This window comes from Microtus oregoni, unplaced genomic scaffold, assembly GCF_018167655.1.
Source record: "Microtus oregoni isolate MIOR12 unplaced genomic scaffold, Mior012 000026F_ref0000081, whole genome shotgun sequence".
In the NCBI taxonomy this organism is placed as follows: Eukaryota; Metazoa; Chordata; class Mammalia; order Rodentia; family Cricetidae; genus Microtus; species Microtus oregoni.
The window spans coordinates 13,328,034-13,472,212 of NW_024543085.1; the positions used below are offsets into that span (position 1 = coordinate 13,328,034).

Here is a 144,179-nt window from a genome sequence, read left to right on the forward strand (position 1 = left end):
CATCTCAGCGAGATCCATAAGTTCCCCCAGAGCTCTCCTTGTTACTTAGCCTCTCTAGGTATGTAGATTGAAGCATGTCCTTGAACTCACTCTGTAGACCAGTCTGGCCTTGAACTCAAAACCCAGAGACTACCTGTCTCTGCCTCTGCCTCTGGCTCCTGAGTGCTGGGATTAAAGGTATGTGCCAACACCACCCACAGAATCTCATTTCTTAAAGTTGTAGTAAATGATAAAATTAGATGATCCCATTATCTACCGGTTGTACAAATAACAGCAGATTGATGGTAATGCTATCAGCAACATGAATACTAAGAGCTCTGTTATGATTCTATATACTATATCCCCACTTGCTGTGTAGGCCATCTATATTGTCAGGTCAAGGGGTTAGTGTACTCTTTTCTTCTTGTCAGTCTTGGAAGTCGGTGTTTTTTGTTTCTCTCTTTATGTCAGCATCTCCTGAAGAACTTGGCTGTTAGGAGCTCATTCTGTACAGGCTCCTAAGAAATGCTTGTAAAAATTTTCCTAAGTTCTTGGATGACAGTAAACATTTCTATTTCTTTCTCTGTCTTGACCGGTGTGTGTGTGTGTGTGTGTGTGTGTGTGTGTGTGTGTGTGTGGTGTGTGTGTGTGTGTGTGTGTGTGTGTGTAGAAGTTTATAGAATTGATCTCCTTTTACCTGTATCTGAGTTCCAGGGACTGAACTCAGATCACCAGGCTTATGAGGCACAAACCTCTACCTCTGAGTCACCACCCAGATCTGTGTCCTTTATGCTCGAAAGTTCATAACCATGCTGAGTTCACAGTATCTTGCTTGAATATCGTATTATTTTCCTCTGGTCTTGGAGCTTGCTGTAGAATAGACTGATGATAGTTTCCATTCTCCTATAAATCAAATGCCTTTTTTCATTCAAATAATTTATTTTCACCACTGTTCAAAGATACATCTGTCTTGGATGTTTCTTTGTGGTGGTTTTTCTGAGTTGATATTTTTGGTTATTTATTATACTAGTTCCATCTAGCTTTAAATCTTTTTATTATTATCATTTGGTAAAGTTTTCTTGATTTATGTTTTGGGTATTTCTCCTTTTGGTACAACTTCCTTCTCTGGGGATTCTGATCATTTCCAACACTTTCCTTTCTGCCTCATTGCCTTGTGTCAGGATCTGCTATTTTAATTATAATACTCTAGCCTCATAAAAACTTATTTTTATATACTTCTTTGGCCTGGGCTTGATAGTACAGGCCTGTAACTCCAGTAATTCCAGCCTCTTGGGAGGCAGAAACAGGAGAAGAGCAAATTCAAGGTTCTTCTGGGCTACAGAGTAAGTTGGAGGCCACCCTGGGCAAGATCCTGTCTCCGAATAATAGAAAAAGGACTGAGATATGGCTTGGTGGTTCAGCACTCACCTCACATTGAGTACTCTGAGTTTAGCCTATTTTCCACAGCTCTTAGATACATGATGTTTTTATTCTTGTAAACTTCTCACAGTATACTCCACTTACATAGTATTATTTACCATTAGGTTTGTCCTGAGGTCTATTACTTTATGCTGTACCAGGCTTTTTCTTTTGGGGTCATCACCCAGCTCCCAAATCAAGACACGGAGACTTCTTATTTATTATGAATGCTAGGCCTTATCTTAGACTTGTTTTTTTTTTCTAGTTCTTATAACTTAATTGTTGGAAGTAACCTATTGGGGTGACTTCTACCTAAATCCTAGCTGTGGGGGGTTCGTACATTCTAGGGTAGGAGCATGAGGTTTATAAAAAATGTTAAGTAGGAAGAACAGAGATAAGAAAGAGACATAGAGACACAGGCTAGTAGTAGGAGGGTAACTCAGTGAATACTGAGTGCTGAGTTCACCCACAGTTATATTTCATACACTTTTTATACCCCAATACAAAAGTGGAAAAGAAGGCAAAAGACAGCCTTGACATAATACAAAGGACAACCAGAACAGTTACTTGCTCCAGTACTTGAGACTTGAAGCCATTATTTCCTGAGCAAAGCATTAGACGTTGGGCAGTGAATACACCCTACACCTAGTATCCAGCAGGCAGTTACTCCCTAAGTCAAACCTATTTCAAAGGAAGACCCAAAAGTATGCTTGAATTCTTTGACCTGTGGTCTGGGTGGAGCAGATCTACCTCTACGCGGGCCACCTTAAGGTCCCAAAACACCAAGCAGCCACACCCTAGGTCAGGGTGTGTAGTCACGGCTGTCAACAGCTTTGGAAGAGCAAACTAAGCTCCAACTCCAGTCTGACCTTCAGATAATGTAGAAGAGGCTCACATTTTTGCGTCTCCACACTTAATCTGACCTATTTCTCTTTATCTACATTTTGCCTCAGAGCTTTTTAACCTTCTTTCCTTCTGTGTATCTTACTTCCACTGCTTCTCCGCGGCTGGCAGGAAGCTGACTGGCTTCTGGCCCCAGGCATGCCCCTTTCTTTCTCCCTCCTTCTCTCCTCCTCTTGAGCCTAGATTTCTTCTACTACTTATTCTCTCTTACCTTCAACCCAAACTATTCCCCTCCTGTCTGGGTATTGACTGTTCAGGTCTTTATTTGAACAATCAGGTGCCTTAGGCAAGCAAGGTGAAACAAATGCACACATCTTTACATAATTAAACAAATTCAGCCTAAACAAATGTAACACATCTTTACATCGCTAACAAAGTCAGAAGTAACAAATGTAACACACCTTTACTCAGTTAAAGTAATATTCCACAGCATAAACAAATGTAACACATCTTTGCCTATTTAAAATAATATTCTACCACATTATGCCTAAGATTTTACAATTATAATTCATATAATCCTTTACATATATCAAGGTTTTCATTTCTTTAATCTTGTTTACAATAATAGGTCACTGGCCGGGAAGATAGCTCATCAGGAAAAGACACTTACGGCCAATCCCCAAGACCAAAGTTCTGTCTCAGGCACTCTGAGATGGAAGGAGATCACTGACTCCAGCAGGTTGTCCTATGACCCTCATTCTTATGCTGTGCACTCATGCCCACTCCAGCCCCACAAGCTAAATGAATCAGTCACTGTAAAAGCTGTTTTAAATTCAAATAACAGCTCATTGTTTTGCTGTGCCCTTATCATCTGTAGGAATATTTTCCTGATCTATTTTTTCTTATGATGAACTTAATGCATTTTGCCTTCAGAATTTACTGCAGCTCATTTTCATGCATTACTCATTTTTTTTGTTTGCTTGCAGTAAGGCAAGGTCTAGAAAACTTTTGTGGACTTCACAGAGCCCAGTCTTTGTTTCTATGAAGTGTTGAGAAATACAGTGGTGTTTGGGGGATTTCCTCTCCTCACTGAGCACATGAAGTATGGCTAGGATTATGAAGAGGGTAAAATGTAAATTTATAAACACTCTAAATGTTTTAATATAGATTAAAGATTACACTGCTACTGCCTTGTCTTCTCCAAATGCTTTAGATCATACATTATTGAGATAATGTTTTTCTTTTCATTAAGGAATATATGATATACTTCATGGAATATGCTTTGAAAGGAAGAAAGAAAGACAATTGACTCACCAACCAAAGAGAAATCACTACTGACATTTTATATTCTCTTTTCTGTGCATGGTATTTTTTCATGGTTGTGGGAACAATTTCATGTTCCTTTGGTCCTATGATGTAACTGTTACCCAAACCCCTGAGTACCATAGTTTCATAGCTGGGCTAAATCTACTGCGTGCTTCAACCATTACTCACTAGTCAATCGCCAGTGTTGGGCAGTTTCAAAAGCATTCCATGTGGTGGTTGGTTCTGAGATATAGGGTGCCTATTTTCTATTGAGGTATGTCTCCTATGGGACAGCCTGCAATGCTATCCAAGCTGCTAATGAGTCTTAACAGCCATACCAGGCTCACAGGAGCATTCTTGTGACAAGTGTCAAGCAATGATTAAATTCTCTGTGGAGGCTTACAGAGTCCATGGTAACAACTGAGGAGAAAGATGTAGTCATCATTATCTTGAAATCTCACCTCATTTAATTCAGACAACTTTCCAAGAATTCCTTTTGGCATTTATGGTGTGTTTAATATGTATATTATTATACATACACGTGGGTGGGGTGCAGTAGCTGTGAGCAGGTATTGGAACCAACTTGGGTCCTCTGAAGAGCAGGAAGTTGTCTGAATCACTCACAGTTCCATCTCTCCAGCCCCATATGCAAACACATGTAGGCCTGTGTTCACATCATCTGTATCTTTAGCCCGACCCCTTTCTGTTAGTTACTAGACCCAAATTCCACCGGCCTTGCAAATTTGGTACATGTGAAACGGAACTCATTGCCTCTCTGTTACTTGCAATCAAAAAGTGTTTAATTACAACAGAAGCTCTAGCTAAACAAAATTCAATCATGAGACAGTGGTAGGGGGTATTCTGCCATTAGTAGAGGAACTATTGGCTTTTCATAGCCTCTAGGAAAGGAAAAGTCAATTTTTTTAAACTGTCTGATCCCGGGTAAGTCTACTACATGCCAGGGCCCCAACCCCAAATCTAACTGGCAAACACAAACATCTCAGTTGAGATGGAGAAGGCTGAGCCAGTGGTAGTGGGAGAGGAGTTGGGGAAGAGTGTTGGGATAGTCTTTCTGTACACTGTGTGCAGACATGTCTCTGTTTTACCTCACCTTTCTAAGGTATCTTCTGATTGGTTTAATAAAGAGCTGAATGATCATAGGTTGGAGAGGATAGCCGGAACTTCTGTGTGCAGAGATAGGACTTTGGAAAAGAATCTGAGGTGGGAGATTAGCCAGCTGAACAGAGCAACTTGGATGTATGGTACTGCAGAGAGGTAACAAGCCATGATTAATACAAACAAGATTAATATAAACGAGTTAATTTAAGTATTAAGAGCCAGTTGGGAACAAGCCTAAGCTAAGGCCAAGCTTCCATAATTAAAAAAAAAAAAAGCCAGGGGTCTAAAGAAAGACCATATATAGAAAAAGGCATGAGTATGTTCACAATACATTATATGAAAGTCTCGAAGAACTAATAAAAACATTCTTAGAATACACTAATCTTCAGCCAAGGAATACGCCTCTGGGATGCTTTGGCAAACACCCATACCATCCTCTCCCCTGACCTTGGTTCTGTTCCGTCAACCAGCACAGTTTTGTTACTCCTACAAGTCTCCTCTCTGTCTGTAAAACACATTGCTAATCTGTACACAATTTAAGGACAAAGGAAACATTTTAGGCATGCGTAAATTGCTCAGTGAAACCCTCCCATAACAGCACAAAGGTTACAAGAATGGTTCATCCACTTCCCTCATCCGAGATTGTAATGAGATAACCCACTAAATTTAAGTGGAAAAATACTACATTTAGATTACATGAAGAACTTTTTAGTGTGTGTGTGTGTGTGTGTGTGTGTGTGTGTGTGTGTAAAATCTAGACTATTTGCTTATTTTTCTAAGGATAGACTTTCAAATCCCAGTATACTCACTTCTCTATTTGATTGATTTCTTTTCTGCCTGAGAAGGTCATGGGTTTGGCTGATTTTCCATGGGTTCGGTAGTAGAGCCAAGTCAAACATTAACCACAGTACTTCAGTAGGCACAAAGGGAACTACAATTGAATAATCCCTGCCCCACAATTCACCACACACTCCTCAAAAATTATCAGCGAGTTTTGTGAAGTGCACTTCACACTTGACCCTTATTATTCACATTATTAGCTAACCCTCCCTGAATTGCCTTTCTTGCTTGTATAGATTTTTGACTCCTTCATTTTCTGGGCACTCTTTGCCTAGCTTTTCATCTCCTTTCTGTGCTGGTCCTGTCCAGTCTAGCTTATTAATTGTCTTCCATAGCTTCTACTTTACTCTTCCCCCAAGCTGTTGTTGTCTCCATAACTTTTAATTAACCCAGGTAGGATGCTAGCTTACCTATGTCACTATTCAAGCAGAGCCTTTAACCCTAAACTATATTTTGATGCTTGACTTCAACATCCCAATTTCCATACCTTTACGAGTCCATTGCTGCAGTGACAAACACACAGGTACATAAAACCCTTCCCTGTCTTATGTATTCTTCTCTTCCCCTTCGATCTTCTGCAAAGATGATCATGCTAGGAAATCCTGTCTGTGCTCTACCACCACCTGTATCCAATCATCAAACATGCCAGTTCTAGCTCCTTGGCATCTCTGCTGTTTTAATGCTTAAAGAACTGATTGCAGACTTCAGTTCAACTCTAACATTGATCTACCTCATTTTATTTTCTATAAATTATGTACTAATGATTTGCAAGAATCCAGAGTTGGCATGATGGTGAATCCAGTTAGAAACCATTGAATCCCAACACCATCTTTGCTAATGCTACTCACACCACGTGATACTGCGAGGGCTTGCAAGGGAGAGGGGAAAGACAAAATTTTATGGTTAAAGAAAAAAACCAAAACAACTAACACCTCCACATTATTTTTCTTGGTGTCATCTTTGCTATTTCACATAAAAAGGGCCCCCAGTTTATGCCACAGCATTTGCTTAATGCCTTATTCTAAGGTGATTTACTGGACATCTTCTATCAGTTAGTCTTTCTGGGAAAGCAAACACTGTCATTGGTAAACCTGTCAGAGTGTATCAACACTTAAAGGGGCAGACTCTGCAGGCCCACATCTGCCCCATTGCTTGGGTAAATGACTTAGAATGCTTTACTTCAGTTGAATAAAAAGGAAAAAAAAAACGATCACAATTTGTTTGGTCATTTCATTAATCAGATATGAAAAACATTCTTCTGATAACTCAGGGCTCTGCTAAGCACTGTTAACAAGTTATCAAATAAAAGTGTAGAAAGTGTTAGTTAAAGTGAATTTTGAAGTGGTCTGGTTGCCAAGTTTCCAGAGGTAAAATGAAATGACACCAGGGTTCAAGTACGTGCATTGTATGGAGATTTTATATTTAATATAATGAATGTATATTTACAGAGACACATACACATGCATAATGTAGATGCCAGATTCGGGCACTATCTGACACCTAGCCATTAACACTTTCTGAGTAGGAACTGAAGAAAACCGCTCGGGGCTGGAGAGATGGTTCAGGTATTAAGGGCTCCTGCTGCTTTTGCAGAGGACCTGATTCCAGATCCCAGAGCCCAATTCAGGAGGCTCCCAGCTGCTGGTAACTCCAACCGCATAACATCCCAGCCATCCTTCTGGACTCTACGTGAGCCTGTGCGCACAACTGCACGTGCTCACTCATAGACACGTAATAAAAGAATTAAAGAAAACGTTGATTAGACTAAATTAAAATGCTTCTTTCCCTCAGGTCCACATCCCGGAGAAGTTACTGTGGCTCAAGCCGGAGCTCTGTCGCCAAACATGCCAAGACATTTGACACGTCTTTGGGGCCTTCGGTTCCCAGCAAAATGTGTGAAGTGAATTAATCCCTACACCCCACTCCAGTCTCTCCAAGGTGAGGGTCTTCATTGCAATTGCTCTTGAATGAGGGTATGAAACCGATTGGCTTCCGGTGGTCCAGGCTTCTGTGAGACTGGCGTTTGAAACCGGACTACTGGAGAAGCAGAGGCAGCCTCGCCTTATTACACTTAGTAGACACAAAAGACAAGCTTCTGTTTCCCAAACAAATATACCACTCACTTCTGCAGAAGTTTGTGTGAGCCTCACTTGCTCACAATGTAGCAATCTTCATTGGCATGTAGGGTGTCAGGGAGGATCCTTCGGCAGTGTTCGGGACTCCGGAGAAAAACATTTGAGAAAGGGACATCTCCACAATTCAGCAGTGAAATCAAGGCTTGACTAGCAGGCTCCTGGTATGTCCTGGTATGCCAAAGGAGCTCCGTGGCTCCTCTTTGCCCTAAACATCAACCAAGAAGTTGGTATTGGGGGAATGACTCCTCTTGGCCTGAATCAAAAGTCCCGGCGACATACAAGTACAATCCACCGAAATAGAAAGGTCTGAGCCTGGTCTTCAGCTGGACGCAAGCCTGCTACCCTGTCCGGTCTCTAGGCTTTGGGGAAACTGAGTCCCCCCTCACACCGGGCAACTCCGCAGGGCCCCGCCCCCTCGCTGCCCCGCCTCTCACCTTGCTCCGGCCGCTAAGGTGCGTGCGGCGCGCGCTGATTGGCGGCTTCCTGGCGCTGCCCCGCTGCCATTGGCTGCCAGGGCCTCTTTGTTCCAGGTCCCAGCCGCAGCCGAATCGGGCTGCGGAAGTTCGAGGGCGCGGTGTGTGTGTGGCTGCGGCGTCGGGACGCCCGAGTCTCCGCAGCGGAGATCGCGGACGCTGGACCGAGCCCCTCCGTCGCCCAGCATGGACCTTGAAACCAAAATGAAGAAGGTGAGTGGCGCGGGTGGTGGGCGAGGTCGCCTCACCTGAGCGCGGGCGCTGCCCCGTGTTCCCGGTCCAGATCCCGGTAGGTGCGGGGAGAGGACCACCCCGCCGACCCCGGACCTTTGAGAGACTGTCGCCTTGGGGCGGGACCCTGCCGCCCGTCGTCAACCGCGCCTGAAACTTTCCGGAAAACCTTTCAGCCACGCCTTCCCCAGAGCCCAGGGTGAGGTCTGGGCGACGGTGACTGACACTGCTTCCTGTCTGTCTTAGGGAAGCTGCGCTCTGGAGAGCCGGTGTGGTTCCATGGTGTGGCTTTGACAGCCCCGACCTCCTCCCTGCAGCCTGGCTGCCCCAGGCTCTCTAAAGTGTCTGCTGACGAGTGACACTTCCTTCACACCCGCGCCTGCTGATAACTTGTGAAGTGATGATGACTTTGGGGGAAGTGTGTGTGTGTGTGTGTGTGTGTGTGTGTGTGTTTCACTGATGGCCTGAATGCCAAAAGACTGTCTCCTTCTTGAGAAAAACGTTCTCAAAAATGTTTGGCCGCCGGCTGCAGACAGCGGTTGTTGCAGGTGCTGGGGAACACCCTCATGACTGTTCCTGGTGTCCAGGCTAATAGTGCTACCTGAGGAGCTCCGAGATTATGGGGAATCTCTCAGGTCGCCTGGGATAAAGCGGTGGGGATCAGACTATGACTCAAAAGAACACTGACGTCACATTCTATTGTAACATTCGACCTTAAAGGTCTTGTTCCTAAGAATTGCGCCTGTTTACTTTGAAGTAAATTTAAGCTAGTGATCTTTTGTCAAATAGGGAAGGAAGTTGTGAAGAGTGAAAAGAAAAGTTGAGAAAACTTTCTTCTCTTGCTGCCTTACAGTTGCCGGTTCGTCTTCTAAAAGGGAATTTCTATTTTGTACCCATTTAAAAATTGGACTGTTAAAATTTATGCAAATATAAAGTATGAGGGTAGGAAGCAGTGGGCAAATAGATATTTGAACCTAGAAAACAGTTCCCTGGTCCTGTCTGATTAAAATCAGCACTCAGAAGGGAAGTCCAGAACAGGAAACATAAAATACACACTTGTCTCTTCCTGTTTGCTATATATTCTCTTAACTTGTTTTCTGGTTACCCATGCTTCCCTCTTAGAAAACATTTGATGGGCTGTGTAGTCTCCTGTTATGAATACTAAACTCACTGAGTTTCAATGCAAGAACTACTTCAGGCATGTATCTCAAATGGGGTGGGGGGGGGTATTTTTGCTTAGAAATACTGATTTGAAAGCTATTCTGTAAAAATGTGAATTCCTTGAAGGTAGGGAGGGATGAATAGGCAAATCAGAGGATAATGACTCTGTTGTGTGTAATACTGCCCTGGTACTTTTTGTCAAACCCCCACAGGATATAAAATACCAGAAAGGAACTCCAATGTGGATTCTGAACTCTGGCGATAGTGTCCGTGTGTCTCATAAATGGCCATCGCTGGAGCACAAGGTTGATAATGAGGGACTGGCTGGACACGTGGAGACAAAGACCAGTAGGGAATGAGCTTCCGCTCATCTTTGCTGTGAACCAAAAGATTATTTTTTAAAAGTATTCTATTTTTTTTAAAAAAAGGCTATCTTTGAGACAATAATTCTTAGAGGAAAAGTCCAAAACTAAGAATTATTTCTACTTGCAATGGGTTAAAAAATGTGCATATCTCAAAGCATTTTCCTGCAGTCTGGGTTATAATAAATATTCTTTTGAAATACGGCGTAGCTATCTCCCTCCATTCACCCTTTACTTTAAAAGGATATCTTTTCAACCAAGTGCCTTAGCTGTCTCCATAGGCTTACTCATTCCCATCCCACCTGAAGAACAAAAATTTCACAAGTTTAAAGAAAATGAAATAACATCAGTAAATCCCATTTTATGAAGCTCTTGCTCCCAGTGATGCTCAGAGGGTCCTCTCTCAGTGATGACTAAGACACCCAAAAAGTGTTCCATTTGACTGCCAACCACGTCCCTGATCTACCTTCCTAAGCTATTTTTTAATGGATTGGATAAAAAAGTTCCCCAATGCAAAACCCTTTGAAGATTCCTGGAGTCAATTTTACCCTTTAAGCCGTAATCTCAAGAGAAACACATTTAAGAATTGTTTTATTTAGAAGTTGCTTTCAAACACACTTAACAGAAAGAAAGATTACAAGACTTCTCCCCTCCCTGTCAGATCTTCTTAGGTTGCACAAGAAAAGCCATAATTTGGATGTACTTTCCAAACAAAGGCAGTTTGGAAATGGAAATACAGAGGCATTTAAATGAAAGTCAACTTGACTTGTAGTTTAAGAAGTGTGGTATTTTTCCCTTTCAAGGCCCCTGCATTTCATTGTTGACTCCAGAAGGAATTTTCCCCAGGCAGATGGAAAATGCTATTTATTCCCATTAGCATCTCCTGTAAAAAGAAATAAAGAGGGCAGTCTTTACCTTTCAGTGACCAAGGTGGTTGACTCTATTGTAAGAGTTTGGTTGATAAAAGGAGAGATTTCTCCATATACTCGCCCTTGGGTTGATTAACAATTGCACACCACTATCTTGGGCCCTCTGGGTTTCGTGATTGCTGTTTTGCTATATTTTGTTTTGTTTAAGGCGAGTGTGCTGTTGCTAGGATGTGGAAGCTGGTTTGTCAACACAGACTTTTGGTTTAACAATATTTTAGATGAGAATTTGACTTTTATGTTTACGCCCTGTCCTCTGAAACACTCAGCTGGACCCTGTCCCTGCCTCTTGCATCCTTTTTTCTGTGTGTAAGTAAAACTCTGTGTCTGATTGCAAAAATAAACAATGGCTCTGAGAGGTAGAAACAGCCTTATTCTCATGTTCAATCGTGGCCCGTCACCAGCTGTTTTCCCTTGGTGCCACTTTGTCCAGGAAAGTCAACTTTTATTCTTAAAAAGATACTCACCAAGGCCAGCTGGCCTGGGTCTGGAAAAGCCTGGGATAAAACCGGACTCTCTGAACATAGCGGACAATGAGGACTACTGAGATCTCAAGAACAATGGCAATGGGTTTCTGATCCTACTGCACGCACTGGCTTTGTGGGAGCCTAGGCAGTTTGGATGCTCACCTTACTAGACCTGAATGGAGGTGGGTGGTCCTTGGACTTCCCACAGGTCAGGGAACCATGATTGCTTTTTGGGCTGGGGGGGGACTTAATTGGGGGAGGGGGAGGGAAATGGGAGGCGGTGGCGGGGAAGAGACAGAAATCTTTAATAAATAAATAAATAAATAAATAAAGGTACCAAAGAGAAAGACTCCAGGGACTGCCAGTATACTGCCTAGAATTACTGCCGGGCTTTGATTTTACTGTATTTTGTAAACCTCATTTTTAAAATCTATCTTAACACCTTACATGCTTTTCTTGAAATTCTTTGTTTCGTTAACTTTACTTTTAAAAAAAATGAGATGCATCTTATATACGGAAGGCCACTAATAACAGCAACAAAAGTCCCTCCCTGCACTCAGGTTTGTTTAAAAAGCTTTAATTATTATCCAGAAGTGGATAGTAAGTCCAAGTGACTGGAGCTGGAAAAGATTCAGAACCACAGAGATTATTGTATTGGAAATGAGAATGAGCCTTTCCTCATAGGTAGCCCCTTATTTGAGTGAATGGGAGGTGGTGGCGGGGAGGAGGCAGAAATCTTTAATAAATAAATAAATTTTTTAAAAAAAAGGGAAAAAAAAGAAAAGAAAAAAGCAAGTATATTGGAATCTTTTGTCTCTCAAATCTAGTTAGCTTCTCTGCATGAATCCTTTCTTGGAATGGAAAAAATGTTGACAAAAAACTTATAACTCTCACCAGAAAGAAAGGAAGGGAGGAAGAAGGGGAGAGAGAGAGAGAGAGAGAGAGAGAGAGAGACAATATAGCTTATTCTGGAGCTATATTGAGTGACCATAGCCCAGGAATACAGATTTAAGTTACTGTATATTCCATGTTCCAATGTGGAAACACTTTCATGATATTTTATAACTTTACAGTATGGAGACAGTCATAAATCAAGGCAAGTTTAAAATATGCCAGAGATGCAGTCATATCAAGATGAGGGAGGTTTTCTTTAGGCCAAAGATGACATCATATTGGGAGGTTTCTGTAGGCTGGAGGAGATTCAGGATACCGTCTGATGACCTGACATTGAGCGGTTTCTGTAGACCCGAGATTGTAAGATGCTGTCTGATGGCATGCTTAGCTTTTTGAGTAGGTAGAAGCTAGTCGTCTGCTAAGTTAACAGATTCCAAAAAGATTTCTGTCGATTAGATGTTAGTTCAGATTCAGATGGGCTGGGAATGGCCGTTCCAGAGGACTAGAACTAGCCCACGATAGGGCAAGGATTCAGGCCTTTAGGTTGGGGTAGGGGACTTCAACGTTCGTATCTTTCCATAGTGTGGAATTCTAATCAGCCCATCACATTCTGCAGACACAGCTTCTTTCCAGGAGTTTTTGTTCATAGAGCTGGAAACACATTTTCCTCAAATGCCGTCCACACGAATTGGAGTAAAGGGAGATTGTCTTTAAAGGTAGACGCTCTGACTCAGAAACCACAGAAGAAAGTCAAGTGCCCCTAGCTAAGCTTTTGTTTCTCTTTCTGTTGCTATGGTAAAATGCTGCCACAAAAATAATATAGCAGAAAGGGTTTATTCTGGCTCATAGGTCAAGAGTTCAGTGCATCATGGTGGGGAGTCAAGGTGTTCGGAGCATGATGGAGTTGGTCAGAGCAAATCCACTGTCAGGAAACAGCCATGAATACACTTTGCTCCTCAGCTCTTCTTTTCCATTTATACATCTAGATACAAGCATAGGGAAATGATTACCTACTGGAGTACTAAGATGTCCATCTCCCAAGGGAGGCAGAGGCAGGAAGATTTCTGTGAGTTTGAGGCCAGTCTGGTCTACAGAGCCAGGAGAGCAAGGGCTACACAGAGAAACCCTGTGTCGTGGGAAGAAAACCAAAAATAAAAAAGGCAAGGGAAAAAAATTATGTTTGAAGAAGTGATTTCTATACAAATAAAATGACCAGCTATCCTACTGGTTTTCAGGGTGTGGGCTTAAGTCAGTGTTTGATGTACACCCATTAGTGTTAGCTGACAGATAAAAGTCTACAAAATGTAAAAGGCTTATGAAAAGGAATTTCTGGGAGAGTTTTACAGGCAAAGAAACTCGAATAGCATTTTTCATCATTTTTTTTAGAATTCTTCCAACTTTTCAGTTTGTATTGGGAGCTGGAAGTCATGCTCCTTTGTCCCTCTTCACTGAGATCCTGAGCAGTAGGTGGCCTGTGTTGGGCTCTCAGCTTTGGGAAGTCAGACATAGCATCGGGAGCTACAGGGATCCTGGTGAGCGCTGGAAGGTCTCTACCTTGTGAACTTCACATGTGGTAGAAATCTCCACACTCTGTGGGTAGGAAATGTATTTTGCAATGGCAGACGCTCCACGTTTCACAGGCGCAGTCATAGAAGGCCAGCCAGAACAAATGAAAATATCAGGGCGCTCCTTATGCTGAGGAAGTTATTAATTTCCCTTCTGCTTACAAAAAACTCTAGTTTAAACAGGCAGTGAGAAACACCAAAATGGAGAGCTGTCTCTTGAACTTGCTAGGGAAATATTGAGAATGGAATTAATATTAGGGGCCAGCACTGTGTGGAAAAGCGTTCTAAGTAGGGCTTTCTTAGTGCTACACCTTATGTTTGTTCTCTGAGAATTCAAAGAGCACTTGACTGCCTGATAATTTGAATACAAGTTCTTTGTACAAACCGAACCACACAGTGTACTTAGAAATTAGGAAAGGTCAGTAATGCCCAGGTTTGTCTATGTCTGGAGAGAGCACCGGTGTACCCAGACTTTCTCCTGTTTCTTTATCAGCATCTTTTCCAATCACACTAGGCTATAGAAGGTCTACTATTTTTTTGTTATGGTGACCACCTTGGATTTCAATTTTCATGTGTAAGAAAGCTCAGTTGTTGACAGAGATTATTTCTAAGGGTCTAAATCCCTGGATATGAAAAGTTATGTTAACAGTCTACCGAGTTCCATGCCGCTTTAAAAACCACGCAGGCCACAAATGTGCCTGTGAACACATACGCACATGTACCCAGTGTAACTGTTTCGTACGTCTGTGGCTTCCAAAGGAAGCTCTTCCACGGGGCAGATGAGCTCACGTAAGAAGTGTTACGTTCCTTAGTGTATGGAGAAACCAAGGCAATGAAAAGGGAAGGACTACTTGGTGCCTTTAACCATCATGTCCCTCAAACAAGACTTGTCTCTTAAAAGCCGTCTTTAAAAATGGTATCTAGGGCCGGTGCAGGATGTTTATTGTATAGCAATAAACAGAAAAGACATAGGTTTACGCTCATATAAAGAGTGATAGAGCAAAAACAAATAAAGACAAGCAAATGACCGATTGCAGCCTCCGGAGGAGCCTATACAGGTTAGCACACTGGATTTCTAACATGGGGAAGTTCGGGGTGAGTCTTAGCGATCACTAATCTTTCAAACTTTGAAATTCTTATTTCCTTTATCTTAATGGCCACTGAGGAAGAAAACGGTAAAGCGATTTTATGTATTGCAATGTAGATCAACTGTAACACAATAGGACAATCTAATTGTATCCTTGCACCTCTCCGGTAACCACATTTGCTCTTCTTGATTACAAATGCCCTGCGGGAGTCAGCCTTGGGTTCCAGTTTGCTGTGCTCAGAAAGTTTGGTTTTGGTTTAGCATATACTGCCATTTTTTTCTTTTAAGACAGGGTTTCTTTCTGTAACCCTGGCTGTCCTGGAACTCACACTGTAGACCAGGCTGGCCTCAAACTCAGAGATTCCCCCCCCCCCCACTGTGTGCTGGGACTAAAGATGTATACCTCCGCTGCTCAGCGGTATTGTGATTTCGTAAAAGTCTCTTCATTAGGTCATTAATGTTCAGAGCATATAGGAATCTCATTTTTATAAGATGGTGAAATGTTCAGAAAAGTTATATGGGTTGTGATTAAGGAACCCTCAAAAAAAAAACCCCACAGAAACGGAGAAATAAATAAGACCAATGTAGGGATAAGAACACGCCTTAGGGGGCGTGTTCGCCTCGGGCTAATGTCTGCCTATAAATTTGGCGAGCAAGCTCCGAGCGCTTGCTTCTGCTTTCCTGGTCTCCGCGGGAACGGTGGTTCTGTAAGTCTATTTCTACATTAAAGCTATATATATATATATATATATTTACACTCTGTCTGCATTCGTTTACGCCGTTACATTTTGGCGCCCAACGTGGGGCTATTTTGCCCCCGACTCAAGCGGGTAGCCCGCTAGCTAACACAGCACCCTCCCCGGTGCTGTTTTTCAGTTCGTGACTCCGGCCCCAGTGCCGAGTCCGAGACACACTCGGCGACACAGGCCCATTCTGCCTGCCTTGGCTAAGTTTTGCAGCGGAACCCCACTGCCTGAATTAGCAGAAGCTCAAGTACTTGCGGTTTTGCAACAAAAGCTGCCACAGTGTCAGATTTGGTCTGTTACAAAGTGACTTGGCCGGTTGTGGTGGCGCACGCCGGTAGGATTTGCTGAAGGAGGCAGAGGCAGGAGGATCACAAGTTTGAGGCCAGCCAGGCAGTGGTAGAGCACGCCTTTAATCCCAGCACTTGGGAAGCAGAGGCAGGCAGATCTCTGTGAGTTTGAGGCCTGCCAGGCCTTGGTAGTGCACGCCTTCAATCCCAGCACTTGGGAGGCAGAGACAGGCGGATCTCTGTGAGTTCAAGGCCAGCCTGGTCTACAAGAGCTAGTTCTAGGACAGGCTCCAAAAACACAGAGACCACCACTGTCAGGAACCGATCTTTGCAGGTAAAAAAAAATTTTCTTTTATAAATAAAATGTCTGAACACATTACTGTTCAAGAATTTAATGATTTTTTTAATTGTACCATGTGGGAGATTTTACAAGAGGTGTCTATCACCCCACATATATGGATCCTTCTGGGAGTCGTAGTTTTCATTGGCACCAAATGGTTTGATAATAGAAATATGATAAAGTCTTTACGAGACGAATCCAGGATTCTTAAGGTAGAGATTGAACGCTTAAAAACAATTGAGAATGACAACAATCTTCTCAAGAATCAGTTTGAAGTTCTCCAGGCTGATAACAATCTTATCAAGAATCAGTTTGAAGTTCTCCAGGCTGATAACAATCTTCTCAAGAATCAGGTTGAAGTTCTTCAGGCTGATGTTAAGGAGAAATTCATTAGTATGGAAGAGGGAACAGCTGATCTGGACCATAAGATTCAGTCCCTTTCTGTTGGAAAGGAAACATTAACTGAGAGAATCAAAACTGCTGAATGTGACAATCGGATTTTGTCTAAAGCTTATGACAGATTGACGGAAAGATTGTCAATACAAGAAGGCACGGTTTATGCCATAAAAATTATGTCCAAAGATGAGATGTTATCTCTAACGGACAAACTTCATACATTAGAATCCTCAATGAAGGCTTTGGAACATAATTCTGGACAGGAGTTTCAGACATTGCAGAAGGCAATGGTGAACAGAATTGAAAAGATTGAGGAATTTCTAAATTCTGATGAAGAAGAGCAAAGGGTAGAAAGGCAAATTTTAACTACATCTGTGGGTAAGTCTCTCCGGGACAATTTCCACAAAGCTCTACCTACAGCTCTACCTGCCTTTCCAGTAATAACAACAGAGAAGGTGATTGGTTCCAAAAACCCTAGGGTCATCAAGGAGGATACATGGGAGCCTGTGCGTATGAATGATCTCAAGGAAATAAAACAGGCTGTCATGACTTTTGGGATGCAAGCCTCTTTTGTTAAAGAGATGCTAAGATCTTGGGCCACGACAAGCAGAGCAACCCCCTCAGACTGGCTCCAGCTGAGCTCTGCGGTACTCGAGAGTGGACCGCAATTGAAATGGAAATGCTTATTCAGGCAAGAGGCTAGACTCTTAGAACAGCAGGAAAAAGCGAAGGGAATTGACATTTCCCTAGATCAAATTCTAGGTGAAGGGCTCTTTTCTGATCCTCAGGAACAAGCTAATTTGGATGAAAACACACTCTCCATGTGTACTACAGCAGCCTTAAGGGCTTGGGACAGGGTACAAGACCCAGGACAGAGAATGGAATCATTTGTCAGAGTTAAACAGGGTCAGAGAGAACCCTTTAGTGACTTTTTACAAAGATTAACTAAGGCTGTACAAATAGGAATATCTGACCCAGAAGCAAGACGTATAATGATTGAGTCTTTGGCTTATGAAAATGCAAATGTGGAATGCAAAAGGATTTTGGGTCCTTTAAAGCTCAGATCAGCACCGTTGGAAGAATGGGTCTTGCATACACTCAATGTTGATACATTTGATTATGGCACTGAAGCATGGGTAGAAGAAGCAATTTCCAATGGTAAAAGGAGACACCAGAATACCAAATGTTTTAATTGTGGAAAAATGGGTCATATTAAAAGGAATTGTAAACAACGGATTTTCAGAAATAATAATAATAATAATGCATCTTTCAGAAATAATAATAATAATGCATCTTCTAGAAATAACAGAAATAGGAGGACTCAGCCTTCAGGTTTATGTAGAAGATGTGGAAAGGGCAGACATTGGACGAATGAATGCAGGTCTACAAGAGATAGACAAGGCAACCTGATACAGCCGGGAAACGTGAGAGGGGGGGCCTCACAGGCCCCCATGGCAAACATGGTTCAGTCATATCCAGTTTCTGCAGAGAACGTGCCTCATCAGGACAATTAGGAAGCCCCATGCCTACTGTTACAAGTAATAATGATCAGAAAGATAAGTTACGTGTGTTTTGGCAAACTTCTATAAATGATCAAAGACCTAAACTGAGAGTGTGTGTAAATGGCATTTTTATTACTGGCCTGCTGGACACAGGTGCTGATGTAAGTATCATTACCCCAGAATCTTGGCATCCGTATTGGCCTCTTCAGAATGTAAATGTTCAGCTCTTGGGAATTGGAACCCTATCTCGAGTAAGGCAGAGCACGAGATGGGTTGAATGTATAGGGCCAGAGGGACAAATAGGAAAATTAAAGCCATATGTAGCCAATATTGCAATGAATTTATGGGGTCGTGACCTATTACAACAATGGAATACTGAAATTAACATTCCTGCTAAATCTAGAGCCTATATTTCTGAGAATAATATTAAAAGATATTACAAACTGAGAAAACCGGCCATTCGGGCTGTAAAAGAACAAGCAATTGATGTCCCTTCAGAGATACCAACAGCCTTGCCTCTAAAATGGTTGACTGAGAAACCAATATGGACAAAGCAATGGCCTTTAGCTGAGGAAAAGTTACAGGCTTTAGAACAGCTGGTACAAGAACAATTAGATGCTGGACATATAGAAGAATCTACCAGCCCTTGGAATTCTCCTGTATTTGTGGTTAAGAAAAAATCAGGTAAATGGAGAATGGTGACAGATCTCAGGGCCATCAACAAGGTTATTCAACCTATGGGCCCTCTGCAATCTGGAATTCCTTTGCCCTCTTTATTACCAAAAGGATGGCCTCTCATAGTTATTGATTTAAAGGATTGTTTTTTCACTATACCTTTGCAAAAAGAAGATAGAGAAAAATTTGCCTTCACAGTGCCTAGTTATAACAATTCTCAACCTTCGAGGAGGTACCACTGGACCGTTCTCCCCCAGGGTATGTTAAATAGCCCCTCCCTGTGCCAATATTTTGTGAACCAACCATTGCAAATAATACGCAAGAAATTTCCCAAATCTATAGTATACCATTACATGGACGACATCTTGTTATCCGATTCAAACATGGATACCTTGAACAGACTGTTTGAAGAAATAAAGATACTTTTACCTAAATGGGGATTGCAAATAGCTCCTGAAAAGATTCAGAAGGGAGACTCTGTTAATTATTTAGGTTATAAAATAGGTTTGCAAAAAATTAAGACACAAAAAGCACAAATTAGGAGAGATCGCCTACGGACTCTTAATGACTTTCAAAGACTGTTAGGAGACATTTCCAGTCTACGACCAGCTATTGGAATAACACCTGATCTAATAATTCATTTGAACAAAACCTTGGATGGTGATAAGGATTTAAACAGTCCCAGAGAATTAACAGCTGAAGCAGAAAAGGAACTGACAATGATTGAGGAAAAATTACAACAGGCACATGTGGACAGGGTGAATCCAGAGCTCGATTGTATTCTCGTCATACTACCATCAAAAATTTCTCCTACAGGAATTTTAATGCAGAGAGATGATATTATTTTGGAATGGATCTTTTTACCACATAAACCAAGTAAGAAACTGAAAACTTATGTGGAAAAAGTCTCTGAGTTAATTATAAAAGGCAAGCTGAGACTTCGTCAACTAGCAGGCATAGACCCAGCAGAAATTATAGTGCCTTTCACTGCTGATGAACTAAAGAAATTATGGGAAGATAATGAACCATGGCAAAGAGCTTGTGCTAATTTTTTGGGAGACATTAATAACAACTATCCAAAAAGCAAGCGGCTTAACTTCATAAAGAGAACCTCTTGGATTCTTCCTCGAATCGTCCGTGATGCTCCAATAACTGGAGCCCGTACATTCTATACTGATGCCAATAAATCAGGGAAGGCAGGTTACAAATCAGAAGACTTGGATAAGGTGGAACAAAGTCCGTATAATTCTGTCCAGAAGGCGGAATTATATGCCATTCTTATGGTGCTAAGGGATTTTAAAGAACCTATTAATATAGTTACAGATTCACAATACGCAGAAAGAGTTATTTTACATATTGAAACTGCTGAATTTATACCTGATGATACTGAACTAACCTCATTGTTCCTCCAGGTTCAAGATTTGATCAGGAACAGGCTTTGCCCTATGTACATAACACACATCCGTTCCCATACGGGTCTGCCAGGTCCTCTAGCACAAGGTAATGCAGAAATTGATCAATTATTGATTGGTAGTGTGCTACAAGCCTCTGAATTTCATAAAAAACATCATGTTAATAGCAAAGGTTTGAAGAAAGAGTTTTCAATTACATGGCAACAAGCTAAGGAGATTGTAAAGAAATGCCCTACTTGCTCTTTCTATAACCAAACGCCACTGCCTGCAGGGGCTAATCCAAAGGGCACCCAAAGGAATGAAATCTGGCAGATGGATGTGTTCCACTTTGCAGAATTTGGCAAATTAAAATATGTACACCACACCATAGACACGTATTCAGGTTTTCAATGGGCTACTGCCCTGAGCTCAGAAAAGGCTGATTCAGTAATCACACATTTATTGGAAGTTATGGCCATCATGGGTATACCTGCGCAAATAAAGACAGATAATGGTCCAGCATATGTATCTAAGAAAATGAAATGCTTTTTTGAATATTATAATATAAAACACATTACAGGTATACCAAATAATCCTACAGGTCAGGCAGTTATAGAAAGATCAAATCGTACTATAAAGGATATGCTGAATAAACAGAAAGGGACCGAAAATACCCCCAGAAATAGATTACATAATGCTTTATTAACCTTGAATTTTCTTAACGCTAATGAGAAAGGAACGACAGCAGCAGAAAGACATTGGATAATGGAAAAGTCTGCTGAACTAAATCAACCGATTTATTTCAAAGATGTGCTGACCTCTCAGTGGAAGCCAGGAGATGTGCTACGTTGGGGAAGGGGTTTTGCTCTTGTTTCCACAGGAGAAGAAAAATTGTGGATACCATCAAAATTAATAAAGTTTCGATTTGAAGAGGAGAAACCTCTTGGAAAGGAGAAATGACAACTCATCCACAACGATGATATTCATACAGGTGGTAAGAAAAACATATAAAATGGGGGCAGGGTTCTGTTCTTATCTCCACAGGGAAACACTCATCTTTGAGAAATTCAAGGAACCCTGGTTGTTTGGATACTGACAGATGGAAAAATACCTGCCCAATAGGAAATATCAAGACAACTGAATGGGTTGTGTAAGTAATATTAAACCATATTTCTAAATTTATAAAGCTGGTTTTGAAGTTGGACTCTGGCTCAGTCCCTCTCCAATTCCAAGCCTGTTGGTAAGAGAAAAACCCAGAGTTTCTGGAATTTCTGTCTCATGTCAAGAGCCATGATATGGGACAGAAAGAAATATGAGTTTAGAAAACATCTTTGCATTTCTTCATATCTATCATACTTTTCATTGAATATATCTATCATGTCTTTCATTGAATATATATATATATATATATATATATATATATGTCTATATGATTAATGTTTAAGTTTTTTATAATGAACAATGAGTTTTTCCTGAAGTGACATTTGAAGTTTCCAGGAAGAAGATGGGGCCCCATAACAACAACTCCACCTGGTTGATATGACGTCATGATACTGATAGCGCTACTACAAGACCTGCTTTTGATACCAGCTGCACAAGACAGTTCCAACTTGGTTAGCTGAAATGGTGCACATCTTATACAACATTTTGGCCAGACCTGCACGAAAATACTCAGAGACTATTTGCAATTTTAAAAGACATTATCTTGAAATTTAACCATCATTTTACTTTCACAGGATCCCCCAGAAAGAACGTCGCCCCTATGACAGCAGGAAGTAATTCTAGAGAACGACGTCCCCTCTCCCAGTAAAGTTTGCCCTTGGGTTTAGGGACATCATTTAGGGGTTGATTATAATTAGTATATGATTGAGGGTTGGGAGAGGAATTTTATAAGCTCAAGGATCATTTTGAAAAAAAAAAAAAAAGAGGGAATGATGGGATAATAGATTTATAATTGTGAGTTACTGCTTTTAGACAAATATATTGGTATCAATTCTTGTATAATGAAACAAAGTTAAATTATATGGACTATTGTACGCATGCATGTTTCTACCTCTGTTTAAAACATTTTTATGTATTGACATATATTGTATTGATATATATATTGTATATATTTACCATATTGCAGTGTACATTTCTACCTCTGATTAAGATACTTATATAATATTTGTGTATTGATATATATTTACCTACTGCAATGTATATTTGTACATTGTTTATATTTGGAGGTCATTGTCCTCATTTGTTTCACAGTCGTTTATTGTCTTAGTCTTTAAGTTAGATAGATATTGAGAATTATATAGACTAATTGTCATCTAAGTTTGTCATTTATAATTAGACTAATCAGGTTCTTTAGATATATAGAGATTATACTCAGTATAGATAGATAATCTTCAACCTCTTCAAAGAGCTGTAGAATATGGCCTTTAATCTAACTCAGAGTTTCGTGATAGTGAGACACAATTGCTCCTGGCAACACCGCTCTATTCCCGAGAGAATGTTGAGCACCAAAAACACTCCACCTGGAGCCTTTCTATTTTGGCAGAACTGGCCTTTGGGCAAAGAAATGCCCATACCTCAACCACTGACACAGATACAGAGCGTGCATCAATGGATAAAACAGGACTGTCATATCCTGCCAAGACAGGGTAAGATAGTTTTGAAAAGTTCCTTGCCTTTAATAATGGTATGTCAGTTATGTTAGGCCTTAGCCAAAATTGGTTGACTCAACGTTGCAAACGAGACTTTGGGTGATTGCCCAGGTAGTCAGTTGTCTCTGTCAATTGTTGCACATTTTGGATATATCTCGTTTGTTGAGTAGTGTTTATTCCCTTCTCAGATCTTTGACTGAGTTGAAGATTATATAATTGTAGTTACTCTTTACATTATTTGGATTCCTTGAGATAGAATGTTTAGCAAAGCTTTTGTTCTCAATATTGTTTGTTATATTTATTATTTGTTGTTATTGTATGTAGTTGTATTTGGTTTAGTTCTGTCTTATTTAGACAAAAAGGGGAGATGTAGGGATAAGAACACGCCTTAGGGGGCGTGTTCGCCTCGGGCTAATGTCTGCCTATAAATTTGGCGAGCAAGCTCCGAGCGCTTGCTTCTGCTTTCCTGGTCTCCGCGGGAACGGTGGTTCTGTAAGTCTATTTCTACATTAAAGCTATATATATATATATATATATTTACACTCTGTCTGCATTCGTTTACGCCGTTACAGACCAATCAAATTCAAAATAGGTTGCAAAAGAGCATTTGCAAGATTTTAAAGAAAAACAGTATCATGGGTCTTGGAATAAATCTGCACTCAAGCCCAGTATTAGAAGTTGAAACATTTTTTCAACTACCCAACGCCAGCCTTCAGCTCTCCTATAGAACAGTTCCAGTCTGATCTGGTTTTTATTTTCCGAGTTTCACGTCCACCTACCTTCCTGTTTCAGTAATTGCCTAGAGAGATAAAAAGGTGTTTGTGATCACAATGTCCTAGCTCTCCCTGCTTTCCCTTGGTCCCCACAGTAAAAGGGCTGGTTTCCCAACTACAATTTCTCTCATCTTCCCCAGTCTGCTGAGAATGGGGTTTGGCCAAGTTTGGCCAAGGCTTAAGGGTGGAGCGCGTTTGGCCTGAAGCCAGCCGGCTGGGCCCGCAGAGATCTGTCTGCTCAGTGACTTAAGGCTACTACTGTAGGCATACTTTGTCACTGAAGCACTGACTCAAACCGGGAGAGTCTGAGCTTGTGTTTATCATAGTAACACTCTGACTACCCTAAACAAAACTATGAAAAGGAGTGTCAGGGAGTTTCTTGCGAAGCTTCTTATCTGAACAGTGGCCAGTGGAGCAGAGAACACTGGGCTGGGATGCTCTAAGCCGCAGCCACAAGAACTTCTTGCTGTGAATGATGCGAAAGTGATATTATGTTTCATTGCAATAAGGTCACGCAGATGTTAAGGTAGACTTTTGGTTTTATATGGACACATCTTCATGACAGCCAGATAGGATGAGTCACAACGGTAGAATGTCTGGTTTTGTCTTTTATGAGGCTCTGACCTGCAATAAAAGTAGCCAGGACTACACAAAAAGTTATGCTTTGTATACATTTAAGATGGTAGACTCTAAACGGGATTCCTGCCCATGTCTCTTCAACTTAAGTAGTTTAGAACACCAGGGTGCCAGCACTAGTAAGAAAAACAGGGGACCTGGAATGAGAGGGAGGCAAGAGAAACGTAAATTTGCCGCCGTGCTGGCTAGGCTGGAATGAATGTAATAATATTGTTTCTTTCTCCTGGTAAGGAGCAACGTGGAAAATTTATCACGGGATAATTATCTAAAAAGAGTGAAAATGAGTTACCCAAATAAAAACACTGAGTTGTTTTTGTTGTTGTTGGTGGTGGTGGTGATGGTGGTGGTGATTTTTTTTTCTTTTTTTTTTTTTAATTGTCAAAGGCTTACTGGCTTCTGTTGCTCACACTCACTTCTTTCTATGTCTCGGACTGCCCTGGTGAGTCATGGTTTGCCAACGGCCACATTTTTGAAGAACACAGCAATACTAGGAATGCAAACCACCATTGTTGAGTCCCTGGGCAAAAGTAATTAATTCCCTTTAATTGGGTAGCCTGGGAGTACTCCATTGAGGAAGCAATTCCTAGACAATAAAGAGCATTTCATTAGGCAAAGAAGGCGGTTCACAGGCCGACCAGGCAGCAGGAAGCAAAGGTACTGGCTAGTGGAATGTCTGCAGGTGCTTCCTCGGCGTTCTCACTGCTCACAGCTGCTCTTTGACCCTTCTAACCTAAGCCAAGGGCTTGGAAGCTCCAGCAGTTTGCATTTTTCCCAAGGTCCAGTTTGAATTGAAATGTGGAGCCAAGCTGCTGAAGCAGCCTAGCTCACTGCTCTGGATCTCTGCCCCTTTGCTCTAACTTTGATTCGAATTTGATAAGCGGATTCAATCTGCCTGCAAATGGAGGGCATTCCATGTTGTGAGCTCGTTGGTGTTGGCCGGACTCGGCTTACAGCTGGGGGTTGCCATCACCCCACACCCATGCTTTTGTCTTCGTAAAACCTCCTATAAACTAAGGGTTTATTTGTTCTGCAAAGATAAATAGGCAAAGTAAGACCCAGAGTCTGCAGCTGTGGCCCTGGGTTCTTAGGATCCTCAACCTTACTCTGTAGTGTGAGCGCTCTGCCAGGGGTCCAGCAATGACAGTGAGCAGCTAGGCAGGGCCTCACCGCTCCTTGGCAGCCAAGGGCTTTCTGGAACTCTGTCAGGGGTCCAGCAGTGACAATGAGGAGCTACTCGGGGGGCCTCATTGCTCCACAGCAGCCAAGGGCTTTCTGGAACTCTCCGGGTGGCCAGGACCTGACACTCTTCAAGAGCTTTGCCTCTTTACAACCCCCACTCCACAGCCACGGCTCTCTGTGGCTCTTCTTACTTCTCCACTTGTCTACCATTCTTGAGCTGCTCTCAGATTGTTGCTGGGAACACCTGGGTCCGGAAGCTTGTTGAGTCGTCAGTGTAGTTCATTCTACCTGTAGCAAAGACTACAACTGGCTGCCAAACCCTCTTCATGTGGCCTTATTGGAGTCGGGCCTATAGCATCAGTGGGAAATGTCCAAGGGTTCTCCTGGACTGCTCTGGACTGCTGCCAGGGATGGAAGAGCAGCGAGCAAACCCTGCACGGACACTTTCGTGGATGGGCTAGGTTCTCCTCCCAGTCACAGTGGGAACTTAAGGGACATACTGCAGGGTTCTTAGCAGGGTCACCTGAAGCTTAAATGACATAATCAGTCTCATGAAGCGAAGATGCAGTTGGAGAGGTAGCCATGGCAACTGCAGTGCTCCATGTGTGTGGATCAACATGTGTGTTTGTGTTGATAGGTTCCATTTCTCTGTTATCAGTTCAGTCTTTGCGAGAAGCTATGAGGGTGTGTGTTTGCATATGTGTCTAGTTTTTAAGAGACAGGGTCTCACTGTAGCCCCAGCTAGCCCAAACTAACCTTGAACTTCGGGGGGATCCACCTACTTTAGCCTTCCCAGTTCTAGGATTACAGATATGAACCACTATGCTTAATTTTATTTTATTTTTCTAGATAGAGTCTTATGTAGGCCAAGATGACCTTGAACTTTCTATGTTACCAATGATGACCTTGTGGTCACTTCCTTATTGTCTCAGAACGGACTGGTGAGTCATGGTTTGCCAACTGCTGCATGTTGGCGAGCATTGTGGTAATACGAATGTCAACAACTTTCTACTTTCTATGTACGAAGAGTCACGGATGTCCTCCTCCGTGTCATGCCTAGCTTTTAAAACAGCCTCACCTGTCATGACAGGAGTTCAAGGAACTTCTGTTGCATCTGAATGGGAGTTGAATAACTCCCGTGTCCCCTGAATGTGGTGGGGCTGAAGCTGTGGCTGCCCTGCTCCTGTGGATCTCCTGGAGCATCGGCAAGCGCAACCACAATCCAGGAGGCTCTGGAACAATGGAAAGCACAGCCACAGCTCTGTAGTCGGCCATCACCTCTGTTCCCCCCACTTGATTGCTCACTCCCTTCTCTACCCAGCACCACTGAGGTTAGAGGTATGGAAAGTACCTGACAGCTGTCAGTCAAGTGGCCATCAAACAATGGAACTGCCCAACAGGCTTACTCATGATGAGGAAGAACATGAGATCTTAAAGAAAATTTATCATTTTCAGTGACTTTTATCGAACAATCCTTAACTTCCGACTAAATATCCTTAAAGAAGGTGGTGACCTTCTGATCTGTCTCACTTAAGTCATGAAGCAGTTGAAGGAAAGGGTTGGAACAGTAGAGGGCAGGTAGTCTTTGGACCTTCTAAAAGCCTGTGAAAGAAAACTAAGATCTTTTTAGTGTGACTTACTTGATTTTCAGCGGGCCTGTTTTTAATCTGGCCACTTTCCTGCTAGCTTTAAGACACAGATCTCTCCAAATTCCTCTCAAGTGGGTTGTGTTCCTTGCACGTTGCTTGAGGAAATGTAGAACTTATTTCTGTGGAAGATGCCAAATTGCCTGAGGTTTTTAAGAGAGGTTACAAAGTCTGACCTTTTAAACACTATAAAAATTCCAAAATATGCTACAGAAATGTTCACGCTATGGTGTGAGTGTTAGAATTTGTCAGTGCTAATTGGATGCAAAGAGAAAAGACCCACTGTAAGGGGAGGGACGGGAAGTGAGACATATTTACCCCAACCCCACATTCTTCAAGACACCACAGACAAAGCCTTATACCTTATGTTGACCAGATGAATTCAATCAGAGGATACTGACCACTTCCAGACTCTTCTCTGTAACATGGGAGTTTAAAGGAAGCCCTGCAGAGCTTGATGTTCCCACTTGTATGTTTGAATCCCAGATTTGATACCTGCCTCTTAATCTGGACTGGGTCTTCTTCTTCTTCTTCTTCTTCTTCTTCTTCTTCTTCTTCTTCTTCTTCTTCTTCTTCTTCCTCTTCTTCTTCTTCTTCTTCTTCTTCCCCCTCCTCCTCCTCCTTCTCTTCTTCTTCCTCTTCTCCCTCCTCCTCCTCCTTTTTCTTCCCCTCCTCCTCCTTTTCCTCCTCCTCCTCTTCCTCCTCTTCCTCCTTCTTCCCCTCCTTCTTCTGTTTTGATTGCCCTGTGAATTGCTAATATTGCTCAATAATGTTTTAAATTTTCTGATAAGGATGCTTAGCACTGATAAGTAAAGGTCTGGAGAGCCAGGATTGTATCATGTTTGTAGTGTACCCCTGAGTCTCTTCTTGGTGTTAATTCTCTCTCTATACACAGCTGGCCAAGTTACTTAACCCTCTAAACCTTACCCTACCCTTGTCCTCAACTGTCTACGTTACTGCGAGTGCCAGCTAAGTGATACTAACATTTAAAGCACTATGTCTGGAGACTACATATAGAAAACAAATATATCATCACCATCGTCAATAGTTCCAATATAGAGAGGGAAGAAAAGCATACAGAGATCATCATGTCATTTAATAAACACCTGATAGAATCATCAAGAATTTTGTGATGACATACTGTCAGTAAATTTTTGCAAGTTGGTGCTTTCCTGACCACAAAGAAAGATTTCATTAAAGCTTGGTAACCTGGGGTATGTTCTATCGCTGGATTTAATTGCCTTCCTCTTCATAGCTGTGTTAAATTCTCGTAATGAACCACTGATTGCACACTTTCAAGTGTCGAGATAGCGAACTGCATGTCTTTTAAATCAGAATCTTCAATTTCTTCGGTTACTTGCAAGAATTCCATAGGTCTTTGCTGCTCCTCCCATAAGATTGCAATCTGCCCATCCCGCCCTTCAGTCTGTGCTGTGATGGGACTTACTTGGCCCAGTAGGGTGTATTGGGTGTGCTAGTGTCAGTTCCAGGCTTAGCCTTTAAGAAATGTTGCTTGTTGCTCCCTGCTGCCTTAGAGCCCTATCTGGGAAGTGCCAAAAACACTAAGGAATTGCTCAGCATCCTTAGCCATCAAGGAAATACAAATCAAAATGACCCTGAGATACCATCTGATACCTGTCAGAATGGCTAAGATCAAAAAACCAATGATAGCTTATGCTGGAGAGGATATGGAGTAACGGGAACATTCCTCTATTGCTGACGGAAATGCAAACTTGTACAACCACTTTGAAAATCAGCATGGCAGTTTCTCAGAAAATCGGAAATCAGTCTACCTCAAAACCCAGCAATACCACTCTTGGGCATATAGCCAAAGGGTGCACACGCACACCATGAGGACATTTGCTCAACTCTTTTTCCTCTCCCGTTAGGGAGAAACTCAGAACTTGGCTCCTCCACCCCACTGAGCATGCCTGTACTTCCCTTGTTCCTGCATACACTCGGAAGAGATAGGCAGGGAACAGGGGCCAGTAAGTCATTTGACTGTGTGGTCACCTTCCCCTGTTCCTACTAACGTGTTACAGTGGAGTACTCCTGAAGCAGTTACGCTACAGACCTCACACATGTCATGAATGGAGGCACTATTCAAATTCTGGGGTGCACTGTCTTCATAAAGCTTCTTAGTATACTTCTGTCTGAGTGGTCCCTCTTTGGAGCCATCTGTGGAGGTAGTGACCGACACAAGACCAGGTTAGGAACGTTTGCTGCAATCCACCTTCTTCTGAGGAACTCCCACAGATGCAGGTTCTGAAAGTCCCTTTTATAGCTAATAAAGAGAAGGTTTTCAGGACATGTTTCTTAAGCACTTCCCACGGCAGAGTCCTTCAGTGGAACCAATCTTAATTAAGAAGTGATTTCAGCAACAATGATAGTGCTATTAACTGTGGCATCTTTACAGCTTGCATTGGGTTTTCGCAAAGTAACAGATTCGGGGGAGGCCTTTTCCTAGCGAAGCTTATGCAAGAGGACATCTATTAAAGGTCATAACAAATATAATTTAAAAGTATTCACTGAAAGTGTTTCTAAGGAACCTGCTTAAACTTAGGAGATATATGACATTTTTTCTATTAATTGTTCACCCAAAATATATGAAACCTAAATTACGTTGTCCCTAATACTATTCTGTGGTCAAATTGGCCTTTGAATGCTCACTTAACACTATATATAAGGATGATTGGCCATAAGTGCTCCCTAATTTTAGTCATGTGGTAATATTCTCAGACAAAGGCCCTGTTTCTTTCTCTTTTTTTTTTTTTCAGGTGGATCTCTGTAAGAGATCTTATACAGACCCTTACATAAAACCTTTTCTACTTTTTCTTTGTGTTCTTAAAAGAAAACCCTCATGTGTTAGAGAATTGTGGAGATTTTCTCATAAATATATCACTGTAATTTCCTACTAATTAATCCTGGTATTGTATATAGTATTTTATAAGCATTTATACCTGCGTATATATATGTATGGTTGTATATGCTTGCATATGTTTGAGAAGGAGGATGGGGTTTGGAGGATTTAAAAGAAAGTTATCCTTTGTCCCGACTTTGGGGAGATTTTCCTGGTCTCGACAGAGTGAACAACCAACATATAGAGAAGGAAATTATTTGTAAGGAGGAAGCAAAATTCTGTTTTAATGTGGCCATTTGACTAAAGAGCTGAAGCAAGGTGCCAGTAATCACTGCCTGTACCCGTATTCATAGTGTGCCTCCTTCATCACAAGTCACTTTGTCATTGAAAATATGGGCATCTATAGTACCTGACGTGCTCTCTAAGCCTGTTAGAGGGGTCCCACGAGTTGTTGATTCATGGGAGACGGAACTATGCCTGGCAGCAGGAGCACCCAGTAAGTATGGGCTGTTGCTGTGACTGTCCTAATCCCTCCCAGAGACATTCTTGTAAAAATGGTGGGAATTGGTTGGGGTAAGACACTGATGTTTTTCTCTAGGCTTTAGCAGCTCCACTGATATTTAATTATCGTCTGCGGCAGGAGGGGACATGGAAGAAATGAGGCAGGGTGGGTTTGAAAGTGACTCCTCTGACACTGGAGAAAAGAGGAATTCATTATACATTAAAAGTAGCTGGTAAGAGGAGCATTGTGTGGTGAGTTAATTTTTGAAGCAGCTGGATGACGTACAGGAGGAGGGCTCCGTCAGAGTGTGGCACTACAGGGCCATGCCGAGAGCTTGATCATGGATACTGGCTACGGATGAGAGAGCAACCTGGGGTATTCAGGCCTTGGCCCACAGTAAGTGTACCTGAAATGGATTGAGAAGACTTTGCGCTCTCAGTGAGGTGGTGAGGCAACTGCTCACAACCCTTGCTTTAGTATTTCTCTCATATATTTTGAAATGGGTGAAAATAGGAAGTTTTGATCTTCTAAATTAAAAAAAAAAAGGCAAACCTAAAGGTTTTACTATGGATAATTTATCTGTTTTCTTACCTTTGGAAGATGTATATGTATCATGGTGGAGATTGGGAACAATCCCGGCAGTTTGAGACCTTGCGTCAGAGAAGAGTCAAGACTTACTGATTGAAAGTGGAGGTGGAGCTTCACAGAAACTACTCTGTTTCTATGAGAAGCATTGCTTAGAAATGCCATTCATTTGTCCGTGACTATAATATAAATACGTACACACACATAGATGTGTGTCTTTGTGTACACTTGCATGTATGTGTGTCTGTGTTTCCTATATGTGAGTAAACAATGCACACACGAAGAGAACATAGACTATGGGCATTTCATATCCCATATCATTTTCCTCAGGAAGCCTCATTCCAAGCTGATTAAACAATCTTAGGAACACTTGCTCCACAGGGAAAGTTGGTTATAAGGCAGCGCAGCTCATATGACCTCACCCTGAACACTGTATAATATCTTCCAGATCCGAATTGTCTTCTCCAAATCAACCCAGACCATGTTTGAAAGACCAGATGTTTCAGACCCTTCTTCTTCCCCACCCCCTTCCTCTTTCAAGTGTCTGACATGCGATCCCTCTGCTCTGGATCAAGAGGGTCACTTGAAATGTTGCCAACATATCTGGTTTCTTGACATTGTGATTATGGAGAAATTGATGCCATTTCCATTTCTAACTCTAAGATAAACAGAGGGAAGCAGGGGCTTGGAGACTCAGGTCATGGAAATGTAAGCTGCGTTTCTGGAGCCTACAGTTATAGCTACTTACCTGTGGCTAGTATTTCGGGATAGCTGTCACAGAGTGACTGTTGTTCTCTTAGAGGACCTTGATGGAATTCTCAAAGCCCAGCTATGATTTCTCCGAATATAGTCAATCCAGAGGACCTGTTTGCTTGGGCAATGAAAAAGAAAAATTAATCTGTCATATCCTTCTATTGACAATGGCCAGAATGTGTTGCTAAAATTATATGAAGTAAACAGCTTCGGAACTTGTGTGCTTATGAGAACCATGTGTTCTTAGGCACCAGTTGTTGGTTCTGCAGGGAATTCTGTCACACAGAGCTGGTGAAATGGCCATGCACAACAGAACCCAAAGTGCCACTCACAACTGGGGTTGCTTGTGTCCTACAGATACTTTGTAGACTGAGGTCCAAATGATTGTGGCTTGTATGAGCTGATAATACACTGCCTTTCTCAAATGATCATTTTATGTTTAGCAATTTAGCTTTGATAGGTTGACAAGTGGCTAACAATAGATAAAGTTACCCAACATGCTGATTTACAACCCTAATTTTAATATTTTTTTTAAAAAAGGGGTGGAGTCAGTCTGATTCAATCCTTTCCTTATCTAGACAAAACCAAGAGGAGAAAAATGATTTTAAAAAATCTTTAAATGTGGCTGGTGACACAGTGGAACGAAATCACACTTTCTTTGACTCTTCTTGGATGATCTTTTTCTTCACAGTTTTCTGTTCATTCCCTCACATTTATACAATACAATTACATCATTTTCTTATTAACTGGTGAAGCTAACTCCTATATCACTATTACATGTAATCACACAAATCGTAGTGTTCATATGAGTCGAAGGATCTCGTTTTCATTGTCTTAAGTGGCCAGTTTGCCTTAGCTGAGAAGGAGCTAACTCCTAGGCCTCACCACTTCACTCTTCCATTCCATCCTACACAGACCTGCATCCTGAGTATCCTTAGATAACACAGTCACATAGACTGCATTCTGAGTACCATTAGATAACACAGTCACACAGACCTGCATCCTGAGTACCATTAGATAACACATTCACACAGACTGCATCCTGAGTATCCTTAGATAACACAGTCACACAGACTGCATCCTGAGTACCATTAGATAACACAGTCACACAGACTGCATCCTGAGTATCCTTAGATAACACATTCACACAGACTGCATCCTGAGTATCCTTAGATAACACAGTCACACAGACTGCATCCTGAGTACCATTAGATAACACATTCACACAGACTGCATCCTGAGTATCCTTAGATAACACATTCACACAGACTGCATCCTGAGTATCCTTAGATAACACAGTCACACAGACCTGCATCCTGAGTATCCTTAGATAACACAATCACACAGACCTGCATCCTGAGTACCATTAGATAACACATTCACACAGACTGCATCCTGAGTATCCTTAGATAACACAGTCACACAGACTGCATCCTGAGTATCCTTAGATAACACAGTCACACAGACTGCATCCTGAGTATCCTTAGATAACACAGTCACACAGACTGCATCCTGAGTACCATTAGATAACACATTCACACAGACTGCATCCTGAGTATCCTTAGATAACACAGTCACACAGACTGCATCCTGAGTACCATTAGATAACACATTCACACAGACTGCATCCTGAGTACCATTAGATAACACAGTCACACAGACTGCATCCTGAGTACCATTAGATAACACATTCATACAGACTGCATCCTGAGTATCCTTAGATAACACAGTCACACAGACTGCATCCTGAGTACCATTAGATAACACATTCACACAGACTGCATCCTGAGTATCCTTAGATAACACAGTCACACAGACTGCATCCTGAGTATCCTTAGATAACACATTCATACAGACTGCATTCTGAGTATCCTTAGATAACACAGTCACACAGACTGCATCCTGAGTACCATTAGATAACACATTCATACAGACTGCATCCTGAGTATCCTTAGATAACACAGTCACACAGACTGCATCCTGAGTACCATTAGATAACACATTCACACAGACCTGCATCCTGAGTACCATTAGATAACACAGTCACATACAGACTGCATCCTGAGTATCCTTAGATAACACATTTGTTAAAATTTCTCCCCAGCAGTTCTCAAGAACGGAGAGCCGGACAGAAACTAGCCTGTAGGACTTAGGTGTCTAAAAATAACGATCATCTTTTCTGTGAAAAGCAGGACTCTGCCCAGTTCGACTGGTCTTTGCTGGGGACAAAGAGCAGGGAAGAAGTGTGGTGAGAATTCTGGGTCTTATATTTCAGGGAATCCCGACCATGAAGTAAAGGAGAGAGAGAAATTGATGGGGATTTAGAAAACAAATAGGGATCTTGAACTGAAATTCAAAGGAACTGGGAAGCCCAGGTCTTCTGACAGTGTACATTAAAAGATGGGAGTGGACCTTAAAGAAGTCAGGGGTGGGTGGGTGGGTGTTTCTCTACAAAGTAGGATTAGTATGGTTTCCATCATCTAGGTTAGGCTCGACTGACAGATTGACAAATGCCGCAGTTAGGAGCAGATCAGAAGAAATTCATCGCACACTGGTAGAGCTACCGACAACATTGTTGTATTGGGTTGTAGAACGGCATTACACATTACAACTCAGTCTGGCAGTGGGTACAGCTACTGAACATGGAATGAGAGTGGAGATCACTAATGTCTATTCTTAGAGTGCTATTGCACTGGCTTGTCACAACTGAGGTTGGAGAAGAGAGCTGGAGTAGAGAAATTCTTCCCCTATGATGTAAGATAGAGATCTTCAGGTGGGTGTCAGTGAGCTTTAAGTTCTGTAACCCAGCTTGTGAAAATGTAAAATAACTTCTGTCATAGGCAATAAAAGTTCATGGCCAGCTCAAAATTCAGTCTTGTGACTTTAGTTGATAGCAGTGGTTCTGAAAACTAGGTGTCTTTATTTATTTATTTTCGAGACAGGGTTTCTCTGTATCTTTGGTGCCTGTTCTGGAACTAGCTCTTATAGACCAGGCTGGCCTCGAACTCACAGAGATCCGCCTGCCTCTGCCTCCCGAGGTGTCTTTATTTTTGTTTTGTTTTTAATTAGGACTTCTTCCCTTGGGTCACAGAAGGACATGGTATATACTGGTGTGATCGCTCGCCACCCTTAGTTACTTAATTCCTCTGTCAGGGACACTTTTGTTGCCTTCACTCAGTCTTGGAACCCAGAAAAGATGGAAGTATGTGTGTTTGGAATCTCTGTCTAATTCAGTTCCATCCATCAACATCATGTGAGCATGTATCTTAGTGTTCTTACGAGTTCAAGGATCTCCTATTTAGCATGTCATTTAGACAACCATATTGTTGAGAGTTCATGGATAAAGCTTCCCTTTCATAGCCAGATGTTACTATCCAGCTGCAAGTATCTGGTCCTCTGGCTCATACAGTGTCTCACCACACCCTCGATGTTCCCTGAGCCATATTGTAGATGTGTCATACCCCAAAGTCAGTTGTTCCATAATACTTTCCATCTAGTACAAAAACACACTTCTCTGATGAGGACTGAGAGATACCCTTTCCTTTGGGTACAAGGTTATGTATGCATTTAGACTACAGTTCAGTATTATACCGCTTTAGGAAAGTGGCTATAGTCTACTCTTCTCTAGCTGTTGATACTTGTTTGGTTCAAGTCCAAGTAGACAGCTGCTCCTCACCCATATAAAAGTACCACAATTGTGCCATAGCAGCTGGCTCACCAGGCTGGTCATTGTCAAATCTAGATTTACAGTTGGCCAAGCCTGTTGACTGTTTTTCTGCCTTGGCAGCCTTCATAACCTCTCTGGGTAGGTACTATGAGAGGTAGTCCTCAGGGTGGAGGTGTCCAGGTAAGTTCCGGAATGTGCTGACCTTTTGATCCTGAGCAAATTCTGAAAACTTCTTGGGTTTCAGTGAAATCATCTTTAAAGAACAGAGAACGAGCTGGGCAGTGGTGGTGGCGCACACCTTTCATGCCAGTGCTCGGAGGCAGAGGCAGGTGGATCTCTGTGAGTTTGAGGCCAACCTGGTCTACAGAGTGAGTTCCAGGACCTCCAGGGCTACACAAAGAAACCCTCTCTTATAACACACACACACACACACACACACACACACACACCACAAAAAAAAAAAAGAAAGAGAGAGAGAGAGAGAACAGTGTGATAGTGCTGCCTGCTTCGTGAGTGTTTTGTGCGGTTTTGTAAGATTTTAATTCAATAGTAAGAAATAAAGAATACTGCTTCAGGGATTCAATAAATATTTTTAGTTGCTTTGATTGTATTTTCATGATATAAAATAATATTTTAATTGTAATTCCTAAACTCTTTCGCATATTTATTCGCTTTCCAGTCTCTGCCCTTTGAACTCTGCCGGTGTTTGAGGTATTCTGGGCACACAATGGGCAAAACGTAAATTCATGAGTTTTGTGCCTTTCAGTGTTTGTAGTCTCTAGCAAGTTGTATTCGCTTCTTCTCCTTTCCTGACAAAAGCAATGAGAGCATAAAGTATACTGTGCACAGGCTTGCAGGCTCCATTTACATACTTGATGCCTTTGTTGGCTGAACAATGTGAAACCCATAAAAGATTTGTTTGAGAGTTACATCAACAAGAGTGTTAAGTGGAATTAAAAAGTGTGGTTTATTGAATTTTTAAAATTTTTTCAAATTCATAATAATAGCTTCCCCCTTTTTCCCCCCCTTAACAGATGGGCTTAGGTCATGAGCAAGGATTTGGAGCCCCCTGTCTGAAATGCAAAGAGAACTGTGAAGGGTTTGAACTGCACTTCTGGAGGTGAGTTCTTGAAACCTACCGTAGTATCATCAGCGTTTTCTCCTGTCGGGCAGTACCCCTTGGACAGCGTGTGTGCACTGTTACAAACTCTTGACAAGCTGCTTAGTTGCGGGGCTTCTGTTTTCTAAAAAGTTAGTAAAAGTGAGACTGTTCTACGTTCATGTCATGAAGTACAACAGAGTGGGTTGGGCGATAACGATCATAGGAAGAGTTGCTTGATTTCTTCCTCCCCACCATCTCCATGGAATATGCCCTTTCTGAGTGGCAGAGGAGTTTGTGGTAATCCCTCTGAGGACTGCTAATTAACTTGGTACTAATAGTCAACTCTGCATGGCTCAGCCTGCCTCTGCAGGCCGATCAGTGTGCATCAGTTGTGGGCTCATATTCTCGTTGTCAGGAAGTAACACTTAAGTTTGTTCTGAAAACCTTCTCTCGGGTCAATTTGTTACTGAGAATCTTTCAGGAACTTGAGCCTTTTAAAAGAAGTTGCCAATTTTTGAGTGATGCTCATGTACCCAAAGGACAGAAGTACAGGATCAAAACTGATACTTTGAATAGATCTTATTTGTAGCCTGTAAATCTAAAAATGGAAGCATGCTCTTTCAAAGAATATCAGAGTTCTTCCACATGCCTGCTGGAAGTTAGAGGCAGCATAATATTATCAAGAAAAATATAAATCAGTTATCGGTAGATAATGGTTGCCCTGAGGCAATGTTTTCTTTTGAAATTCTGAGAATTTTCTTCATCTATTCTTCCATTGAAGGGCATCTAGGTTGTTTCCAGGTTCTGGCTATTACAAACAATGCTGCTATGAACATAGTAGAGCATATGCTTTTGTTGTATGATAGGGCCTCTCTTGGGTATATTCCCAAGAGTGATATTGCTGGGTCCAGGGGTAGGTTGATCCCGAATTTCCTGAGAAACAGCCACACTGTTTTCCAAAGTTTGGGAATGCACAAGTTTGCATTCCCCCAGCAATGGATGAGTGTACCCCTTTCTCCACAACCTCTCCAGCAAAGGCTATCATTGGTGTTTTTGATTTTAGCCATTCTGACAGGTGTAAGATGGTATCTTAAAGTTGTCTTGATTTGCATTTCCCTGATCGCTAAGGAAGTTGAGCATGACCTTAAGTGTCTTTTGGCCATTTGAACTTCTTCTGTGGAGAATTCTCTGTTCAGCTCAGTGCCGCATTTTATAATTGGGTTGATTAGCCATTTACGATCTAGTTTCTTGAGTTCTTCATATATTTTGGAGATCAAACCTTTGTCAGTTGCTGGGTTGGTGAAGATCTTCTCCCAGTCAGTGGGTTGCCTTTGTGTCTTAGTGACAGTGTCCTTTGCTTTACAGAAGCTTCTCAGTCTCAGGAGGTCCCATTTGTTCAATGAGGCCCTTAATGTCTGTGCTGCTGGGGTTATATGTAGGAAGTGGTCTCCTGTGCCCATGTGTTGTAGAGTACTTCCCACTTTCTCTTCTATCAAGTTCAGTGTGTTCGGACTGATATTGAGGTCTTTAATCCATTTGGACTTGAGTTTTGTGCATGGTGATAGATATGGATCTATTTTCATTCTTCTACAGGTTGACATCCAGTTTTGCCAGCACAATTTGTTGAAGATGCTCTCTTTTTTCCATTGTATACTTTTAGCTCCTTAATCAAAAATCAGGTGTTCATAGGTTTGTGGGTTAATGTCAGGGTCTTCTATTCGATTCCATTGGTCGACTTCTCTGTTTTTATGCCAATATCAAGCTGTTTTCAATACTGTAGCTCTGTAATAGAGTTTGAAGTCAGGGATGGTAATGCCTCCAGACGATCCTTTATTGTATAAGATTGTTTTGGCTATCCTGGGTTTTTTGTTTTTCCATATAAAGTTGATTATTGTCTTCTCCAGATCTGTGAAGAATTTTGATGGGATTATGATGGGGATTGCATTGAATCTATAGATTGCTTTTGGTAGAATTGCCATTTTTACTATGTTGATCCTTCCAATCCAAGAGCAAGGGAGATCCTTCCATTTTCTGGTGTCCTCTTCAATTTCTTTCTTCAAAGACTTAAAGATCTTTCACTTCCTTGGTCAGAGTTACCCCAAGATATGAAGAAAGTATGGAATATGTACATATTAGAGTACTACTCAGCAGTAAAAAACAAGGACTTTGTGAATTTTGCATGCAAATGAATGGAAATAGAAAACACTATCCTGAGTGAGGTAAGCCAGACCCAAAAAGAGGAACATGGGATGTACTCACTCATATTTGGTTTCTAGCCATAAACAAAGGACATTGAGCCTATAATTAGTGATCCTAGAGAAGCTAAATAAGGAGAACCCAAAGAAAAACATATAGGCATCATCCTGAATATTAACCTTCATCAGGCGATGAAAGGAGACAGAGACAGAGTCCCACATTGGAGCACCAGACTGAAATCTCAAGGTCCAAATCAGGAGCAGAAGGAGAGAGAGCATGAGCAGGGAACTCAGGACCGCGAGGGGTGCACCCACACACTGAGACGATGGGGATGTTCTATGGGGAACTCACCAAGGCCAACTGGCCCGGGTCTGAAAAAGCATCGGATAAAACCGGACTTGCTGAACATAGCAGACAATGAGGACTACTGAGAACTCAAGAACAATGGCAGGCCAGGCGGTGGTGGCGCACGCCTTTAATCCCAGCACTCGGGAGGCAGAGGCAGGTGGATCTCTGTGAGTTTGAGACCAGCCTGGTCTACAAGAGCTAGTTCCAGGACAGGCTCCAAAACCACAGAGAAACCCTGTCTCGAAAAACCAAAAAAAAAAAAAAAAAAAAAAAAGAACAATGGCAATTGGTTTTTGATCCTACTGCACGTACTGGCTTTGTGGGAGCCTAGGCAGTTTGGATGCTCACCTTACTAGACCTGGTTGGAGGTGGGTGGTCCTTGGACTTCCCACAGGGCAGGGAACCCTGATTGCTCTTTGGGCTGATGAGGGAGGGGGACTTGATTGGGGGAGGGTTAGGGAAATGGGAGGCGGTGGCGGGGAAGAGACAGAAATCTTTAATAAATAAATAAATTTAAAAAAAAAGAAAAAGAAATTCTGAGGATTGCACCCAGAGCCTCTTGTACGCAAGGCAAACATTCCCCCACTGAACTGTAGGCCCAGACCATGTTGAACTGACAACTTAATGACTACCTCCATGCCTCGGGTTACCATGCAACACTAGAATAAAAGGTCTCAACATCCATTATGGCTGTATACAGCGTAAGCGGGAGAGGGACATAATAAAATCTGGCATATTTGTCTCCTTTAAAAGCTTGCATATTTAATAAGCTCTAGGAAATAGACAAAAATGTCTGAAAAAGCAATGGCAAGAGAAACTTGACCATTTCCAGAAGTAATGCTTCTGTTCTTTATTTTTGTTGTTTATTTTCAAAGAACTTACTTAGAATTTTCCATTGGGTTTGTAAATTCCAGTCTTAACATAGCTCTCATGTCTGTAGAGACGTACAAAGATAGTATCATTGAACAGAAAATAGTTTCTCAGGATTAGAGGTTATCTCCTCGTACTACTGAAAAGTCAGAAGCACACGTGCTCAGATCTCATCATGAAAGACTCGTGTGTTCTAGCCACACACTTCTTCCCATTTCTGTCGGTGACTAATTGCTCTGTTATACGGTTTGGGGAAGAACAGCAGATGTTTGTTTGTTTTATTCTTTCTGTTTATTGAACCCATGAGTGAGGAACCCGAAGATATCTGGATGGGTGACCATTTTACTTTACTGTCGGCACCACTTTCCTTTGTGACTACTGTTGATTTGCGGAGGGACACATCGCCCCCTGCTGGACACCGTGTTTTCAAGCTTAAAATAATCTTGTCAGCTCTGCCGTTGTGTGGACTGCTCGTGAGATTTGTAAAGCTCCTTCCTAAGAGAGAGTTCCTCCTCTGTAAACCAGACTAGTTCAGAGTAACTTCTTTGTCTGGGTAATTTCTATCCTGCAGGTCGCTATCGTCTGATATTTTCAAATTCTTCAAACATTGGCCAGGCAAGAGCAGACCTTCATGGCATGAAAATCAATTCTTTACCTTTATTACACAGCCCGCTTTGATAAACTGGCCAGAGACTTAGAGTCCAAGCGTCATAAATATTAGAGGTTGGCCTGCAACCCAGCTGGTGCCTGTATGGTCTACCAGATGATATTTCTTAGTAATGCTGTCATTCTCCTGGCAGGGGTCCAGACACATTTCTGTGGTATGATTTCTAATCGGTCCCCAGCTTCCATAACTGGATGACCAGAGGCAGATGCCGTTGACCTATACTAGTTTTCAGTATTTTTAAAATGTATTTTAAAGTACTTATTTATTTATTTATTTATTTAATGTATATGGGTATTTTGCCTGCATGTGTGTCTCTGTCCACCACATGTGTGGCTAATGCCCTCAAAAGCAAAAAGAGGGTATATGATCCTCACAGAAACTGGGGTTGCAGACAATTGTTAGCATCCATGTGGATGCTGGGAACTGATCCTATGCTCTCTGGAAGAACAGCAACTGCTCTTAACCCCTGAGCCATCTCTCTAGCTCCTGTTTGGTACAGTCGTAGTGAAATAGTCCAGACCAGGGGTCCTAAGTGCAAACCAAGATGCTGTCTGCGAACCAGAGGCACGGGGTCTGCAGCCACTGAACCACCTTCATCGTTACTGTCAGGCCTGACATTTAGGATTCAGGTCTGTACCTCTTTCCTAATGCAGCCTCCTCGTAGCCACAGAATGGGATGCTGACAATGGTTTGGTAGTATTGCTGTGGACGTCTTCGTTGTTTAAGAATCCTCTGTGCCCACGGACCTATCCATTTCATCACCTTCTTTGGCCTTTGTTGGCAGACTTCAGCGTCTGGCCCCTACTTGTTTATCCAGTCATCCTCCTTCTTCTGAGCACCATGTACTCCCACCTACTTATTCCATGTTATTTCCCCAAGTTCCATGAATTTCTTTCCACATATGTCCATGCTTAGGGAGATACTACCTCCCAGCACTAGAAACAGAAATTCTTAGATTGTGCACTACTGTTGCCCACTGTATTATTTAGCTCCAGCTGCTATAACAAAACAGCACATATCTGGTGGATTAAGTACAAATGTATTTCTCCAGCCATTGCGAAAGCTGGAAAGTCTGTCAAAAGTCTGCTTTCTAGGTTGTAGGCAGTCACTTTCTCACTATGCATTCTCATGGCATTCACACGTACATGGGACATAGTCGTCCATGTGTTATGTATGCCCTCCAGTCCTATCCAACTAGGACCCTTTCTGTATGACCTCATTGATCCCCTTCCCCCTCCGGAAGCTTTAACTTTAACCAGGCTTCTGTTAGGCGGTGGGAATACAGCATATGGACTGGAGGGGGGCGAAGTGATCTGTGGCCCTCCCTCCTGTGTTTCCACACATTCCCAAGTTAGAGATCATTTCTTCTGAATACTGAGGTGTATTCAGGCTTCACTCATAAGCCCCTGGCTAGTGCCTTGCGTTGTTTCATCGCGGAGGACAGGGGAGCCCCCACTTATATGATCAGCCTCTTGGAACAACATAGAGTGCCGCAGGTGATGCTTGGATCTGAAAGGTGAATGGAAGTTGGGAATGAGTCACAAAAGTTATAGCAAACTAAAAGGAAATATTTGTACTTATAGAGGTTTGTCAAGCTTTATTTAAATAGCAAAACTTCAAAAATGTTATGACTTGTTTGTGCCAATGAGTTTATATATATATATAATTTATGAACCCTTTCTGTATGCCACAAATGTGGTGGTTTTCTTTTCTGAGTAACTGATTACCACAAATTGAGTATGCAAAAACACCACCTATGAGTTAACTGAGCCTCGGTTCTTATACTTACAGGGAGAAGGGACAGCATAGCTATTCTGTTTCTTGGCATCTCAGAAGGCCACTATCAAAGTCTTGGTGTGTTTTGTTTCGTTTGTATCTAATTACTCAGGCCTGCTGTTTATAGAATTTGATTTTTGCTGTTGTTGGACAACTGAGGTCCCTATTTCCTCATTACCTTTCAGATGAGGTTGCTGTCACCTGTAGAAGCCACACACATATCTTGACGTATAGTCCTTTCCATTTCCAGTCAGCAATGCTTAGGATCTTTCTGTGTCTCCCGTCTCTCTGATTCTGTTTCCGTTCCTTTTGAAGGGCTTGAGTGATCAGGGGTGAAATCTTAGGGTGGCCTTAGTCTGCCTATCACAGCATTTTATGCCCCTGATTCTTCCTAACACCCATTAGGAGGAAGCATACTTAGGAAAGTAAACAAATACCTTACCAATGCCATGGCTTACGGAGGCAGAGCTGAACTTGACCCCAAAGCTTGGCAAAGTCCTCCCCAGGCCACGTTCACCCTCACAACCAGGCAACTTTGTGCTTCATCAGGCCGTCTGCTCTGCAGTGTGGTTTTGGTGGCACAGACATCATTGCGATCAATGACATCCTTTATCTGAGAGCTCTTCTCTTCTTCATCCTTTATCTGAAAGCTCTTCCCTCCTTTAATGTGCTAGAGAGTCCAAGACTAGAGGAAAACTCAAGACTAAGAAAGTTGCTCTCAATCCAACATGAATTATTCATGGGACACACTTTCAGCAAAATGCAGATATAAGTATTTATGAAATGCCTGGCACAATTCCAAGATTTTAAATCATTTATAGCCAATTTTTTTCATATTGAATATATAGTAAGATCTTTACAACCATAATCACTCACGCATCATATAAGCAATTGAATTATACTTTTGCCTTACCTATGTTAAAACAGCCGCATTTTACAAAAGGTGAAATTCCTTCATCGTCGTGTACATGCTGTAGAATTTCTGATTGATTTAAAGCTGGTAGAAAGCTGAAGATTCCCTACCATAAATGGAGTAACCATTGTGTTGGATTCTGTAACAGAGGCCTACACTCATGCCCATACATGTATATCCCTGTTCCAAAAGGGCAGCTTCTAGCCTTTTAAATTACGGTTTGTAGTGGTGGCATAGCCTTGTCTTATATCACCAGGACAGCTGGCAGTGCGCCAGAGCTCTCCAGGTTCCACCGCTGGCAGTGGAAAAATAATCATTTTTATGAATCACAGTACAAAAGTCATTTCTGCATCGGGAGGGCGAATTGAAGTTTTTGACTGCTTTCAGCTTGAAACCGTAAATTTCTGTGTTTTTCTTTGTGAAGGCTTTAGAAATTCCATTCTCTCTTGGATTTAAGTAAAGAACTCTCAAGTTATTTCATAAAAATATCAAATCTGGAGTTTGGGTTTGTTCTATATAGCAGTCTGTCTCTCTCTCTCTCTCTCTCTCTCTCTCTCTCTCTCTGTCTCTCTCCCTCCCTCTCCGGTCCCCCCCCCCATGTGTGTGTGTGTGTGTTAGGTGCTAATTAAAAAAAAAAACCTTCTACTTTTCTTTTTTTTTTTTAAGTAAACGAAGATTTTAACCAGCTTAATTCTGAATCCCACCAGCTATTTCCCCGTGCATCAGACTCTGTAGGCTAGCCTCTGAGAATTGTTAGGAAATGATTGAAGAATAATTGTTAACTAGTCCAACAGAGATCTCCGCATTGCTCCTGGCACCTGCCCGTGTTCTAGGGTGGCTTGCTGCTGTGGTGGCCTGTCCCTGGTTCTTCCCTATAGGCATGGAGCTGCAGTTGGAAGAGCTGGAAGTGTACGCTCCCTCCAGCTCTGCAGTGATGCGGTCCAGCAGAGAAGGTGTTCAATTGGCCTTTTCTGAGTCATGTCTTGCCAAGTGTTCATCCCCAGATGGTCCCCATGGCAGTGGGAATGCGGAAGAGCTAAACAACGGTCCCAGTTTAAAACTCTTCATTATTCCGTACCAGGTTTTCTCTACTTAGAAAACTGAGGATAACACAACACGTTCGTATTTCTCTTCTTCTTCACCATGGCTGTTGGCGTGTTGCTTAGCCTGCTAGGATTTGCTTGGCAAAGGTATAGTGGGTAGGTAAAGGGTTGGAAGGAAAAAGCTGCTTCATTAAAACAATGAATCCTCCAAAGGATGACCAAGCACACATGCTAAAACTGCTATAGAGGCGGGTCTTGTTTCATTGGTTACTTCGAACTTCCACAGTAAATGGGCCTGTACCCACTGTTTGCCAAAACTAGAACTTCCACAGTAAATGGACCTGTACCCACTGTTTGCCAAAACTCATATTTACAAACCAGCAAGTTTCATTTCCCTTATTGTGTCCTTTGTGGTCATTAAAAACAAACTTTTTGTTTTATAGTACACATATTTACCGGTGCAAACTTAGGTCACCAAATCCAAAGTCTGAGTCGCCTTATATGCCTGCTCCGAGAAGCAGTCACTTTGCTGATTGCTAGGCTGCACCTGATAGGCCCTGGCTTGTAACGATCTGTTTACCAGTCTTGAGAACTAAATTCCTCCTCTGCCTCATTCCCTCTCCAGAAGGTGTAGCTGTAATCTTGATCTAAGCACCATGCGATAGTTTTGTAGATCATTCCCTTGGATAACAGCAGGCGAGTGAAGAACACACCGTAGATGGGTGATAAGATCCACTCCACTAGATGGGGGTATGAGATAACCAGAGGGAAGAAGGGATCTTTTATAGCTATAATAAAATACACTAATTCTCCACATATATTTTTTACCAAATAAAGTTTCCTGACCAAGATGTGTACAAGAAAAGTGATGTGCCTGCTCACTCCCATAACTGCCCCCCGCTTTGTCTCTCGCCTCTCCCTCTCCTCTCCCTGTCTCCTTTCTCTCTTGTTTCTTCTCTCCACAGCATGCCTAGTGTTTCCAGTTCATGTACTAAAAAGAATTTTAAGAACACGGGAGGCACAAAAACATTTAATTATATAAGAATGTGTTATTTGGCAAAGACATCCATTTATCTCTTAGCGCTTCGTTTTTCCTGGTTCTGGCATAAAATTTCAACTCTAAATCTGAAATCCAGTTAGAATCTTCTTCATGCTAATGCTTTACACCTTTATGTGGCCAGTCAGAGCATCAGGGTACAACTCCAGAATTCATTTTTCCTTTCTTCCTTCCTTCCTTCCTTCCTTTTTTCCTTCCTTCCTTCCTTCCTTCCTTCCTTCCTTCCTACCTTCCTGATGAATCTGATTACTTGTGTTTCATTAATTTTCTTCTCTGTGCTCCGAATAATAAATACCTACAGGAAAATATGAATAGAATTGTAGATAGTACGGTTAGTTTCTAGCTTCAAATCTTAAAATTAATATACTAACTACAAATGTGTGCTCAGTATTTGGTGGACTGGGATTGGGTATTTGTGTTTTTCCTCCTGATTTTTATTTCTTTGGACAGTCATGCTATGAGTTATTAAGAAAACAGAAACAGCAGAAAGACATTGTTAAGAGAATGGAACCAGCTGTGGTTCACATCCCTACAGCACACTCCCCATCCCAGCTCACCACCTCCCTCTCATAAACATCAGATCGGGGAGGGAAGGGGTCAGCGTCGGCTCCAGTCTTCTGTTGAGAGACAAAGACCAATGGCGCTCAAGAGAGATGTCGGGAGCGTCCAGGAGTCACCTTCACATGATTAGTCCCCCTGTCATTCTTGTCTTTATCCCTCATGGTTTAGAGTTAGTTGACCTTTTCCCACACTTTCCTGGGTGGAATTCTTCACCCTGTAGTCATCCTTTCTTCCTCTCTGGTATGAGCGGCTAAGCTCTAAAGTTTTGCTAGCGATCTGTGTGATTTGGCACATGGTTAACAGTATCTAATGCTAACTTGCATCTGTGTTGGCCTGCTGAGTAATCTAAGGTTGCAGAATGCTTCTTGAAATGATCAATTTCATTGCCCCATATTTCCATCCAAGCTTAAAACTTTAATACCACAGAGCCCCCCTATCTCTTTACCTCCTCTGTCACCTTTCCCAGTTTGGTCCTTGCCAGACACCCTCTGCTCCTCAGCCTTTCCCAACATGCTTCCCCCAGGAGGAGAAGGTGGTTGACACAGTTTTCACATTGCTCTCCGAATCTCAAGATTTGAGGGCGTTTTGTTTCACCAGAAGGTTAACACTATATTTTTGTTTATTGTAGTCTACTTAATATCATTATCCCATATCACAGGCAATCCAAATCCTACAGTAGTTTAGCCTAGAAGATATTCAACCTTTCATCTTTTCCCACTCCTTACCTCAAATCTATTTTTCTTTTGTATTTAATCTTGATGAATCCAACATTCATTTTACCATCTTTTTCATTACCAAAATCTGTTTGTTTGGGTTTTTTTGAGAGAATATCACTAAGTCCAAATCAATGACAGGGTTTAGTTATATTTGCTTGTAAGAAGATCTGAAATCTCTTCTTTTTGATCCCACTCTCTAATGCCCTATTGAGAGCTGTAGTATATCTTACCCATGGCACAGCACAGACCACCAAACATATGAGTTACATTAAAAGTAGCTACGGTGGTGCTGTATTAAGAACCACACCACTGCTAACTCAACGCACAATTAACACATAGCCTTCAAGTATGTTTTATTCCAGTCTCTGCATGGTAGGTTGTGTGGTGTTTGAAATTGTAGGTCTGTTCATGTTACTACATCTCTGTGATTCAATAACTCGCAAATGCTATTACAATGAAGGTCAAACTCTGCACAATGCTCCTGCAAGTGTCTCGTGCCTGTCTCCATCTCCAGCCTCATCTGTTCTCACTCATTCACTGCTAGCCTTATCTGGTATGGGACCCATGTGAATATCCCTTTCCTCCTTTAGGGCCACTACAAATACTCCTCTTTCTATTCCTGTGTTGGGAGCCTTTTCTTGTCCTTTCCCCATCCGCAGATACACACTTGCACACCCCCATACTTATGGTTTATGAAACTTTCATCTCGAAACTTAAATGCCAGTTTCTTTTCGAACCCTTTCCTTACCAGGTTGAAGTAAAAATTCTACAGTCAAGGGAGTCTGTTTTTCCACTGCTAACACAGATGCAATTAAAATATGTCTGTGTGTGTCTGTGTAATCATCTCACCAGGAAGTAGATTTTAGATGATCAAGCCAGGCAGTTGTGGTGCATGCCCTTAATCCCAGCCCTGGGGAAGCAGAGGCTGGTGAATCTCTGTGAGTTCAAGGCCAGCTTGGTCTACAGAGTGAGTTCCAGCACAGTCAGGGTTGTTACACAGAGAAACCCTGTCTTGAAAAACTAAACAACTACAACCAAGGTTAAATCTGTGGTTTTCATTGGGTCCTGGTGATGGAGGAAGGTCATTGGCTAATATAAGAATAGTTAGTTATAATTATAGTTTTCCTTAGTTATGATAAAGATTATTATAACTTTTACTTGATAACTGTTTTGTTATATCTAATTTTGCTATGTTAAAGTTAAAGCCTTTTTTTTTTTGTTTAAACCGAAAAAGGGGAAATGATGGAGGAAGGTTATTGGCTAATAAAGGAACTGCCCTGGCCCATTTTATTGGTTAGAGGATAGGTGGGAGGAGTAAACAGAACAGAACGCTGGGAGGAAGAGGAAGTGAGCTCAGAGACTCCACAGTTCTCTCGGGAGCAGACGCCTCAGAGAGAGACGCCATGCCCCGCTCCCGGGATGAAGCTCCGACCCAGGATGGACTAGGCTAGAATCTCCCCGGTAAGCGCACCTTGGGGTGCCATACACAGATGATTAGAAATGGGTTAAATTAATATGTGAGAATTAGCCTAGAAGAGAATGGGCCAAGCAGTGATTAAAAGAATACAGTGTCTGTGTAATTATTTTGGGGCATAAGCTAGCCGAGCAGGCGGCCAGGGTGCTGGGAACACAGCCCCGCTGCCCTTACTACTACATCCTGGTCTCAAGCATGCTGCTTGACTCATGGACACACATGTCGGTTGCATGAGTGAATGTCTGATGCTAGAGAGATAGGTGGAGCATGGTTTTGTTCTTAAACTGCAACGAACATCATGAGTCCAGAGGATCATTGATTCATTTGTCTTATTTTGGAGTCATAGTGTCAATAGGTAGCCTTGGCTGGCCAGAACCTAATACCAGGCCATTTTTCTCTTATAAATAATAAAATACATGACAGCTGGTAGATAAGTATTTGAAAAAATGAGAGATGAAAGGAAGGAATAGGGAAAGAAAATATGAAAATGGAAAGGAAAGGGAGAGGAATTGAGAGGAAAGGAAATTGAGATAGGCTATAAACCTAAATGTAGGATCTTGGTCTTTTACGGGGGAAATAATAAATCTTTTACTTAACTTAAAAAAAAAAAACTTGGGAAAAGACATGGAATAATAACAGGTAATAAATAGAATGTGAGATCTCCCTCCCCACCCTTTCTCTCTCTCTCTCTCTCTCTCTCTCTCTCTCTCTCTCTCTCTCTCTCTCTCTCAGACACACACACACTTTATCTTTATCTGTATTTATTTTATGCTGAATTTACTCCCATGCCATAAGTTTTTGTTTCTTCTGTTTCTTCTGAGATATCTTTTTCTTCTGTGCACCCTCCCCTTCTGACTTTGGAACAGTTAGTTCCTTTTCAGGGAGGGTCATCTGGATGAGGCAGGGGAAGCTCTTGTTAGTCTGGCCATGAGCTCTGTAAATCTCATTCCAGTGGATGTGTTCAATGACTAGAGACCCTACCTCTCAGCTCTTCGGTTTGGCATCACTCTTTACATTTTGAAGCATGTGCAGCAAATTTTCTTTCTTCGCCACCGACCCTGTGTCCAGCCCCACTGTTTGGTTTGGGTGCACCTACAGACTCCAACACATAGGTCAGGAGGGCACCTTCCGGATACTTGGCGGCTTTTCAGATATGCATACCCTTGATGGCCTGGGCAGTCTCGTGGGAGTTCTTAAAATGAACCCAAAGATTCAAACCTCTTGATTTGCACAATTTTGTCCAGTAGTGAACCATCTTCCCAGGTCACCTCAGGCTGCTTATAGGAAGAAGGAGATGTGGCATCTCTTGCTGTGATAGTTTGGGCAGCTCTATGTGTTTATTTATTTTGGTTAGAGGGTAAGGTGTGAGGAACAAGGTCATCCTCAGACCGGCCTTCTCAAATATGCACTTTTTAGTTATAACCTGGCTTGTCGAAGTCTAATAAAGCAAGGATGTGTTTTCATGTGTCTTTCTTAAGTTATGAATATTCATCCCTCCCCATGCAAGAAAGTATTTTCTTGTTTATATTATTATATATAATACCTTCTAAAGTATTTTATGAGCCATGAAGGACTGCACGTATGTAGCTGTCACCAATTAGGTGTAGTTGGTTATTTTCTGCTTTCCCCCAAATTATAGAAAAATATGCCGTAACTGCAAATGCGGACAAGAAGAACATGATGTCCTCCTGAGCACCGAGGAGGATCGGAAAGTGGGGAAACTCTTTGAAGACACCAAGTACACCACCTTGATTGCCAAGCTGAAATCAGATGGAATTCCCATGTATAAACGCAATGTTATGATATTGACCAATCCGGTTGCTGCCAAGAAGAATGTCTCCATCAACACTGTTACCTATGAGTGGGCTCCCCCGGTCCAGAACCAGGCACTGGTAAGTACTGGGGGAAGGAGGATGAGGGAGGAGACTTTTGTTGTTCTTGCTGTTGTTGCTAGACTTAGGAACTAGAAAGTACTTAGTACCCTAGTACTTCCTTCTGTAATAGAGTCAACCGCTACACATCTGTTTACCTGGAGTTCCTATTATAGAGACCTTAGGTTCCGATTACTACATTTTAAAATATGAGTCTAGATAACTCATAGACTTTTTGAATGTCTAATTTACCTGATTTTAAAGGAATCTTTCTAACAATTTTAGTAATTATATGAAAATCAGATTAAAATAATTGAGAGGTTTTTTTTATCAATCTGCCCGATTTTCTGGTATACTCACAAAACTTTTCCCAAGATGAGGAGGAATAAATAATAGCACTTCTGACTTTATTTAGAACTGAAGAAAAATGCTCCAACATTATATTTCTTTTACTATAAAAGGCAAAAAAATGTGATTTTGCATCAAGCTTCTTCCATTATTATGACAAGTGGATGAAGCATTGCAAGGTCAGTAGGTCACCATTACAGTAAATCTCGCAGTGACGTTTGTATGTGCAGAAAGAGCCACTGATCCACGCGCACTCAGTGATCTACCCAAAATCTTCTCATAGCCACGCATCTGTAGATTCAGCGCAGCTAAACAGTTGCGATGCAAATGTTCTGAAAACTGGATGGAGGGGGCTGATTTCATGGAGAAAAATGTGTTTCTATGTTCACAGAAACCTGCTTTTTATGTTTTACTGTCTCTAGTTGTTTATAGCGAAGGATGAACTGCCCTTCCTGAGTAAACTTGTTTCTGGTGTGTTATGAAAGATTGACTAACCCCATTTAACACCCACCTCCCTGCACTCCAGGCCAGGCAGTACATGCAGATGCTGCCCAAAGAGAAGCAGCCGGTGGCAGGCTCGGAGGGGGCACAGTACCGGAAGAAGCAGCTGGCAAAGCAGCTCCCTGCCCATGACCAGGACCCATCTAAGTGCCATGAGCTGTCACCCAAGGAAGTGAAGGAGATGGAGCAGTTTGTGAAGAAGTACAAGAGCGAGGCTCTGGGGGTGGGTGACGTGAAGCTCCCCTCTGAGATGAACGCCCAGGGTGACAAGCTGCACAGTCCTGCTGGGGATAGAAACACTCCAGCCGCCGTGCTGCCCAAGGACAAGTCTGCCGAGCCCAAGAAGACCCAGTATGTGAGTAGCCGGACTGTTGCCTTCCGTTCATAGATGCTTCCTTTCTTAGAACACTTTTTTTCTAAAAGGAATGAACAAGGGAAAGAAAACAGGTCAGAGTTCAGTTTGGACTGAGCTGGGAGAGTTATGTTTGGGAGGTCTGTCTGAAGCTACATTTTCTGATTATTTTAAAGAATAATCTTGAGTTTATGTGGTCACCGTAGTTGGCTTTACCTTGGCCTCTTACTTGAATATAATAAACCAACCTAGCATCTGTTTCTTTCAAAAAAAATTGAATGTTTTATTTATTTATTATTTTTGTGTGTATGGGTGATTTTTGCCTGGCTGTATATCTGTGTACTTTATATCCACAATGCCCATGGACGAGAAGAGGTTTTGGATGCCCAGCGACTGGAGATATAGACAGTAGTGAGTTACCATGTGGGTGCTGGGAATTGAACCCACGTTCTCTGGAAGAGCAGCCTGGTGCCCGTTGTTGTTGTTGTTGTTGTTTTGAGACAAGGTTTCACTGTATAGCTCTGGCTGTCCTGGAACTAACTCTTGTATTCCAAGCTGGCTTCCAACTCATAGAGATCCGCCTGCCTCTGCCTCCCTAGTGCAGGATTAAAGGCGTGCGCCACCACTGCCCAGTTCAGCTGGTGCTCTTAACTGCTGAGACATCTCTCTAGCCCAACATTTTCTTCTGAACATAATCTTTATGTTAACTAGTTATCTTTTATATATCAAATGTTTCTGTAGTTTATTACATTGGCTAGCATTGGCTAATATCATCAGTGTAACACTGAGTGGTGATGCCATTAATTACTATCAGCTTCCTTAACGGACTTCAGCAAAGAATACACTGGGTCTCTGTATCTAACATATATGCAGATCATAGTAATACATGCAGATCATAGTAAGGGAGCGCCTGTCAATTCCTGCTGAACTTTTTATTAACACCCGTATTAATGAAACGTTTGTTCCTTTCTCAAGTTTGAGTCAACTTGTGCTTTGACAATTTCACACATGTATATAATATATCCTGATTGTCCCATCCCTCTCTTATCTTCCTCTCACACCCATTAAGCCCCCATGTCCCTTTCTCACACTCGTTCCGTTCTTTATGATCTACTGAGCTTCACCAAGACCCTGTGGCCCTGGGGTTGGAACTCTGCTTTGGAGCCTAGTGGGTACCCAGATGAAGACAATGGCTGCCCATAACCCAGTAACCCATAGTTCAGCAAGGAAGTCATGCCGCCTGTGAGGCCCTCCCTAATGCATGATTGACTGTTGACTGGCCCAGTCTTGTGCAGGCCCAGTGCAGACAGCCTCCACCGCTATGTGATCCTAACTGTATTGGAAAAGTGCAGAAGACATTTCACAGCTCTCGCTTTCCTGTTTTCTAGTTTTCAGACTCTTCCTGCCCTTTTCCCCTAGAGGCTCCCTGAGTGCTCTAAATGTTCTCTTTGGAGCTGAGCACTCGCCATCACCTAGCCTCAGCTACCTGAGCCGTCTGAATCTTCATTCGTTATGACTAAGGCCAAGGGGAGCCTTTGTTTATGAGCATAAACAGGAACATGTAGAAGGCAGTGTCTGGCTGGATCAATGCCGCTGGACAACTGTAGTGAGCTCCTGCCTAGCACCACCTCAGCCATGGGTTCTGGCTGGGTTTATAGTAACAAGTATGAATTCCCTCTTATGGAACAGGCCTCAAATTCAATCACAGAGTTTATCTTTAGACAGAAATAAGAATGAATTATGCTTAGGTTAATCTAGTTTTGCTTGTAAGACCATACCTAAGATTCAGACTTGATGTATGCAGCTGTATTGGCAAGTGTTTTAAAGTCTCTTCCAGAGAGTTTTTTTTTTTTCTTTTTTTGTAACGACTTGAACGTGAAGGAGAATCACGATGCAGATAAACAAAGCATCAGGCCTGAACTGTAATGTATTTCTCATAGATGCAGTTAGCAATCAGTTAATACCGTTTAATCTTCAAAAAGTTTTCTATCAGCTTTAGATAATAGTTTTTGAGGGAACTGATAAAATTGAGGTGAAATTATTTTCCCCGAGTGACTTCCACGCAAGAAACAGCGCCGTGTTTTACACAGGGTGAAAGAAGCGGTTGGGTTAGGAAGAAGCTGAGCAATTCCATTTCATGGGCGTATTCACTCTGTCTTGTCACGTCTTTAGAAATAGCCTCTCATTCTACAAGAGCTAGTTCCAGGACAGGCTCCAAAACCACAGGGAAACCCTGTCTCGAAAAACCAAAAAAAAAAAAAAAGCAAAAAAAAAAAAAAACAAAAAAAAAGAAATAGCCTCTCATTATTATTATTATTATTATTATTATTATTACAAATTTTCACCTCTTCCCCGCCTCCCATTTCCCTCTCCCTCCCCTCATTCCCCCTCCCCCTCCCTCTCCAGTCCAAAGAGTAGTCAGGGTTCCCTGTCCTGTGGGAAGTCCAAGGTCCTCCCCTCTCCAAGAAATGGCCTCTCTTGAAGCCGTTGCCCTGAAGCAGGGTCTGGGACACCGGTGCTCTGATGATTCTTGTTCGGGTTCTCTCCTCCAGTCATGTTACTGCTGCAAACAGACCATGAAGGAAGGAGACCCAGCCATCTACGCGGAAAGGGCCGGCTATGATAAACTCTGGCACCCGGCCTGTTTCATCTGCAGCACCTGCGGCGAACTCCTAGTCGACATGATTTACTTCTGGAAGAATGGGAAGCTATACTGTGGCCGCCATTACTGTGACAGCGAGAAGCCCCGCTGTGCTGGCTGTGATGAGGTGTGTTCTCTAGGGCCACCCGCTTGCAGCCTCTGGCTCCCTCAGCCAGCAGCCAACAGGCTTTCAGCAAGCACTAATCATGCAGGAAAACTTGGTTACTTTCCACTCTGCGTGTCCCGAGTAAACTAACCAAAGACTATCGGAAACCAATTGATTTTAATAATAAATTCAGACGTAAATGTTACCATTTTCAAATATCGAACCCCAAGAAGGCATCTGCTCTTGTTGATATAACTGCCTGTCTAGAGAACCCGGGTTTGTCACTGTGGTCTACAGAAGGAGATGACTAATGGGTTGTACTTTTCTCCTCTGGCCAGTTGATATTCAGCAATGAATATACCCAAGCGGAAAATCAGAACTGGCACCTGAAGCACTTCTGCTGCTTTGACTGTGACAACATCCTGGCGGGAGAGATATACGTGATGGTCAACGACAAGCCTGTGTGCAAGCCCTGCTACGTGAAGAACCATGCCGTGGTAAGCGACGCGGGGACACACTGGCCCCAGCCAGTCTGCTGACTTCAGTGTCCGCCTCTCTTCTGATCTCCTGAAAATGGGAAGCCAAGAGCCAACCTTATATAAAGAAAGCTTGTGGTTCCTTCATGGGCTGTTTAAAACCAGGCAGTTCAGAAGCTGCAAATGCAATGACAGCCGGGACCTCAAGGTGGCTCATTCTACCTGTGTGTTTGCCATGTAGATTATATATGGTTCTTGCTGATAAATTCCTAACCAAAAAGTAAATTTTTACGATGAATGGATTTATTCTTACTATAGATCAGATTCTATTTAAAATGGTTTCTGGAGACTTTAGAGTGGGCGCAGCAGTTTTGAGAGCTTGTTGTTCTTCCAGAGGACCCAAGTTCAATTCTAAGCACCCACACGGCTGCTCAAAATCATTCGAACCTCCAGTCCGAGGGTTTCTGATGTCCTCTTCAGGCACTAGGCTCATACATGATGCACAGACGAATACTGCAGGCAAAGCACTCATGCACATAAAATACTAAAATGAATACACTGAAAAAAATTAAAATAGTTTCTGTATATATTACTAACTTACCCATTAGGACCTTGTTTTACTCCCTGGAAATGACGCAGTGACTGTTTTTTAAACCCTCGTGGAACTGATGTAGTACAACAAAAACTGACCTTTCTATTTAGATTTATTGTGTGGACCATTCAGGTGCTTAATGTGCAAGTGTGTATTTTTTTATTGCATCCATTGTGTTCCCAAGAGCTGCTGCTGCATGCTGGCCAAGAGATGGTAGTGCAGATACAGGGCGAAAAGATGACCATATATAGTCTGGCTCATAAACCAGGAATATCAGAACGATAGGCACCTACCTTTTTTTTTTTTTAAGTTTAGTTTAAGGTCTCTCTAAGCTATTACATAGGGGAAACTCCTGGGAAAGGAAAATATGTACCCCTATGTAGTTCTAAACGTACGATGCTTTGACAAAAAGGCAAATTTTGATGTCCGCCATCTTCAGTCTTGACTCATTACCTCATGTGTTTTCTATCCACTTTATAAAAGAATGTCTAATCATTTAATTTTATAATACTCCATTGTTTCTTTTAGAAAAGTTGCTTTTTCGGTAAAGCGAACCATTGGCTTTGCCTAATATTAAAACAAGACATCTTTATCCCACCTGAAGGGGAAAGATGTTTGTGTATGCAGCGTGCTACCTGATGTAAATCTTTGGAGATCATTGGCCTCACAGGGTTAATTTGAAAAATATTTTAATATTATTTTAAAGGTGACAGAGAAAACAGTTATTTTTTACACCTGAAGAAATATCCTCAGTCTAAGCAGGATTTCTGAGATAAACATTAACTGGGAGGAGATGTGACATGGCCAGATACCTAGTTTGGTTTGTCTCCATGTGCTCCGGGATCTCATGGCCACCCAGGATTCACATCTGGGAGGCTCACGGGGTCCACCTGTGAGAGAGCCATTTACAACGAATAGAATTAGCTACCTTGCTTGGCGGTGGTGGCACACGCCTTCAATCGCAGCACTGAGGCAGAGGCAGGAGGATCTCTGTGAGTTCAAGGCCAGCCTGGTCTACAAGAGCTAGTTCCAGGACAGGCTCCAAAGCTATAGAGAAACCCTGTCTTGAAAAACAAAAAAAGAATTAGCTACCTCACATCTCGTGTTCAAATAAAAGAAGCAAGAAGCAAGAAGGATGGGAGGAAACAGCTCTCTGAGCTGCGTGAGGTTTATGAACACAGGACGTGTCCTGCCAGGCCCATTGTGGTAAAGGATACTGTTCCCTTGAAGGCCCTGATTGCACAGGTGGCTTTGAGATTCTTGAATAAGTTTTCTGCAATAATATAGAATATCGTTTTCTCTTTTCATAGGTATGTGCAGTTCCGAAGAATATTATGCTGTGTGTGTATGTATGAGTGTGTCTGCATCCTTTGTGTATTTGAGTATAACACACAGGGCACTGAAGGGCGGCCTGGGGCTATAGTTTAGTTGGCGCATTGTGTGCAAAGCCCTGGCTTTGATCCCCAGCACTGCAGACATAAATCAGGCATGATGGCGCCCAACCATTATCTCAGCACTTGGGAGGCAGAGGGAGAAGTGTGGAGAATTTGGGCCCAGCCTGAGACCTTGTCCATGGAACACAAACTGAGTGGTACAGGGGATGGAAGTATTAAAGTCCATGGCCTAGATGACAGATAAATTATGACGAAATGGAAACTAATTAATCGGAGCTATATTTATGGTGTGAACTCATTATTCTCAAGTACTCTCAGTATTTTTAATTGAATCCTTAATTAATTTGAAAATGACTTTAATTTCCTACTCTCTAGAGATTAGTGGTATTAATAATCACATGTGAGAGGCATGACATGTCCGTGTCATAGGTATGATGTTACCACTTCAAAGCTTTAATGAACTGGAACCAAATGCAGTGCTCCTGGGTTGACTGCAGTAACATCCTATTTGTAACACCATAGGGGCAGCTTAGGAGCGGCTTCCACCTGTTTGCCTTTACCTGCTATTTCTCACCTTGCTCAGCATATACAGATCCCTGCTGGCTTCAGTGATTCCCAAAGATGCTGCTATCACTTGCCTATTTTTCATTCCTTTTCAAACTTACCATCTGAAGACTCGGGTTCCATTTGCCCTTGGGCGCCAGTGTGGCTGACATGGACATGGTTGGTCTCTAACCGTCTTCTGCTGACTTTATCCCCACACAGGTGTGTCAGGGCTGCCACAACGCCATCGACCCGGAAGTGCAGAGAGTGACCTACAATAGCTTCAGCTGGCATGCGTCTACAGAGTGCTTCCTCTGCTCCTGCTGCAGCAAGTGTCTTATTGGGCAGAAGTTCATGCCTGTAGAAGGGATGGTTTTCTGCTCCGTGGAGTGCAAGAAGCTGATGTCCTAGGAGGAGAACACCGAGCGGTGTTGGGCCATAGCTATTTACAATGGCCTGCATTTCATGATACAAGGCAATTGGAAAAACTAATAAAAAGAAAAAAAACTATATAGCAAACGAGAAGATTTTGTCCAGTATATTTTTTAACCTTAGGAATTTTGTCTGTCTTAATTTTAAATTACTGCTTTAAGCATGTGATTTAAAAAAAAATATAGAGAGAACAATGAAGAAGTGTCGCTTTTATTTCCACACATGAAATCTTTGAGTTGGAAACTTGAATTTAATTGATCTTTATAATGGCGTACCCTTAGTGCCAAATAATATATATCACTTAAAAGCTAGTGTCCTGGGAGAGATGAACATGTTGACTCCTATGCTTTGATTCACGTGGAAAATGTAAAGAAATTAGATGTGCCTGATGTAACACTCGCACTTAGCCTGTCTCAAACGTTGTGATGCACAGTGAGTTCCTTCTGCAGACACTCGGGGTGCTGCGTAGTGGGTGTCCCAACGCCTAAGCCTTCGGAAGCGTCTCCTTCTAGAGGCGGAGGGGACTCTTCTCATTGCCTTTCTTTGTATTTACCTCTCCGTGTTCTCTTCTGCCGTCCAGTGACCTCCATGTATGGCCTTGGGTATTTTATATGTATGTGGCGGAACAATATGTGCACTTTGCTTATAGACTCTTTTGTTTTGTTTTGTTTGTTGTCTAGATGATAAAAGCAAGCTATTCACTTAGGTTATTTTAATCCAAAGAGTATGTATAGATTTCATACTTAGGGAATTGTAATTTGTGCTGATGTCATTTGCCTGCCATGGCGATAGTTTTTGCATGATTTTCAGTCTTACGCCATGGAAACTCTCTTCCGCTACCTCTAGGCTTGCTGTCTTCTTGCCTGCACACTCCCATTCTTGGGTGTTTTTAATGTTTCCCCTTGTATGCTTTCACACATAACTATGCACTATAAATATTATATGCAATGACTGTTATATATGCTATTCAAAATAAAGTCTCTTTCACTTTTAATAATTGTCTTTTTTCCGCATCCGTTTTGCAGTTAAGTATCTAGTACAGCAGGGGGCGATGTCTCCAAGAGTAAAAATACCCTGACAAAAGTAAAATCCTCTTCCGACAGGACAGACATAAAGCGTCTCCATGCAGAGAAAGAAGGAGTTTTCGGAAGCCTTAAGCCAGGACTTGTTCGTAATCGTAATACTTAGGTCATGCAGAAGTTTTTATTAAAGGTGTCACTATTTTAGTTAAACTTTAGAAAGAGAACCAAGTATTGCATTCTACTTGTTTTAAGAGGGCATTTTCTTTCTTCCTGTCTTTCTTGCTTGCTTGCTTTTTGCTTTTGTTTTTATTATTTTTTTTTAAGGTTAGGGCCTCAAAAGATAGTCCCACTAGCCTGCCTCAGACTCGGTTCTCCTGCCTTAGCCTCCCAAGCGTTAAGACTTCAAGTGTGCCCTATGGTGCCTAGCTATAAATACAATCTTATAAATTTCCTAGCGATTTTAGATTTCTCTCTCTCTCTCTCTCTCTCTCTCTCTCTCTGTGTGTGTGTGTGTGTGTGTGTGTGTGTGTGTGTGTGTGTCTTCAGTCTGAAACTGGTTTGTTTTATTTTAAGATAGGGTCTTCGGATGATCTCAAAATCACTATGTAGCCAAAAATGACCTTGATCTTCTTGTGCCTTTCTCCAAGTACTAGGCTTATATAGCTGTTGCACCCTGAGCCTAGTTTCTGCTGTGCTCTTAACCAAACTCCGGAGTTTCGTGCATGCTGGGCAAACACATTCTGCCTCCCTCCCCCACCTCCCCAAGTCTGAAGTATTTCTGACTTGGTAGTTTTAATTTTGTCTGACTCATACTCAGGACTGTTGGTTTGGGTTTTTATATGCTTGTTGATTTTTGTTTTACTTTGTTTCGTTTTCAGTTGCTGGTTTTCTCTTGCACACCACTGATTTATGTATTACATACGCACGCACGCAAACACGCACTGAAAGTATTTACACAAGTACTTGCTTAACAAGTACATTGTATTCCGTTTGAATTGTGCCAGCCCCAACCATAAGAAGTACCTTTTTGAAGCTAGAACACACAGAACAGTGTTGAAAGGAGTAATCCAATCCTACATATTAATATCCTTATTAAACCACTGCTTTAACCCTTATCTTCACCTTGATTTGTCCCAAATAGTAACAGTTATGTTCCAGTCCATTTTGTCTGTAACATTTAATACTTTCCCCAGACATCGGCAGACTGAGAATGAAGTTGAATGGAACCCCCTTCACACTACCACAGCACACTCTTCCCAAGTCTGGCCTGCTGCCTTGTGCTGCCAGCTAAGACAGCGTAAGGCTGGCACGAGGCATGCCATTCACTAAGAGAATGATCACCTGTCTGTCATGGAACGAATGAAGAGTGGGGGTGGCAGAGGTCCACTGAGCCTGGCTCTCCCCCTGAATCCTTGTAGTGTGCCCTTGCAATACAGGGTCATGAACCCCGTGGCTAAGAGGTCATCAAGGAACTTGGACATTCTTGTTAGCTGGTGGCCTAGTTTACCTCTGTCGCTAGGTCACACCATTGCCAAAAGCATCTTCTGTGGGGCGTTTGGTTTATAGGATACAATCCCTTATTGAGGGAAACAAAGGCAGGAACCTACAGACAGAAACTGAAATTGAGAAATGCTTCCTACTGGTTGATTCCCTTCAGCTTGCTCAGTTAGCTTTGGTACACAGTTTAGGCATAGTCACCTAGGAATGCCACTGTCCACAGTGGACTGGGCCCACTACATCAATTAGCAATTAAGAAAATGTCTCACACACAAAAAAAGAAAAAAGAAAGAAAAAGAATGATAAAAAGCCTCAGAAACTGACCAATTCCATGAAGACAATTTTTCAATTGTTCCTTCTTCCTAGGTGAGTATAATAAAAAAAAAATTGAAACATGCATGGGCAGCCATTATGTTGGTGGTTCTGTTGAACTTGTTCATATTGGGTTTCATGGTCTAAGTTGATGAGGTCAACTGACCAGGTCTCTTCCTCAAGAGGGCACCAGATATCATTACAGATGGTTGTGAGCCACCATGTGGTTGCTGGGAAGTGAACTTGGGATCTTTGGAAGAGTGGGCAGTGCTCTTAACTGCTGAGCCATCTCTCCTATTCGAATTTCTTTATTCTATATGAAAGTATGATACTAATTCTATGCTATTATTTTTCTTCTACTACTGAGGATATAGCTCCCTTCCTGTTATATAACCATTTCCTCTGAATAGAAGCATTCCCTTAAAGAAGGAGGCAAAGACCCTTATTACTCAAGAAGTGAGCAAATTTCACAAGTCTGAGGAAGCTGAAACAAGATTTATCGGTGCCTCTCAGGAGGTTGTAGAACAGTGGTTCTCATTCTGTAGGTCATGACCCTTGAAAGGACCAGAATCGGCACAAGATTGATTTGCCCTGGAGGGACAAAGGAAAGGGAATAGGGGACACATTTAAGAGATAGAAGATGAGGGAGAAGGGGAAGAGAAGGAGGTAAATAGGGAATGGATATTTGCTCTGGTGGGACAAAAGACTGCCTCTGGATAGAGGAATGTGTGTGTGTGTGTGTGTGTGTGTGTGTGTGTGTGTGTAGACACACATGGCTCATAGGCAAAGGGCAGTTAATAAAGTAAAAGGGGAAACCCCCGTGTTAGGATGAGTTGGTATGTTTTGATTGGACATGTTAATTAGGATAACCACAGGGGACTTCTGATTGTTGAACTTCAATACTTTGATAGCCTCAGGGGAGGAAACAGCCAAATAAGGGATTAGACCTTAGTGGCTAGCTTTAGGAATGTAAGATAATGGGTTTTTTGTTGTTGTTTTGTTCTTAATAAGGAAGAGGGAATGGGGGAGGAGGACAAGGCCTGTCAGTGCCAGGTTTATCAAGCTTGGGCCTACTGGAGGCCTTCAACCCCTTTCACAGGAGTCCTCTACGATCACCCTTGAGCAAAAGAACATTAACTAACAGTTCTCTTGCTGCAAATGCCAACATTAAAGCCTTCCCTGGAAGCTAAAAAAAAATAGTATTATCTGGATTTGTGTATTTCTTTTTCTAAATACAAATAACACAGAATAGGTTTATTCTAATTACCTGTTAATTGGTAAAATAATAAAAATATTCTCATTAGACCCTCATGTGAGTTCATTTCTCAGGTGCAGAATTTGGTATGGCATGAATGTGACAACCACATCATTGCAGTTAACAGTAAAATCCTCACTAAAAGAGAGCTGAGAGCTATTGCTGGTACTGAGGGCAAGGCCAAAGATGTCCTCCTCCTACACAGAAACCACTAGCTTCATTATTAAAAGACGTGACGGTGACCTTTGCTTTCTTGTGCCCTAAACAGCAGAGAGCAGAGAGTTCGATGAGGAAAGATGAGGAAAGAGAAGGGAGAAACTTCTTGAAGTCCTGGAAGTTCAAAAGAAGATGATGAAACAGTGTTAGCATTCGTTTCGGGAGAATCTCAGACCACCCAAAATTGGTTGATTGTGAACTCCTTCCTGGAGTCCACACATACACGTTGTTGTTGTTGTTGTTGTTGTTGTTGTTGTTTTGGTTTTTCGAGACAGGGTTTCTCTGTGGTTTTGGAGCCTGTCCTGGAACTAGCTCTTGTAGACCAGGCTGGTCTCGAACTCACAGAGATCCTCCTGCCTCTGCCTCCCAAGTGCTGGGATTAAAGGCGTGCGCCACCACTGTGGCAGCAGCGAGCTCCGTCGGATCCCCAGCGGGGCGGGCGGGTGCTGGGCACCGGCTCTGGAGTCTGGCACCCGAGCAGCGAGTGGCGGCAGAGTTCCCATCAGCGGGAAGCCATGCAGCGGATGTGAGCAGACCCATGGACACAGAAAATAGCCATAAAACATTTATTGAGGGAGAGAGAGAGGGAGGAATGGAGGGGGGGGGGAGAGAGAGAGAGAGAGAGAGAGAGAGAGAGAGAGAGAGAGAGAGAGAGAGAGAGAGGTGCGCACATCAAGGGAACAGAAAGGGAAAACGGGCGAGATGGCAGCGGTAAGGTCAGAGGTAACGGGAGTGGGCGTGGCTTGTTCCCCAAAGAGACCGGAAACCACAACACACATAACTTTAGATACGATTATAATTTTGAGAAATCGGTGGAATTTTGTTATTCAGTTTCACTTAGGACATCCAAGTTGCTCTAGTAGCACGTTGGCCTTCACATTTCTGACACGTCATTTTTATCTTTTAATCTTCCTTTTTCTAAGAAAGGACAATATATTGTCTTTTCTTTAATACGTTCTAACCGAGCCACAGTGACTGACGTCTCCAAGCATATATTTCCAAATTGACTCAAGTGTTTCAGATGAATTTCACCAAAGGCAAGAGATTCAGCACTGAGTCATTCTTAAGCAATTTACAACACGTAGTGTTTGAGTTCTCCCAGCTTCACCGTGGTTAGAAGAGACACCACCACCCGAGAACAGTTTTAAGCCCTTGTTTCAAAATGCCCTGGCATATCTGAACTTGTCTTTTGAGTTTGTCCTCAACTTCTAGAAACATATGACTGCCCTGTGCCATAAAACAATTGCTTGGGAACCATTTCTCATCTGTCACCCTCTGCCTGTCCTGACCACTGCTGATCTAAGTGCTCAGTTAACTCTTGTCTTTACTAAATTCTCACATATATGAAAAAGGCATCTTTCCTTGGGCTATATAGATAGGGATTTTAGCACACAACATGACTGACATTCTGGTTTTATTAATAGAATTGTTTTGCTTCATATATTTACCAGATGTTTAAATACCTGTGGCTAATTATTCTGTCCTTTCATGGGGAGCATGTCATTGTAGCTCCTATTTAATCTGCTAATATATTTTGAAACACTCAAAACAAAATAGGATTAACCTTTATCCTTGTTTTGAATGGCATTTTAAATGACATTTATAAAGGCTGCTATTGATTTTTTCCTCAATGCTGCATTTCCTTAGGATATCTTGACCTTCACCCAATAACAAAAGCACCTTCTACCCAGTTGCCATTGGTAGCCAGAGTCCGCCACTACTACACGGAGACATGTTGGACTCAGTTCTCTGTAAATACCGTCTGACTGAGAACCGGGAGGCCATGACAGAGCTCAGAAATTCTGGGTTTAGGAGGTGAAACAAACCCCTGGCAAAAACCCACTGAATCACCTCTCCGGTTACAGCTGGACAGGTGGAGGGCAGAAATACTGGATTTTAGGAAGACAGGGAAAATCAGGCACAAGTGTTGTTTGAACACCCATGAATATGCTGAGGTCCTCACACAATGACAGCAACAACAGAAATGCAAGAAAGAACAAGCCAGAGACTAATGCTATTAAAAAGTATAAAGGAATATTCTGGAATTTGACAGAAAAGATGAACACATAGATGCCAAGAACCACTTCTCTCTATTATGTGGGGTTTTTATCACACAATGTAACAAACATTCTAGCTTGATGAAGAGGATTTTTGTCTCTCATATACTTATAAAATGCTTAAATAGCTTTGTCTAATGAGTTTGCCCTTTCACTGGGAGTATATCATTGAGCCTCCTATGTAACACAATAATTATTTTTCCCGAAGCAGAGTTTCTCTGTGTAACCTTAGGTGTCCTGGAACTCACTTTGAAGAATAAGTTGGCTCGGACTCACAGAGATCCGCCTGTCTCTGCCTCCCTCGGACAGCAATTAAAGGCACGACAACCCGGCAACAATAATTAATTTTTAAACCTTCAAAACAAAATGGAATTGAATGGTTGGAAAAGAAATAGGTGTTAAAGTCCAAGGCTCCTTATCACACTTTTAAAGATTGTGACTGTCGGAAACCAAAAAAAATTAGTACAGAAAAGAGTGTATGTATGAGGAAGGCACCTACCTACGTACCTCACAGGCACTTCAGCCAACCTGCCTGCACAGGGGAAGAAAAGAGTGTCTACTTGAAAGAACTATTAATAAAAGTAAAATTTAAGTGCAAAACACAGAGACCATTTCAGCCACAAGCTGAAGAGGTTTTCAGTAGAAGGGAATTTTCAGTTCCCAACAGTTAGATTTCAGAATATCAAGAGGAAAGAGTTCAGGAAAAGAGAGGGTCAGATGAGGAGACTAACAAAGCAGCTTGGGTGTCTGCTTTCCAAAGGAACCTGAAAGCTCTGGGTGCCTGGGGTAGAGATGGCTAGAGGCCTGCTGAAGTTCTCCCAAGAGGCTTCCTAAAGGTGAGTCATCAGGAATGCCTTGGGCAATGACTGAAAACAACTGAGTCACCATCCTGGAGACTGTCAGCTAACCAGATTTGGCTCAAACAAGTGTGTATTAATCTGTCCACTCTGTGGTCACCTATGGTGCCTTCCACCCTGGGATTTGCTGCTTCTTTAGTGCCACTCTCCTGACACCAGCATAAGGGATAAGGATGAAAAGAGGAAACAAGTTGTTTCCAGATAGGTTTCCAGGTAGGCTTGCCTACCTTTCTGTTTCGTTGGTCACAAATAACTCATGTGTTTATCCCATGAAAGGTAAAAATAAATAGAACATCTATGACTAACTTAACCTGTCCTGATTTATCCCTGAAGACCTAGGTCTATAGTTAACCAAAACAAAAGTTTTCTGAACCAGAAAATGGAGACTGCATGTTTGTTTTCCAGCTGTCAGACCCAAATAATGACACAGAAACTATATTAATGACAGTTGGCCAATAGTTAGATGTATTCCCAGCTACCTCTTAAATCTTAATAAACCTGTTTCTAATAATCTGTGCATCACCATGAGGCTGTGTCCTACCAGTAAAGTTCTGGTGTTCTTCTCCTTTGGCAGCTACATGGCATCTCTTAAACTCCTCCTACTACTACTATCTATCTATCTATCTTTGTACTAATTGTTCTCCTGACTTTACTCTGCTAAGCAATTGGCCGAAATAGCTTTATTCATTAATCAATAAAAGCAACACATATACAGAAGGACATCCCACATCACCAGGAGGAGGAGAAAAGGCTGCCAGATTTTTTTAAAAGTTTTTTCTTTAACATAGCATTTTATTTATTCTTTGGGAATTTCACATTATGCACCCCAATCCCACCCATTTGCCAGTCTTTCCATATCCCAGCCTCCACCTTTATAACCTCTCCCCCAAAAGAAAACAAAAATAAATAAATAAAAAATAAAATTTAAGACTGAAAAAAAAAAGTACATTTCGCCAGCATCTCTGGACATCAACTTGCTGTTCTTGTACCACTCTGCTCCACCATCTTTCCCACCTCTCCATCACTTATTCGTCTGTCTTAGTGGTACTGGGTGCTGTGGTGTGGGTCTATCATCATGTGGTATACCCTTTGGTCCCAACAGCTTTCATTGCAATGAGTCATTGGTCTGGTTCAGAGGCTCTGACTTTTGATACACCGTCTATACTAGACCCCATCAAGACTCCTCTTGAATATCTTTCTGTTGTCCCGAGTCATTGCTTCCACAGGACTGGCCTCTACAGTGCTCCAGAGCTCATAGATGGGGTAGGTGTTGGGGTATGCCAACTCAAGATCCTGGATCTGGGCCTGGGTGTTAGGGAAGCTGGTCAGTTCAGTCTCAGCTGGGCCTCCCCTCCGACTGTGCAGCAGCAGGCCAGGGGCAGGCCCACATCTCAAGGGGTAGGGCCTGATGGTTGCATTTTCAATCCACAGAGATGGCTACGCTAATTATTTAGATTCAGTCTTCAACTGGAAAATATGTTTGTTCGCATGTTTCTAAGTTTGGAGATTGTGTTGAGTTGTAGGATGATGCAACAACATCACTTGGGAACACAATTCTTAGGCAATGATAAATGGATAGCAGACATATGACTTCAGACTTGGAGACCATGACATCTGCAAGGAGATTAGTTACTGGTTAGTTACTTCCCACCATCTTATTCCGTCTTCTTGATCCTTTTCTAACTCACAGGCCATTGCTATTTTATCATACCCTGCCGCCCACAAAACAGTGCATCCTATTCCCAGGCATTCTTAACATGCAGACTGTCTTGCTATATAAAACCCTTGTTTTCATTTGACTGTGCCTAATGTCTCCATCACTGTAGCCAGGACTTCATTTCTGAACCAGCCGCTCTCATGAGGCTCACTTTGAATTCTTGTCTGGGCTTCCTATGCCCACTCTCACTCTTGATCTAATTCAATGGTTCTCTCACTGGAGTTAGCATCAGAACCTTTTGGAGGATTCTGGAAAATGAACAACTGGGTTCCGTTTTTCAGACTTTCTGATTCAGTAAATCTTGAATATGGCCCAAAGGTTCATATCCTAACAAGTTTCTAGGGAACTGTTGTAGATGATATGAATTCACAGTTTAGAAGCTCTTGTTCTGATTTAATCTTTGTTATTTGGCCAAAGCACAGGAAGAAGACAGCATTTCTGCACCCCTACTTAGAGCATCAAGCTGTAAGTCAGCCTCTTCCAACTCCTCCATGCACACCCCTTGTCATCTACATTCCTAAATGCTTACACCCCTCCTACCTCCATGACTTTGTAAAAACTCGGCACTTTTGGAAGCTAATTCATGACCCTTTTTCACCTACCAAGTTTGGGACTGCTATTATATGCTCACACATATCTTGTCCTACACCAAGAGAATTTTTTATGTCATGACCCCACTTAAGGACAGAGATATAAATCAGGTATTCGAACACCCTAGCAATTGATTGTAATCCTCAACAGAGAAAAAGATGTAGTGATTGAGCCCAGGTTAGTTGATTATGTTGGTTTTCTTATAGTATTCTTGACCCCTTTGACTCCTACAATTCTTCCTTCTCTCACTTTGGAAGTATTTCCCAAGCTCCGACTAATATTTGTCTGTGGGTCTACCTGCATCTGTTTCCATCAGTTGGTGGAAGAAGTTTTTCTGATGAAAATTAGACTAGGTACTAATCTATAAGTATAGCACAATATCATTAGGAGTCATTTTATTGACCTTTTTTTCCTTGTTGGTTTTATCTTAGCTCTCTGGAGCATCCCACCTCTAGGTCCTAGCCCTCAGGGTGGAACTCCCTCTCAGGGTAAGGGTCTCCAGCTATGCCAGTTATTAATTGGTCACTCCTACAATTTCTGCACCATTTTTACCCCAGCACATCTTATAGGCGGGCCATCCTTCCAGGGATCCCCCCCCCCAGATTCCAGTTGTTTCTCCTAGTACTTTTTCCTCCATTCTCCCCACAGCTAATCTTTCCTGATCCCATTCCTACCCCCACCACATTACAGAACTCCACTCAACCCCCATACACTGGCAATGTCCATTTTATTTCCCTTCCCAGGGAGATTCGTGTGTTCCCTGCTTGAGCCCTCCTTGTTACTTAGCTTCTCTGGGTCTGTGGAATGTAATGTGGTTCTCCTACTAATATCCACTTAGGAGTGAACACATACCATGTTGTCTTTCTGGATCTGGGTTACCTCACTCAGGGTGATCTGTTCTGGTTCCATCCATTTCCCAGAAAATTTCACCATGTCATTGTTTTTAACGGCTGAGTAATACTCAATTGTGTGAATGTATTACTTTTTTTTTTCTTATCCATTCTTCACTTGAGGAAGATCTAGATTGTCCTCAGGTTCTGGCTATTATGGATGTACATCTGGTTTTGTATGTCAACATGAAGCAAACTAGAGTCATCAGAGAGGAGGGAGCCTCGGTTGAGAAAATGCCTTTATGAGATCCAACTCTAAGGTATTTTCTCAATTAGTGATCAGTGGGGGAGGATCCAGCTCATGGTAGATGGGGTCATCCCTGGAATGGTGGTCCTAGGTTTCATAAGAAAGTAGACTGGGCAAGCCATTGGAAGCAAGTCAGTAAGCATGGCCTCTGCATCACCTCTTTCCCCAGGTTCTTGCCCTGTTTGAGTTTTGATGGAGGAAGGTCATTGGTTAAAAAATAAAGAAACTGCTTGGCTGGCCCTCATAAGTTAAAACATAGGTGGGAGGAGTAAACAGAACAGAATGCTGAAAGGAAGAGGAAGTGAGCTCAGAGACGCCATGCTCCCCTCTCCCGGGCAGACGTGATAGCTCTGCTCTCCGAAGCAGAGATGATGGAGCAAGCCGCCAGGTCAGACATGCTGAATCCTTCCCGGTAAGACCGGTGCTACACAGTTTATTAGAGATGGGTTGATCAGGATATCAGAATTAGCCAGTAAGGGCTAGAGCTATTGGGCCAAGCAGTGTTTAAATGAATACAATTTGTGTGTTGTTATTTCGGGGCATAAGCTAGCCAGGCAGCCGGGGTGCTGGGGATGCAGCCCTGCCACTCCTATTACAACAGAGTTTCTCCTGTCCTTGACTTTCTTCACTGGTGAACAACAGTGTGGAAGTATAAGCCAAATAAACCCTTTCCTCCCCAACTTGCCTTTTGGTCATGGTGTTTTGTTACAGCAACTGAAATCCTAAGACTAATCGGTGCCCCAAGTTGGGTATTACTGAGACAGCCCTAACTGGTTTTGTTTGGAGGAATTTGAATTTGGGGACTTTGGGTTAGGAAACTAGTGGGATGCTTTAAACCCTGCTTAACTGGCCTACCAGTGGGGTCATGGAAGGCAGTGATGCTGAGAGTGATTTGAACTGGCTGGGGGATGTAGCTCAAGAGGTTTCAGAGGAGAATAATTTTAGCATGTTGCCTAGAAATCGTACTTGTGATATGTTGGCAAAGAATATGACTGCTTTTTACCCTTGTCTGAAAAGTGTGCCTGAGGCTAAGGTGAGGAGTTCTTCATTACTTCTCTTGGCAGAGGAAATCTCAAAGCAGCCTACTACAGACTGTTGTGCGGTTACTAGTGTTAACTCTACTGAAGACACAATGAAAAGGAACAAGCTGAGCAAAAAAATATATTTGAGATGAAAGTGAGTTCCAGGGAGTGAAATAGAGCCAAGTCCTGTGTTCAAGGAGATAAACAGATTAAGAAATGGAATAAAGGGAGCAGTGACCTCAGGGCAAGATCCCACCCAGCTAAGTTTCCAATTAGTGAAAATGAACTATGGAAAAGCTTAGAGCCTGTTGTGGTGGTGCGTACCTTTAATCCCAGCACTGGGAAGGCAGAGGCTGCTTTATCTCTGAGTTTGAGGCTAGTCTGGTCTACAGATCCAATTTCAGAACAGTCAGACTTAGGCAGTGAAGGTGGAAACCAGAAACCAGAAAAATGTAATTGAACAAGCAGCAGATTTGGCAGCTTTTGCCACATGGTTCTGACTTTAGAGTTAAGGAAGAAAAAAGTGGTTATGAAATTTGAGCATGCAATTAAGGAAAGTCTCTGAGGCCAGGCAAGTGTCCAGGGGTGTCCATGAAGGGGCCTAGAGAGGCCATTGTGTGAAGCTATGAAGGTGAAGCCTGACTGCATTGCCTTGGAAACCCCAAGATGCCAGAATCCTGGGATACCTGCTGAAGAAAGCTGCTAACAAGGAGTGGAACCAGCCCAAGATAAAGAAGTATGCTGCAGACAACAAAGCTGAAAGGAGCTGGCGATCTGAAGATCATTTTTACATCAGACATGGAGAACCATTGAGTGTTAAGAACTCCGTGGGATAGTCTGTGGGAGCTAGGAAGATAATAATATTGCTAGCAGTGCAGAAGATGGAGGCCTGGCTTGTGAAGTTTCAGAGGGACGTTTAAGATTCTATCAGGGCTATTTGTTATTTTGAATTAAGAATCTGTGGTTCTGGTTAACTGCAGCGGAAGACTCAGATAGCCACCAATTGACAAGATACCAACACTGTTAAAGCAAAGTTTTGCTCTGATGGAATGCTTGATGGTGCTCAGCTGGAGCTAAGAAATTAGCAGTGGTTAAGAAGAGAGCAGCATGCACGCCGGTGGTGGCGCACGCCTTTAATCCCAGCACTTGGGAGGCAGAGGCAGGCGGATCTCTGTGAGTTCGAGGCCAGCCTGGTCTAGAAGACCTAGTTCCAGGAAAGGAACCAAAAACTACAGAGAAACCCTGTCTGAAAATCAAAAAAAAAAAAAAAAAAAAAAAGAGAGCAGCATCAGCCAGGCAGTAGTGGCCCATACTTTTAATGCCAGCACTGGGAGGCAGAGGCAGGCAGATCTCTGTGAATTCGAGACCAGCCTGGTCTAGAAGAGCTAGTTCCAGGACAGGCTCCAAATCTACAGAGAAACCCTATCTTGAAAAAGAGAGAGAAAGAGAAGTGGGGGAGAGAAAGAGAGCAGCATTACTGAGGTGAAGTCTTCTGGGATGTCTTTCCTGAGAACACAGAGAAGCTGTGTTCCAGAGATGACCAAGGTTATTTATACCTTGCACTAGCAGTCAGACTTGCTATTTAATGTGTAAGAGTCACCCAGGTGGTATTTCATTTAAAGACATGAAAGGTTCCCGGAGAGCTGCTGAGGCCTGGCACTGTGGGAAGCCAGGAAAGGTGACTGGTGAAGGTGCAGCCTCAATAGCAGTTGAAGGCCCAGAACTGAAGGGGTCATGCAAAAAAGTTAAGGCTTGGCACTATGAAGGGAGTCCTTGAGAGGTTATTGGTGAAAGCACAGTCCAGTCACCACAGAAGACCCCAGTGTTTTGGAGATGCCAGTACCATAAGATGACCACCAAGAACAGCAGCAGTGGTGGTGTGGAGTGTGCCTGAGCTTAGAATACAAGCTGTGTGTACAGCAGAGGGCAGAGCCAGAGAAGTGACCCGAATCTTTTGGAGGAGTTCAGAAGGTCATGAGTGAATCCCAAACAATGAACAGTTAAAATTTTGTTTTGATTTGATTTCATTGTGACTGGGTTCTGATTTTTCCCTCTGAAATAAGAAAGTATTTTTCTAGAACCTACAGCTAAAAGACTTGAATTTTAAAAGTCTTTGGATTTTTAAAGAAATTGGCTGTTTTAAAGGGATGAAATTTTAATGTGTTTGAATTTGTAGAGACTGTGGTACTTCTAAGGGTATTTAAGATGTTAGGGATGAATAATAAAGAAAGGGTTATGGATTAATAGTGATGTGCTTTTGTGTCAAATTTATAAGGGGTCAGTTGTGCTGACCGATTTTGTGTGTCAACTTGATACAAGCTACAGTCATCAGAAAGGAAATATCCTCGGTTGAGAAAATGTCTCCATGAGATCCAGCTCTAAGGTATTTTCTCAACTAGTGATCAATGGGGGAGAGCCCAGCCAAGGGTAGGTGGTGCCATCTCTGGGATGGTGGTCCTGGGTTTTATAAGACAGTAGGCTGAGCAAGCCTTGGGAAGCAAGTCAATAAGCAACACTCCACCATGGCCTCTGCATCAGCTCTTTTCTCCCGGTTCCTGCCCTGTTTGAGTTCCCGTCCTTGACTTCCTTCATTAATGAACAGCCAAGTGGAAGTTTAATCCAAATAGATCCTTTCCTCCCCACCTTGCCTTTTGGCCATGGTGTTTTGTGGCAGCACTAGAAACCCTAAGACAATGAATAAAACAGCTGTGATTGTGGTTGAGCACATGCTCTTGTGGGAGGATGGGGAGTCCTTTGGGAATATACCCAGGAGTGGTATAGCTGGGTCTTGATGTAGATCAATTCCCTGTTGTTTTTTTTTAATATGGCCATATTGTTTTCTTAAATGGATGAACAAGTTTGCATATCCACCAAAAATGGAGGAGTGTTCCCCTTGCTCCACATCCTCTCCAGCATAAACTGTCATCAGTGCTTTTTTTAATCTTAGCCATTCTGACAAGTGTAAGATGGAATCTCAGGGTCATTTTGATTTGCATTTCCCTGATAGTTAATGATGTTGAACATTTAGTTAAGTGTTTCTGTGCCATTGGATATTCTCCCTGTTTAGATCTGTACTCCATTTTTAAATTGCTTTATTTGGCTTTTTGAAGTCTAGTTTCTTGAGTTCTTTATATATTTTGGAGATGAGTCCTCTATCCGATGTTGGGTTGGTGAAGATCTTTCTCAGTCTGTGGAATGTCATTTTGTCCTTTTGCTTCACAGAAGCTTTTCAGTTTGAGGAGTTACCATTTATTAATTCCCAGTCTTAGTGTCTGTGCTACTGGAGTTCTATTCAGGAAGTTGTCTCTTGTGCCAATGCATTTAAGGCTATTCCCTACTTTCTCTTCTATTAGGTTCAGTGTATCTAGTTTTGTGTTGAGATCTTTAACCACTTGGACTTGAGCTTTGTACACGGTGATAGATATGGGCCTGTTTGTACTTTTCTACAAGCTGACATCCTATTAGACCAATACCATTTATTGAAGATGCTATTTTTGTATAATTTTGGCTTCTTTGTCAAAAATCAGGTGTCCCTATGTATGTGGACTTACATCTGGATATTCAATTCAATTCCATTGATCAACCTGTCTGTTTTTATGCCAATACCATGTTGTTTTTATTGCTACTGGAGTTTGAAACCAGGCATGGTGAAGCCTCCAGTTCTTTGATTGTAGAGAACTGTATTTGTTTTTTTTTCCTGTATGAAATTGAGTATTGTTCTTTCAAAGTCTTTAAAGATTTGTAATGAATTTTGATGGGAATTGCATTGTGTTGTGGAATATTAGTTGAAGATATGTTGTGGAACATTTGTTTAATGATGCAAAGATGTGTTGCACTCATTTAACTTTGTGAAACTGTGTTACTTTGCCTGTTGAAAACACCTGATTGGTCTAATAAAGAAGAGAACAGCCAATAGGTAGGCAGGAGAAAAGATAGATGGGGCTGTCAAGCAGAGAAAATAAATAGGAGGAGGAATCTGGGAAGAGAAGTTCATGTAGCAAAGGAGAAGGAGAGAAGGACTTCAAGGGTCAGTCACCCAGCTACACAGTAAGTAAGACGTAAAGACAAGCATATAGAATAGATAAAGATAAAAACCCAAAAATAAAAGACAGATAGGATAACTTAAGTCAGGAAAAACTGGCTAGAAATAAGCCAAGCTAAGGCCGGGCATTCATAAGTAAGAATAAACCTCCATGTGATTATTTGGGAGCTGGGTGGAGAGGCTCCTCCCCAAAGGGTATAAGAATAAAAGAAATAAAAGTGAACAACAACATTGAATCTGTAGATTGCTTTTGGTAAGATTGCCATTTTTACTATATTAATCCTACTGATCCATGAGCATGGGAGATCTTTCCATCTTCTGATATCTTCTCCAATTTCTTTCTTCAAAGACTTGAAGTTCTTATCATTCGGGTCTTTCACTTGCTTGGTTAGGGTTATAGCAAGATATTTTATATTGTATGTTGCTTGATTCCCTGATTCTTTCTCAGTCTCTTTATCATTTGTATATCAAAGGGATACTGGTTTTCTAAAGTTAATTTTGTACCCAGCTATTTTGCTGAAGGTGTCTATCAACTACAAGAGTTCCCTCATAGAAATTTTGGGGTCACATATATATTATCATATTACCTGAAAATATCAATACTTTAACTTCTTCTTTTCCAATTCATATCTTTTATGATCCTTTAGCTATCTTACTGCTCTAGCTAAAATGTCAAGTACTATATTGAATAGATATAGAGAAAGAGGACACTTTTGTCTTGTTCCTGGTTTTCATGGACTTGCTTTATGTTTTTCTCCATTTAATTTGATGTTAGCTGTTAGCTTGCTATAAGTTGCTTTTATTATGTTTGGTATGTCCCTTGTACCCATTATGTCTGCAAGACTTTTGTCTTGAAGTGGTGCTGGATTTTGTCAAAGGTTTTCTCAGAGTCTAAAGAGATGATCATGGTTTTTTTAATCTTTCAGTTTGTTTATATGGGTGCATTACATTAACATATTCTTTCAAAATGAATCATCCCTGAATCTCTGGGATGAAGCCCACTTGAGCATGGTGGATGATGGGTTTTTTTTTTTATGTGTTTTTGGATTTGGTTTACCAGTATTTTATTGACTATTTTTGCATCAATGTTCATGAGGGAAATTGGCCTGTAATTCTCTTTCTTTGTTGTCTTTATTGTGTCTTTGTGTAGTTTGGATATCAGGGTAACTGTAGCCTCATAAAAATAGTTTGACAATGTTCTTTCTGTTTCTATTTGTGTAATAATTTGAAGAGTACTGGTATTAGCTCTTCTTTGAAAGTCTGGTAGAATTCAGAACTAAAACCATCTGTACCCAGGCTTTTGTTGTTGTTGTTGCTGGGAGATTTTTAATGACTGCTTCTATTTCCTTGAGGGTTATAGGTCTATTAAAATTATTTATCTGGTCTTGATTTAACTTTGGTAACTGCTACCTATTGAGAAGTTTGTCCATTTCTTTAGATTTTAAAAATATTAAACGTTTTATGAATTTGTGTGTCATCCTTGCCCAGGGGCTGTGCTAATCTTCCTTGTGGCATTTCAATCTTAGTATATGTGCTGCCAAAGTGACCACAAAACTTAAAAATTTTAACAAAAGCTGAGTGAATAACATTAGAATGACTTTTGTATGTGCTTGGGTGCATGTTTGTCCATGTGTGTGTACATGGGTACAGGTAGTTACATGTGTCTGTACTTGTGTGTATGCATCTATGCATATGTTTGTATGTTCATGCATGTGTATGCCTGTCTGTATGCACACGTGTGTGTGCATGTGCCTGGGGTGCATATATTTGCATATGTGCTTGTGCTAGTGTGTAAACAAGTGTGTGTGTGTGTGTGTGTGTGGTGTCTGTGAGATTTGGAGCATATCCCATGAAAGCAAATTTGACTGAAACTTTTCATAAACAAAGCTCACTTTAAGTCTGTCTTTCCTTTCTCAAACTGTTTTAATGTTCTTTTGAGCAGAAGTTCTATTCTTTTTCTAATTAATTAATTTATTTTTAAATAAAAATTTCCACCTCCTCCCCTCCTCCCATTTCCCTCCCACTCCCCCCACTCCCTCTTCCCCTCCCTCTCCAGTCCTAAGAGCAGTCAGGGTTTCCTGTCCTGTGGGAAATTCAAGGCCCTCCCCCCTCCATCCAGGTCTAGGAAGGTGAGCATCCAAACAGACTAGGCCAGTCCATGCAGTAGACAAAACTCAGTGCCATTGTCCTTGGCTTTTCAGTCAGCCCTCATTGTCAGCCACATTCAGAGAGTCCAGTTTGATCACATGCTCCATCAGTCCCAGTCCAGCTGGCCTTGGTGAGCTCCCATTAGTTCAGTCCCACCGTCTCAGTGGGTGGACGCACCCCTCGCGGTCCTGACTTTCTTGTTCATGTTCTCCATCCTTCTGCTTCTCAATGGGACCTTGGGAGCTCAGTCCAGTGCTCCAGTGTGGGTCTCTGAAGTTCTTTGAGGTGATCACGTAATTCTCACAAGAAGTCCTCTTCTCACATCCTTTAACAGGAAAGTAACTGACGATGAAGGGATGATAGCATTTGGCCACAGCCCTGCCTGCAAACTAAATGGCTAGAATTGGGATCCTAGCAAGGGTTCAGGCCCCAAGTCAGAACCCTCTTCACCTTGCCACAATGGCCTGCTGAGCGTTCATGGCTACCTTCTTCCCTTTCATAGAAACCACAGGAGATCACCGTGTCAACACCACATAAAAGTGACAGGTTCTGCTTATTTGCCCTCTCACCAACATCCTCTACCAAGAACTTCTAACCAGCCTTCGCAGGGAAGGGCACACATCTTTAAGGACTTGCTGCACTGTGGATTCATTCCTCTGGGGAGGCCAGCAGCAGCAGTGCAGCTTGCTACAGACAGAAAACTCTTTGCATTCCTAGCAAAACCCCTCCGATTGTGGGCTGAAAGCAAGAAGCTCTCTGCTGAGGTGCCAAGGAAAACACTTGCATTATGAAGTGTTTCTAACAAATGTTTGAGATTGCAAATGGGAAGGTTTCTAAATATCCGAGGAATCTGCAAGCAGCCAGCCTAGACTGCAGGCTAGTTTCGGAGGGTTTCCATTTTTTTCCCCTGAAAGCCAGCACAACTGTGGCAGCGTTGTCCATTTATCAATTGCCTAGTGACACCACCGTATTTTTCTAGGACTCAATGATCCAACTGGTTTTATAGGTCTTTGATTTTGAAATATATGCAATTTTATTATAATTTTGGCATCCTGTAGCAGAATTTTGAAGTGGAATCAAAGGTTTATCTTTATAAAGTTTATACTCATTCCACAAAGTTCAAGATGTTTGGCAGGGCTTGGAGACTTAGAAGCAGTAATAAAAGGTTACCATGAGGAGTTCAAAGTGGCCTTGTATGGTAATGCTGATTCAAGCCACCACATACTTCAGCATCCTAAATCCAGCTGTGATTGGAGGGTTGGATCAGTACTATGGGGCCACAGAGAATGTAATTGGTTTGACATTTGACAATGGGTAAGAGGTTTCAGAACAGAACAGTGATAATGCCTCAAATTTTGGAGAAAGAGAAAAGGAGAAAATGAAAAAAAGGGGATGGGAAGGAAAGAAACAGACAGACTGACAGACAGACATACAGATACACACACACACACACACACACACACACACACACGGTGGAATGTTGCTTTTATCACACAATTATCAAGCCCCAAACTGTTCTTGGGTAACAACAGCTGCTCCTTTAAACTGTGCTTCTTCTTCGTCGTCGTCTTTTTTTTTTTTCTTTTTTTTTGCCAACCTGGAATGCACACTGTATTCTTGCCAGGTCCAAGCCCACTCTACCATAATCCCTCAGACCTTGGTATGTCAAGCTCTTGAGTTGTTGGCAACCAGTAAAAGGGGTTTTCTTATGATGAGGTGATTGAATGATAGCCCCTAGTCCTGCACCATAATCTATATGGGATGCATTTAAATAGAAGAAAAATCTAAAGTTTAGCTCAACAGTGGGTCTCAAAGACACTTTCGAGAGTAAGGTCATTCCTCAAACATTGTCTGGAGATGGAGACAGGAACTGAGCTGCAAGGTAAATGCTCTGAAGTTATTGATTAAGAAAGAGCCAATTTTTGACCCTTTTAAATGACCGGGCTTTCTGACAGAGGTAACAGAAATGGTGCAGGGGCAAGTTAAAGTAAAAAGACCTGCCACGAGACCACACAGGTACCACAGACAAAACTTCTGGCTAATTCTCCTGAACAAACCTAAAGGTCAAATGAATCACAACTTCTACCGCAGAAGGTTAATACCCCTACGTGATAAGGGCTGTTTATGAAAGTCACAGACGGGTGTGAGAACGCTACTCACTGCCGTGTTCTTTGTGTATTTACCCAAAGATGAAAATATGGGTTTGCTGATCAGCAGCATGCACTTACATAGCAAAGTCACTTACGACTAGCCGTCACATTTGAAATTTTATTTCAGAGGAAACAGATACATTGTGCTTTTCAGATGTTGTCATTTCCCCTTTTTAATTTCATGAATACTAACATATCTGAAAATTTAAAAACATATAATGAAAGCATTTTGAATGAACAAGAAAGCAGAAAATTTGTGGCTACAGCCACAAATGTTTCTCTGAAAGATAAATGCAACAAAGTCACATATTCTACCAAATTATAGAAAATCAGTACATAGGCCTCAAATTGTTCCCTCATTGCCAAGCAATGATATAAACATGCCTTTTTGTTTTGTTCTTTTTTTTTTGGTTTCTTTGTTTTCAAGACAGGATTTCTCTGTGTAGCCCTGGTTGTTCTGGAACTTGTTCTGTAGACCAGGCTGGCCTCGAATTCATACTGACCCACCTGTCTCTGCCTCCTGAGTATTGGGAATAAAGGTGTGCTTCATCACACTCAGCAAATACACCCTCTCAATTTGTGAATTCTATAAGGTTTTTGAGAAGGAAATATGCATGATGCCTACTGGTTTGGGCTTTTATTCAAAAGAAAAAGTCAAGTTCTTTCCCTCGCCTCACTTGTACCAAATATTTCAAAATATCCAAGTGGTACGTGAAAAGAACCATGAGAAGCGATCTATTTTCAGGTCATTGTAATGTTGACTTTAGTAGAAATTCCCATCAGAGTCAATAATGTGGCGTCATCACCAGGTGTATCCAACGTCAATGGTCTCATCCGACAATGCTCTAAAGGCAGGGAGAAAGTACCAGGTCGGTTCTTGTTCTTTTCCTTAACCACCAGGGCTCACAGAGTTCTAAGAACTGTGGTATCATTTATAAAATGTACAAGTTCATGAGCTCAAGACACTTAGCCTGTGGAGAAAGAAGCAGATAGGCGATCAATGAATCATCATGGAACATTGTCAGAACATGGAACATTATCTTCCCCAATTCTTGTGCTGATTGTCTCTTCCAAAGGAGTAAGAGGTTAGGGGGGGTGAAGTCTCCATCATTCTTACAAAGGAGGCCTAAAAGATCAAAGGTCATATGTCACTGAGTGGGAAAGTTGACTATCAATGAAGAAGTGGACCCTTAGTAACCCTGGAGTCTTCTGACGCCTTAATTTTGAGCTTTCAACTTCAGGACTGTAAGAACCAAATTTCCATGTTTTATAAGTCCTCTGGTCTACGACATTTTGTTATAGTAGTCCCAATAGACTAAGGCAACACATGAAGCCTCAGAAAAAAGGAAAAAGAGAGAGAGAGAGGCAACAACATTGGAACTGGATCCGTGAACAGAAGGAGGCAGAACAGTAGATATGGTGGCATCACAGTCAAGCAAATGGACGCATTGTGTGGTCAGTATCAAGACAAGAGTGCGCATGTGCAGGAGGAGAAGTAATTTGACTGGCAGAAGAGAAGGAGCAATGAGGGGAGAGAAGCCGCCTTTCAACTGGTAGAAAAAAGAAACCGTGAGCAAGACGACCACGTCCTCAGCAGTGCGAAGTCGTGTTACAGAATGGTGGCTTCGCTGATTGCCCTTTTCTTAAGTTACCTGCAGTGAACTGACAAGATAAGGGGTTTTTTTTCCAAGCACATTTAAGAAATTCTGAACTTATTATCCATATCATTTCTGTGTCTAATACTCTAATATCTAGTGAGTGAGGTATTGTAATAACGGCAGATCCCCACGCTTAACTGACCTTGCTGCGCAGGCTGTCGTGAAGCGTGAGTGTAGCATGTGCGGTGCTGGAAACAACCGAGGGGAACGGAAGCTCAGAATCCCTAAAGGGTGAGGAGAGTCTTCGGAAACTTTGAATTTCAGAAACTCCATTTTGGCAAAGCTAAAGGGGGAATTGGAAGACTGAGTTGGGAGGTGAAAGTTTAGGAAAGTCCATGTGAATGGCCCAGAAAGTCTGAATTTGTTCATTTCTAGAGCCACAGGACTAAAGGGTTGATTATAGGAGAGTGGCGAGTTGGATGGGGATGCAAATGATGAAGTAATGAAGACATCAAAAATGGCAGCATTGAGGTACCGAGAGGAGCTGAAGGTAAAGGGGCCAATGTGGTCCCTTGGCAAGGCCGTCACGCCACCACACAGAGTATGGTGTAGAAGCTGACATTTACCTGGAAAAAATTCTGGAAACCATTCAATGGGTTATGTTTTTAAGAAATATAAATGTAGCGAAGGTTAAGGAAGGTTCAAGAAGTATGAGACAAAAGAAATGGGAACACTAAATCCCGGCATGATCTTCATGGCATCTTACGCCTGCAAAATGTGTGCTTTAGTCGACATTGAAGACGATTGGCGTATTTTAAAATAGGTCCCATGAGTTTGATAATCCTGTGTCAGGTTTGACTTTTTATATTATGATCATTATACTGTATTCATTTTAGAGAATGTTCTCTTTTAAAGTAGCAGCAAGATGTTTAAGCAATAAGTGGAGCATGAAGCCTGTAACTTCTTTCAAGCAGAATAGAGAAATGCAATATATACACATATAAATATATACTACATATTTCCTGTGGCAAATTTCAAGAAAGATAAGGAAAACATGGTATGTTGAAATCATGCAATGTTAAGATCTAGTTAAGACCAGGCTTTGTAGCCATGCCTTTAATCCCAGCACTCAAGAGACAGAGGTGAAAGGATTAAACACATTAAGATTAACTCTCAGTCACCAGCAATGCATCAATGTCTCATTAAGGAAAAGAAATAAAAGAACTTTCTCTTGGAATCATTCAACTAAGAGAAAGTCGGTATTTGAATTCTCTACTTCATGTCCCTGTGTCTTCTGTTCTTTTTCTGATACATGAGTCTGAATACGTGCCTGCCTGAAAAAGGCTGTCTTGTGAGTCTGTCTGTCCATGTATCTGTCTCTGTGTCTATGTTTGTCTCTATATGGCTCTGTGTGTCTGTACCTAACAAAGGTCTTTATTGAACAGTATAAAAAGCATCCCATGACTACTGAGAACTCAAGAACAATGGCAATGGGTTTTTGATCCTACTGCACGTACTGGCTTTGGGGGAGCCTAGGTAGTTTGGATGCTCACCTTACTAGACCTGGATGGAGGTGGGTGGTCCTTGGACTTCCCACAGGGCAGGCAACCCTGATTGCTCTTTGGACTGACGAGGGAGGGAGACTTGATTGGGGGAGGGAAAGGGAAATGGGAGGCGGTGGCGGGGAAGAGACAGAAATCTTTAATAAATAAATAAATAAAAATTACTAAAAAAAAGTGAGACGTTGCAAATACACCAAGTGATTCAAACAAACAAAAAAAAAAGAATAAAGTGAATTGATAGAAAGAAAATTTTTAAAAAAAAAGCACCCCATAGAAAAAGAAGGGAGTACTTTACAGAAATGTTTACCAGAATTTTACAAGGCATTAAGTCACTCCCTCCAACTGACCCAGATAACAAGCAGTTATCAACCAGTATCTAAAGGTTATGTTCAACATTTATGGTCGACCTTCATTTTAAAAGATTGCTCTCTATCTCTATATCTGTTGCTTTTAGCAACTGATACACATGTGTTATACTGGGTCAGGGCATGGATGAGTATGTAATTTAAGGTTCTATCTACTATGCATTAACTTCAGGTGTAAAAGTTGATGACATGGAAAATACATGGCAACTGAGGTGGGTTGCTACAGTGTTCTCGTAGAACCAGGTTAAAGACGCAAGCTGTGTGCACAGGAGGATAGCAGTCTTACATCTTGAGTAACCTCGAGTTGTATTATTAATGGTGGCTGTGAGATCCACAAAAGGTCCAGTTTCTTAGAATAAGAGATATTCTCATAATATTGCATCATCACATAGAGGTATGTGGATCTCTGTGTTCAGGGCCAGCCTGATGTACATAGAAAGTTCCAGGCCAGTCAGGGCTACACGTGAAACCCTATCTCAAAGAAAGGAGGGAAGGAAGGAAGGAAGGAAGGAAGGAAGGAAGGAAGAGACAATTTTTGCTGGAAGTTGTATGAAAAATTTTAGTAGTCCTTTTTTTACAATTTTTCTACACATTTGGAATTTCTTTTAAAAAGAGCCTTAAAATATTTATCAGCCCATTGTCACATGGTGTAACGGCGTAAATGAATGCAGACAGAGTGTAAAAATATATATATAGCTTTAATGTAGAAATAGACTTACAGAACCACCGTTCCCGCGGAGACCAGGAAAGCAGAAGCGAGCAGCTCGGAGCTTGCTCGCCAAATTTATAGGCAGACATTAGCCCGAGGCGAACACGCCCCTTAAGGGGCGGGACTTATCCCTACATCTCCCCTTTTTGTCTAAATAAGACAGAACTAAACCAAATACAACTACATACAATAACAACAAATAATAAATACAACAAAAAATATTGAGAACAAAAGCTTTGCTAAACATTCTATCTCAAGAAGTCCAGATAATGTAAAGAGTAACTACAATTATATAATCTTCAACTCAGTCAAAGATCTGAGAAGGGAATAAGCACTACTCAACAAACGAGATATATCCAAAATGTGCAACAATTGACAGAGACAACTGACTACCTGGGCAATCACCCAAAGTCTCGTTTGCAACGTTGAGTCAACCAATTTTGGCTAAGGCCTAACATAACTGACATACCATTATTAAAGGCAAGGAACTTTTCAAAACTATCTTACCCTGTCTTGGCAAGATATGACAGTCCTGTTTTATCCATTGATGCACGCTCTGTATCTGTGTCAGTGGTTGAGGTATGGGCATTTCTTTGCCCAAAGGCCAGTTCTGCCAAATAGAAAGGCTCCAGGTGGAGTGTTTTTGGTGCTCAACATTCTCTCGGGAATAGAGCGGTGTTGCCAGGAGCAATTGTGTCTCACTATCACGAAACTCTGAGTTAGATTAAAGGCCATTTTCTACAGCTCTTTGAAGAGGTTGAAGATTATCTATCTATACTGAGTATAATCTCTATATATCTAAAGAACCTGATTAGTCTAATTATAAATGACAAACTTAGATGACAATTAGTCTATATAATTCTCAATATCTATCTAACTTAAAGACTAAGACAATAAACGACTGTGAAACAAATGAGGACAATGACCTCCAAATATAAACAATGTACAAATATACATTGCAGTAGGTAAATATATATCAATACACAAATATTATATAAGTATCTTAATCAGAGGTAGAAATGTACACTGCAATATGGTAAATATATACAATATATATATCAATACAATATATGTCAATACATAAAAATGTTTTAAACAGAGGTAGAAACATGCATGCGTACAATAGTCAATCTATACCAATATATTTGTCTATTATCCCATCATCCCTCTTTTTTTTTTTTTCAAAATGATCCCTGAGCTTATAAAATTCCTCCCCCAACCCTCAATCATATACTAATTATAATCAACCCCTAAATGATGTCCCTAAACCCAAGGGCAAACTTTACTGGGAGAGGGGACGTCGTTCTCTAGAATTACTTCCAGCTGTCATAGGGGCGACGTTCTTTCTGGGGGATCCTGTGAAAGTAAAATGATGGTTAAATTTCAAGATAATGTCTTTTAAAATTGCAAATAGTCTCTGAGTATTTTCGTGCAGGTCTGGCCAAAATGTTGTATAAGATGTGCACCATTTCAGCTAACCAAGTTGGAACTGTCTTGTGCAGCTGGTACCCAAAGCAGGTCTTGTAGTAGCGCTATCAGTATCATGACGTCATATCAACCAGGTGGAGTTGTTGTTATGGGGCCCCATCTTCTTCCTGGAAACTTCAAATGTCACTTCAGGAAAAACTCATTGTTCATTATGAAAAACTTAAACATTAATCATATAGACATATATAGACATATATATATATATTCAATGAAAGACATGATAGATATATTCAATGAAAAGTATGATAGATATGAAGAAAAGCAAAGATGTTTTCTAAACTCATATTTCTTTCTGTCCCATATCATGGCTCTTGACATGAGACAGAAACTCCAGAAACTCTGGGTTTTTCTCTTACTAACAGGCTTGGAATTGGAGAGGGACTGAGCCAGAGTCCAACTTCAAAACCAGCTTTATAAATTTAGAAATATGGTTTAATATTACTTACACAACCCATTCAGTTGTCTTGATATTTCTTATTGGGCAGGTATTTTTCCATCTGTCAGTATCCAAACATCCAGGGTCCCTTGAATTTCTCAAAGATGAGTGTTTTCCTGTGGAGATAAGAACAGAACCCTGCCCCCATTCTATATGTTTTTCTTACCACCTGTATGAATATCATCGTTGTGGATGAGTTGTCATTTCTCCTTTCCAAGAGGTTTCTCCTCTTCAAATCGAAGCTTTATTAATTTTGATGGTATCCACAATTTTTCTTCTCCTGTGGAAACAAGAGCAAAACCCCTTCCCCAACGTAGCACATCTCCTGGCTTCCACTGAGAGGTCAGCACATCTTTGAAATAAATCGGTTGATTTAGTTCAGCAGACTTTTCCATTATCCAATGTCTTTCTGCTGCTGTCGTTCCTTTCTCATTAGCGTTAAGAAAATTCAAGGTTAATAAAGCATTATGTAATCTATTTCTGGGGGTATTTTCAGTCCCTTTCTGTTTGTTCAGCATATCCTTTATAGTACGATTTGATCTTTCTATAACTGCCTGACCTGTAGGATTATTTGGTATACCTGTAATGTGTTTTATATTATAATAATCAAAAAAGCGTTTCATTTTCTTAGATACATATGCTGGACCATTATCTGTCTTTATTTGCGCAGGTATACCCATGATGGCCATAACTTCCAATAAATGTGTGATTACTGAATCAGCCTTTTCTGAGCTCAGGGCAGTAGCCCATTGAAAACCTGAATACGTGTCTATGGTGTGGTGTACATATTTTAATTTGCCAAATTCTGCAAAGTGGAACACATCCATCTGCCAGATTTCATTCCTTTGGGTGCCCTTTGGATTAGCCCCTGCAGGCAGTGGCGTTTGGTTATAGAAAGAGCAAGTAGGGCATTTCTTTACAATCTCCTTAGCTTGTTGCCATGTAATTGAAAACTCTTTCTTCAAACCTTTGCTATTAACATGATGTTTTTTATGAAATTCAGAGGCTTGTAGCACACTACCAATCAATAATTGATCAATTTCTGCATTACCTTGTGCTAGAGGACCTGGCAGACCCGTATGGGATCGGATGTGTGTTATGTACATAGGGCAAAGCCTGTTCCTGATCAAATCTTGAACCTGGAGGAACAATGAGGTTAGTTCAGTATCATCAGGTATAAATTCAGCAGTTTCAATATGTAAAATAACTCTTTCTGCGTATTGTGAATCTGTAACTATATTAATAGGTTCTTTAAAATCCCTTAGCACCATAAGAATGGCATATAATTCCGCCTTCTGGACAGAAGTATACGGACTTTGTTCCACCTTATCCAAGTCTTCTGATTTGTAACCTGCCTTCCCTGATTTATTGGCATCAGTATAGAATGTACGGGCTCCAGTTATTGGAGCATCACGGACGATTCGAGGAAGAATCCAAGAAGTTCTCTTTATGAAGTTAAGCCGCTTGCTTTTTGGATAGTTGTTATTAATGTCTCCCAAAAAATTAGCACAAGCTCTTTGCCATGGTTCATTATCTTCCCATAATTTCTTTAGTTCATCAGCAGTGAAAGGCACTATAATTTCTGCTGGGTCTATGCCTGCTAGTTGACGAAGTCTCAGCTTGCCTTTTATAATTAACTCAGAGACTTTTTCCACATAAGTTTTCAGTTTCTTACTTGGTTTATGTGGTAAAAAGATCCATTCCAAAATAATATCATCTCTCTGCATTAAAATTCCTGTAGGAGAAATTTTTGATGGTAGTATGACGAGAATACAATCGAGCTCTGGATTCACCCTGTCCACATGTGCCTGTTGTAATTTTTCCTCAATCATTGTCAGTTCCTTTTCTGCTTCAGCTGTTAATTCTCTGGGACTGTTTAAATCTTTATCACCATCCAAGGTTTTGTTCAAATGAATTAGTAGATCAGGTGTTATTCCAATAGCTGGTCGTAGACTGGAAATATCTCCTAACAGTCTTTGAAAGTCATTAAGAGTCCGTAGGCGATCTCTCCTAATTTGTGCTTTTTGTGTCTTAATTTTTTGCAAACCTATTTTATAACCTAAATAATTAACAGAATCTCCCTTCTGAATCTTTTCAGGAGCGATTTGCAATCCCCATTTAGGTAAAAGTATCTTTATTTCTTCAAACAGTCTGTTCAAGGTATCCATGTTTGAATCGGATAACAAGATGTCATCCATGTAATGGTATACTATAGATTTGGGAAATTTCTTGCGTATTATTTGCAATGGTTGGTTCACAAAATATTGGCACAGGGAGGGGCTATTTAACATACCCTGGGGGAGGACGGTCCAGTGGTACCTCCTCGAAGGTTGAGAATTGTTATAAGTAGGCACTGTGAAGGCAAATTTTTCTCTATCTTCTTTTTGCAAAGGTATAGTGAAAAAACAATCCTTTAAATCAATAACTATGAGAGGCCATCCTTTTGGTAATAAAGAGGGCAAAGGAATTCCAGATTGCAGAGGGCCCATAGGTTGAATAACCTTGTTGATGGCCCTGAGATCTGTCACCATTCTCCATTTACCTGATTTTTTCTTAACCACAAATACAGGAGAATTCCAAGGGCTGGTAGATTCTTCTATATGTCCAGCATCTAATTGTTCTTGTACCAGCTGTTCTAAAGCCTGTAACTTTTCCTCAGCTAAAGGCCATTGCTTTGTCCATATTGGTTTCTCAGTCAACCATTTTAGAGGCAAGGCTGTTGGTATCTCTGAAGGGACATCAATTGCTTGTTCTTGTACTGCCCGAATGGCCGGTTTTCTCCGTTTGTAATATCTTTTAATATTATTCTCAGAAATATAGGCTCTAGATTTAGCAGGAATGTTAATTTCGGTATTCCATTGTTGTAATAGGTCACGACCCCATAAATTCATTGCGATATTGGCTACATATGGCTTTAATTTTCCTATTTGTCCCTCTGGCCCTATACATTCAACCCATCTCGTGCTCTGCCTTACTCGAGATAGGGTTCCAATTCCCAGGAGCTGAACATTTACATTCTGAAGAGGCCAACACGGATGCCAAGATTCTGGGGTAATGATACTTACATCAGCACCTGTGTCCAGTAGGCCAGTAATAAAAATGCCATTTACACACACTCTCAGTTTAGGTCTTTGATCATTTATAGAAGTTTGCCAAAACACACGTAACTTATCTTTCTGATCATTATTGCTTGTAACAGTAGGCATGGGGCTTCCTAATTGTCCTGATGAGGCACGTTCTCTGCAGAAACTGGATATGACTGAACCATGTTTGCCATGGGGGCCTGTGAGGCCCCCCCTCTCACGTTTCCCGACTGTATCAGGTTGCCTTGTCTATCTCTTGTAGACCTGCATTCATTCGTCCAATGTCTGCCCTTTCCACATCTTCTACATAAACCTGAAGGCTGAGTCCTCCTATTTCTGTTATTTCTAGAAGTTGCATTATTATTATTATTATTATTTCTGAAAGATGCATTATTGTTATTATTATTATTATTATTTCTGTAAATCCGTTGTCTACAATTCCTTTTCATATGACCCATTTTGCCACAATTAAAACATCTGGTATTCTGGTGTCTCCTTTTACCATTGGAAATTGCTTCTTCTACCCATGCTTCAGTGCCATAATCAAATGTATCAACATTGAGTGTATGCAAGACCCATTCTTCCAACGGCGCTGATCTGAGCTTTAAAGGACCCAAAATCCTTTTGCATTCCACATTTGCATTTTCATAAGCCAAAGACTCAATCATTATACGTCTTGCTTCTGGGTCAGATATTCCTATTTGTACAGCCTTAGTTAATCTTTGTAAAAAGTCACTAAAGGGTTCTCTCTGACCCTGTTTAACTCTGACAAATGATTCCATTCTCTGTCCTGGGTCTTGTACCCTGTCCCAAGCCCTTAAGGCTGCTGTAGTACACATGGAGAGTGTGTTTTCATCCAAATTAGCTTGTTCCTGAGGATCGGAAAAGAGCCCTTCACCTAGAATTTGATCTAGGGAAATGTCAATTCCCTTCGCTTTTTCCTGCTGTTCTAAGAGTCTAGCCTCTTGCCTGAATAAGCATTTCCATTTCAATTGCGGTCCACTCTCGAGTACCGCAGAGCTCAGCTGGAGCCAGTCCGAGGGGGTTGCTCTGCTTGTCGTGGCCCAAGATTTTAGCATCTCTTTAACAAAAGAGGCTTGCATCCCAAAAGTCATGACAGCTTGTTTTATTTCCTTGAGATCATTCATACGCACAGGCTCCCATGTATCCTCCTTGATGACCCTAGGGTTTTTGGAACCAATCACCTTCTCTGTTGTTATTACGGGAAAGGCAGGTAGAGCTGTAGGTAGAGCTTTGTGGAAATTGTCCCGGAGAGACTTACCCACAGATGTAGTTAAAATTTTCCTTTCTACCCTTTGCTCTTCTTCATCAGAATTTAGAAATTCCTCAATCTTTTCAATTCTATTCACCATTGCCTTCTGCAATGTCTGAATCTCCTGTCCAGAATTATGTTCCAAAGCCTTCATTGAGGATTCTAATGTATGAAGTTTGTCCGTTAGAGATAACATCTCATCTTTGGACATAATTTTTATGGCATAAACCGTGCCTTCTTGTATTGACAATCTTTCCGTCAATCTGTCATAAGCTTTAGACAAAATCCGATTGTCACATTCAGCAGTTTTGATTCTCTCAGTTAATGTTTCATTTCCAACAGAAAGGGACTGAATCTTATGGTCCAGATCAGCTGTTCCCTCTTCTATAGTAATGAATTTCTCCTTAACATCAGCCTGAAGAACTTCAACCTGATTCTTGAGAAGATTGTTATCAGCCTGGAGAACTTCAAACTGATTCTTGAGAAGATTGTTGTCATTCTCAATTGTTTTTAAGCGTTCAATCTCTACCTTAAGAATCCTGGATTCGTCTCGTAAAGACTTTATCATATTTCTATTATCAAACCATTTGGTGCCAATGAAAACTACGAATCCCAGAAGGATCCATATATGTGGGGTGATAGACACCTCTTGTAAAATCTCCCACATGGTACAATTAAAAAAATCATTAAATTCTTGAACAGTAATATGTTCAGACATTTTATTTATAAAAGAAAATTTTTTTACCTGCAATGATCGGTTCCTGCCAGTGGTGGTCTCTTTGTTTTTGGAGCCTGTCCTAGAACTAGCTCTTGTAGACCAGGCTGGCCTTGAACTCACAGAGATCCACCTGTCTCTGCCTCCCAAGTGCTGGGATTGAAGGCGTGCACTACCAAGGCCTGGCAGGCCTCAAACTCACAGAGATCTGCCTGCCTCTGCTTCCCAAGTGCTGGGATTAAAGGCGTGCTCTACCACTGCCTGGCCGGCCTCAAACTTGTGATCCTCCTGCCTCTGCCTCCTTCAGCAAATCCTACCGGCGTGGGCCACCACAACCGGCCAAGTCACTTTGTAACAGACCAAATCTGACACTGTGGCAGCTTTTGTTGCAAAACCGCAATTACTTGAGCTTCTGCTAATTCAGGCAGTGGGGTTCCGCTGCAAAACTTAGCCAAGGCAGGCAGAATGGGCCTGTGTCGCCGAGTGTGTCTCGGACTCCGCACTGGGGCCGGAGTCACGAACTGAAAAACAGCACCGGGGAGGGTGCTGTGTTAGCTAGCGGGCTACCCGCTTGAGTCGGGGGCAAAATAGCCCGACGTTGGACGCCAAAATGTAACGGCGTAAATGAATGCAGACAGAGTGTAAAAATATATATATAGCTTTAATGTAGAAATAGACTTACAGAACCACCGTTCCCGCGGAGACCAGGAAAGCAGAAGCGAGCAGCTCGGAGCTTGCTCGCCAAATTTATAGGCAGACATTAGCCCGAGGCGAACACGCCCCTTAAGGGGCGGGACTTATCCCTACAACATGGTAAGCATTTATCTGTTTTTAAACATTTATTTTATGTGTTTATGCATTTGTGCTTGCATGAGATGTCTACTACATGCATGCAAGTGTCTGTGTAAGCCAGCAGGCATCAGATCCCCTAGATCTGGTGAGTTACACATGGCGTGAACCAGCTGCCTGCTATGGGTTCTGGGAACTGATCCTTCACAAGACGGTCAGCTCTCTTAACAGCAGATCCATCTCGCTAGCTCGAATCAAAATCATCAGGTACAAAACGTGATGATTCTGCCACTTCCACCTGCAGTGCTGAGCTCAGAAACAAAATGCACAGATCTGGAGATACCAGTCTCAGGGAGAAAAATTAGCTATGTCTGGGATGTGTTTCTTCAGAAGGCCATGTCATACTGAGGAAGGCATGCCAGGAAAGTGAGTGTGTCCAGAGTTCATGAAAGAACGAGCATTGAAGTCTGAGATTTGGGGAGACATCTTTACACCGATGCTCTCTCCTTGCTAATGGTCCTAATTTGATAACATCTCTTCATTCAAACTGCTTTACACAATGAACTTTCAGCCTTAGTTGAGGTTTTGTGAAACATATGGTATTATTATACTTTTTAAAAACTGAGCTAGCCTCTCCTGAAAAGAAAACTGACACAAAAGACAATTTTTATTTGTATAAAATTTTCAGATCTATTAAGTAACTTATTCTCAATGCAATTGTTATTAGAGTCCAATAACTACAATTTGCTGTTCTAGAAATGAATGGGAATGAAGGGAAGTTGGTATATGGTTTCAACATTAATTGAAAATGGTGACATATCAGGTAAGGATTTAAAATTCCTTGAGAAAAATCACCCTCATCCTTTTAACTTTCTTAAACTTTCATGGTCTACAAGGACTTGTTTTCCAGGATCCAATTTGGATGCAAGTTTGATGAGGACAAACAACATTGCAGTGAAAACACTTGATTTAATACAGACTGCCCTTTTACCTAAAACTAATTTCATTAGAACAGGGAGAACATTAATCCCAAAATAGAGTGCACTAGCTAGGCTAAGCAAATGTCAGGTTCCCCAAACCTTTGGGTATAAAACTTAACAGACTCGAAGGGTTTTGCTGAAATAAATATGATCTCAATCTTATGTACATAGGCAGCTTCCACTTTTTTCAAGGTCAAATGGTGGATATTCTTGCATGAATCATTTGTTGCAAAATACCCGCGATACCTTACACCCATCTGTGACTCACGCTAGCCTATAAACATCTCATGCACAATTTATTTCTACTTTTTGGAGCAATTGTTGGAGTAAAGCAGAGCAATTCCTCTGCTGTCTTTACTGAATTTAGATGCTGATCAAATTATATCAAGATGAGTATTTGGCTGTGCTCCCTGGGTTTGATTATCACTGCTTCTTTGGAAATGATTTGGACAAGGTCCTATTCTTTTTTGAGCCTCGCTTGCCTATCTATAAAATGGAGCAATGAAAACATCTTGAGTTTGGTCACATGTTGGGGCATGTGCATCATGAAGAGGAAAACTAACCTCATCTACCTAGGCAAACAGTACCATCTTTCTCCCAGGGCCTGGGGACCAATAAGATGTTACTGATACCTGTAGGGTCAGCCCTGGAACTTCCCACCCATGACATTGAAGGTGTTTCTAGGAGGGCAATCTTCTACCAGTACATGTCAGATGGCCTCTGGGCTCCTGCTGTGACCTTGGCCAATTCTTCTGCAGCTTGAAATGTTTATGCATTTGTGCTTGCATGAGATGTCTACTACATGCATGCAAGTGTCTGTGTAAGCCAGCAGGCATCAGATCCCCTAGATCTGTCAAGCTGCAGTATCCAGAGGTGAGTATGGAACACTACTTGTGTCCTGCTTAACATTGCTGTGCTCTGGCCCAGACAAGTCTTTATTTCACATCTCCCTGATCTGTTTTAAGACCACTGGAGCACATACACCAGCCATGACTGTAGTCCAAGAGCTTTTCAAAAAGCTGCTCACTGCCTAATTTTAAAATATCAGCCTGCATATTTTAGTATTTTCTTTGTAACAATTTTTATTAACTTATGACCACAGGTCTTCCTCTGGAAAAATCCTCCCCCCCCCCCATGTATGGATACAGCATAGTGTGCAGATTCGTGCACACTACCACCAAACCCAAATTAAGTCCATACAACAGAAAATTTGACTCTGTACAATGTGTTAAAAATGTTCAGTGTATATGTCCTTTGCAACAAAGCTTTGAGGAAGTGTCATTTCCCGGCATGGCCTCTTCTGAACAATTTTATCAGAATCTCTGGATCAACTAAAGAAGAAGCTGATATCAGAAGTCCAGGGTAGATCCATCTCAACACAAACTTGGAAGACTACCCTCTTAAATGACCAATGTGATCTCTCTGAAGCAAATAAAAATATGTATACCTGGATTCTACATCCAGCTATATCTTACAGGAGTTAAAAACTCCAGGGTTTGTTTAGGAAAGTTAGATTATAGAGACAAAGAACCAATAATTGAGTGCTGGCTCATAGACCTCAGAGGAAGAAACAATAGACAACCAACAGTCACTTCAGTGGGTTGCAGGGAATTTCTCAAAAAGAAGTATGTCAGAGACTCAATAAATTAAGCTCAGTGCCAAGGATGTAGCTCGATGGTAGAGAGAGGAGAGCGACAGAGACAGAAAGAGGTCAGATTTCAAATTGTTACAATATCCATGCATCATCCATACCTACGATCATCTCCAAGCCCATGGACATTCTGATTATCCAAAATTGGTCCAGTGAATGAGAACTGAGTTTCTGTACTATATACATTCTTGATTTTTGCTTTCTCACTTTTTTAATGCAATAAAAGTTTAAAACTTTGCTTCTTTAACTTTGCAATTTTCCTCTTAATGCTATTCTATTATTGTATGCCTTATTCTTTTTTGAAATAATATTTTACAAAAAATAAAATTTAAACCACTGTCCTGAAATTATCTTCTTCCAGACTGAGTTCTTCATTTCGCTTTGTGTTTGCCATGGTCCTCAGCTACAGGGCTCTTTAGGGTGATGAATTTGTTGTGCGTTCAACGCTTGCAAGCTTCTCCAGGTCTGCATGTGTTGGCATGAAGTTCTTGCAAACCGTCCTGGGGTTCCTTGCCAGTCCACATCCCTCCCTGGGAAATGTTAGTGGAGATTCTCATCATCTGTGGAACTGCTACATTCACTAAGTGTTGTTTCTGAAGGGTGAGATTAGTTCTATAAGTCGGTGCCACAACAGAATCCATCCACTCACTCATTGTGTATTTTAGAGTCTCAGTGTGTGTCACCCACTCTGTTCGGCTTAGAGCAGGAAACAGCACAGACTAAAGACGGTACCCAAGCGTATCAGCTTCTGGGGAGACAAGACGACAATGAATGAAGAACAGAGCAAGCATAAGACCCAGAGTATGAGAGCTCAGAGTGCACAGGCCGAGGTGACTGGTGAGGAGTGGATAAGAATGGAAGGCACAAGTCAGAGGGATAGAAGCTAGGACACAGAAGCCCAGGCAAGCATGTTTAGGGCCTTGAGCTTTGACTTGGGGGACTGTGAGAAACCATCTGAGGTCATGTTAGCAGACAGAGGAGTGATGTTTGTTTTCTAAGATTTATCTTTAGGTTTATTGTCTCTTACATTACCACTTTTCAGCTTGATGGACAGTGGATGTACCCTCCTGTTGTTATGTTACTGCTGGGGAATTTCTTCTTCCTCTTTCATTTTAAGTTAGGTGTTAGGAGAAATTGAAGCGCTTCACACAGGTTCCTGCCCTCTCTTCCTACTCCACCCAGGGGACAGTGACTTTTATTTCCACTGTACTCCCACTTTGCTGGGTCTCAGGAAGGGCCTCTCTCCCAGTCACCTTCCGGGCTTTGTCACCGTGGGCTGTGACAGCGCTGCTCAATGTCACATTAGCCCAGCTGCAGTTTGCTGGAATCTTGGCTTTATGAACCTGCCCGGTGGGGCTTCATAGCTCCCTCTGCCTGACTGTGTCACGCGCAGCTACATCGTTCTTTGTCTAACTCTAACCCTTTGCAGAGTTTGAAGTGTATCTAAGAAATAGTTTTAGATTTATTTGTAAAGATTTGCAATAAAGGTATCAGGTGTGAGATCTCTCATCAAGGAAAAGCCTTGGGTTGGACCTGCGTTGTTTCCTGTTCCACAGGGCCCATGTGATGGAAGGAGATGTAGCTAGTCCCTGTTTCCTTTTTATTTTCTTATTATATATTTATGTTTACTCTTAATTTTGCATTTGTTATTTAGGGTTCTTACCAGGACTACCAATGTCTACTATCAGCCTCAGGCCTTACAAAAGGTAAGTGTTTCTCCGTGCTGCCAACATAACTTCAGGGATGAGAAAGCAAGCATGGGGGAAAATTTCAAAGGGAAGTGGCTTTGTATTTCCTCATCTCCACATAAATGTCCATGAGGTTGGTGAATGAAGAGGCTGCAGACACTGTTAAGTCAGTGTGTGGCACTATTTCTGTGTCAGGAGAGGAGGCCAGGAGCATAGGGGATCAAGATGAACATGAGCAATTCTAGCCATTGTGCAGCAAGGGAGTGTTGGAGAATGGGGGGGGGGGGCAAAGAAACCAAACCTCTGTGATCTCCTAACAGGAGAGAATGTGGGTGCTATGTATTTGACCCATAAAGGTTTATCACTCTTCTGGCTGTGGCTGGGGATCATTAGAACTTCTAGCCTTCCCCAGCTCCTGCTTCTACACTAGAGTGTTCCCTCTCTCAATAAAGGCATCTATGTCTATTGCTATTCCTATGTCCCCAGTCCAAGTCACTATTCCTTGCTACAAGAACCTGGAAACCTCAGTGTTTGCCCTTCAGATTCTGGCCTATGCCTATGGCCCTCCCCTCCCATCCTCCTATCAACTATGAGGGAGAGGTTCCCTGTCACCTTAGTCGGGAAAGGCCTTCAGAGCATCAGAGCAGGACCCTGTCGTAGCCTCTGGAGCTCGACCATCTGACATCTCTTGGAGATTCCCAATTGCCAAAGCTGTCGCCTTCTGTCCCTAGAGCTGTGCTTCCTCAGAGGCAGGCGGAGATGCTCAATTTCTCATGATCCTACTTGGGAAACTGCACAAACCCCACACAGGAGAAATTCTGGATAGGCAAAATGGCCACCAAAGAGAAGCCATATGGACGTATAGCCAGTCAAATAGTGGGGCTTCAGTGAGAGACCTCGTCTCAAAGAAGAAGGTGAGAGGAATGGACAAATACACCTAGCATTGGCATCCATCTCCATGTGCATGAGCATCATTCTGAGGACACACATGAGCAGATACATACATCACACACATACTAAGCGTTAGAACTGAAGAGTCCCCGGAAGTGTTAAGTTCCCTGGCTAAGATCTGATGCTGTGAAATGACCCAGTCAGAGGATTTTAATTTACTAAAAAAAAAAAAAAAAAAAAAAACCCTGATTCAGTTTTTCTGGTCTTTCCTGTTTCTTGAGCAACTCCTAGAAACAGTTCATTCTTTCTCTATACTTTCAGATTTTTCCAAATTTGAGTTATATTTAACATATATTCTTTGAAAGAGACACGAATTTCTGAGTACTCCAAGCTCTCACATGAGTTAGTTTAATTGGAGTGCTTCTGTCTTACACTGTAACTAGAAGCTCAGCGGCGTGTGTGGCAAATGACAGGCAGAAGGCGGGGAGAATGGAACGATGGTGATGGAGGTTATTTGTGCATTTGGACACTGCACAGGAGGGCTGTCCGGATGTCCTCCGTTAGCTGGAGGAGGCTTAGAGACAAAATGTGAGGAACCATCAGGGTAAGATGGCTCCATCGTGAAAAAATATTGACAAGACCACTGCTGCTAATGATTGCATGTGAAGTGTATTCAAAACCAAATGAAAAACACTGTTAAGTATCAGGTTATATATGTAATCCCATTAATCCAACCACAGATCTGAACAATACACTTGTGTATTGCCTTTTCCCCATATAAGCAAATGGAGGAGAGACATTGAGAAACTCCCTGGTTTCTACTTCATTAGACAGCCATCTGTAATAAATATTACATAAATATTATATAATAACATATTATATGTAAACCTGAATATTTCTAGGACCATCCCAATATTCAATAGGGAAACAGTCCCATTTAATTTCATGAAATATGGACTTATTTTAGCACTTAGAAGTATAAATAGGAATCTACAGTTATGTTTCCATGGATTGCATTTTAATTTCTTCCAAGTTCCCTGGAAAGGGCTCAGAAGATAAAGGAAGAAGTGATCCTGTAGTCAAGGAAAAGCTGACAGTTGAAGCCATGTGATTCCTACTCGAACTCCTCACCAGTGCTTGTTAACTCATAAGAAAATCTCTCTCCCTTCTATGTTTCATTTCTTATTTTGCTGATTTCTAAAAGTTAAAAACCTCTCCATCAGGATTTTTACTTAGTCTCTTCAAAGTGACAGCCCCTAACTGATATAGGTGGGTCTCTATCTGTCTGTTGCTTTCATTGGTTAATTAATAAAGAAAACAGCTTGGCCTGGTAGAGTAGAGCTTAGATAGGCAGAGTAGATAGAACAGAATGCTGGGAGGAAGAAGGAAGTGAGGAAGACGCTATAGCTCTCCTCCCCAAGATGGATGCAGGTTAAGATCCTTCTCGGTAAGCCACCACCTCATGGTGCTACACAGATTATTAGAAATGGGTTTATTATTATTATTAGACTTGCTGAACATAGCAGACAATGAGGAATACTGAGAACTCAAGAACAATGGCCATGGGTTTTTTATCCTACTGCACGTACTGGCTTTGGGGGAGCCTAGGCAGTTTGGATGCTCACCTTACTAAACCTGGATGAAGGTGGGCAGTCCTTGGACTTCCCACAGGTCAGGGAACCCTGATTGCTCTTCGAGCTGATGAGGGAGAGGGACTTGATGGGGGAGGGGGAGGGAAATGGGAGGCGGTGGCAGGGAGGAGGCAGAAATACTTAATAAATAAATAAATTAAAAAAAATGGGTTAATCAAGATGTGAGAATTAGCCAGTAAGAGGCTAGAGCTAATGGGCCAAGCAGTGTTTAAAGGAATATAGTTTCTGTGTAATTATTTTGGGGCATAAGCTAGGCAGGCATGCAGGAGCTGGGCAGGAATGCAGCCCGCAGCTCCTTCTACACCTATTTCTGTTTTTGTGTATGCATGGCTTGGTCTAGTGTACATGACTTGGCAGTGTGTATACAGCTTAGTTGGCTCAGTGACGTGGTTGCTGTGGGAACACAAGGACTCGAATTCGAGGCACTCCTGTGAGAAGCTGGGATTGGTGGCATGTACTCACAATCCCAGTGCTCAGAGGCGGAGACAGGCTGATCCCAGGATCTTTCTGGCCAGTCACCCTAGCCTAATCAGTGAACCCAGGTCCCAGTGAGAGACCCTGTCCAAAAACAATAACAAAAAATGCAAACTTGATGTTCCCTGAGGAATGAGAACTAAAATTGATCTCTGGCTTCCATATGTACATACACACACACACATGAACAAGCACAAATACTTGTATAAACACATATGCATATACATACATAAACAACCCCCACTAACAAAGTATACAGGGCTTAGTGGGAAATCCTTAGGTCTTTAGGGCCCTAGAATATAATTCTCATCAGATGACTTGAGTTCTTATGAGGCCATTGTGATCAAAGGATCAAGCCCGGCCTTTCCTGAACCATCTGCTCCTAGTTCAACACAGAAATATTTGTTTGTTCTCTACACTTTTTCCACACTTGCATTCCAAACCATGAGATGACTCAGCAAAGACCTTGTTGTAGAGCCTGCTCCATGCCATTTGGACTTTGAACGTCCAAAAGTATAAGCTAAGTAATACTCTCGCTTCTCTTACATACCATGTGCCAGGCATTTCACTGTGACCTAATGAGTAGAACATGGTGTTGGTTGACTGTGGTTTGGATTCCAGTTTGGGCACTACCCGACTGTACTATGTACAAAGGATTACCAGATACTGGTGTGACTTCAGGTCAGCTTCCCAAAATTACATACTCAGTTGCCAGAGTCTACAGGAAAATGGACCTGCCTCCTCTGGGAGCTTTTTATTAACTTTTATTTTTAAATAAAGAAGCAGTGGTTGGTGTTTTCAAAACTATAGCCCGGTAGCAGTCAGTAGAAAAGGCAAATTTTATAGAAGAGTGGGAAGAAAGTAAGAGACAAAAGATATAAAAAACCCAAGAAGCTGTGGGGGGTGATGGGAAGGAGTAAGACACTAAGACAGGGTCAGTCAATATAGCATCAAACTCAAAGCAGGAGCATTGGGGAATAAAAGAGAATACTTTCTTCCTACTGGAAAGTAGGACTAATAGAATAATATAGAAACCCTGGGGGAAGGTGGCAATCCACGATGGGACTTGTCCCACTTTTAAGGTGGAACTGAGAAGACCATAGTATCTTAGAAACTGCTGGCCAACATCTAACCCAAGCTAAAGTTTGTCTTTTAAAATCTAGACAAACATGTGACTTGTGATGTCACTCTGTCTTGTTGTGTTTAGGTTGAATGTTCTGGTCTCTTTCTGACTTCACTTCATTGCTAAAAGTATCATTTTTAAGTATGAAGAAGTTTGTCAAGAGAAAGGGATAGATTGAGATTTCCAAACTAATGACCTGCGACTACTGCTGGGGAGAGGCAATGCTGTTTACCTCCATCACCATAGCAACCAGCCAGGGACTGGCTGTTTCCAATTGCTCAGTAAATATTAGTTGAATGAGTCAGACTTCAAGCAGACCACCCTGGGTAGCCAGGTGTTGAGTAAGCAGCAAAAAGACAAGATTAAGGACAGAGGTTATTAGATAATCAAGGAGACAGTGAGATATATCATCCAGAAGATAAAAATGTAGCATAAGCATGTGTTATGGCTTGAATCCGTAAAGTGCTGCAAAGTCTGTGCTTTTGAATGCTTGGTTCCCAGCTCATGGTGCAGTTTGGTGAGAGGGTGGAAGCTTTGAAATACAACCTCACCAGCTGAAGTGGATCAGTGAAGGTGTGATTTGCAGGTTATATCTGCCCCTGGTTCTGATCTAAACTCTCTGCTTCTTGGAGAGCTGCGGTAATGAGACCGAATGAACGATGTTATCATGAGCAGAGACTAAGCCGATGCTTTCCTGCCTTCCCATGATGCACTGGAACCTCTGAAACTATTAGCCAAGGTGGTCCTCTGCTCCCTTAAGTGGATTCTGTCAGGTAATTTGTCAAAGTAATAAGAAAAGTAACTAATAGTACATAATTTTAGGATATCACCATTAATAGCAAGCCTGGTCTAGAAATGGATAGACTATTCCACTTCAGGCTAAAGATGCAAAATTAATGGATCAAAACTGTTTCCCCCCCAGTACTACCAATAACAGCTCAGAACCCTGAATTCTCTGCTGCACTCGGCCATCCTTTTGAAGGTCTGGAGGTATCTCCAAAAGTAGCACAGAGCATTGTTCTCATTCAAATGAGTAGTCTATAACTTCACATTTGTTACACCCACCGCTGATCATCTAAGAAGTTCCTCTTGGTTGGTAAATCATACGTGAAAGGATGCCTGTAGGCTAATATTCATTGTCAGCTTGATTGGATTTGTGGTTACCTAGGCACTAAGAGATTGGTGAGGCACACATCTGGGTGTGTCTGTGAGGGTGTTATCAAAGTGACCCACCTAGAATATGGGTTGCTACTATATGGGTTACCCCAGGTCAGGGGTGACTGAAAGGGTAAAAAAGAAGAGTTATTAGGACACTGACATTCCCTTCTCTCTGCTTGTTTGTCTTTTATGGCATGAAGGGCTCTCTCTGCTCAGCCATGCCTTCTCCACCATGATGGCTAAAACTCCAGGCAAAGTTAAGGTCTAACCCACGGGAGTTGTTTCCGACTGGTATTCTGTTTGTCTGATACAGGGATGTGTAAAGAGACTGCTGTGTAAACTAAAATAAACGTGTAGTTTAGGTAGAAAGAAATTTTTGTTGTGTCAGGTTTCTTGAATCCTTTAAAATTCATTTTATAGATTGTTTTTACTTGTAATTCATGGTAGTAACATAAGAAAAAATATAACAAATTCAGTTTTAACTCTAATAGATTTTGGTGTGTGGGAGGAAGGTATATGGGGTTCATGTTTGTGTGCACATGTGTATGCTGGTCGCATGTGAAAACCAAAGATCAATGCTGTATTTTTTACTTGATCACTCTCCACTATATATATATATACATATACATATATATGTGTATATATATATATATATATATATATATATATATATATATATATATATATAGAGAGAGAGAGAGAGAGAGAGAGAGAGAGAGAGATTGCCTCTCACAGGATTTGGAGCTCAGTTATTTGGTAGACCAGCTGGCCAGCAGACTCACAGGATCTTTCTGTATCTGACCCCAGCACTGATCTTACTTCAATGGCACTGCCCTGTTCTTGTTTGTTTGTTGTTCTACACAGGTACTGGTAAACACCTTACCAATTGAATCCCACCATAGTCTTATTGAAGACTAATTAATTATGGTAGTCTGCATTTTATACAATAGAATGGGAGGTCCTTTGTGATAACTGAAGAGTGTTGTGTAAGATATAAGCGATGACACAGTACAGTAAGAAACTATCGAGTGGTGTCAGGTCCCTGATGACACCTTCCTGTAGCGGTAAAGTCAGAGATCAATTCTTTATTACACTGCAGATTCCGACTTTCTGGAAGAGCATGTCTTGGCATCTATCTGCTTCCTTCAGGTTCTAGTTTGGTGGGACATTTCTCAAGAGTGACTCCTTTTGGTCTGGCCTGTTGGCATACAGTACAGGAACTCAGTCCAGAACAAGCCCCTCCCTTCATCTTTGTTTAACTATAAGTATGAGGCAAACAACCAGCCTCCTTGCATCCGTGGGAAAATCAGAACAAACGATAGAGATTTCTTCTCGGAATCTTTATTAGCTCATGAATCTCGTTGGAAGAGCATGACAAGGAAGCAAGCCGAACCTGCTCTATCTCTCCATGTAGTTATTTTAGACATACTTTAACTTAAATTTATCTTCTATTCTTCTTAATAGTAAGAGCCTCCAATCCTCCCCATCTCTATACTGAAAAGAAAGAAAATAATGTCCCTCTTAAAATCTAAGAAATGAGTTGGCACTTTTGAAAGTCTGAGGGTCACAAATACTTAATTTAGGCATCAAATTTGATTTTAAGAGAAATGCCTTCTTAGATAAAGTTCACGGACTGAGATAACCTGGAATCATCTTGTATTCAGAGTCAAGGGGAGGTTGCAATTTAATATGGCACCAAGGTTTTATCGCGACCATGAATGTGACTCCTTGGGCACCGTACACATTTCCACTGAGACACCTGTGTGGTTGTTATAATTATACAGTAGGTCTTGTCTTGCTCTTATCTTAGTATGCACTGAGGGGCTGGCTCTAGCAGAGCCATTGCAGCTGAACCAAAGTTTGTCAACACATGGCAAGAGACTGTGGAAATTTGAATTCACATATTAGGAAAATTCATTTCTTCCTCGTATCAGTTGTTAAATAATACCAAAACATTTTCTACCTTCAGAATGGGATTCCCCTGCCCCATAGTAACTTACCTTAGCTCAGTATCATGGAATGAAAACTGCTACTAAATCCTTTAATGTATGTATGTATGTATGTATGTATATGTGTGTGTGTGTGTATCTGTGTGTATGTATGTGTATCAGCAATGTGGAGACTCTGCTGACATATTTGTGTTCTTTTAAAAATAAGAATAGAATAACCCTCACCAAAACTTTACTGCTGGCAATAAGTGATATTGGAGACACAGAAATATGCAAGGCCTATATTTTGCACTAATTATATTTGTAATGTGATTGGGATGATACATGGATAAGGTCTACTCCTACAATGTAGGACAAGTCCGGGTGAAGTCTGTATAACAGCCAGAGAGTGCTAGCAATGGACAGGTGTAAACGTCCCTATGGGAGAAAGTCTAGAAAGCAGGTTTTCATTTGGGTCAAAAAGGGCTCAGTGTGGTGGTGTTATAAGGATGGCCAAAGCACAGAAACATCTACACTCTAGTGAGTACATGCTGGATGGGAAGGGATATACTAAGCAAACTTTAAGGGTTTGCGATTGAAAAGTTGGTACCAGACTGTCTACAGGAGGAAGGTGGGATTACAGAATAAATTTCCTGAACACAGAAGAAAGTGGGGGCGGGGACAAGGTGGCTCAAATAAGGCATTTAAGTTCTAGCTTGACCCTGGGGAGCACACTTCAGCTGTGCACCTGCTCTTTGAAAATGGGGGTCCTCTAGGGTGCATCACATGGCATTTGATACACACTGGGACAGATTAGTAAAAACCGTGCGGAGTGAATGCGGGTGAGAAAGGAATGCCCAGGGGAAGCAACACCTTTGAATGCAATGCAATCAGCATGAAATGGAACACGCTTGTGCCTGTTTGTTTGTTTATTTCTTTTCCAGACAGGGTTTCTCTGTAGCTTTGGAGCATGCCCTAGAACTAGCTCTTGTAGACCAGGCTTTTCTCAAACTCACAGAGATCCACCTGCCTCTGCCTCCTGAATGCTATGATTAAAGGCGTGTGCCACCATTGTCCAGCTAAGCTTGTGTTTTAAATAATGCCTCTTGACCAAGAAGTAATACACAAAATCCATCACGTTTGGCAAAAAATAAAACTCAAAATGAAACTTTTCACTTCAGAAGTGTTCAAATATGCACATTTACTATCAAATAACATCAATGTCACAACAATGTACCTCACTGTCCAGCCAGCCTACCTGCATAACATGTGTCCAGCTATTGAGTGTGATCCCTAAATTATTAAAGGGCTTTAGAAAATCGTTTTTAAGTCAAATTTTATGTCTATTAAGAATGTAATTATCCAAATATCACCTTATGGTAATTGGAGCTACCAAAGTCTATGTAAATTGAAAGGCAAAAGAAAATATTTTAAACTGCTCATAGCAGGTAAGGTTCATAAAACCAACTTTATTAAGAAGTATTTTAAGCAGGATAACATCATACTATCACTTGGGAAAATACCCAAATTGCTTTCCTTTGCAATATAAAAGAATGTATATGTTTACATAGCTCATTTGAAATATTTAACATTTAAAATTAAACACAAAATTCCTAGTAAAGTTTAACTTGTATATGCCTTATGACCAAATAAGTCTCTTGTCTCTTCCTACATACATCCTTAACAGAAATGTGTTTGTAGCTGCACCAAAACACAAAGGCGTGCCCATGGCAGCAAAATTCAGAATATGCCGGATCGCAGAGAGCTGAAATGATCAAGAGCAGGATGTGCATTCCAGTACTGCACATTCCAAAACATCACGGGAATCAAAAATAAATGATGGCAATCTCAAGTGGCGTTATGGACAAACGTCACAAAATACATTGAGTTGAAGGAGGCAGAGCCATAGGAACATACAGTGTTTGGTTCCTTTCATACACTGTTGAAAAACAGTCAAATTAATATGATGTCCATACTATGTGACCACAACCCTGATGAACTGGATGTTGAGGTTGTGGTTATGAACGCGGGGCTAGGGGGTGACGAGGAGAATAAGCACAGGTGCTAGAACGCAGTCAGTGCTGGGTTCCATTTTGGGTGTCATTTCCTGCATCCTCACTTTGCAAAACCTCACAGGTCCGCCCATTTATTTAATAAGGGTCCTCCTGATGCAGCCGCGTGCTCAGTGAAATCTTGACATCCCACCGACTGGCGCCCCCAGGCTCTGATCTGGTTCTGTGTCCTGCGCATGACTCACTTTTGTGCTTACCTTTTATACACAGTATCTGGATACGTTCTGACAAACATTAATTAGATTCATCTCCTTTTATAGGTGTTGGCTTCTCTAATTAAAACAAAGTGATTTCTTCCAAGGTCTGTGCAGAAGCGCGTTTGAAAGAGCACTGGGTTATATAAGCCTCCACTCCCTCTCAGGTCCCCAGGCCTCTTAGACGTCTAGTTTATGGATTGCTACTGACGCCACTAACTCCCAACTTTTTACATCTGGCTACAGAATAAACAATGTCCCTTCAGTTACTTCTACGCAGAAATGCTAAGATAAACTGATAGTTTCATAATAAATTCTAAAGAAAAGAAGCTCCAATAGAAATAAAATTTAAAAACCAAGTTGGACCTAGATAGAGTTAGCTGTGGGTCTAATGCGTGTTTCTCAACCTGTCATCCCAGTACCTGTCCTATCCACTATTTCCTCAAAAGCTGACCCAACATTATGAACAGATGCAACTAGCTCCATTTAATCTCTCAATTTATAAAGAAAGATCGCAGCTTTCAAATCACATGCTCAAATGAGAACAAACCTATTCATAAGGAGGGGAAAGACTCTCGACATTATGCCTTTTCTCAAATTAATGGTTTTAGCTGAGCTAATGACTTTTATACATCTAATAGACTGTCTAAATTCTAGCCAAAAGAAGACTCAAAAACACAGCTACAGGTTCCCCAAAGTATTGAAGAGGTATTCTACAAATGCAGGTCAGCCACAAATGCAGGTTAGAACACACACACACACACACACACACACACACACACACACACACCACACTACAAAGGAGAAGGAATTTTGAAGAAGATAAAAATGAGTAATTAACTCTTTGCTGCCCAACATCATCGCTTAACCATTTTCATATTTATATTTCCAAATCGTATTTTCTGACCTACCCATACACAGCCATTTATCATGTGAGCAAAGCACTCTTCTTTTTTAAGTAAGATGATTTGTATCTCAGTTGCTTCGAAGAGAGGACGGACCCCTCAGCAATATTCATTTCAGTGAGAGTCAGCATCCCTGTCTTGATTATCTGTAAACCATGAATTTAGCTCAAGTTTAGCTTATGAATTAAAACTTCTGAAATGAAGGTTAGTTGCTACCAACCCTTCCCACATGAACTAGTAGGGAAATGGGAGTGGTGGGGGTGTTGTGCAGAGATGCAGTGATGAAGGAAAAAATATGCGTAAAAACTGCAACCGTCTCTGATGGGAAAATATGGTGTATAAAATTCTTCACGTCTACGTTACATTACTGTATTATGGCCTCTCTAATTTCGAATGTAGAGCCTGGTGACTCCAATTATCTTCATAGTTAGTGCCATCTCCAGATATTTGGCTTGTGATATTGATTAGAGAACTTCTGATAAGTGTTTTAAATTAAGCTTCATCTCAAATGCCATCTCCCCATGCTGTCTTTCACCTCCAGAATACATTCCCACATATATTACCTAGGTTTTTTGCCACAAGTCAATAAAACAGTTCAAACTCCCTGTTATCTAAGCTTTTTCTTTCATTTTATTAACAGAGTATGCGATCACATAACTGCTCATACTGACAGCCAGGAGAGATGGTTTGGGTAGCCAGGAAGAGAGGCTTCCTTTGCCTTCCTGAAGCACAGGTGATAAGCTTCCAATCAAATAGGGTGGGGTGGGAGATGGGAGACCCTGACAGGGATGACGGTGGGAACTCTGAACATGACTATTTCAAGGCCTATTTCATCCATCGACTACTCCTGACTTGTTGTAGGAGCACAAGAATTCCAAATTCAATTGATCTTCTTCATGTGTTGACTCAAAGGACACAATTTTTAGTGTAATTCTCAACTACTCCTGTCCTGGTTCAAATCTGGAAATTTCGAAGTCTTTTTCTTCATGTGATCCAGGAAATGCCTGCTCCTGTGTGCACACTAGCTTTGGGGGTGCTGGGTGTGTTTTCTTTCTGTAAAGTCTTTAGTGCACCTAGGAAGCAAGCCGTCAACCCTGCTAGCTTATATTCCCCAAGCACGCCCTACGGATTCAGAATCCTGGCCGTTTGCTTTGCCCTTTAGCCTGTTAGCTGAAGCAAACACTGCGGAGGGCTTAACTCAGTGGTTCTCAACCGTCCTAATGCTGAGACTGTTTGATATAGTTCCTCATGCTGTGGTGACCCCCAGATGTAAAATTAGTCATTGCTACTTCATAACTGTAATTTTGCTACTGAATTGTAATGTAAATATTTCTCGAAGATAGAGGTTTGCCAAAGGGGTCACGACCCAAAGATTGAGAATCACTCAAGTCTTATTATTTCATCGCTCTTCAAGTGGCATGGCAAAATGTCTTACCTGTTAACAGTTTTATTCTTGAGACTCCCAGGCAGAAGCTGGGAAGATCATGGAAGATTTCTATTTCCTCACGAGTGCTTGCTACTTCTGATATAGTTTGTGATTTCCATTCAAGTACTAAACTATAAACAGCAGAAACTGTTCGCACGACTTCACACGTGGACTAAAATCCAGAAGGGTATCCTGGGCTTCACAGTATCTGTATGGGTCAAAGGTCCGAGCCTCTAACAGTGTCTCATCAGGAGAGCCAAGCCACCTCACCTCCACTACGGCACCATAACCTTCGCAGATTTATTTTCACCGTGCTTTAGTGGGGGAAATAAAACAACCGTTGCCACCTCTGTAAAACTCCCCAAGACCTTCTCAACACACTGCTGGAGACAGTGATTGTTGACTGCTATTGGAGCCACAAGCACAGGGACCTCGTTTTCGTGAACACACGTGTTTTTGTTTGTTTGGTTTTTCTTTTCTTTTTTTAATATTTATTTATTTATTATGTATACATTATTCTGTCTGCTTGTATGCCTGCAGGCCAGAAGAGGGCACCAGACCTCATGACAGATGGTTGTGAGCCACCATGTGGTTGCTGGGAATTGAACTCAGGACCTTTGGAAGAGCAGGCAATGTTCTTAACCACTGAGCCATCTCTCCAGCCCCCTGGTTTGGTTTTTCGAGACAGGGTTTCTCTGTAACTTTTTAAGCCTGTCCTGGAACTCGCTCTGTAGAGCAGGCTGGCCTCGAACTCACAGAGATCCGCCTGCCTCTGCTTCCTGAGTGCAGGGGGATTAATAGCATGCACCTCCACCGCCCTGCTTGAACACATGATTTGAAGTCAGTCAAAAAAGATGTCCTCCGATTACGATGCTTCATATTTTGGTGAGAAGTTCACCACATAAAAGAAAAAATTTATTGGCGTAGAGCAGTGCATGATGGCCTCCTAGTCTTCTCACTGGTGACAGAGGAATTCCCGTCACTTCTGTTTTGGGGAGACTGACATAACAACAGTTTAAAAAATATCCGGGCACAGGGAAGGACTGGGTGAAGGGAGCCAGCACACGGCAGAGACCACGTGGAGGGCTGCACCCACATAGAGTGAGCAGGTAGGGGCTGAGGAGGGTAGGCTTTTCAGTACCCAAAAAGAGGGGAATATCCTTCGTATGGGGGGCTGGGGTGAACACGTTTGGTTACTTGATGGGAACTGAAGAAGGGGTTCTTCTGGATTCGGGGTTCTGTAGTGGTTGGTTCTATTGGGATCAGTAGGCACTGGGCCTGGTGCCTGTGGGAAGGAGGGTTGCTCGGGTCTGGGACCTTATCACCAGAGCAAGGCTTTCAGCGAGTCTGAATTTTACCTGGTCTCAGCACAGTACGGATTATTAAACCTTAAGCTTACACCATACAAAATCGCATACACGACAAATGCCTACAGCAGTTTATTTACCAAAAGTTATTTTTAAATCTCATAAATACTTTTATTTTAATACTCAATTTGATAATTTACTTAAAATTTCTATTCTATTATGAATATTTTCATCATACCAAAAATAATGCTTAAAATATTAATATAATAATAATAATTATTATTATTTGGGGGGGCTGGCTCTTGTTTACTGTTTGGGTGGTCAAATTTTGTCCTCCTGCACCATATTTCAGAGCAGCATGAGCATCTACCCCCTGTGCTGCTTGCCCCTTCCTACACCTAGCTAGTCTACCTCTGTTTCAAAATGCCTACTATGTGCAGTAGTGAGAAAAACATAATTCAAAATTCTATCCTTCTTTGGGGTTTTTCTGGAGGTGCTAGCTCTCCTTTGGTTGGGCAACACTGATGCAGTGGAGCCCTATGCTCCCTCTGTCCTGGCTCCGGACCACACATCAAAGCAAATGAATGTGTTTAAAAAGAGTTGGTTTATCTTCTCCAGAAATCAAATTTGTCAGAGTCCAATCTTGACAGGGTTTGTACTTTCCAGGATAGGGGTGTGTAGATTAGAAAAATTAGGTAGCAGGAACAGATATACAAAAGAAACACAGATACATATGATAGAACTGGGAGGGCAATCCAGTGTATACTGAATTCACCCACGTTTATTTTTCTTGTGCCCCAATCCAAAAGGGGAAAAAGACAATGACTTCTTTAATATGACACAAAGGACAAACAGAACAATTACTTGCTTCAATACTTGAGATATCAAGCCACTATATCCTAGCATTCTATTGTTTTAGGCAAGACCTGCAGCTACTACACCTTAGACATAATATCTTGTAGGCAACCACTCCCTGGGTCAATATCCCTGTCATATCCTTGAAGGAGCATGAATAGGTTTGAATTCTCTGACCTTTGGTCAAGGGTGGACAGGATCCACCTCTGTGGATCATCTCAATACTCAAAACACCAAGTAACCACATGCTAGGTCAGGATATCTTGTTTGTAGTCACACCTTCAGTCAGACCTCTTGTGAATAACTTTGAAAGAGCAAGAGCAGGCTTAAACTCCCTGGATTTCAGTCAAGGTGGAGCGGACTCACTTCTGTGAGTCCCCACATATTTGGTCAAGGTGGAGCAGACCCACATCTGTGGACCCCCATGCAGACTATTTAATGGATCTATATATTGGACACACAGGCATACTTCTTCCAGTCCTCCAGTTTTATGTTTTACTCAGCCATTGATGTCTTAGCAGAATCCATGAATAAATATCCTCTTTCCTATTGGAACTCAGAAGCTGTTGAAGTATAGAAGATGAGTCCAACCTGTGACCTTATAAGAGAAAGAATGGGACCTTCAAATGGCAGCCATTTTGACTTCAAACACTTACACACACACACACACACACACACACACACACACACACACACCACTACCATAAGATGGTCAGAGTAGTGGGTTCCAGGCAGAAAGCTACAGAGCCAATGAGTCCCAAGCTTTCCCCAGGCAATCCCCACAGAGAAAGGTTGCCTGGAGACTAGAGCGGGAGTTCCTATGCTCTCATGTAGTGATGAGGTGAGCAGGCCTGCTTTTCATCCCACCTGGCTCCCACATGGCTAGCTTAGCTCTGGAAATAATAACAGAGAAACGGTATTCATTTAAACACTGCCTGGCCCATTATATCTAGCCTCTTCTTGGCTAACTTTCACATCTTCATTAACCCATTTCTATTAATGTGTATCACCACTTGACTGTGGCTGACCAGCATGAGTTTAACCACCGTCTGTCTTGGGTAGGAGAAGCATGGTGTCTGCCTGCCTCTGCTTTCTTCCTCCCAGCATTCTGTTCAGTCTACTCCGTTTATCTAAGCTGCTGTCCTATCAAAAGGCCAAGGCAGTCTCTTTATTTAACCAATGAAAGTAACACATAGACAGAAGAACCTCCTACATCACTCTCAGGGGAACAGACCTGGGCAAAGGAGACCGGGGGTAGAAAGTAACTTGATTTTTGTTTGTTTCTTTTATAACATTAAATCCTGTTCCCTGTGTGTTGGCCATCTGTGTTTTCTTCTGCATGGGGCATTTCTAAGTACCCACTCAAGTAGTACACCTGAACTCTTAGTCTGACATTTCTCAAATTTAGTTGAGAATCTCTTCTGTTTTTAGGGGTGACTCACAAGTTAGGATCACCCCTTCCTGGAAATACAGGTGATCCAGTGAGCTCAGCAGAGGAAGGAAGCTGTTTTGGCAGGAAAGACTGCAAGAGGCAGAGAAGTAGGAGTGGTTGTTTTCCTTTTCTGGTTGGTAAAGAGGTGAGTATCCTACAATTATGATTGGCTGGAATCCTCTGCAAGGAAGTTCTGGGGTTGCTTGATTATTTTGAAAATTGGTTCTCTTTCCACTTGATTATCTATCAAGAGCACTCTACTCTGGTGTGGTCTGGTCTTCTTTAGTCAGTTTAGGAATTTAATCCAAGCCAGTAGTCACCCATATGTACTTTCCGATATCACTCTATGGTAAGAAAACTCATTGGTGATTTGATAGTGTGGTGTTCAATATTGTTTTTATTTTCATTTTTACATAGTGCATTATCCTGTTTTTTTTTTAATGAGAGTCTTTACTTTCAAAATGAATTTCCTTTAGGAAGACATCAGAGTGGCACTTAGAACTGACTCTAGCCATTGCTAGAGTAGGATCAATCCGAAAGAGGGGTTGAAGAAGGTGTGTAATCATGGCACTGACTTCCCCAGGCAGGAGGAAAAAAATTAGAGACTTGTTCTAGAGATTTCAAAATAAAAGGCACCAAATCAAACGATATCCATCCAAGGGGAGAGAAGTCTGCTTACATGTTTCTCTGAATTGTGGTTTGTTCCTCTATTTGATTTTTTATGATATTCTATATATCTATAATGATAAAAAGTTCTCTATCTGTGTGTGTGCATGTGTGTCTCTCTGTATATGTGTATGAGAGACAGAGACCATCTTTTCACTAATCTAGTAACCTTTGAACTTTCTTCAGACGATGCCTCTATAACCCATTGGTTAACCGACAGTCACAAGGAGGCAATTCATTGTCAAGTGAATCCTTTGCTTTTGGTAGCTTCCCTTTGCTCTATTGTCAGCAGACCTGGAATGTCATTCAAAGTTCTTGGGCTCCCTGGTTGTCAGCTTTCACTTGTCCTTGAAATGGCTTCAGCAAGCATCTCTTTGCCCTCTCATTACCTCTCCTAATTTGCATTGGTGTGATTCATTCATTCCCTAGCTGGGTTATAGTGTGTGCTTTTCCCCAGCGGTCTCCATGCTGGGAAGCTGCATCCTTCACAGTAGAATTCAAAATGCTCATTTGGAAAAGACCTGCTGCTCCTCATAGAAGGCAGAGCACTTAACAGATGAGCACAGAGAGCGTTTGAGAATGGCTTTTTATAAGATCTGAAATCCATTTTTGCTTATATTAAAATAGTTTTCATCAAGGATGAAAAAGCCTGCTGGCAGTCAGAGACTTGTGTGACATTCACGTCTACCCAGAGGAAACAGCCAACAGTGAGGCTTTCTGCTTTACAGATTTGCATTGTTCTGCTAACTTTCTTATGCCAAAAACACTCAGTTGCTCCCTTTCACCAACCTCTAAGGTCACAAGACAGACAGTTCTTTCTTGATTACTCAAACAAATGCACGTCTGATTCAGAGGAGGAAAGAGACTTGCCAGCAGTGGATGCTAAGGAAGGGCAAGGCTGCCTTGGCTTTGTAAGCCAACCTGATGAATCACCACGTCCATGACTAACTGCGGTGTTAAACTGTGCCCAGGAAGATAGCCTGGTTGTTACAAAGAGACATTCTAAAGGAGAAACATAGAAATAAGGAAGAGAACAAGGCACTTGTGCATGAACATACAGATGGCATGGTCATTCCAACAAGCTTAGTAAATCCGTTGCTTTGCGGTAGGCAAGTAAGTCCTAGAAAATGTGCCATTGGCCTCCACCTCACATGCCTGTCCTCACAGCAATTAACTTCTTGAGCTCAAAAAAGGTTTTCCAAATGTTTTTACCATCTCAGAAGGTTAAGCCCAGACAGCAATAAACGTAGACTGATAAAAATAGACTAATGTTTATGTGTGTAAAATGTATATGTCAATGTAAATGTATGAATATATAAATATGTGTGCATATAGACACATACATGCATATCTAAACAATTAAAATATATATGTACACAATGATGGTACATATATAAAAATCTATGCCTTCTTTGTATCAGTACCAAGATATGTTAGTAAGGAAAAGCATAGTGTATTATTTTTCTGAGACAAGGTCTCACTATGTAACCTAGACTGGCCTTCAACCTGAGGCCCCCCTCTTTTCGTCTCCCGTGTGTTGAGCATCTAGACATACGCCACCGTTCTCAGGAAGAAAACCCCTATTCTTTACATTAGTTACATTGTCTATTGGGAAAATACAATACACAAAGGGAAATGCTAACACAGGGTGGTGCAGTTGATAATGCATGTCTACAGAATAGAGAGAGAACAAGGGAGAAAAATCTTGGAAGGAGGAGACAACTGCAGGGAGAATTTTGAATAAGTGAGAAATGAGCCGCTCTGTCTTCTAGGACTTATAGCAGTCAAGTTTGGTGGAGGAGAAGAAGGACAGGGGCAGTGAGTGTGAGGACTCTCAGATAGAATAAACCAGCCAGCTAGAACAGCTCTGCCTCTGTTGATGAGCTTGAGAAACCACTACAAAAACTTTAGCCAATAGAATCTAACAGCAAACCGAAAGAAAAACACAGCATGAATAAATGGAGTTTTTGTTACAGAAATGTGGCTATGGTAGCAAATACATTAGAAGATAAAAGTCAATGTCATGTCACGTTTTCAAAACATGGTCATCTGGACATAGAAACAAAATTGACCAAATTCTGTACCTCTTCAAGGTAGAAAGCACACATTCTAGCAATCGAGGATAAAGGAAACTTTCTTAATCCAGTCACAGATGGTTTACAGCAAAGGCACAGAAGTCTGCTGGTCACCTGATGGAGGAAGGTCATTGGTTAAAAAATAAAGAAACTGCTTGGCCCTGATAGGTTAGAAAATAGGTGGGTGGAGTAAACAGAACAGAATGCTGGGAGGAAGAGGAAGTGAGCTCAGACGCCATGCAGCTCATCGCCAGGCAGGGCAGACATGATGAAGCTCCAACCCAGGATGGACGTAGGCTAGAATTTTTCTGGTAAGCGTACCTTGAGGTGCTACACACATAAATAGAAATGGGAAATCAAGATGTAAGAATCAGCCAGTAAGAAGCTAGAGCAAATGGGCTAGGCAGTGTTTAAATGAATACAATTTGTGTGTTGTTATTTCGGGGCATAAGCTAGTCAGGCGGCCAGGCGCCGAGCTGTGGGAAGAGGCCGGCAGCTCATACAACAGTCACCTGTTTGGAGAAATGCCGTGCTGTGAGGTCTGAATGGAGCGAGGATATTTGAGCACAGTGGGAGTCAGAAGGAAAACAAACAAACAAGCAGACACTAAACATGCCATTGCTGTTCCCAGACTCTCCTAGTACGAAATACCCCAAAGCATCTACAAGAGCCCTAAGAACTAGCAAATGACTTAAGCAGGAACTTTCGTGACAAGGCCTCACTGTGTACAGACCAGATGTAGTTATAAATCCTGGTGCTCTGTAATGAAAAATTAGAAGTTTAAATTTTAAAATAACTCTATTTAGGTTTAAATGACCCAACTAAATTTTTTTTTTTAGGTAGGAAGCTATAACAGAGTGAATATATGGGAAAATAGAACATAAAAATACTAAAGATGGATAAACTCAACAGAATATGTATATAAATCTTTTATAGAAATCGAAGATAACATGTACAATAAAAGATATGCTGAGCTGGAGACAAGGCCTGATACAGCATGAATTCTAATTGGTCTCAATAATAAAAGCCCAGAGTCAGGTGTAGGAGTTAGTGCTGAAAGTTCAGAGAAGAAGGGCAGCCAACTACTAGAGAGTTCTTACCTCTACCAATACTCAGACCAAAAGGAGAATCCTGTATCTATGAATCCTCAGACTGCTGCTGTTTTTAGGAAACAGGAGACTGCATCCATTTCTATGAATCATCATACTGCCTGTGAGCTCCTGTCCCTTCCACCTCTCTCTGCCCAGCCATGTCACTCCTGTCTCCACCTCCCTAGTGCTGAGATTAAAGGCATGGGATCTTAAGTATTGGGATCATCTTTGTGTGAGCTCTGTTTCGTTTTTAGACAGACACGATCTTGTGTAGCCCAGGGTGGCCTTGAGCTCACAGAGATCTATCCGCCTCTGTCCACTGCCAGACCTCTATGGCTAACTAGTGCTTAGCTCTGCACTCTGTTCCCCAGGCAAGCTTTATCTGTTAGATCATAAAGAAAATATCACTACAGCTCACTCCCTAAAATTCTTGTCATATAGAGCAAGACTTGAACTCAATCCCCAGAACTCACATGGAAAAACTAGACATAAATCCACTCTTGGGATCATAGCCCTAGGAAGGTGGAGACACATTGGGACTCACTAGTGGGCCAGCCTAGGCTAATCATTCGTGAGTCAGCCTAGACTAATCAGCAGTGGGCCAGAAAATTAGCAAGCTCCAAGACCACCAAGGAGATACTTTACCTGAAAATTAGGGTGGTTGCTAACTAAGGAGCTACACCCAAGATTGATCTCTGACTTCTGGATGCACACGTATACATACGGGGTCACATGTACCTATGCACAACTTTGTGTGAGCACACACAAAGATGTGTCATCAGGCTGTGGATATTGCCCAGTGGTGGTAAAGTGTAATGTATTCAGGAGTTTTGAGACCCTAAGTTTGATTCCCAGCACTGAAAGACAAAAGGTTTTTCATTTATGGCATGTGCCTAGCTAGATAAACTCTCACATCCTCCAGGGCAGTGCCTGCTCCCATCAGTGGGACTTGAGGGTCTCCTAACTAGCTCACAAGCCATTAGGTCTCACTTAACACTCCTCTGGAGCCACCTAACCCCTCAGCTAATCAAGACCCCAAAGTTCATCATGATCTCACCTTTTATCTACATGCAAATCTCACATCAAAATTCCTCCTCTATCTTTTCCCAAGGGATAATTATCTACACTTCCTGGCATTCAACTGCTGATGACTTGCCTGTGTTCTTTCTCAAAATGACAGATTGACGTTAAAGAACCATAACAATGTTAATTAGCAATAACAAGAATCTTAGTATTAGTTAGGCCAATAGAAAGATATTTAGACACTCTTTCCACAGTCTAGGTGAAAGGAGATCATGGCATGGGCTTGGATGACAATGGTGAGGATGGTAGGGAGGACTTCTGCATATATCTAGGAAGTAGTATTGGAAATGATTGATAAAAACGTAAAACATAGTACTGGAGAGATGGCTCGGAGGTTAAGAGAACTAACTGATGTTCCGGAGGTCCTGAGTTCAATTCCTAGCAACCACATGATGGCTCACACCCATCTATAATGAGATCTGGTGCCCAGAACACTATATACATAATAAATAAATTTTAAAAATGTAAAACACAAAAGAAAAGTGAAATGTAAGGCTCACTCCAAAGTGGTCAGTTTGGTCTGTTGACAAAGATATCTGTATATATTCAATTTTTCTGAGATAGAGAAAACTTTAGGAAGAAATAGCCCCAAAACTGAGAGTCCTATTAAGGACAAGGTAAGTTCAATATTCTTTCTAAATTTTTGTATTTAGTTAGACATAAGAATTAGTAGTTGTATATACATATTGTTAGGAATATTTCCTAAAAATGAGCCTCTCCACTGATGCAAATAATCCCAATCAGACCGAATCAGACCAAATTAAAAAATATCCAGGTTCAGTTGGATGCCTGCGCTCTCTCTCTGGTGGCCCGAGGGAGAAACAGAAAGTCAACAGGACTACCAAAGAGGAAGAGGGAAGACCACGTGATTATTTTCTGGGAGACAGTTTTAAAAGCCTGTGGGAGTGGTCTTGACCCTCCCTGGCAAGGGGTCAAGGTTTGGTGGTCTTAGGGGAGGGAACTTCCAAAAATGGAGGCCCGAGGCTGGGATTCCATTCCAGACTCTTTGTATAAGGGGTTACAGGAAGCTGAAGTGATAATTATGACCAACATTTTAGGCTCTATTTGGATAAAGGGGCATCGACTCAAGTCTGGTTACTTTCTGTAGGCATGGGGTGATGTGGGGGAGGGGAGAGCTCAGCCAGAGGTGTGGCTGGAGAAGCATCCTGTTTACTGTCATCCCGGAGACATGCCAGGCATCTGTTTCTTGAGGAGATGAGAAGGCACATGGCTAGGGGAAAAAATATTGTTATTATCTGTCTTGTTTGTATCATCAAAGATGAATGTGCCAGGATGAGGAGAAGATAGGCCCTTCGTTGTGGCATCTTGGAGAACCGGAGAGTAGAAGGTCCTAACTGCTGGACAGACCAAGTGTCCTGAGTAGGTGCCCCCTTGAGCCTGGAGAGATGGTACCAGCATGGATGTCCCAGGAGCCTGGAAGCCAAGTGGGGGGGGTTAGTTCCCGGCTGCCCAGCTAGCTTAGACCCAAAATAATCACACAAAAACCATATCAATCAAAGCACTGCTTGGCCCATTAGCTCTAGCTTCTTATTGGCTAACTCTTACATTTGAATTTAACCCATTTCTATTAATCTGTGTATTGCCGCATGGCAGTGGCTTACTGGGTAAAGTTCCCAGCTTCTGTCTCTGGAGGCTCCATGGCTTCTCTCTGACTCTGCCCTTCTTCTCCCAGCATTCAGCTTAGTTTTCCCCACCTAGTTCTGTTCTGCCCTTGCCATAGGCTCAAAGCAATTATTTATTCATTAACCAATAAAAACAATACATAGACAAAAGGATCTCCCACACCAGGGGATGTTGAGGATTACCATGTGAGGTCCTCTCCATTGAGATTCAAGAGACCTAGGAGCTGTTTGAGGAGTACTCTGTCCCCTGGGGAGATCAGGGCAGGTTTAGGAGCATTAGGGACCACTTTTGTGGGGGCAGAGAAACAATTGTCAGCAAGTGAATGGAGAAGGGACCTCAGAAGGTAGAGGTAGGGTAGATACCCCACCAGTGGAGGAGTTTGGGCTGGGAAGTGATGGTTGAGGAGAAAGGGCCTGTCATAAAGGAGCTCAAAAGGGCTCAGACCAGTAGGGGAATGTGAGGTGACCCTGAGGTGAGTAAGGGCAATGGGGAGAAGGGAGGATCAAGATAACCTGAGTTCAATGGAGAGCTTGATTAGCTGTTGTTTGATGAGCCCATTGGCCCTCTCCACCTTTCCCGAGGATTGTGGATGGTAGGGGATGTGGAATTTCCAGGAGATGTTGAGAGTTTCTGAAATAAGCTCTATGACCCTGGAAGTGAAGGCTGGCCCATTGTCCATCTGGATAGTTTGTGGGACACCAAACTGAGGAATGATGTCCAGGAGTACCTGAGCCACCACATCAGCTGTTTCCATGGAGGCTAGAAATGCTTCTATCCATCCTGTAAAAGTGTTCATAAGTGTTAGGAGATAACAGAGTTTTATATGAATAGGCATATGGGTGAAATCAACCTGCTAATCTTCACCTGGTTGGTGTCCACAAAGCTGATGTAGAGACTGGTATTTGTGAAGGGACCCCTGTGGATTGACCTGGGTATAAGTCTGGCAGGAGGATGAACCTCTGAAATATGAGATGGGTGGGGTCAAAGAGGGGCTCCAAGAAGTGGAACAAAGCTTTGGGGTCTATGTGTAAGGTCTGGTGGATGTCTGAAATGATTGACAATGCCTGGTCTTGAGGATGAATGAGACGGTTATTTAAACAGAACCATCCATCTTTTGTTTTTGTGGCCCCCTTGTTTATGAGCTTGTCTCTCTCTTCTGATTGGTAACAAGGCTGCTAGGAGGGAGTTAAGAATAAAATATGTTCTGTGGAATCTGAAGAGCTGGAGGCCAGCCTTGGGCCACTGAGTCAGCCTTGGCATTGCCTAAGGCCTTTGGGTCCTTGGGGAATTGGTGACCCTGACAGTGAATAATGGATACTCCTGCAGGGAGCTGGAGGGCCTCCAAGATGTTGGCTATAAGGGGTTCATTAACTATGGGAGTGCCCTGGGTAGTAAGGAAGCCCCTTTCCTTCCAGAGTGCAGAATGAGTATGGGTTGTTAAGAAGACATATTTAGAGTCAGTATAGATATTAACCCATTGGCCATTGGCTATTTGGAGTGCCCTAGTCAAGACAATTAATTTGGCCTTTTGTGAGGAGATTCTCATTGGCAGGCAGGTTGCTTCAACTGTGTTAGTGGAAGTGACCACTGCATATACTGCCTGGCAGTTTCCTGATTTATCTATAAGGGAACTTCCATCAACAAACAGGGTGAGTTGGGGATCTGTAAGAGACGGTGGGTGGAATATACCATGATTGGCCTGGACAGGGTGATCTTGAGAGCCTTCCAAGTTCTGCCAGGGCTCTCAGGCATGGCTGCCATCCACAGACGGTGAGGTCCAGCTGTTTGAATAAAAAGGCAACAGCCTGATTCGAAGACTCAGTCTATTGGGTTAGAACTCCTGTGGCCACTCCTGACCTCTCATCTGTATAGAGATAGTAAGGTTTTGTGGGGTCTGGAAGAGCAAGAGTAGGGGGTGTTAGAAGGGCATTGTGCAGAAGAGAGAAGAGGCATGGACGATGGCCAGGTGGGTGAGAGGCCCCATAGGGGTCTCTCTGACTGCCTGGTACAGAAGCTTGGCTGTAATGGCAAAGTTAGGGATCCAATGGTGGAAGAACTCCAGCAGGCCCCAAAATGAGAGGATTTGAGCCCCTGTGGTTGGGGCTGTAAATCCCACAGGGTCTGGACCCTGTCAGAGGTAAGGGTCTTAGACCCTGGGCTAAGGTGAACACCCAAATATGCCACTGTAGGAGAGCACAGCTGAGCCTTAGTTGGTGAGACTCGATATCCCAGGGATCTGAGGAAATTACGAAGCGCAAAGGTGACCTGTTGGGACAAAAACAATGTAGGACTGCAGAGAAGAAGATCATGGACATACTTCAGGAGTGTGCTAGGACCTGGGTCAAAATTTGAGGATCTCAAGCCAGAGCTTGGCCAAAGAGATGGGGGCTGTCCTGAAAACCCTGAGGGAGAACAGTCCACACAAGCTGTCTGGAGGACCGGGAGTCGGATCCTCCCAGGTGAAGGCAAAGAGGAAGTATGAGTCAGGCTGTAAAGTAAAGAAGGCTTCTTTTAGGTACAGAACAGTAAAGGAGGAGGTGGTAGGAGGGGCATTAGACAGATTATCTGGTTTATTAACCAGTGGGTGGATTGGAATGACTGCCTCAGAGGCAGAGGTCTTGAACTAGGCGGTAAGCGCCAGAGGGCTTACGCTAGGGAAGGATTGGAGGGTTGCAAGGTGAGTTGATAGGAATGAGAAGTCCTTGAGATAGGGGGTAGCTTAAGGCCTTGGAAGTGGGTTTCAGAAATAGGAAACTGGGGTCTGGAAGGGAAGGACGAAGGGTCTTTAAGGCGAATTTGGACTGTCTGTTGGTAAGTAGAAACCACAGGAGTGGAAGTGTCCTATACTTGGGGATCTACTGGATCAGGGGGAGTAGGGACAGAACAGTCTGGGGTAGGAACCTGTGGGGCTATTAAAGTGAGAAAAAAGTATGATTCAAGAGAGTGTGTGGAGGCCAAAGTGAGTGTGACCCCGATGCGGCTGAGAATATCTCAACCAAGTAAAGGTGCAGGGCAAGCAGGTATGATGAGGAAAGAATGAGAGGAGAATCACCCTGCAAGAATGCAGGGCAGTGGCAAAGTTTTAAGAGGGGAAGAGCGGGTCCTGTCTATCCCATGACTGAACTTGGTGAGGGGAATGTAAGGTCCGAGTGAGATGTTACAACAGAGTACGTAGCTCCCATGTCCAAAAGAAGAGCAATGGACTTATCTGCTACCTGCAGCGTTACCCCAGGCTCAGAGATGGCTATGGGAGTCACCAAGTCTGGGCTGTGCCAATTCTCCACAAGGCTAAGAAATTCTAAGACTGGCACAGTCTCACTTGCCGATGTGGTGAGGCTGAACCTCTGTGACATGGCATAGAGGATGAGCCCACATGGGGACATTCTTATTTCCAGTGTCCACGTTGCTGGCAGATAGGGCACGGCCTTGTAGGTGGAGACCCAGGGCAATATCATGGCAAATGGTCATTTAGGCGATATTTGAAGCAACCTGCTGGTGAAGTTGATTTAGGCTGAGGTCCAGCAGGATGGAGCCTCATGTTTGACAATCCTTGTCCCTCTTCTGGGGGTCCCTGTGGCCTCAGGGCAGCTGTAGGGCTTGGGCTTGGAGCATTGCCACCTGTTGCAGCCTCATCTGTCTGGAGGACTCAGCTGTTTCTTCTCTGGCATTAAAAACTTTAAAGGCCATTTTTACCAAATCCTGTATGGGGGTTTCGGGACCTTCCCCAGCCTTTTAAAACTTTTTTTCTAATATTTGGTACTGACTGAGAAATAAAATGGGTATCCAGGACCATTTCTCCTGCTGGGGAGGCTGGGTCCAGTCTACTATATTGGACCATGGTTTCTTGTAATTGGTTTAAAAAAAAAATGGCTAGGTTTTTATCAGATAACTGTGTGATTTCTTGAAGTTTGTCAAAATTAACTATTTTTTCTGAGGCCATTTCCATACCCTGAAGGAGGCAATGAACCATGATGTCGGCCGTTCTGGCCAGGTTGGTAAGCCCAGTATGGTTCTGTGGCTGGCAGGCCACTTCCCCCACAGGGACTGTGCTGTCTACTAGCTGGGTCTGCTCTGTGTACTGTCTAGCTGCTGCCTGAATTCAACTTTGCTCTTCAGGAGTGAGAGCAGAGGCCTGGATGACATAGAAGATGTGCCAGGTTAGATCACAGGCCTGGGACAGAGAGTAAAACTCCTTAATATAAACAGAGGATTAGCAGAGAAGAAACCCAACTGCTTTTCTATTTGAGAGAGATCTGGAAGAGAGAAAGGAACGTGGACTTTAATAATGATGTGGGCTCCTGTTACCTCCTGGAGAGGGCAGAGAAGGGTAGGGTTATGGTGAGATCTGGTATGGGAGGAGATGGCTGGGGGCAGGGATTGGGAGGGGTTAGTCCAGTGTGTGTGGGGGGGGGGGTCCAAGAAGTAGGTGGAGGCGTGGGGGTGGGGTGGGGAGCTGTGGTAGAAGGGAGGAGGGACCAGAGGAAAGGGGGGTAGGGAGAAAGTTGACCTTGAACTTCTGGTTTGGGAGTAGGTGGGGGTGGGTAAGGGGAGGAATGTGGAGGATGTTCTTCCACAGGAAGGGGTTGGATAGCAAGGGTTTGAGGGAATGGGGGAGAGGCCATAGCCTCTGGATGCTTGGTCAGGGCAGAACTATCAGGATCCCAATTCCCAGATGGCCAGGAATCTAGAGGCACTGTGACCCTGGTGACCAAAACTGGTGCTGCAAGACACTGGCTACTGAGGGAGGGGTGAGAGCACAGTGCCCAGAAACTGTGGATGCACGAGAGTTCTGTCCATTTATCCCAGCAGCGGCAAAAATTTTCTGTCCTAGAGGACAAAAAAAAAAAAAAAAAAAACTCAAGAGTTTCCTCAAGAGTTCCCTCTGGTGGCCACCAGGTCCTATTGTCAAGGTCACATTGAGACCAAATCTTAGTGTGTAGAGAAGTTAGCCATTTGGGACAGATTGTATCAGTCCCAATTTACAAAGATTTTGTAGGAGGCAGCCCAGGGGCAATAACAGTTCTGGCTTTGAATTGCAAAAACCCATTTGTAAGCCTATGCCCAATTGTGGGGCTCAAGATAACCCTTGAGCCAAAAACAGGGCGGTAAAAATTGAGTGGTAGTCGTCCCTGGCCATGCAATTTCACCTCAGCTAAGCCTGGCTCAGCTGCTAGGATTAGACTTTAGCAGTGTGACTGCAATTTCAACGGAAAGCCTGAAAATCGACAAAAGTAAACACGAATGAGTCCCCCAAACCCTAGTAGTGAAAGACCCCCGGTGCGGGGAGACTCTCACTCAAGTCTCGGGATAACACGACTCCCCCCCCCCCCCCCCCAGTAACTCACAAGAGACCGTCCTTGCTGCAATAACACGAGGCTTTAATTGATGAGATGAGAAGGGAACCGTGCACTGGGGCCGAGACTCATAACCCAAGCAGGGGGAGAGTTCGACCCCGAGTGACAGGGAGAAGCGATTTTTAAGGGAAGAAACCACAGCCCAGTGATCCGGAATTGGCAGGGAGTGTGTCACAGAAAATTCCGAAAATACCAGTGAAGATTACATGGGGTCAACCCCCTGCCTCTCAGGACCACTCCCAAGGTCATAATCAGCTAGTTCTTAAAACACAGTACAATGACAATTACAAGGGGGAAACTCCCTGTTTCTCAAGATTATTCTCAAGATTACAACCTAACTTTATCTTCAGCTAGTTCCTGAAACACAGCCACTAAACTGGCTAATCCTAGATTTTTGATTCTTTTCTTCCTGCTTGGATTTTTGGCTATTTTCTTCCTGCTAGGGAGGTCTGGATTTATCCAGGTCTTTCAGTAGCATAAGCCAAAAAAAGGGAACTCACCAAGACCAAGCCATTCTAGCCTGGAAGCCAATTTTTGCCTGGCAGAGCACACGATAAGGGCGTTTCCCAACACATGGCCTTGAGCCCATGGGAAAACAGCCCCCCACCCCCACCCCGTGGGACCTCCAAAAACGAGTCCCTCTGCCAACGCAAATAATCCCAATCAGACGGAATCAGACCAAATTAAAAGATATCCAGGTTTAATTGGTCACCTGTGCTCTTGGGTACCCCGAGGGGAAACGGAAAGCCAACACAACCACCAAAGAGGAAGAGGGAAGAGCACGTGATTATTTTCTGGGGGGCAGTTTAAATAGCTTGTGAGAGTGGTTTTGACCTTTTCTGGGAGGAGTCAAGATTTGGCAGGCTCAGGGAAAAAGGGCTTCCAAAGATAGAGGCCAGAGGCTGGGATTACACATATCTAAAGTTTGTGGAAATGTAGGTGTTGGATATTTAGGATTCTCTGCATATAAAGATATCTAAAACCAAAGGCCTGAACAAAGGCTAAGATAAGAGAGAGACACATACAGAGAGAATGAGAGAGCAGCAAGAGACATACTGAGAGAGAGAGAGAGAGAGACAGAGACAGAGACACACAGAGAGAGGTAATTGCACTAGGACCCAGCAATAGCTGAGCCAAAGATGAAGGATGACTTGGAATTTGTCAATGTATTGAGTCACCTTGACAATAAAACTCTCCTTGGAACTGTTAGAAGAGGGCAATCTAGAAAAGAAAGAGTCTAGACATAGAAGAAGACGAAGAAGTGAAGTGGCTAATGGAAGAAGGAAGAGAGACAAGATTGGTTGGTGTACATTGGGTGACAATGTTAAGCCGTGGTGGAAGTGGCTCAGGAAAGAATGAAACTCTGGGGGTTCCTACTTCCTTTCATGGGTATATTAGTTGTGAGGTACATGAGGAAATGTATAATGAACAAAATCTCTGAATTAATCAGTGGGTCAAAAAAGTCAAACACAATAAGTGCAATATCCATTTTATTTATATTTACCAACCTTATGGAATTGTTAATATGTGGAAAGAAGTGCTCAAGTACATAATATACCATAACCATGCATCATCAGGAGAATTTAGCGGGTCACATTTGACATTATGGTACATAGCGACTTGCTCTGACCAATGCTATCTATTTCCTAGAGTATAGCATTATACTCTCTCTATATAGCTATACTCTCTCTATATAGTATAGCTTAGATTGCCATCAACACAAACAGCACTCACCAGACAGCGACCTCACTGTGTCCTGAGCTCTCTCACAAACCGACATTTGGACTCTATCACTATTTGTGCAATAACCACGTCTGATTAAGTAAAAAGCAGGGTGTTATTAAAAAATATGTACCCAGTATACTTGATGCACTTACCAACCACTGAAAACAAAATCTAAGACAGAGCTAAAAACAGAAAGTATAAAAGTTAGCGTGAAGCCCCATAGCTTCCATATTAACGCCTACTTGTACTGTGTGGAAGTTGATGGAGTTGTGAAGACTTTGGGTTTGGTTACTTTTGGTATTTAGCTGTTAAAAAGCTTTTTATGATAAAGTTTATAAAATTAAAAAGTAGTATCAGTACAGGTGAAAAAAGAGAAATGAAAAAAAAATAAATCCAAATCTTAGTTGAGGTAAGAGTTGCTAGCAGTTGCCGTACAAACTGCACAGGCCCGTGCTCTACCCCAGGTTATATGTTTACCACCTCAAGCATGCACCAGAGTAATTCTGTTTGGAGTTTGCTACTGTGACCCTGTGTTGCAAACCAGTGGGTTACAATCCACTACGGTGGGGAAGTGACTTGCCTGTACAGCTGGTGAACCGTGTAGCCGAAATCTGAGGGCACACTTTCGAGAGCCAGGGAGCATGACCTCTCTGGTTAGCAAGCTGATGAAGTCAGGAGAGTGTGTGTGGAGGTCTGAACACACATAAAGGGAAACTGGGCTGCGTAGAAAACAGAGCAATGGATTGGTCATAAAATGGTGGATTTGACGATTGCTTCAGTGTAGTAGGACATTGTCTAACGAAAGATGTAGGGACAAGTCTCCTATTTAAGAAGGTAAGTACAACATATTTTCAATTGGAATTTGGACACAGACTGTATATCCAGTATCTGGAAGAGGAAGGCGAAAAGCTGAAAACTCTACAAGCAACTTTATGAGGCAGACAGAATTCCTTTGGGACTTGATATTAAACTATTTTCAGTAGGGAGCACAAATATTTTGTTCAAAATGCTAAGAAACGCCTTTGAAACATCTCCTAATAGGGTCATACGTGGCCTGTTGTAACCACACAAGCTAGTTTGCCCCTAAGGTACATGAGAAACTGGTGGGCACTACTCCTATTTTTTTTGTTGACTAAACAATAGTCTACCTTGTAAAAATGATAGAAACATTATAAAACTGTGTTTGAGAAAAGAATATTTTTTTGAGAAGCCTTGGAGATAGCTCAGCTGTAAAGTGTTCACCACACTCTTCTGAGGGCCGCAGTGTGGTTCTCTGCTCCACATAAAACCTCAGCGGAGCTGGGCCTTGCCATCTCAGGGCTGGGAGGTGGAGAAGACTCCCTGGGGTTTACCAGATGAAACAGAGAGACTGAACTCTGTTTCAGTAATCAAGACTGGACTTTCAAGATGGTTCAGTCAGCACAGAACTGGCCATGCAAGTATGAGGACATGAGTTTGAATCCCCAGGACCCTTGTGGAAAGCTAGCTACTGTAGCACGCGCCTACAATTCCAGCACTGATAGATGGAGAGCGGTAAATCCCTGCAGCTCAGTGCCCAGGAAACCTTGCTGAACCAGTGAGCTCCATGCTTAGTGACAACTTTTGATTCAAAAAAAAAAAAAAGATAAGGAAAATACAGGACACCAACCTTTAGACTCCAAAAGCATGACTCAAATGTGTATCTTAATACATATGTGAGCACACACTTGAACATGTACACAACACACACACACACACACACACACACACCAAAGGGTGAACTGCTCCTGAGGAGCAACACCTAGGCTTAACCTCTGGCTTTCCTGTGCTTGCATACACATCTGCACACACGCACACACAGAAGAAGAAAGAGGAGAGAGAGAGAGAGAGAGAGAGAGAGAGAGAGAGAGAGAGAAGGAAAAGGAAAGGTTGGCTATTTATTTCCAAGGTTAGCGTCTTCTTTCTTTATTTGAAACCAACACACCCCTTTTGTAAATCTTTACGTTTGCTGGAGGAGTGCATGGCTTAGAGCTAAACTTACCCTCTGCTAATCTTTCTACCTGATGAACACAGTTCCAGGACCTGTAACAAGAAAGAAGCAGCCAAACTCAACAGGGGTACTCCTGCAGGGGAATATGGAACTACCAACTCCAAATCTGTGAAGGAAATAGAAGAGCTCTTCCCCTGCAGGGGCGAACTGTAAGCAAAGGGTACCACCCCCACCCCCACCCCCTTCTCTTCCCTGGGGTGCCTTTTCCCTGGCAGCTGTCAATAAGGCATAAACCCTGATATTCATTTTCACCTTAGGGAGAAGTAAAGCTGCCATGTCTTTGCTCTCTGTGGGTTTTGATTTCAGTCTTTGTTTACAACCCGACTAGGAAAGCATTTTCACTACCTAGCACCCCCACTCCCACCGCCTTTATTTGCATTTTGAGCACCACGGGGGATTAGTGTTAGAAAAGGTGTTGCTAGAGGAGGAGCCTTGAGAAGCCTCAAGTGACACTAATATAAGCATAAGGACACAGCTAGTCCCAAAATAAACTACAATACATTGCACAAAATAAATAAGTCTGAGGTACCTAAGTCACAGAGTCTCAGAACTGGATGGCATCTTTAATTTCATTCTTTTCTCTCCCTGTACTCCAGGCAAAAATGTTCTCCGTTAAAGTACTAACAGATGGTCGGTAACTTACGCCGCTAGTTTTGATTTTCTTATTAACATGGCTAGATTTCAGAATCTAGCTTCTTGGCAGAAATGCATCTGCTCAAACCCCAAAATAAACACGCTTCCCAGAGGGATTAGGAGCATTCTCTGAAACGGCAGCCCTTTCTAGGATATAGCAGGCACGGATTCCCCTCACGTTAACTATGCCATGATGAAGTTGAGGTCCTTTGTCCCGTGTTAGCAGGCAGTTAATGTGTTGGTGATGCACCAGCCTCCAGACAGAGGCTGTGAACTGAGATATGCAGGTTCAAATCCTGAGTGAAGCCTGGCATTCAGTTTTGCAGGGCTGAGAAATCATGTTTTGTGAGATAGTTCCATTTCATAATTTTAAGTACAATGCTCTGAAGTTTTATTTCTATATACACTTATCAGCTTTCAACTTTACCCACTAGATAATATTATTGTATATGTGCAGTAATATATTTTAAAATAACATTTGTTCATTATGAGTCATGTAATAAGGAAATATTCTATAATATTTAATGGTATGTAACCAAACACTTAAAAATAATTTCTACTATAATCTAGAAATAAAACACAAGCCATTTAAAACTAAAGATGCTATGCTTATGAAACATATGGATATTTATTATAGCCAGAGATTAGTTTCAACAAGTGGCCTTAAGCTCTGCTATGCACAAATATGTATTTATGCAAAACAGACTGCAGACGGTTTAGTTTGATTATTTTATGAATTTTTCCATTTTTAATAGATTTCCTATGGTCCTGATTCTGGCTCCAAATTCTTTCACTTCCTTACCTATCTCATTAACTCCCTTTTCTAACATCCAAGAGAGAGAGAGAGAGAGAGAGAGAGAGAGAGAGAGGAGGAAGTGGAGGAAGAAGGGCTTTATATAAGTTTTTGGATTTGAACAATTGTTGCAAACCTTTCCGATATTTCACATGCAAACCAACAGGAAACACACTGGGGTTGCGCTCCCTTTGAGATTTATAGTCAGCGTGAAAGGGCATGGCAAACTGCAGTGGTTTAACCACAGCAGCAAATCTCCTACAAATTCACTATTGCTCTCCTTTCATTCTGTTGCTAAGACAAAATCCTCTGACCAGAAGCCACTTGGAGAGGAAATGATTTATTTGGTTTACACTTAGAGGTTCCAATCCACCGTGGAGGGAACTCAGGGCAGGACCTGAAAGCAGGAACCGTGGAGGAGGAATAGTCCTTGTTACCTCACTCTGGTTTGCTGAGGGGCCTGTGCTTAGCTAGGCAGCCCAGGACTACGTGCCTAGGAGTGGGTCACACAGTGGAGTGAGCCCTCCTGTATTAGTTAATAATCAAGACAGCCCTCACAGGCATTCCCATAAACCAGTCTGTTCTAGTTCATTCCTCAATCAAGACTTCTCTCAAGCGACAGGCAGTTAGCTAGGATGGATAATTCAGTTTAAAAGGGAGGTATGTGGCAGGGACTCAAGATAGGAAACCTCACTGATATAGTGGTCTCGGTCTGTATAAGTTAGTACTGCATCCAACACCCAGCTTGAGAGCCTCAGCTAGGATGGTTTAGGTTAAAGGGGACGCTTGAATAAGAAACGTGATTACTCAACTCATACTCCAAATCCATTCTGAGATGAAATTTGAAAACTCTTTTAATGAAAAAATGTTTATTACACTCTTTTTATAGTCTGAAGCAAAAGTTATCAGACTTTTTTATTCTCAAGTCAATTTTCAACATTCTGATCTATGTTTTCAACACTTCATAAGGCACATTTTTAAAAAAAATTTTTATTCATCTTACATACCAACCACAGTTCCCCCTCCTCACATCTCTCCTGTCCCCCACCAATCAACCCCCATCCACTCCTCTGGAGCCCGTTCCCTATGCTTTTCTCAGATTTGATTGGGGGAGGGGTGGGTAGACTTGGCCCTGCACGTGTTTGCTGTACATTGACCGTGCGTGTTTGACCCAAAGAGCAAACTGCCTTCCTTGTGTGAAATTTCTTTTGTGGCAGGTACTTCATACATAGGACTGCTACCTGAAGAGGAGGATTTGAGCAGGAACAAAAAGATTTGTCACAGTCTAGGTGAGAAATAGTGACAAAATAAACCAGAAAAAATGGAGTAAAACACAAAAAAATGGAACTATTCAGGAAGTGGCTAAGATGCCAAACTGGCAGAATTTGGTAACTGCTTGATGTTGGGAAATAATGAAGTTCACTAGAGAGGATCTGTGCGGTATAAAGGTTGTACACAACAAAGAAATCATGTCCTTCAGGGTTATATATTAGTTTTATGTTCTGGGTCACATGTCACCTGAACCACAACCGTTTAAAATGCTATACTTTTCCTGTCTTGCAATTACCCTACAGACTAACATCTGGGACAGCTCAGCTGTGGTCTTTGTGAGGACACAGACTGTGAACAAAATGTCACCTGGGCTGCAACCCTATCTGGAAAACTGCTTTGGGAAGATCAACTTCCCCCAGTTGTTTCAAGAATTAATTTCTTGAGGAAGTATAACCAAAGGTCTTGATTTCTCACTTATTGATGAATAAATAAATTCTTAGGTCTTTGGCATAGTTACATGCCACTTAGCCCCTAGCCATCGCAATTCATATATAATATGGTGATTTTGTCTATCAAGAAAGGTAGAAGAATCTCCAGTCACAGTTTGCTAACTCTGACTTTTGTGCACTTAAGACAGTGACCGTGAGAAAATGGTCCCTAATGGGAGTGGCACTATTAGGAGGCGTGGCCTAGTTGGAGGAAGTGCATCACTGTGGGACAGGTCTGAAGTCTCCTTTCCACAGGTTTCACTCAGTGCGATACTCAGTCTACTTCCTGTTGCCTGCAAGCCAAGATATAGGACACCTGGCTACTTCCCCAGCACCATGTCTACCTGCATGCCACTATGTCATACAATGATGATAATGTACTGAATCTCAGAAAATTCAAGCCACCCCAATTAGAAGTTTTTCCTTTGTAAGAGTTGCTGTGGTCATGGTGTCTCACAGTGACAGAGCGAGGAAGCTGGCTCTGGGTGTTTGCTACATAAACACACAGAGTTCAGATCCTCAACATTGACATGACAGCCGGGAGTGGTAGCATGTTCTTATAGTCCCTGTGATGGGGAGGTAGATGCAAGGGGGACTACCATGTCAGCCAAAATAGCCACAACAGTGAGCTTGTTTGATGAGACATCCAAAAATATAAGGTGAGAAAGACTGAGGTAGATTACAGAACTTGAAATCTGGCCTTCACGTGTATACTTACAGAGGGGCATACACCTGCACACACATTTATAGAGACACAACACACACACACCCTATAAAGACAGGGACCTTCACTTCCTTTGCTGAATATATAACTCATATGAAAGTCTGGAATGCATCATCTTTTCCACATTTAATTGGTTCTTAGCAAGCCATGGATTCTGCCCACATTTAAGGAAAGAGGACGAAGCAGAAGTTGAGGCTCACTAGGAATTAGCTTTTGATGTCACCCAGAGTTTGGATGTGTTATAAATGAGGTAATGGAGTGCCAACTAATGAAGACATCATTTACAGGAATCAACCGTATAGGGTACGTCTAGAACATGGTAGTGACATTTGGGTAGCAATTGAGTAAAACCACTACATGTTCATAATGTGTCTTCACCAACTTGTATTAGAGAAGCCTATAAATCAGGAGAAGTGGGACATTAGTATGACAGCACACGCAAAATGGCATTTGTCAGGTGGCTATGAAAACAAAACCTAGAAAGATACATACCCTGGTATCCCTCAGACAAGGCTAGAAAGCTCACAGATGCCTTTTTATCTCTTAGAGCCAAAGATGAAAGAATTTATTTTGCTTCTCCAAATGGCTTCAAAGCACATAAGTTAGCAGCCCAGCCAACTCTTTCTTGGAAGGAGAGATACCAAGATGCCGCAGCCTCCGAGCTAGTCTCCATCTAACGTCCAGTCGTTCATTTCTGCCAGCTTTCCCAAAATTGGGACCTTTGTGCGGCATTTGAGAAAGTGAAGGGAGACGTAGGTGCAGAGGCCTGCAGCCTGACTCAGCAAGCCCAGCTACCACCTTAACCTTATGCCCAGTGGCAAAATAAAAGGAGTGTAAGTCAGTTGTAGTGATAAGAGCGGCGGGGCCGCGTCCCCAGCACCCTGTCCCTCTGGCTAGCTTATGTCCCAAAATACACAAACTGTATTCTTTTAAACACTGCTTGGCCCATTCTGCTTGGCCCATTAGCTCTAGCCTTACTGGCTAATTCTGATATCCCGATCAACCCATCTTTAATAAACTGTGTAGTTTATTAAAGATGGGTCTTACCAGGAAAGATTCAGCATGTCTGACCTGGCAACTTGCTTCATCGTGTACGTCTGCCCGGGAGAGCGGAGCATGACCCCTCTGAGGCGTCTGCTCCCAAGAGGAGAGCTGTCGAGTCTGAGCTCACTTCCTCTTCCTCCCAGCATTCTGTTCTGTTTACTCCACCCACCTATGTTTTAACCTATGAGAGGGAAGCAGTTTCTTTATTATAATTAACCAATGACCTTCCTCCATCAGTCAGTTATCCAGGTTACATGCTCACGTCTGTCAATGAGCTGGTAAAACTCCCCGTGCACAGACTACTTCTGCCTGCACCCCCTGTTGGTGGCTGCAGCTGGCAGTCACTGAGTTCCTAAAAGCGGGAGGCACAAGAGTCACTCGCCATCTTCCACATCTGAAAGCAGACCTCGTAGTCCTGTGAAAGTGTGTCTCTGAACAAACTCAGTAGAGTTGCTCATACCCTTGCAGGTTTTAGCATCATAGCTGTGACTTTAAATTGTAGGTATAAAAGCTTCACAAGCAAATCACTACCTGAGGGGCTACTTGGGTCATTTTTGATAAGCACTGTTAAATTGTGTCAAGACGACATAAAAACCAGCCAGTCCAAAGGCAAAAGACACAAATGTCTAAAATAATAGTTAGTCTTTTTTTAAAAAAAAAAATTTAAGTGTTTTTAAAGTCTTATTTTTAAAAATAAGAAAATGGGCTCTACCATTAACTTAACAAATTATTGCCTAGAACACCAGCCATATTTGTAGCTAAACTAGTTAAGTTACTTGAGACAAATTTGATGAGAAAAGGGTGATGCAGAACCCTGACCTTCCTTCCCCTTAACGTGTGTCTTTTGTGGGATTCTATTAGTAAGTAAACACGTGGCCCACACCGACAAGACTGCACCTTGAGCCCGTGCATTTACTTTCTTGAACGCATGCAAGCAGTGAGTTGCAATAGGACTTTAGATTGATGGAGAGATGTTACTTACTTCCCACTTGTCAGAGCTGGCAAGAGCATCTTGTGCTCATGTGTGACAAAGAAAAAACTGTGGGAATGCTTTATGATAAAAATATCTCATATTCTAAGAAACTGGAACTTTTGCTGGATTTCACAGCCAGAGTTGTTAATATACCCCGAGGTCACTTAAGACTTAGCACTGGTATCCTACTGTGTTTTCAAACTGTTTGCTTAACCCCCTTTAAGAGAACAATGTAACAACCAGCTTTTCTTGGCTCATATTTTCCACGTAATCAGCTTTTATAATCTAAGCTAATGCGTAGCTGCAACCTTAAGTTATATACCCTCCATGCTCCAAACCCAGAGTAATGAATATGTGTTTATATGTGTGTTATGATAATCATTTACTGAAAGCTGAAAATAGGCCACAAGCAGCCTTATAAAATACATGTCCATGATAAAATGGAAATGGTGTTTGGATGTTGCTTGATGGTGTTTGTTTGTTTGTTGTCTGGGTCAGGTCGGGTCAGTTGAAGTCAGTGACTTAATCCCTCGGAAAACACCATTAAAGATTTCTATAAAGTATCTCTCTTCTTTTCCCCGTGTGGTATTTTTTTTTTCTATGCTGTTCAATAAACAAGGTCCTTTGTTAGAGAAACACAGGGACAGACACACATAGACACAGAGACAGGGACAGAGATTCACAAGGCCACCATTGGCAGGCACAGATTCGGACTCACACAACAGAACAGACCCAGAAGACAGCCACAGGGTGAGCCAAGTGAAGAACTGAAGTCTGAACTTCCTCTTGGTCAAAGGACACTAAGGGGAAGTGCTTTGACTTCTGCCCTGAGTTCAACACTGTTGTTGGTGACTAGAAGTTTATTATTAATTCATTCAAACCAGTGCATTTTTGTGCCTTATGAAGGAATCTCTGCTATGTTAAATCAACCTATAAGACCACATTTTAGAATTACAGGAGTAAGATGAAACGTTAAAAATATGACTTGCTTACAAGTACCAAAAGATAAATGTTATAAAGACGTTGTTAATGCCACTTTAAAATTTTCTTTTCAAATACGTATAGTTGTAACGTCAATTTTATTTCTTTCAAACCGTCTCTAAATATAAAGGTAGTTAAAACTTTCTGCGAGTAACAGTTACTATGTATGAAAGGAACAGGAAACGGGCTTCATGTTGGAGCACAGAGGTTGTAACGATAGCAACAAATCCTAACAGATGAAGAAAGTCAGCTCTGGAGCTGGCATGTGTTATATCTGTCCCATCTCCCATCTTCCTTGTCCTTACAGACATTGGTCAATGGCACTGTTGTCCTCAGCTTTCAGGGCAATCTTGCGCATCAGCATTCAAACCTAAAGAGACGGTAGGAAAAGAGGAACCACTCTAAGGGTCTTCAACCACATGAACCCAGCCGTGACAGATGTCATTGTCTCTCACATGAACAGCCTCCTCTGGCTACCTGTGTACTCGGCAAGTTGGGCTGGGCTGGTGCTGCGGTTGTCATGTGATTTGTCCCCTCCAGAACTCACAATGAAATTTGATTCCCAATGTGTCAGCACTGAGAGTCAGGTCTCTGGGAAATGAGTAGGTCTTGGATGCGGACATGACACCCTCAAAAGTGGGTCACTCTCTCTCCTTTCTTTGCTTTTTGTCTTTTTTTTTTTTTTTTTTTTGAGACATGGTTTTGCTCTGTAGCTCATGCTAGCCTGGAACTCAATTTATAGCCTAAGCTAGTCTCAAACTCAGTACAATTCCTTCTCAACCTTCTGAGTGTTAATTACAGACGGGAGCCTCCATGCTCATCCTGCAAAGTATTTTTCTTTCCCTTCTTGTTCTGTTGAGACAGTGTCTTAGTGTCCTAATGCTATGAAGAGACACCATGACATCAGCAAGAGTCTTGTAACAGAAAATATTTCACTGGGGCTAGTTTGTAGTTCAGAGGTTTAGTCCATTATCGTCATGGCAGGAAGCATGGCAGCGTGCCAGCAGATGTGGTGCTAGAGAAGGAGCTGAAAGTTCTACTTCTGGATCTGTAGCAGTAAAAAGAGAGAATGAGCCAGTGGGCCTGGCTTGAATTTCTGAAACCTCAATACCCACCCTCCAGTGACACACTTCCTCTAACAAGGCCAAGCCTCTTCATAGTGCCAATCCCTAGGAGCCTTGGGAGTCATTTCCTGTCAAACCACCACAGGCAGGGTCTCAAACTCAAACCCACTGCATAGTTGAGCATGACCTTGAGTAATTACTCGCTCCTGATGTTTTATTATTGGCTTAGCGACTGCAAAAGAATCTATTGATATTTAATTACTTCCACGGCTCCAGGGCCCCACAATGCCCTGCCAGACATTCAGGCTACAGCCTGGGGGGCCTTGTCCAGCAGCCCTGACTCTGTTTCAGCAGTGACGTTTAAACTAAGCCTCCACCTTTTTCTATTTACCAACAAAGACTCGGAAGTTAGATGTGAAGGTGAAAACCGGATAGATCAGAAAAAAAAAAAAAAAAAAAAAAAAAGAGCAGCAGCCAGCTGACCTTACCCCTTGGCTAGAAACCTAGCAGAGATGTGTTCTTCACTAGTGCCCCAAACTCAAGTCCCTGCCCTTGCTTTTCTATGTGTCTTCTTTAGACAAATTGCTGCCTTCTCTATGACCAATTTTGGTCAGGCAGTCGCTAGATCCTTACCTTGATTTAGGGCAAACTTTATTTGACAGTCTTGGAGAGTCACAGTGTGATCAAAGTTCCTATAACATCCTTCTGCACTGCGCTGGGAATGCTGGGGTGACAGACACCTGCCACCACAATGTGCATATTCAGTGCAAGCAATCAAGCTAGGTGTCCTGTATGCTGGGAAAGCATGTAGTCAACTGAGTGGCATCCTCATCCCCAGCCCAGATAAATGTCATTTTCACAAGACCAAATCGATTCCTGAAACCACGTTATCTATTCCTGGAATGAGTTAGGACTGTTCTTCTGAACTGTGCTTTGGATGGCTAAATAGTTCTAAACTGAGCCTATCCCTTAGCCTATCCCTAAAACTCTTCTCCTTTTATCCCTGCTGTGATATGATACAATTTGAGGCTATCACTGAAAGCCAGTAAAATATGATTTTAATCTTAGATACAACCAAGTGCCTCAATAAACTTATTTATAATTTAGCTAACTGGCTATTTTGTGTTAGTAACACAAAACATGCTAAGACAGTTGGACAGGTAAAAGTTAAAAACCATGAACTATGTAACAATTGCATATTGTTAGCCATCTCAGTTATAAGCGTATATCAAAGGAATTTTTTTTTTTTTTTTTAAAAAAACTATTGTGTGGCTGAAGAAATGATTCATTGGTCCACAGGACACTGGTGCTTTTCCAGAGGACTGAGTTTGGTTCCCAGAACCCACAAAAGGAGGCTCATAATTGCCCATCACTCCAATTTCTGGGAATCTGATGGCCCCTACTGGCCTCTGCAAGTACTTGCACACATCACACACACACACACACACACACACACACACACACACACACACGGATACATAAATAACCGTCCCCTAAAGGCTCAGTGATCTATGCAGAAGAGAGGGGGGAAAATATTGTTAAGAGTTGGAGGGAATTAGCCAGGCAATGGTGGTGCACACCTTTAGTCCCAGCACTCGGGAGGCAGAGGCAGGCAGATCTCTGTGAGTTCGAGGCCAGCCTGGTCTACAGAGCTAGTTCCAGGACAGGCTCCAAAGCCACAGTGAAACCCTGTCTCGAAAAACCAAAAAAAAAAAAAAAAAAAAAGAGTTGGAGGGGATGGAAAACTTCAAGGAAGCAGTGTCCCCCAGACCCAAGAATACTGATGTACTTACGAATCACAGAGACTGTAGCAGCCTGCACAGGGCCTGCGAGAGCTCAAGCCAGACTGGACTCCAGTCCTGAAAGGAGAAAATGGACACGGGCTCCCACCCCTAACCAAGAAGCTCTCTACAATTAGTACCAAAGGAAAACTCAGTTTCCGTCAATGGTCTCCCTGGTATGTGAGCCTCAGGTCAGGCAGGCCCATGTCCAGCAGTGGACGGCACAAAGTGGTATTTTTGAAACTTTGTGTTTCACGTTGCTTTGTTTGGGAATTTTTTTTTTTGTCTTATTCGTCTTTTGCTTCTGTATTTTGGCTTCCATTCTTGTGTCTATGTATCTGTGTATTTCTTTTTTCTTGTTGTTGAGTTTTTGGTTTGTTTGATTGCTTTCTTAAGAAAGAAAGAGATGGCATAGGGTTGGGTGGGTGGGGGTGTGGGGAGGAACTAGGAGGAGTTGGGAAAGGGAAAAACCATGATTAGACTATATTGTATGAATTTTCTCAATAAAAATAATAAGAATAAATATGTTAAATATAAGAAAATATGTACTATTTTTCTCTCATTATCCTTCAATTTATATTCTGGTTTTTAATAAAGTTGCATTCAGAATTACAAAGGTAGTATCATTAATCTTGCTGATGTAATTTCAAAATAATAAATAGTAAAGTTGCACTGTTCTGTTACTGTAGTTAATGGGAGTCCACCTTTCTCAAGGCCCTTATGGACGAAATAAGGCTTGGTTTCTCACTTTCTTTGATACACACGCTTGGGTGTGTTTTACCACGTCAACTAAATGTTAAACTGGTTCTGAATCCTGACACATTTCTTTGTGTTGCTGAGACCAAAATAATCAGTTTGGGCTTTAAGCTAAATTACATTTGAATTGGCTATGGCTGGGTACTCTCTAAAAGTTCCCATTCCTGGATAGTAATTGTTAAACAAGTGTTTTAGCAACAGTTTGGCCAGACACTTCAGATCCCAAACTTTTCAAAACTAAATGGCAACATTCGAACCGAAAGTTTATCTTTCCCAAGATTGTGGATTGTTTCTCTTGGGTGAAGGTTGTATGATTTAGGGGGACGCGGGGAGGGGAGGAAGGAAGAGGGACTGCCTCTCCGTGAGCTGATAACACAGTTGCTAATAGCACAGCTAGCAAATGTCTTTGCACTTAGCTTGTTTAGAACTAAATGGGGAAAAACGCCGTGAGTGAGTCACCACTCCATGTCCTCTCAGTCTTGGCAGGCCACCTTGTTCCGCTGAACAGAAAGTCTGGATGGAAAGAGTCAAGAGTGTCCAAGATTCTTTGCCTATTCATACCTCTCTGTCAGGTGAGCCAGGAGGAAGGGAATGCCCTGCAACTGGAGTTATTAGGAAAGCAAAACAATGTGTTCAAATGAAGTCAAGAGCTGTGATTGGAGACTTTGACACTAATAGGGGAATTAAATACCTGTTTATGAAAGAGTTCGTGTGGTAACATTTGTGCCCCCAACCTGAACCCCCTTTTGTTTCTGTTTTGGGAAAGAGTCTCACTATGTGGCGCAAGCTGGCCTCAAAATTATAATGTTGGCTCAGCCTCAAAATGCTCTGATTACAGACCTGTGCAGCCACATCTGACTCTGCTTTGAACCTAGATGGATCAGATAGCACCATGGAAAAGGCTGTGGATCTGGATTAGCCAATCTCCTCTCTTTATTCATGTAGAATGTTCACATCATTTTGCTCAGCTGCATCTCCTAGTCCACTGCTCCTGTCCAGTTCACTCCAGTGCGTTGGAGCGTCTAAATAGACGGTCAGTATAGGAACAAAAGACTAGTACGTGTCAGGGGTGCAGTGGATATAGTGATTGCAAAGTCTCCATTACAAACCCTCTTAAGTTTCAAGTCAGCAGGCGCTTTTCTGAGCACAGGTAAGTGCTAGGGCTCAGCCCAGGATACCTCATAGAACACAGCCACATACACCAGGAGCACCAACTCTCTCTGTGTGAGGAAGCCATTTGCATCCCTTCTGATTCAGTTTCCCCTGAGCAGCTCCCCCTTTAATGGCCTCTTTCTGAGCAATGTGTTTTAGATGACATATTGTTCAATCTGAACAAGAGCTGGTGGGGAGGAAGGTTATAGCTGAGGCGTTCCCAAGCATTTCCTGTTTGTAGTGGCTCCCCTTTCCTCTCAGGCATGTGTTTTTCCCATGTTCCAAAGCTGCCTTGTGTTTAAATGCCATTCAGTCACCAACACCTAAGTAATCAGCATGGGACAGGAGGAAGAAGTTCTCTAGTAATGGACCTGTCCCAAAATGTCACGGAATTCTTGGAAAACTCAAAATATGTACGTTCTGTGATTAGGAATCAAAATATATAAAAATTTTGAAATGTTAAGAGCAAATTCTCAGACAAATGGATTTTCTAACATCCAAAGAGGCAAACAAGCCACACAGGCCCCCGGTTGCTATCCCTTGATAAACGGCCCACAAAAACACAATACAAGAGTGTCCTGAGTCACAATCTCTATCCAGACAGGCTATACCAAGAGGCATAAGCAGTCTTGAAGTAATCTATATTGTTTTCTTTGTGAATGGTTTGTATACCTTCTCTCTGTCTCTAGGCAACAGTATTCCATAATGAATGAAGACGTGGTGGGCAAAACCCAGAGCAAGTTACTTTTAGTATTATTACTAAGTATTATTATTATTATTATTATTATTATTATTATTATTATAAAAGGGATGGTATTAGGAGCCACTTTCTTTGTCCCAACCATTGATACTTTCCCATTTCCCTGGTTTGTACTATTATTTCCTTTTATTGACATGCTGACTGACATACTTTCTCTTCCATTTCTGACTAGCCATGTTTAAGTAGGATTGCTGTTTTACTTCATGGTCCTCAGATATGCACATTGCTCCCATGTCTACCTGTCTCCTACTTGCTTCCTGTGCATGCACGTGGGTGCATGTATCTGTATCTTTAAGTCTTCAACAGCTTACTCTCTTGTTTGGTCAATAATAGATGAAGACTTTTTTTTTCTCTTGTTTTAACACAGCCTCCACCCTCGATTCATGGCCCCTTCTCTATACAAGGCTTAAGTTCCCAGAAGCAAGGTTGTTTTTTACTACTCAGGGCCACAGCCCTGATACCCTCCTTAAGAACACCTCCCCTGGGAGAACAAAGCCAACCTAGTGTTAATCTGATTGTATTTACAAGTTACTGTGTATCTAGAAGTGATCTTTAAAACTTCATCTGCACATGATTCATTGGTACTGGAAAATAGTGACTCACCGTGTCCTTGTTTTAGCAATTTTATCCGCCATATGTGTGACATCACTAGGATCAATCTTGGGGTAGCGTTAGTTCTCATTTATCTCATTCAGCACCATGTTGGCTTTCTCAAATGACATGCTGGGTCTTTATTCAACTCTGGATGATTGTCTTCTGTTAGATCATGAATTTTTCATCTTTCTCGTTTCTTTGTTTACACTTTCTAGAACCTCTTTTACTCTTCCCAATATTTTTCTGTAGTCACAAATTTACATAGCATAACATATTTTATGTTTACAATTCATCAGTGTGCATATATTCACAATGTTTTCAACCATCTCTACCAACATCCTCTGCAAGTCTATGTCCAGTAAGCATAACTCCATCCCTCCTCCCCCAAATACCCATGGCCTGTGGCCACTATTCTAAGTTTTGAATAATCTGGTACCTGAAATAAATGGAATCATGAAATGATGTCTTTTCATGACTAGATTATTTTAATTAGCATAGCATTATCAAGATTCATTTATGTTTCAACATGCAGCTAATTTTGTTGAAGACTTTATAAATGTTCAGTTGTCAGATCACACCTCACGTACCCTCCCATCCGTTCACAAACACTTGGGCTTCTTCCATGTGTGTTTTACTATTTAATTATATTGTACATATGTTTCTATTGTAAATAGTTCTGCTATCAGAGAGACTCAGCTTCAGACATGTTTGGTTTTCTATACAGAAGCGGGAAGGACTGTAGGACAGTTCTAGCTTTTGAGTGTTTATCACACTGTGTTCTTTCTTTGTTTGTCAGTGGCTGTGCCACGTAACAGTTCACATCCTTGGAGACATCCATTTTCTAATCTGTTTTCATTGCTGTTTGATGCCCAGTGTTCTGTTGGGTACAAAGTACTAACCCAGTAGCATTGGTTTTCATTCTCTAAATGCTCAGGCTCCTGAGCACCTGTTCATGTGTTTACTCACCATTTGTATGCATATGTATCTGGAGAATGTTTGTTCAAGTGCTTCACCTGTCTTCAGACCAATTTCATTGTTGAGTTTTGAGCATTCCCTCCATGTGCCAGAAATTAGTCTAAGGTTCATGGTTTGCAGCTATTTCTCCTCAGTGTAAATACCGTCATTTTATTTGGTTGAATGTATTTGGTCTACATTTGAAAATATTTCCTTGAAGACAATATGTCCATATTTTCTTTCGTGACCTGTCATTTATTGTATGTAAAAATCACTACAAGTTCAATCCTGTGAAGCTTTTGCTATTTCCTTCTAGGCTTTAAAGATGAAGATCTTACATTTAGGACTTTACCTACTTTGGGTTCCTTTTTATATGGCATTAAGTAATATTTCAGCTTCATTTTTGCATGTGGACCTATAGTTTTCCCATTATCACTTATTAAAAATACAATTTTGCCCATTGAATGGTAATTTTTCTGTCAATTTTTTATTCAAATATGTGAGGATTTCAATAGTGAGTGCATTAAATCTGTGGAATCTTTGAATAGTACTGACATGTTAGCTGTATTAAGATTTCTAGTCCATGGACAGGGATGTGTGTTCAGTTGGTTATGCATTCTTTTCATTTCTTTCAGCATTGTTTTATAGTTTTTACAATTCTCTCGCCTCCTTGGCTAAGTTAACTCTTAAGCAATCTAGTGTGTTTTATGCCATTTTAAGAGAAGTTGTCTTCATAATTTCCTCTTTAGGTTGCTCAATGTAATCATATAAAAACACATTATGCTTTGTGTTGATCTGCAGTTTGATGAATTCTGTTGTGTGACAGTTTGATCACATTCTGATGCTCCTGAGATGGTTAATAAAATTTGTTTTGAATCAGAGGGTGGAGTTAGCTACTAGATGGCCAAAATTAATATAGAAACTTTAGTAGACTGAAAACAGAGAAACACAGGAAGTAGTAGGGTAGGGCTTAGAGAGGATCTCAGCGTTTTGGGGTCAAAGAATGAGAGGAGATCACCCATCACTTCTCCATTGCTTCTTTGATCACTCAGGTTCTTACAACGATATCACACTCCCAAGTTATTATTGATTAAGAATAATTAGATAAATGTTTCATTAGAGATTTTTATATGAATGATATCATCTACAAGCAAATGCTTCATACTGAATTTGTATAACTTCTATTTCCCTTTTCTGACCGAAGACCTAGCTCTAACTTTCTGTATTATACTGAAGGGGAAGACTGGAAACACCTCCTTCCCTTCTTCCTGTTTAGAATGAATGCTTTCAGAATTGTGCATATAACTTGATGGCAGATAGCTTCCCTAGTATTTGTGAGACTCTAGGTTCAGTCCCCAGAAATGAAAAAAGAAATCATTGAAACTCTTTGCCTGATTAAGGTGGCACATGTCCTTCAATCATTGCTTAGCATTCTTTGTGATCCTGAAACAAGAAATTCAAGTCTGACCCCCAAAACCAATAATCGTTATGCTAAATACTATAGGCAATTAGTCTAAAAATTAAGCCTCAATAGATTTTTAAAATCAAATGGCATGGTAAATGCCTAATTATTCCTACAAGGTAACAAAAACATCAGTAAGCTGGAAAATGTATAAAACTATGAAAATAAGTAGTCTTTAAAAAATAATAGCTCAGAGAAGTAATTAAAGAGAAGATGAAGCAACTGCTTAGAGATGATTGCAGAAGAAAGCATGGTCAATATCCAGAAAGGAACTTATAGTTACATATGTTTATACAAAAACAAAAAAGAATTATTTTAGACCACCAACTATCTGACTTGAAAAACCAGAAAACCAAAGTAAACAAAAGCCCAAACTAGAAAACAAATGAATGATACAAACAGAATAGAGATAATTTAAATAAAAAACAGACAGACAGTGGACAACTGACGATAAAATAGAAAACAGATTCTTTAAACAGAGTAACAAAACTGATAAATATTTAGCTAGACAAACTAAGAGAAACAGAAAAAAAAATTCACAATTTATCCTAATCATAAAAGAAAGCATTAACATTAGTACTGGTTTCACAGAAATAAAAAAGAAAGCCTAAGAAGCAGAAATATTTATACTATAAAGTAGATAATCTAGACAAAATGAAAAATAGCCTAGAAATATGGAACCTACCCCAGATTAATTTGGGAAGAAGTATAGAGTCTGAGTAAACCAACAACATCTGACAATGTTTCAGTGTTAAACTATCCATCAGGGGAAGAAAAAAAAAAACAGGATCTGATGGCTGCACTGAACAATTCTTTCTTTTATCAGCAAATATTTATTTTTATTGATATGTATCTCTGTGTACGCCATGTGTGTGCAGATGTCCAAAAGAGGGCATCAGATCTCTAAAATCTAGAGTTAAAGACAGACAAATACGGATGCTGGGGACCAAACTCCAATAATCAAACAGCAGCAAGCACTCTCAACACCGAGCAATCTCCCCAGTTCCTCACTGGTTAATTCTCTCAAGCATTTAAAGACGTCTTAGTAACAGTTGTTCTTAACGTTTCCCCAAAAGCTGAAGAGACAATGGCACATCTTAATTGAATGTTTTAGGCCAGCGTTATCCTAACAAGAAGGAGAAACAGGCACTAAAAAGGGAAACCTGCAGGAGAGCACTCCTCTGCATGCCCGTCCAGCAGTGCCAATAATCTGAGCTAGTGAAGCCAGCAGCACATCAAAGTTCACAGGATGACAAGGGATTCTTTATTTCTGAAATGCAAGGATGGTTAATATATGAAAACCCAATCAATATATTATACCACATTGAGGGGAAGAAAGAAAATACCCACATAAGTATCAATACAGATAAAGCATTTGACAAATTCCAACCCCTTTCATTATATATATAATAAATAATAATATTATGTATATAATAAATATGTAATATATATATATATATATCACTCAACAAATTGGGAAAAACAAAACTAGCTCTACATAATGGAAACCATAATTTAAAGCCTGTGGTGACCATTATGCTCAGAATGAAAGCTAAACGCTCCTTTTGCTTTGCTAACAGCACTGAATTGTTGTCTGTTGTTTGATATTGAGCTGTACACCTGCAAGGGTAGGCTGGTTTGTTGCGTGAAGTCCCCATTACTTACTTCTGCCTGCCTCTGCTCTCCATTATAGAGACAAAGGTATTGAAGCCCCAATGTCCTCTTATCACATTTTGTTCATATATGTTGATGCTTTATCAGTACATTGATATAAATGTTTATAATCAATACGTTGTATCACATATTTTATTAACATATACCATCCTTTGTAGAAGGAGTTGCAAGCCGCTTCCCACTGCCCAGCTCCTGCATTGCTAGTTTTACCCAAAATAATTACATGGAGACTGTATTCTTTTAAACATTGCTTTGCCCATTAGCTCTAGCCTCTTACTGGCTAATTCTCACATCTTGATTAACCCATTTCTAATCATCTGAGTAGTACCACAAGGTGGTGGCTTACCAGGAAGGATCTTAACCTGCGTCCATCTTGGAGAGGAGAGCTATAGCGTCTGGCTCACTTCCCTTCTTCCCAGCATTCTGTTCTGTCTACTCCACCCACCTAATTGTTTGCCCTATCAGGCCAAGCAGTTTCTTTATTAATTAACCAATGACAGCAACAGATAGACAGATGACACTCCCAATCCTTCTTTGCCTCCTGATTTCTTTCCTTTATTGTATCTGCATAGAGTATCTTTTCCATTCTGATGTTGTCAGTCTATTCTGCAAAAGCACCACAGTAGACAGTCTTTTAGTCATTCCATAAATCTTTTTTTGATCAGAAAATTTAATCTTTATATTTAATTAATGACAAGAGGTGGTGAAAATTTTATTTTCTTGCACTTAAATTTTTAGTATGTTTTTAGTCAGCATACAAAACGATGGTTTCATCATGCTTCATGCACATGTATCATTATACTTTCCTCTATCTCACACATGGACTACATGCCTGTGTAACTTGGGTCACTATACCAGGCTTTATTTATTTTATCTAGTGAAACATTTTACTGACTTTATCATTGCCCTCATATGATACTCAAAAGTTACTTCATGATTATTGTAGGAGTCCACAGCCAATTCTGACATTGTTGCATCAAGTAATTTTAAATTAAATTCAACAGCATACAAAAATCTCCGTTCCTTATCCCTTTCTAGACTATCCCTGTCCATTATGTGACAAAATTATTCCTTTAATTAGTTACTTTTTTTTTTAGCAAGAGATTCAGCCCAAGAACTATTCCAGCAATCAGTTTTGCCCTTGTCTGAACATCATAGAGTATTCTTACAAAGATCTAGGCAATATGCCTCTAACTACCTTGGCCATGTGATGCAGTCTAAGCATGTTCAGTATGCCATTGTGGCCAGAGTTAGGAGCAGTTAGTCATGGTTACGAGCAGAAGGAAAGCAAAATGTATTTAGATGTCCTAGCGGAGCCAGTGTCAGTTCCTAAAACACTAAGGTTTTACAAAGAACTTCGCACAGTCCATGAGCTCAGAAAACAATTACAAAAGGTTCTGGTTCATCAGGATGTAGGTGAACCCCCGAGCTTTGTTTTTACTTCTAGTCCTTCCTTCCCCCTCCTTCCAGCTCTTTGGTGGGCTTCTCTGCTTACTATTCTCTGGTAACAAGACAGAATCGACTATCTCTTTTTATCAAACTTGGCTATTTGTAGGTCTCCTCCTCACTAAAGAAGTTAAGAAAAAGCAAAAATGTTTAAAATCAACAGTGGGAGCAGCAGTAAGGTGGTCATTGGCAGATGAGAAGGCCAGTTCTGGGAGTGCATGTGAGATGCTTACTCCCATGGTTGTGACTTCTCTTCAAGGCTTAGTATCAGAAGCTGTGGGAGAAGGAATCATATATATCCAATATTTTCCAAGCAGTGAAACTTTTTGAATTCCTAGACCTTATTTATTTTAACAATTTTTGATGATAATCTTCCTAGAAGGAAAAATAACTATGTTTCAATTTTTCAGTCACAACTTGATCTCCTTGACAACAGCAGCCCATGACTTCATCTGTCTTCTCTTGCATGTGCTATAACGCAGAGCACAATTCTCCGACTTTCTATTTTTATGCTTTTATTTTCCATTGCTACCAAGTTGTCAGTTCGCAAATATGTTTGTGAAATGCCAAAGTGCTTGCTTCTAACTCACTTCTCATCTTCCCTGCACTTGGGAAGCAGAGAACTGAGCTGGCCAAGAATAAATGTAGCATACGTTCAATTCAAAGCAGTGAAATTCAGATTTAAGAGTACAGGCTTAGTCTCTGATTCTCTACATCCTTTCTGGTATACAACAATTTGCCACACCCATGTATGCATGGTCAGAACTATAGTGAATTTCTGCGTAGTCTCTTCTCAACAAATGATGAAGA

At 41.9% G+C, this 144,179-nt stretch overlaps 1 protein-coding gene and 1 non-coding gene across 2 annotated transcripts; one reads left to right on the forward strand and one right to left on the reverse strand.

Annotated features, from left to right (window-relative positions):
- The first annotated feature begins 8,126 nt into the window (after window positions 1-8,126).
- Window positions 8,127-57,464, forward strand: Tes (testin LIM domain protein). Its single transcript, XM_041675691.1, has 7 exons — window positions 8,127-8,326; window positions 36,430-36,515; window positions 49,758-50,010; window positions 50,864-51,193; window positions 53,743-53,958; window positions 54,276-54,434; window positions 57,165-57,464. Exons 1-7 carry the CDS (start codon window positions 8,300-8,302, stop codon window positions 57,351-57,353), a joined length of 1,260 nt encoding a protein of 419 aa, XP_041531625.1. The 5' UTR covers window positions 8,127-8,299; the 3' UTR covers window positions 57,354-57,464.
- Window positions 57,465-74,542: 17,078 nt separating this feature from the next.
- On the reverse strand, window positions 74,543-74,649 carry LOC121463544. The gene has a single exon (XR_005976453.1). It is a non-coding gene; the product is annotated as a U6 spliceosomal RNA (small nuclear RNA).
- Between the last annotated feature and the right edge of the window lie 69,530 nt (window positions 74,650-144,179).

Bases quoted from the DNA above. Each gene is read 5' to 3' on its own strand.
- Tes (XM_041675691.1), top strand. From the start codon at position 8,300: ATGGACCTTGAAACCAAAATGAAGAAG. The intron at 50,011-50,863 runs GTAAGTACTGGG...CCTGCACTCCAG, and splicing joins CGGTCCAGAACCAGGCACTG to GCCAGGCAGTACATGCAGAT. The intron at 51,194-53,742 runs GTGAGTAGCCGG...TCTCTCCTCCAG, and splicing joins AGCCCAAGAAGACCCAGTAT to TCATGTTACTGCTGCAAACA.